Source organism: Cydia fagiglandana, chromosome Z (assembly GCF_963556715.1).
Source record: "Cydia fagiglandana chromosome Z, ilCydFagi1.1, whole genome shotgun sequence".
NCBI classification, from domain to species: Eukaryota; Metazoa; Arthropoda; class Insecta; order Lepidoptera; family Tortricidae; genus Cydia; species Cydia fagiglandana.
The window spans coordinates 34,099,545-34,243,723 of record NC_085959.1 but is presented as its reverse complement, the minus strand read 5'-3'; the positions used below and the strand labels follow the sequence as shown (position 1 = coordinate 34,243,723).

At 36.6% G+C, this 144,179-nt stretch overlaps 3 protein-coding genes and 2 long non-coding RNA genes across 5 annotated transcripts; 4 read left to right on the top strand and 1 right to left on the bottom strand.

The window, feature by feature from the left end:
* The first annotated feature begins 30,524 nt into the window (after positions 1-30,524).
* On the top strand, positions 30,525-79,960 carry LOC134678553 (nose resistant to fluoxetine protein 6-like). Its single transcript, XM_063537165.1, has 12 exons — positions 30,525-30,818; positions 56,079-56,260; positions 65,762-65,961; positions 68,062-68,194; positions 69,649-69,727; positions 73,835-73,943; positions 74,451-74,606; positions 74,684-75,193; positions 75,286-75,455; positions 76,063-76,239; positions 77,492-77,688; positions 78,696-79,960. Exons 1-12 carry the CDS (start codon positions 30,557-30,559, stop codon positions 78,825-78,827), a joined length of 2,307 nt encoding a protein of 768 aa, XP_063393235.1. The 5' UTR covers positions 30,525-30,556; the 3' UTR covers positions 78,828-79,960.
* Positions 79,961-80,124: 164 nt separating this feature from the next.
* Positions 80,125-84,228, bottom strand: LOC134678578 (uncharacterized). Its single transcript, XR_010100204.1, has 2 exons — positions 83,828-84,228; positions 80,125-80,280 (listed from the first exon to the last, which is right to left on the bottom strand). It is a non-coding gene; the product is annotated as an uncharacterized LOC134678578 (long non-coding RNA).
* Positions 84,229-97,265: 13,037 nt separating this feature from the next.
* On the top strand, positions 97,266-112,024 carry LOC134678580 (uncharacterized). Its single transcript, XR_010100205.1, has 3 exons — positions 97,266-97,373; positions 108,929-109,008; positions 109,876-112,024. It is a non-coding gene; the product is annotated as an uncharacterized LOC134678580 (long non-coding RNA).
* A 1,444-nt stretch (positions 112,025-113,468) lies between these two features.
* LOC134678558 (cytochrome P450 6g1-like) lies at positions 113,469-121,483 on the top strand. Its single transcript, XM_063537176.1, has 8 exons — positions 113,469-113,883; positions 114,994-115,149; positions 115,447-115,631; positions 116,397-116,557; positions 116,859-116,977; positions 118,892-118,997; positions 119,588-119,836; positions 120,975-121,483. The coding sequence occupies exons 1-8, from the start codon at positions 113,503-113,505 to the stop codon at positions 121,133-121,135; spliced, it is 1,518 nt and encodes a 505-aa protein (XP_063393246.1). The 5' UTR covers positions 113,469-113,502; the 3' UTR covers positions 121,136-121,483.
* Positions 121,484-133,802: 12,319 nt separating this feature from the next.
* LOC134678575 (uncharacterized) lies at positions 133,803-141,282 on the top strand. The gene is made up of 4 exons (XM_063537199.1): positions 133,803-133,978; positions 135,587-135,692; positions 137,775-137,958; positions 140,155-141,282. Exons 1-4 carry the CDS (start codon positions 133,825-133,827, stop codon positions 140,257-140,259), a joined length of 549 nt encoding a protein of 182 aa, XP_063393269.1. The 5' UTR covers positions 133,803-133,824; the 3' UTR covers positions 140,260-141,282.
* The last annotated feature ends 2,897 nt before the right edge of the window (positions 141,283-144,179 follow it).

Below are 144,179 nucleotides of genomic sequence, written 5' to 3'. Positions count from 1 at the left end.
GACACATCCCTAATATCCCTATCAGAGATGTGAAAAATACTTTATAAAAAGTATTTAAATACAAAATACAAATACTTCCTTGATAATACTATTTCAAATGCAAAATACAAAATAGTTTTTGAATTTGTATTTAAATACAAAATACGAAATTTCAAAATACTTTTTAAAAATACAAATACTTTGCGATAAAATGTACTCTGAGTATTGTGAATACCTAGTCTGAATTAAAAAGTATTATTACTCGGAATTTCCGAGTTGAAAAGACTCTCTTTATTCTTTGAAATCAATCCTCTATCTAAAGTGCAAATTTCTAGTTGTTTGCTCATATTAACCGGTAGGATGTAGGTATGGATGATGGTTTTTAACTGCCAACTTTTAAAACATTAATTTGTAATGTTTTACAGCTACATAGTAAAATGCCTCTCGTTAGTGTGATGAAAACGTCTCGTTTGTGTTTCACCTGCAGGGCAGAAAAGTTTGTTCTCCTCTCGTGCCTTAAAACCCTCGCAACACTCAAGATTCCACTTTTTTAACCACTCGCTACGCTTGTGGTCATGTACGACGTTACTAAACAGATTCAACAGTTCCATGTTAAAAGAATGAGAGAGTTGCCAGGATTGTAACATCAGAAGAGATTGTAACGCCTACCTACATTACCTACCTACTATAAAGTATTTTGTATTTTGAAAATAGAAAATAGGTCCCAAAAGCTATTTCAAATAAAATACAAAATAGTTTTCTTCAAAAGGTATTTAAATACAAAATACAAAATAGGTATTTTGCATTTTAAATACAAGTATTTCAAATAAGTCACATCTCTGATCCCTATCCATTGCTATGTGACAGCTGAATAACACAAGCGCGTCCTCATTGTAATATCTATCTATCTAATACCTTTAAACGAGCAATTCTTGTTTATTTATTTATATGTATATTTATTTTATATTATATATATTTCCAGAGATGTGAAAAATACTTTATAAAAGTATTTAAATACAAAATGCAAATACTTCCTTGATATACTATTTCAAATGCAAAATACAAAATAGTTTTTGAATTTATATTTAAAATACAAAATACGAAATAGGTATTTTCAAAATACTTGTGTAAAATACAAATACTTTGCGATAAAAGGTACTCTGAATAGTGAATACCTAGTCTGAATTAAAAAGTATTACTCGGAATTTCCGAGTTGAAAATACTCTTTTTATTCTTTGAAAACAGTGTGTCAATCAGTCCTATAAATAGAGTGCAAATTTCTAGTTGTATATTAACCGGAAGGATGGATGGATGATGGTTTTTAACGGTCAATTTTTAAAAGCATTAATTTAGATATGTAATGTTTTACAGCTAGTATAGGTAATACCTCTCGTTAGTGTAATGAAAACGTCACGTTTGTGTTTCACCAGGACAGAAAAGTTTGTTCTCTTCTCGTGCCTTGTAACCCTCGCAACACTCAAGATTCTTCTTTTTTAACCACTCGCTACTCTTGTGGTCATGTGCGACGTTACTAAACATATTCAACAGTTCCATGTTAAAAGAATGAGAGAGTTGCCAGGATTGTAACATCAGAAGAGGTAACTCCTACCTAAATTACCTACTATAAAGTATTTTGTATTTTGAAAATAGGTCCCAAAAACTATTTCAAATAAAACACAAAATAGTTTTCTTCAAAAGGTATTTAAATACAAAATAGGTATTTGATTTTTTATATGTTTTCCGAGCAAAGCTCGCTCTCTCAAATATTTGTATGATAAATAAAACTGGGTAATATGTCGTTAATTTTAGGGTTGAAACATATCTATATATATAAATGCAAGTGTCCTGACTGACTGACTGACTGATTCATCAACGCAGAGCCGAAACTACAAAAGCCAGAAAGTTGAAATTTGCACACCAGATTGCATTTATAAAGTGTACAAGAGATAAGACGCGATTTTGAGAAATTCAACCCCTAAGGGGGTTAAAAAGGGGATGAAAGTTTGTATGGGGTTAAAGTTTTCTTTTAAGCTAGGAATTTGAAACTTCGTAAAAAGATATATTATTAAAATACAAGAAAACTAATTTCAGCGTTTTTGAAATTTCATCCCCTAAGGTGGTGAAAAAGGGGTTGAAAGTTTGTATGGATATCAAAAAAAATTTCAAGTGGTGGACTTGAATCTTTGTATTTAGGGATATTATTAAAAGACAGGAAAAGTAATTTCAGCGTTTTGTAAAATTCATCCCCTAACAGGGTTCAAAAAGGGTTGAAAATTTTAATCCATTACAAATGCTTTGAAACTTCGTAGAAAGGCATAATAGCCGATTACAAAAAAAGTGATTGCAACGTTTTTGGAAATTCAACCCCTAAGGGGGTTAAAAAGGGGATGAAAGTTCGTCTTCGGGTGCAAATTTTATTTTAAGTTAGGAACTTGAAACTTTGTAATTAAGTATCAAATTCAAATACAAGAAAACTAATTTCAGCGTTTTAGAAAATTCATCCCCCAAGGTGGTGAAAAAGGGGTTGAAAGTTTGTATGGATATAAAAATTTTTTCGAGCGCGGGACTTGAATCTTTGTATTTGGGGATATTATTAGAAGACAATAAAAGTTATTTCAGCGTTTTGTAAAATTCATCCCCCAACAGGGTTAAAAAGGGGATGAAAGTTTGTATGGGGTTAAAGTTTTTTTTTGAGCTACGAATTTGAAACTTCGTTAAAAGATATATTATTAAAATACAAGAAAACTAATTTCAGCGTTTTTAAAAATTCAACCCCTAAGGTGGTGAAAAAGGGGTTGAAAGTTTGTATGGATATCAAACATTTTTTCGAGTGTGGGACTTGAATCTTTGTATTTAGGGATATTATTAGAAGACAGGAAAAGTAATTTCAACTTTTTGTAAAATTCATCCCCTAACAGGGTTAAAAAGGGGTTGAAAGTTTGAATCCATTACAAATGGTTTTGAAACTTCTTAGAAAGGCATAATAGCCGATTACAAAAAAAAGTGATTGCAACGTTTTTGGAATTTCAATCCCTATTTTCTTTATTTTCTTTATTGGAGAAACAACAGAAGTAAGTACATAATAGTTAATGGTAAGTTATATAATTCAAAAGATGTGCACCTACCTCCTAAAACGCTCTCACTTAGAACTATACATAATATAGGTAAAGGTATGCTACGGTAAACTTAACTAAGCTAACGCACACTAGCGACAAGATGCAATGAAACCAGCTAAATATACAAAGAAATTATGTTGTCTCAGCTAGAATATCAAGAATTTGTTTTTGGAATCGTGCTCTGTTTGTGTTGAAAATGTCCACGGCCGTGAATAATTTATTGTAAGTATTGCAAAGGCGGCGCAAAGGTGCGCGGATCCCAGCGTTAGATGAACAAGTTGGGGCGGCGAACAAGGCATTAGAGCGGGCGGTACTGCGTGAGGGGACCCTAAAGCAAATGTTGTCAAGCAGCTCTGAGCAGTCGTACCTGTCATGGCAGATGTTGTGGAGAACCATCATATCAGAACACATGCGCCTTGAGTCGAGGGAGGGTAGCTTATAATGTTTTAATAAATTACAATAGGACATGCGTTTGCCAGTTAAGCGTCTATGTGTAGCCCGCAAAAACTTTTTTTGGACCATTTCAATTGCGTTCGAATACTTGGAGTAAAATGGGTTCCACACAATTGATGCATATTCCAAATGCGGTCTAACAAGAGCTTTGTATAATAGAATGTACGTGGATGATTTTTTAAACACTTTTGCTGTTCTTAATACAAATCCTAACATTTGATATGCTTTAGAGATAATTCGTTCAATGTGACTGTTAAAATCAAGTTTATTGTCAAATAATATACCTAAGTCACGTACAGACGATACTTTTGTAATGGCCGTATTGCCAATTCTAAATTCAGTGTCAATAGCCCTTTTTTTATTTTTAGTAAAACACATGTGCAAACATTTATCACCCGCTAATTGCAGTTTATTCTTATGACAGTACGAGGTAAAATTGTTGATATCATCTTGAATTAAGTGAATGTCTAAGGGGTTAAAAAGGGGATGGAAGTTCGTCTGCGGGTGCAAATTTTATTTTAAGCAAGGAACTTGAAACTTTGTAAAAACGTTTTAAATTAAAATACAAGAAAAATTATTTCAGCGTTTTTGAAAATTCATCCCCTAAGGTAGTGAAAAAGGGGTTGAAAGTTTGTATGGATATCAAACATTTTTTCGAATGCGGGACTTGAATCTTTGTATTTGGGAATACTATTAGAAGACAATAAAAGTAATTTCAGCGTTTTGTAAAATTCATCCCCTAACAGGGTTAAAATGGGTTTCAAAGTTTAAATCCATTACAAATGCTTTGAAAATTCTTAGAAAGGCATAATAGCCGATTACAAAATAAAAGTGATTGCAATGTTCTTGGAAATTCAATCCCTAAGGGGGCTAAAAAGGGGATGAAAATTCGTGTTCAGGTGCAAATTTTATTTGAAGCTAGGAACTTGAAACTTTGTAAAAAGGTATTATATTAAAATACAAGAAAACTAATTTCAGCGTTTTTGAAAATTCATCCCTATGGTGGTGAAAACGGGGTTGAAAGTTTGTATGGATATCATGCATTTTTTCGAGCGCGGGATTTGAATCTTTGTATTTGGGTATATTATTAGAAGACAATAAAAGTGATTTCAGCGATTTGTAAAATTAATCCCCTAACAGGGTTAAAATGGGGTTCAAAGTTTGAATCCATTACAAATGCTTTGAAACTTCTTAGAAACACATAATAGCCGATTACAAAAAAAGTAATTGCAACGTTTTTGGAAATTCAATCCCTAAGGGGGCTAAAAAGGGGATGAAAATTCGTCTTGGGGTGTAAATTTAATTTTAAGCTAGGAACTTTAACTTTTTGGAAAAAAAGGTAATAAATTAAAAAACATGAAAACGAATTCAAGCATTTTTGAAAATCATCCTCCAAGGTGGTGAGAAAGGGGTTGAAAGTTTGTATGGAGATCAGATATTTTGTGAGTGCGGAATGCGGAACTTGAATCTTTGTATAAGGGCATAGGTACCTATTATGAGAATACAAGAAAAGTAATTTCAGCATCAGCAATCAACATCAAAATCCACTTGACTTTAAACTTCATACAACTTGCTAAAAAAGAAAAGTTCTTAATTTCAACATTGCTTGGATATGAAAAATATCGGTACTAAAGATGTAAAATGTTGAAGATAAGATTCCACGCGGACGAAGTCGCGGGCAACAGCTAGTACATACATAGTTACCTATTTTTTTTACAAACGGCCAAAGACTAAACCGCAAAGTTGTTGTTCAACCCCTTGTTCTAATATTAATACGCAAGTAAATAAAATATTTCATAAATGAAAATTGGAAACTTGAGCGTTACGAGGGTTTCAAGGAACGAGGGTTAACCCTTTACTCCCGAATGACACACATAATTTTTCACCTTTCCAACGGGAGGGAAATACTGACTGTTTTACGTTACAAACTGCACTCTTAGTTGGTTGGTAGGTACAACCAGCATCAAAAGTAGCGAATCCGACTATAGACAAAAGTAAACCAGTCGAAACGTAGACCTTCGCTACGCTCCGGTCAATAATGTATCTCTATATGTAGAACAATTACATTGTAACATTTGAACGTAAACAGTACAATTATTTCTAGTTGTTAAGGTATTCCAGGTAGGCAAGGCAAGGTATGGTATAGGTAGGTAACTAACTACTAGGTAAGATAGGTAAGGTATTACAGGATGGCAATACTTTTGGCGCGTTGTTTCATCCGCTGACTGTACAAAACGGAAAACGTTCTCGTCATCGCCACAACTCTAGCTAGGTAATGCAGACGACAGTTTGCAACGTTAGTTTAATACATCATCGTTAGGTAATAACAAAAATTCACTTTAATGCGTAATAGAGCTTGCATGCATACTCGTAGATATATGTGGCTGCATTATGCAGTGCTGCAGCTTCAATGGCCCACTGCACTGCACCGCCTTCCGTGTAGCCACGAGTTGTGTAACGCGTTGCACTAATAGTAACGCCGCGCCCGCCGGCGGGTTATTCCCACTAGTTACCACCAAGTTCTTACCAGTGGTAACTACTGGGATTTTTTTTCCCACCTTTTACCACTGGTAACTACTGGGAAAAATATCCCACTAGTTACCACCAAATCAGTTTAACTACTACTGCTTAAACTGTTTTAATATTTTTGATCACTTTTAAAGCAGTTTACTGAATCACTAACTGACACAATTATTTATAACAGCACGCTACATTTATTGTTATTTCATCCGTACTATTTATACTGTTTTTATTAGTATTGAATTCTGACAATATTTTGGTGATAACTACTGGGAATAAAAATTGCCAGTAGTTACCACTGGTAAAAGTGGGATTTTTTTTCCCAGTAGTTACCACTGGTAAAAGGTGGGAAAAAAATTCCCAGTAGCTACCACTGGTAAGAACTTGGTGGTAACTAGTGGGAATAATCCCCGCCGGCTGGCCGCCGCCGTGTCGGCTCGCCACGCGCCGGCCGCCCCGCCGCCGCCGCCGCCGGATAGATGGATACTGCCTGTTGGGACTTTATACACGTTTTGGTTTAAAGTTTGGAGATTTAAATGAATTTAGAATACGACTATATCATGCTACTTTTATTAAACGAAACGCATCCTTTATTTTCAATCTGTCAAATATTAGTAAGCCACGCCAACCATAAATAAACCTTATTTAAAGAAGTGTTAAAACAGTCATTTATCAATCTGTTCACACTCCTTAAATAAAAGTAAAAATTAACTTATATACAAGATTGAAATATAACTTTTTCGCTTCTCTTGCTCAAAAAGTGCACCTTTATGTCGTGCGTAGACGACATAAAATCGCATTTTATGCTCTAGAGCATAAAAGTAAAATTTTCTTCTAAGACTAAGGTAACGGTCTAAACATATTGCACAATTTTACTGAGCAATAAAATTGTGTAGATGACAAAACTTGTTATATTATTTTATTTTTGCTACAATTTATTAGAAATCCGTATTTTCTGTCATTATATTTAGTAAATCACATAAAATAGGAGTCGATTTTCGTTCAAAAATGCTCCGAAATGTTTGAATTGGCAGAAAACCAAGCGTCTGAAACTCTGATCACATGCAAAAAATAAAAAAATAAATTAATAAGTTAGTGGGCGGGAATTGGTTATGTATTATCTTCTTTCGCTTTACGACAATTTCGTGGTGTAAATTGCCGTGAAAAATATAATTTTATTTTCTCGCAATCGAAGTGAAAACAGAGTGTACAACAAGGGCATAAATGTCTATTTTTACCCTCGTCTACTATTTTGGTCTTCGCTTCGCTCAGACCAAAAAATTGCCTCGGGTAAAAATGGGTCACTTTATGCCCTTGTTGTACAATCTACTATTTATTGTATAAGGATACGGATTTTTGTTAAATGTTATTATCAGAATATGTCTATTTTCTTTTAAAAGGTCATAATAATTTTACGTACTTATGAATAGTATTGTAGTAGTTCAAGTTTTTATTGCAGGATTTCTTAAATTCCCGTTATATTTCATGATTTTGTTATACAACTATGTATAACGATTAATTATATACATTCTGGTATCAATTGCAGACATTTCTGCATACAAAATTAATTTAGTATGGGGTGGCGCATCGTTATTGGTTAATTTCCAATATAAATTGTAACTCAACTCAAACTTTTCTCAAACATGCAATGAAATATTGATGTTATGTTCCTTATAATTGGCTGCGAAGTATGACGTTTCAGGTGCGGCTAGGACAAAAGGTCGTTAATGGAATTTCATACAAATCTTGCAGGCCTAGGCCGGCAAAGTCCTCTTTTTTAATTTTCATATCACAGATATTTGTGACACAGCACAGCATCAATGTTTGCTATAATTTGCAGTTTTATTTGTATAAAATCAACATGAACTTAATAAATGATACATTATTAACCAAATTCTATAATTTTAAATTATAAATTTAACTACACAAATAAAAACATTTAAAAATATTTCATCTAAACGTTAGCGGAAAAAAGGTCTACTCAAACACGCGTAGTTATTTTTTTTAAATTGTTATGGAGGTAAAGTTGAAAAATTTTTATTCTGTTTTATTGGATTAAATTTATGGTGCGTTGTTAATTTTTTTACTTTAATATAGGGATGTAACGATACATGATTTTGCCGATACGATACCGATACCGATTTTTCAAGTAAATAATCGGCGATACCGATACAGATACCGATATCAATGGCATAGTAGTTAGCTAATAGATATAACAAATAAGGAATTATATACTTATTATGCATAAAACATACATATGTATTAATAGACACTCGAATTTGTGAAGTGTGAAAAACTGTAAAACTAATAAAGAAAAATGCCAAAACATTTATTTAGGGGTAACCACCAAGCAATTAATGCAAAAGTAAATCCGAATCAGTAATTATAGTTCACTTTAGGTAGTTTTTACCCGACTACGTCAACGCAAAAGGAGGGTTATTTACTATGGAAACAAAGTGTATTCAAATTATTAGCAGCGTCATTCGTTTTGCGCGCTTTTCAAACTGTAACATCGGCTGAATTTAAATCGGCGATGCCGATATATCGGTCTGCCGATTATATCGGCCGATATATCGTATCGGTATCGGTATCGTTACATCCCTACTTTAATATGAGTTCCGACGAAATAATGAAATTAATATTAATTGTAATCGTAGGTGTTGGAATTGGCAGCGTAAGCAGAATTGATTTTAAATAACTTGCTTCCTCTGCCGCCAAGTCAAAGACGAAGTATGTATATGGTTGCTTATGGCAATTTTATTATTTGAGAAACTAAGAAAAATGACTTACAGTTTATTAGAAACAGTTTTGTGGCATATTTTAAATTAATGTAGCTACAAATTCGTCAACACAGTGGAAATTACACTTATTTACTCCATGCATAAAGCAACGATGTATGTGAAACATGACATCAACATGAAAGACTATGTAAACTTATGTGACGAAAACGACAGTCAGACGGATACAAGGCGAAAAAAATCAAAGATGCATGAAAATATACGGGTAGTAAAAATACACGACTCGTGTAAAACATACGCGTGATAATGATATAGGTACGTGTTGGTTATATTTTGGCTGTAGTTTACTTTTAGTTTCTTCTATAAATACAACTTGGGTTTCGTGGATTTTTTATTTTATTTATTTCATTGCATGTTTGAGAAAAGCGCTATACATACCTCGGCGGGAAATGGGGTTGCCCGCGCTCAGACCTATCCGGCCTCGCTTCGCTCGGCCGTCTATATGTCTTCGGCCGGCAACCCCTTTCGTCCCGGCCTTTGTAGTAATGTACTATTAATGACCAGGGATTGTCGTCATTGACCAACAATGAGGTACCCTTGAATTTAAAATTTGGACTTGTTATTTTCCATGTCCGGTTGAATTTGATTTGAGATGTTTTTCTTAATGTAGATGTTTTTTACTATAAACGTCTAGATATTGATTTTAAACAAACAATATTTCATAATTTTTGCATAGTTTTTGTAAAGTTTGCAATTGGATGAATACTGTAACCGCGACAATGAACGTTGCGAATCTAGCTCGCGAATCAAACCTATACAATTAGTATGAGAATTCTGACCTCTCCGGCAAACCTTCACAAGGAGGCGGTTATTTTATTAATAACGACTACGTTCCAAGTTTGGTAGCCTACCTGAGGCAGTTTGGTAACGAATTTAATAATGTTCTTAGAAATTCACTACGCCTTTGGGTCTCAAATCAAATTAGAGTAGTCTGTACATCTAAGCACGACTCAAGTTAGCGTAGTTCTGCATTTACCTAATTCTCAGAGTGGAACTAGTTCTGCGGGAGTATACGACATCCCGAGGTCGAGGCTTGCGCAAATATTTAAATGGTTTTCCTGCTCCGGCAGGGTACTGGGCATTGCATAATGCGTGTAATCTGCGGTGGCAACGCCGGAGAAAAATGGCCGGTTGACGGGACTCGAAATAAATACAACTATCGACCGAGTCGTATCGTAACGTAAGTAATCCTAACATCAGATGATAGCTACCTACTTTACCTAATAACCTAACCAGTTCATAGTACCTAGTAATTAAATACTTACTATATACTCGTATATGTATAGCCCCAGTTACAGAAATGTTTGATGTATATAATTTGTAATAAATTATCAACGAGTTGTAAATTATAATAATAATATACTGACAGCCGAAGTGTAGGTAGTAAGCATTTCATATGAAATCCATTATGAATACATTAGGTCATAAAACGCAATAATAATTTAGAAGCCTCTTGACAAAACCATGCCAAGTGCTGAGTAACGCAGTATACTTAAATACGTACCGACATTCGTACAAGTAGTTCTACAATCAATTAAACTCCACCGGTGTCGACAATTGGGTAGGTAAAGTTTTTTGAAGATAGGGAAATTATATTTTTTTCCGATAGTATTCATTATAGCGATCACGGAAATGCAGCTCTTTTATTTTTATTTCATTTTATTGATTAAATATAATTTTTTAAATGATCGATATGACGTTTGTGAGATGGAATGGCAGGTCCGAGTAATTCCTTTGCGCGCAGTAAATGGGACGAGATAGAAAAAAAACGATGTCAACTGTCAGTGTCACTTAGCTCTCATTCCCGAAAAATAACGGACAAGCCTCATGTTACCTTGCGAATTGCTATTAATGTTATCATTGAGATTTTCGACGACCTCAGCACGACCCACGGACTTCTGATTCCCCACGACATCTGCGCGTATTTGGACAAAGATTGAATTTACTTTCGATAACTTGGCACTGCATAATTATTGGACAACGTTTTCTTCCCCACCCCTACACGACGGCCCCTGCGCTGACCCTTGGACAGAGTTTTGCAAGAAAAATAAGCGAGTTCATACGAGATTGCGAGCAGATTCTACAAATTTGAAATTATTATCATAACAGTGATAAGCACAATGCCGTTGAATTAGAGGAGCAATGGCCGTACAGGAGTACGTATCCGTGAAATACATAGGTACATAAAACTTTCACTTGTGTTTTGATTTTTATTATTAAATTGCCATGAGCTGTTAAGTTCGTAAACAAGAAATCGGTCAAATTTTTTCTAACAATTTCAACCATCTGTTAGTTTTGTGTGGTTATCCTCATTTTATGAATGTTGTTCTTATTTTCAGGTGGATGTAAACATTCATTGGCGGTATTATACTGATGGCTAATTAGAACCATTGAGCCATGACATACTTCCTTGCAGTGTTATTCGGCTAAGCCTCGAGCATCCTGTGAATCTGAAGGATATAATTATTTCCATAAAAAAGAGCAATCGAATTAGGACCAAGATATCCCGAGAATCTAAAGACATTTTATAAAAAATGCAATAAAATGAAAATGGGAGACTCTCTTATTTTAACAATGTTACAAGATCATGACAATGTTATGGTCTATACTTATTAAAATTTTAAAACCAACATGTCTTTATCTTTGACTTGAAAATGTACAATTGATTTGGGTTAAGTTTTATGAAATGCAACTTATGCTAAAAATCTATTATTATTATATGTCAAATTATCGTGAACTCGATGTTGCTTAAGGCGTATCCAGATTAGTCAATTTTTCGCCAATCTGATTAAATTGCCCGATCGAATCCGTTACGGACGCAAACGCCAATTTGGCTCGCCGAATTCAACCGCCGATAATGACCGATAAAATGAGGTGCGGACACAAGAACACCAATTTGTGAGGCTAGTATTTTCGTTATGGGGCATTTTTTCAATTTAAATGGCTCTAATATCACCATAAATCTAAAATTGGAGATTGACGCCAATTTCATTTCTGATCAAATCGACCGATTTGATCAGTCCCGTCTGGATACCGCTTTAGCACCGCGAAAGGGCGCTGCGCGGTGCGCGCGGATTGACGCATGCGCGTACCGTATGCTTAGTATCTATGGTAATATAATTTTAAAAAATATGCAAATAAAAGGCGGCAAAGTTTATTCGTTGTGCAATACTCAATAAGTTACCGCTTGTTATTTTAATACTCGTAATAAACAAAATGAGTTCAAGTGACGAAAACGACTTGGAATAGACGGCACACCGCCTCATTTGAAAGCTGAAGCAAACTTAATAATGAATAACTAGCTTCCTGCTAAGTCCAGGGACAAATACAACAGGACTTACGACATGCTCATGCTGTGGAAGGACACAAGAAAGGACAGCCAAAACGCAAGAAACACCTACCTACTCTGAAAGTGGTTTTTAGCGTATTTCTGTGACCAAGTGAAAACTAAAAAGCCATCTACATTTAATATAAACTAAGAATATGCGTTGTTTTTTTAATTGTATTCGCGTCACTTTATCCCTATTAAATACGCTTTACTAAATTGAATTTGTTTTATTTCCTCACATAATTTGAGAATAGTGCTTACTAAGTATACCTCAATGGAAGCAAAAATGTAGTATTTTTGCGAGTTGATACACTTGCTACTTGTGCAAATGTATTAAACCCGCAATCAACACTAATCAATATGTAAACAGGCCCCAACGTGAAGCACATTTACCCTACAGACATACTTATCCATATTGACCATATTTGAACCTCTCAACTCTCTTCAAGGGCACGCCACACAGCGTGATCACAAAACAGATAGGTACAGAAATCAACCTACATACAAAGCGCGCTCGAGCAACGCACACATAGACACTGCTCACGGACACGATATCTCGGACCAGTTGGGACCAGTGCGAGCGCGAGTGCCATCCGCTTGAGACACGCGTCTGTGAACTTTTTTGTGCAATAATGGAGAAACAAAACAAAAAGTTATTATAACTGTACAGTGGACGGTTGTTTAAATTCAACATTAAACGGTTAATTGTCGTTTTTTAAGCTACCAGTGGTTTCAGAGAGAATGCGTATGCGAATTTATTACATTGTACATGAGAATGCGAATTTATTACACTTAAAAATATAATAATCGTGTATTTCGCCAATCTCGGAATCATCGCAAGATATTTTCTGTGGCAAATTTGTAATACATATAACAATGACATTAAAATTTAAATACCTATTTGAGTTATTAATGTTATTATTAATTTATATTTCCATTCTTCCCGTTTCATCCTCAACAATCAAACAACTAAATACTAGATACGTTATGATAGTTACGAGTGCCACTACCACGATAGTTTTTGTGCATAAGTCATAGTTCGCAACAATCGCAACCCTAGAGCGACCGCCGAGCGTAGGTATGAAAAGTAAAGTATGACTTCTGTACTTATCTATTTTGTGGCGTGATCCTATATACTGTTGTAATGTTAATGCTTAAGGATAATAATTTGTGGATTTATAAAATAAAACGAAACGAAATTTACTGGATTTATATTATATTATTTTGGATTTATATTATAAGTTTTCTAAAGTACAATCGCCATCAGATATATTGGTGCAGCTAGGGTGCTCATAAATATCTGAACACGCCTCTATTATCAGGGCGTGCGTGTTCAGATATTATGAACACCTTGCCGAGCCCATATATAATAGCCAATAACGACCTAGTTATAAGACTATTACAATCTTAATCATTATGTATGTATAATACAACAATCACGTTTATATAGTCCTCACTAACGTATAAGTTACCATTTTGGTCAATATATCTTCAAAGTTTGGCACCGAATCGCTGTTAAAGACTTTGGTGTGCTCAAATACGCTGAATTTGGAAAGTAACGTCTGTACTTCCTACAAGACGGTACGACGCACTTTTGAGTTCATCTCTGTAATATTCTATTTCCATTCGAACGTTTCCGGGATCGTCTCCATCTATTGTGTTGATACTGAGATCTAAAATGACTCGTGTAGCAGTCCAAGAGTCGTGGTGAAGGCGTTAATGAAAATGTTCTCCAAGAAGCAGTGCCAAGTAGTCGAAAGCAATCGTTATCATTATCAAAATATCCGTGTTGATCGTGCTAGGGACGTTAAAAATACTTATTCTAGAAATCACACCGACATCCAATTACAAGAAAACACAAATGTTTCGTCCGACCATTATTTTCCAATTATTTGCAAGTTATTTTCCAAGAATGACACTGACAGTTGACATCGATTTTTTTTCTATCTCGTCCCATTTACTGCGCGCAAAGGAATTAATTACTCGAGTCTGCCATTTCACCTCACAAACGTCATATCGATCATTTAAAAAATTATATTTAATCAATAAAATGATATAAAAATAAAAGAGCTGCATTTCCGTGATCGCTATAATGAATACTATCGGGAAAAAATATAATTTGCCTATCTTCAAAAAACTTTACCTACCCAATTGAGTAACTTTAATTTAATTAATATAAAAAATGTGTTGTAAATTATATACAGTGTTATTATCTAACGTTTGTTTATGAAGTATGTGGACAGATTGGTGATTTAATTGGATATTTAGCCTTTCGTACAGTACACTGAGAGCGTTATGCAAGACAATTGCCACATTTCGTTGTACTGAGCCGCAGAAACGAGTTAGTGTAGTTACCTATCCTAGTTGTAGCAAGCGAATTACTGACATACTGGTATTACTACGAGCTGTGAACACAAGCAGTATAGACTGCTTACAGCATTTCGAATGTCCACGCCGCGCCGCTAGGTATTTCATCTACGACCATCAACAATATCAACATACGAGTATATAGTGTTTAGATAAATACATGTTTAACGGGTACGTACTGATATGTAGTTTATGTTTATCCACTAAACGTACCCAGTTGCGTAAATAATATACAAACTACTTAAATCGTTAAAAAAAATTCAATATGCTATGCTTGCTACTGAATTACTCTTTAACGAAATTAAACATATTTATCCACACCATTTTAAATAGTTGAGTGCGCTCAAAGCATAAAAAGGTCAACCACGGCGTTGCATGAACAAGAGATTTCCTTTGGCAGGATTGGTCCTTAGGACCCAAGGATGGATATAAGAAGTGGAGCCACACAGATTTTTGATGCAGGTGGGGGGTGGGGGGTGTTTTAGGTCAAGTTTAGGTTCTAAGTCATGTTTAGTATCATTTTCAACTAAATCAAAGATGTCGACATAGATTTCATCGAAATCGGTTCAGCGTTTATTGATTTCCCATACAATCCTACACCTTACCTTTCATATTTAAGTTATTTTTTTTGGAAGAAAATCTATCCTATGTTCTTCCCCGGGACTAAAAACTATCTCTATACCAAATATTATCTAAATCGGTTCAGCGGTTATTGAATCCCCATACAAATTTCCTCCTCCCTTTTCACGCCCTTAAGGGATGATTTTTGAGATTAAAAGTATGCTATGTTATTCCCTGGGACTCAATCTCTGTACCAAATTTTAACTAAATTGGTTCAGCAGTTTAAGCGTGAAGAGGAATTAAAAAAAAGTATTTTTTTCATATTTTATGTGTTTTTCCTTCGGAATGGTACCTACGTGTCATTATGATATCAGAAATGAATTCGGCACCCCCGATTTATACGGAAACGATACCAAACTTGGCCTAGTAGCTTAAATAATACAGATAACAAGATCAAGTTGAAAGCCCCCCTCTCCCCCCTAAACATTTATATCAAAAATCTCGGTGGCTCCACTTCTTGAATTCATCCCTGGGTCCTAAGGACCAACCTGCCAAAGGAAATCTCTTGTTCATGCAACGCCGTATGTTAGGCCCAGCACCATCCGCTAAAACAAATTATATGGGAATAAAAATTAAACGGCTTATTTGCTACCGTCGAGGTATAAAAACAATAATTTGCCTAATCTTCATTTATTTCGTAATTTTAATGTAAATATTTTGGCATGGTAAAATGAGTTTTTAAGTGATAAAATTGTCACGTTCTTTAGGTCACGGAAATCTGTCATTGGGCCAATTTATCTAGTAGGTACCTACTATAAGTACCTACTCTGTCCATTAGGCAAGGACCCGCTTTATACACTACGTAAGCTATACTGTATATGTAATTCGGTTAGCGATACCACAACGGTGCAATATCATATCATAATATCGGGGAGACCGAGCTTTGCTCGGAAAACATAAAAACTCAAAAATGCGCGTTTTCCCAGAGATAAGACTCGATCGATTTTTCGACCCCGATAACCCCCATGCCTATAGCAAATTTAATCGAAATCGTTACAGCCGTTTCCCCGATATATATAAACAAGAATTGCTCGTTTATAGGTATTATTAGATTTTGTTACAAATAAAATTAATTTAGATTTAGGTTTCATTTATTTGCAATAAACATGGTACTGTGGTTCTTATGCTATTGTTATTAGGTAACACATGGTTAACTACATAGTAGCATGCAAATTTACATCTTAAACTCTAGGACATACAACACATTAAACAAAATAGACAGGTATAATAATATACAACATAATTCAAATGTCAATGCTAAAGCTAAGAAATTTAAATAATTAAAGAAATATAAATATTTTTGTCAATGCACAAGCTAAGAAATTTAATGAATTAAAGAACCGTCAATTTGTAAATTTCATTAATATTAAACAAGATTGTGTCATGTAGCCATTTATAGAGCCTTGGTTTTAGTGCTTTGACATTCAACTCTTTAAGGTGATCACTGATCAGGCAATTTGTTAAAAAGCTTAACACACATTTTGAGACAGCTTTGCTAGTTTTGGACTAACATATAATACGAGCCTGTTAGGGTCTCTACGAGGACGCTGGTTCAGGTCAGACGTCGTTTTAAAGAGCTTCTTATTTTTGCTGAAAAATTTCGTACATATTTCGTAGGTACATATAGTGCGTATAGCTGTGGTAAGCCAAGTTTATTAAAAATAGGTTTTTACAACTTTCCCAAGGTTTATGTTTATCTGTTATGATACCTACTTGTGAACTTATGAAGTCTTTTTTACTGTGCCTATGACTAAATTTATGAAAAGTGCGAACGAATTTCATATGGAAATTAACAGTAGGTACTTGCTTTAATGCTCAGATTAGGTAACTGAGAGTAAAATAAGTCAAAAATATTATAATCATTGTTCCTAATTCATATTAAACCCCGAGCTTAGAACTGAAATAACTACTGAACTTTCACAAAATAAATTGTATGAAATGCACTGCACGTTCCACTGTAAAACCGACCGTTTTTATCAGGGCCTGAAAAAGGACGCACCTGAGCCTTCGTTGGGTACCTACTCACCGCAAATAGACTTGGAACTGTTAGAATAAAGGATTGTGTTGCTACGGGATTTGCGAAATCCTCAAAATAAAATATCTACCTATTCGGAAGCGTAACGTAACTAAGGAAAGAGGGCTACTTCAAGCGGCGTTTTTCCGTCTTCTTAAGCTTTACATGTGAAGACTCATTTAAAGTGACAGCCGACATAAAGTATACAATAAAAAATCTTGCTAAATCCCCGGAAAGGTAAGTTCAATATTCTGAGTTACAGCAGGTCGGTTCTTAGGGTTCCGAAGTTAACTAATAACCCTTATAGTTTTGCCATGTCCTAACCGTGCGTCTGTAGTAACATAAATATGTTAATATTATTATTATGTCACATTATGTGATTCTCCGCGGCTTAGCTCAGTGATCGTTATAGTATTTTCATCACTCTTGCTCGATAAATATATCTTATATCATGCAGGTGTACTGAAGGGTACCCTATTTTTTCCCGCGGGAGTTCTGGATTGTAGTTAAAAAAAGTTAGGGAGTTATAGCTTAGTAACAAAGTAGTCTTATGCAAATTTTGAATTGTTTCCTCATGATGGCTGGTAGAATTGACTTTTAAACGATGATTTTTAATGAAAATATTGAATAACTGTCAATTGTATTCGATTTGTAATTTTTTACAGGTAGTATTTTCCTTGTTTGGTCTGCTAATTCTTTTCGTATTTCTCTCGGTAGGAAAGTTTGTTTAACCCTTGTGCCTTGAAACCCTCGAAATGCTCAAGATTTCAATAATAAAGTAAATGTTGATGGAAATAACCGCTGCAAAATTTATTATTTGTTACCTATGTAACTCCCTCGCAAACTTTTGAACCATGAGTACAAAAAATCATGAAAGCAAAGCAAACCGTAGTAGGTTACTTAACTTTCAATAAAAAAAAATCAACATGGTCGACTACTCAAATACGACCTTGTTACACCCTTCTGCTTATTATGTCCATAACACAAAAAACCTACGAACGGGTTACTAGGAAACCCTTTACTGAGCATGGCCTGATACATGTCCTTAGTCGGTTTTTAAAATTTACTACCTACTACAGGTAAATATGGCACGAAGTGTTCCAAATCAGCTTCATCAAATAAGTTAGGCACCTACAATATTCGGATCTCATGATAAATCATGCTATTCGTTATAATTTTTTTTAGAAATGAATCAGTCTATCATAATAAGTCTATATAATCAAGCCCTATAAAATACAAGACTCGGTGGTTTTCGATAATAAAATATGGGGAGGCCTGTAGATGTCGTATGAGTGATGCCCTGTCTAATATACAAGTAGTAATGCGGCTCTGCTCGCAACGGGCCGCCGGGAATACTAAGGACCTGTAATTTGTCTGGTCTCGCCCAATATTGGACTCGGAGTCATCATCACGCTTCTTTGTTATTCTAGAGGGGTAAGACTCTCCCCGTTAATGAAACTTTTGCGACGTTCAATTAATTTAATTGCAAACAAAGGGTGACGTATCTTTCGGGCGCGTATTTTGTGACACTAGCGCAAATAAAGTTATTCAAGGAAATAGAGATGAGATGAACTTGCTTAGATTGGGTAATAGTGAAGTAGGTAAATTGTGATGTAGCATAGCTACTTTCATAATTTGCCGTCGGGGGATCGAGCGGTGGTGGTGGTGGGTGGTGGCAGTATCCGCAGGGCTTGCCGCAGCACGCGCACGCGCCGGTCTTGGCACTCGACTCGGCCGCTCTTCTGGAATTCTTACATCGGCTTTATCTCACATCATACATTGTGTTATCAGCAGACTTTTGCAATATAACGGCTGTCAAAGCCAGTGGAAAACGCAAGTGGTGTTACTTTGAATATACCTCCTAAGATATTCGAAATATTAGGAATTCAAAGGTTTGTATACTATGATTTTTAGTTGACCATCATACCTAATAGTGTGTACCTACGAGTATGTAGTGTTGTAATAATATAAATAATTGCAGCTTATGTAATAATTTTTAACGAATGTTATAACAACAAGGACAATATTGTTTGTGTTAGATACTGAAGCTCAATTATTGCATTACAGTAAGAGTAAAAATGAGTGTACCTAAATATCATAAATAGTGGCTTATAGACTTAGATGATATTTATTAGTTATCATTTACTTATGTAGTAAGATACTTTTTTTTTGGTGTGGTAATTTCACCAAATTATTAGTACGGTAACCACGTAAACTGGTGTTCCAAAACCGGTGATATTTATTCGTATAGGTAGGTCAAATTATAATTTAAAGTCTCACGACAACATAAAAATAGGTATTTGAAATAAATAGACCATATAATGATAGGTATTTGAAATAGATAGTTAAGTAGGTCAGTATCAAACACCGCGCTTTACAGAAGCCCGCGTTCGACAATGACGAGGTGACAACTGTTTGTTCAGAGTTACATAACTATGTTTCAATTATATTAACCTAAACACAGGGTACTTTACCTATGTGAGCGCTGCTTAAAAAATACCGCATCTTTATACACCGGATTAGACTTAAGTAAGGTGCTTTCAGTTTACCTGTCACAGCGAATCCTTTATAGGTACTTAGTTCTCGCAATCATAGCTGAAGTAATAATTGCATCGGAATTCAGGCAACGATATTGCATGCGTCGATTAGTTGCGTAAAATAGTATAAAAGACCGGTTCTGCAGTAACCGCTCCATTTCGATCGACTGACGGGGTAACGCCAGCGCGAGGAAAGTGGAAAAACGTTGAAAACACTTTCCGCTGGTCGCGCATTTAGCTGCGATACTTACAGCTGTGCTTTAAACGGTGCCTTTAGAAACATGCCGTTACTTTGCTGGTTGCAGAGTACATTTTTTCGCAGCTCAGTTGAGTGCGGGTCAGATCGATAATCACTAAATGTTTTCTAGGTCACCCTCGTAATCCCTAAAATGGCGTAACTCTACAAGCTCTTTGCCATTGAGCTGGTTAATTCATGTTTGTATGAAACAATAAGCCTCTCTTTTCTAATGAGTCGTTCGTGAGCAACGAAAATTAATGATTTAGATATTTTAAACGCAATAGTTTAGAGTAGATAAGTCTATGATTGAGTAACCCCTTAAATGTGAATGTGTTTGACTGAAATACCTAATAAGACAATAATCAAACTAAATATGCATGTTTTTCTACACAGTGAGTGAGTAGGTATTGGAATAATTTCTCTAATAAGACCTTTGCTCTTAACAAGCGGTGATAGTAGATTTCGCCATTTTCTTGTAATAGAGCAATGAAAGCTTAAGTTTTGTGAGAGTTTAGTGTATATTTTGAAGAATTTTCATTGTAGCGTAGTTCTGATAAGGAAATCTAATTACTTATAAGTCATTTCAAATTTTACGAGGCTTGTAGGTATAGGTAAATAAGATGAAAACTAAAATAGTCAATAAAAAAATGGCTTATTACTCTCTGTGTATGTATTAGTAATTGTTAAACCTATTGTTAGTTACTTATTGGCAGGTAAACGTCTTGGTTATCTCTCAATATGTCAAGTTAAATAATAAATTCCTCAAAGGAGCCATTTAGAAAATATAAATTCGCTGCGAAGTCGAGTGTGTTGTTTTGATTTGAAGTGAGGCGTGTGTCCGCAAAAGCATTTACGGGACGGTCACTGGTTTCATCATAAGTCACGGGTTAGAGTATGTGTTGACATTTAGACGACCGATAGAAAATCGAGAAGAAGTCATCTCTAACGGAGGCCCGGGGACCCACCCGCTTTGTCAACTTTCACCGTTTGTTAAGTTTACCTCCGTGAGGATGCCGAATTGCGTCATCTCATTTTTAGGGTTCCGTAGCGTACCTACACAATTAACGTTTATTGTTTCATCATATCTGTCTGCCTGTCAGTACTTCCATCCGCGTCTTATTAGAATTAGAATGCTGTGTATTGTCATTTAAATATTATTGCGCCGGCCGACAGTGGTGATAAAAAAATCTAGTTTTCATACATGTACCTACCTACAGTGAGGAGGATTTAGGCTTTACATTTTGTTCGTATATACATATGAAAAAAAAATCAGTTTCCTCAGATCCATAGATAGTTAGATACAAGACACTTAAAATAGGTACGGAACCCTTCATTATGCGTGCTTCGACACACAGTTTCCCCATTATTATAGCACTAATGCTGAGATAAAAGATAGATTACGTTTTCTCTAGCATACACTGGTAAGTATACGTTTTTACTTTTCATTAGCCGCACAGGTTTTAATTACAAGAATAAAGTGTCGAATGGTGTCTGTACAAGGTAGTAGGTAGATAACGAACGTGCTCGGGCATAGCATCAGCGGGCCACGTCTTTAGATGACGAGTTAACGCCTCTGCTCTACCTCCGGCCCTCATCAAGGACACGAGGGCACGCGAGTCGTCCGCGCCCTGCAGACCGACCGCGAATCACGTCGGACGTGTTGTCTCCCTGTCTCACTTACGAACGAATTTACAACTGCGACAGAGAGGCAACACGTGGTTCGCGGTAGGCCCTCTGTTTTACGACTTCAATCCCCACGTTCCACGGCAGCGTGAGCCATCATACAATATCCAACAAATGATTACATCTATCACTTTGAGACATTACAATTTCACGACTGACTCTTGAGTATTGCTTTTAGTACGTCGGTGTGTATCTAATATTCTTACGGCCCTTTGATAAATTTATACATGCCCGGGGAAATCTGTATCGCAGTTTCGTCAAAGAACAAGGGAGTCAATGCGGAAAGTTTTTAAGGCTTATGAAATATGTAACAATATATATGTGCCTCCTTGGGCACCTGTTGACGGTCTTTACAAAGTTTGTATTCTCGGTAGACAAATGTTAGGGAATATTTATTTGCTATACAAAATTCATATTCTAGTGTAAATTGAGCCCAACGTGTTAGATGCGTCAGAGCCTTAGCTCGTATGACATACATAACTTTATTTCCCTACGGCCTGGGATTGCGAGTTGTCCTCCATTTTCACAATACTAATGATGGATGTGCCGGTCCAAACGCACCGATTTCACGTTTATTTATTCAAGCGGTAATAATGAAGCGCTTTGTTTGTCGCTTTGCCTATTCCGTTCGTTTTATTTCTTAACAGTAGATTAACGCGACTAACGGGTCCGGTATGGGGTAGATTTTGCTTGGTAATGGTTTTTCTCTCCACTTACTGGTAGCTCATTATCGTTACCGCTTGCTGCTCGGACGCTGTACGCTGTGCGATGGAGATAACTAAGGCGCTTGCCAGATTTATGGTCGCGACTTAATTTAGTTGGTTCTTAGTAAAATATCCCAAGGATTTAATTATCTCTTCCACCGCCTTTATACCGTCTTGTATTTATTATATGTTTCATTTATTTATATCTGAAATTAAAAATAAAATGTTTTAATGTCCTTTTTTCGCTGCGCTTGACTGAAAAGGAATTGGGTTAATATTCGTATACTTAATACAAAAAACCCCATTAAGCAATTTTAGGGTTCGATATAAATTATCATTTACATATCTGTTTATATATCAAAATTTATATGCCAGTTACAAATTTCGTCGTCGATTTGATGTTTTCGTTACTTAGTTTGATGTCAATTTAAATTTAACTCACACTTGCAATCGTAAACATTATTATGAACAGTCTCTAAGTAAGTATATAAAAATACAAATTAAAAGAAAAGAAACATGTTTAAATCCATAAGTTTGTTTCAGTTTGGTACTACTTAAGTAGTTGAAGGCGAAAACTTTCCAAACTGTCTGTAAAGTTAAAAACAGGATACCTACGGAATGGAATCACAAACGTAAACAATAAAGTGGAAACTAAAATGCGGGAGCTACCCGGTCAATTATTTCAATAGTTACTGATAGACCGGACCACGATCCGGGTTGCCCACCAGGGGGCCGATTTTTGAAATTCGACCACTCGATTTCGTGTATTTCGTTAAGTGATATCTCCACTACTTGGCGTTTAAATTCTACTAATAGAATTGAAATCGAGTGGTCAATACCACTAGATTCCAAATTTCGATCCCTCGTATTTCAAAAATTAGCATTACGCCGCTTTCCACTGGTTTTCGAGTGACGAAATCGAGTGATCGGAATTCAAAAATCGGCCCCCAGTGCGCCCGACCGCAACTGGTTTCGAAGCCAAATTGCACAATCAGGATCGCCATGACGGTGCAAATATGTAGTCATATTTATATAACTAATTGAACTTCGACGTGCATGTTAATGTTTAAACGACTCATCATTATCATACAGGGTATTTCGTTAAAGATATGGACAGGGAATCTTCTACTAATATAAACGTAGGTAAGTAAATCCAGAAAATCGGTACTTACCCTACTTAAATATTCATCATAAACTTATTAAATAGTATAATTATTTTCGGATTCCTTCGAACACTTTTTATCGAAAGTTGCTTTCGTCTGAACTCTGAAGTAGGTATTAATTGGTACTTATACGTCGTATGTATTGTATAAGCACTAACACAGAGAGGGAGAGCACTAGTTCAGCCTAAGCAGTCAAGAGGACGTCAGAGTAATGTTTTATTCATCCCAATTTTAAGTGCAAAATATGTCTTATAATCTGGCGCCTTCTCTTGGCACCGTATAACCGTAAGACACATTTACAATTATAATAATACATACTTAATTAAATATGTTCTTTATACATTAATAAATACTTATTCGTTTCTTTAAAATATGTAGTGATAACTTTTATATTCTTTGTATTCGTTGTAATGATTTGTTTTTGAAAACAATTATATATATATAATACATACTTACCATTAGGTAATGAAATTATTATTGCTCACACACTTGTTTGAATTGAATGTAAATATCAAGTACCCCTTCAATGACAGCGGCGGTAGCCACACACCCTTGCAGCTTTTTAACCGACTTCCAAATCCCAAAGGAGGAGGATATCAATTCGGTTGTGTTTTTTTTTTTTTTTTTTATGTTTGTTACTCCATATCTCCGTCATTACTGGACCGATTTTGAAAATTATTTTTTTGATTGTATGTATATGCATACAGATTGGTCCCGTTTTTGTCAAAATCCAGTTCTGATGATGGGATCCATGAGGAATCGACGGAACTCCTCAAATTTTAAAGGCATACATATGGTGATTTTTGTGTTTTTATCAACAAATCAAGCATATACATTCAAAAACGTGACATTTGATGAAGTGGAACTGCTGATGATGATCAGAACGGAACTCTTCAACGACGCATAGTTCACCTTTGGCGATTTGTCCTCTTCGTTATGTTTGTTAAGCAAGTTAAGTTTTTAAGCCACAATTTTATCAAGCTTGAGTTCTGATGATGGGATCCATGAGAAATCCAGGGAACTCCTCAAATTTTAAAGGCATGCGTATAGAGATTTTTGTATTTTCATCAGAAAATCAAGCATTTTCATTAAAAACTGTCGCATTTGATGAAGTGGAACTGCTGATGATGATCAGAACGGAACTCTTCAACGACGCATAGTTCACGTTTGGCGATTTGTCCTCTTCGTTATGTTTGTTAAGCAAGTTTAGTTTTTAAGCCAGCCATTTCTGTCAAGCTCGAGTTCTGATGATGGGATCCATAAGGAATCGAGGGAACTCCTCAAATCTTAAAGGCATACGTATATAATTTTTTGTATTTTCATCATAAAATCAAGCATTTACATTAAAAACTGTCGCATGTGATGAAGTGGAACTGCTGATGATGATCAGAACAGAACTCTTCAACGACGCATAGTACATGTTTGGTGATTTCGAATTTCGATTTTGACTTGGACTGGGACCCGGACTCATACCCGGATCCGGTTCGGACCCGGACTCGGACCCGGACTCGGACCCGGACTCGGACCCGGACTCGGACCCGGACCCGGACTTGGACCGGGACTCGGACCCGGACTCTGACTCAGAGACCCGGACCTTGACCCGGAAAACCACTATGATACCTAAACTAAATAAACCACTATGATTACCTACCATAAAATGTGGGTATGATGATGCCAAACCCCTCCCGCTCAAACTACCGTACACCGCACCGCATGCGCCGTTAAGTGGGTTAGGTTAGGTTTGAACTGCGATCCTCACAGAACCGAACAAAAGTGGGTTAGGTTTGGTTAGAACTGCGAGTCTTACAGAAACGAAATGCTACTAGAAAAGTGGGTTTGATTAGGTTCGAACTGCGATCCTCACAGAACCGAACTGCTATCAGAGAAGTGGGTTAGGTTAGGCTAGATAACTACGACCCTTACGGAAACGAAATGCTACTAGAAAGTAGGTACTGGTTTTACCTCCTTTTCTACATAGTGCACCATCTACCATAATCTTTCACCGGGCCCCATAGAAGTCGGTTTTTTTTTCTTAAAAATTATCTTAGAAAGTTACCTCACACACGTCACACATCACGTTACGACACCAGTGCTCGGGTGTAACGTAGGTACCCTGTTTCTGACCCCCTTGCGGTAATGAAAAATGACGTGGTTGCGTTATAAGTGTATGTCATTTCACATCGTGTGAAATCTTAACATAAATAGGGAAACGCACAAAACACAACACAATTTTTAATTAAGGATGACTCACGTTAGAACGGGTTGTGTCCGGGCCAGAACTTCCGAAGCTTACTTTTCAATGACATGACAGGCGAGCACGTGATGCTTTCCATAGAAAATGATGCGCCGGAAGCTCCGGCCCGGACACTGCCCGGTCTAACGTGACGTCATCCATACATTAGTACAATGTTAAACATTAAATCATTTTGTTCATGTATAGTTCGTTTTTTTTAGCATTAGAAAGAACTCCACAGAAGTAAGCGTACAGTTTTTATCAGGCTATTTTATTGTTAATAATTATTGAATTATCTAATGTAGCACGGTCAATACATATAATTTACTTCAAATTATTACCGCTAAAAGTGCCGGATTTGGAACCACAAGCTTACTTCTGCGAAGTTCTTTCTAATGCTAAAAAAAACGAACTATAGGCATAGATAAACGTTGACTTACATTGTAGGTCTACAATAGTTAGGTAGACGTACAGTCGCCATCAGATATATCGGAGCGGCCAAGGTGCTCTCAAATATCTGAGCACGCCTCTATTGTCAAGGCGTTAGAGTGCTTGTTCAGATATTGTGAACACCTTGGCCGCTCCGATATATCTGATGGCGACTGTACAATGTAAGGTACGTAGAGTGTAGCTATACATACATAACACTTGCCTGGCAGTAAGTACACGGTCTGCGTTTGTTTCGTTTTACTCTGCACTATTTCTTTCCTGAGTACAGACAAACAGTATCACAAAAGCGTGAAGTTCCAGCATTCTTCTTTTGTACCACGGGTTAATAATAGAGGGAGAATCGAGTACAACGGCTAGCTGAGTTGTTTTCGCATCGACCACCAATCACAGACTACTTAATGCAGACTTAATGGGACTATTAGAGTAGATACTGATATAAGGTAAGGTACTCCAATAGTATGCGTTAGGGTTGAAGGTGGTAAGTAATGTGACAGTGTGTACAATACATATATAGTGTCCACATCTACAATACAATCACGATAAAACACACAATCAACAAGTTATAACTCAAAAAGTTATATATTTTATAAATTTAGTAAAATAAATCATATTAAATTCAGAGTAGTTAGTAAATACCTAAGGGCTGATATAGATCGCGCGCGGACTCGCAATGTATGCGATTTTAGTCTTTACATTGCGGACTGTTGGTAACGTGCAATTCAACCGACCGATCAAAGCCCGCAATGTAATGAAACTCGCATGCGAGTTCTCGCATCGTCTAAATGAGCCCTTTTATACCAATATAATTTCCTGCTTTTGTTTAACGCATGTGTGACGCATCGTATAAAATGTAATCTGTGCCTGTATTCAGGGCGGAGCGGTGTTTATATTAAAAAGCCGCTCTTCAGTAGCGCTTAATTGCTTGGGCGGCTGCCATAAGATTCGGTATTTTACAAAGTTTTACTTAATTTGTTTCTTATCCTACGTGTTTATGGACCTATTATGAATTATTGTTCTGGCCAAAGGGTATAATGGAGTACAGATATTTTATATTTTTAATTTAATTATTTATTAACTTCGGTTGCATCAACCTTGTGTAAAAATTAAATCAACCTATTACAAAATACTTACATGTATGAACCATGTGTAATTTGTTGGTATATTTTACATTTTTTTTATAAGTAATATATTTTAATTATTCAATAACAAAACTTATACAAACTATTATTAAAATTAAGTATAAACTAAATAAATTAAAACTAATAAAATAAATAAATAAAACTTACCCACCTTTACATTAAACCAACAATTTCTTCGATTATTATTAGTATTATTACGTACTTACATACATATACTGGGTGATTTCTGGGTCGTGATCCAGAACCACTTTTTCGGACTCTGTAAATGATCCACATTATCATATGGTAGTATTTGATTAAAAGATAATTACTTTAATTATTCTTCTTTTTCAAGTCAAATTAATGTTATACTAAGTAATTATGGTTACCCTATGACTTTTGACATACGCTGTATGGAAAGCGACAAGACGTCACATTGAGTAGGGTCACCAAATTGTATGCAAAAATGTTTTTTCCTACTTGTCATCTGGAAAATAATCATCATTATTGGTGATAAACAATAATTAACAACATCAGTAGTCTCATCTTTGGATTCTGTAATTGTCTGGCTCTCTTGCTCCACGACCCCGAAATCACCCTGTATAATAATATTTTACGAATCGAATTAGTATTGCACAAGTCCAGATCCAATTCACACAATGTTTAACCAACGAAATGTAGAAGGCTTCTTTGAATAACAATCAGCTTAACAAGGGATCATTTTAATATTTGATTATGATTAAGTTACCGAAAATTTTGCTGATTAGAAAATTGTAGAGCAAGATAATATTATTGTATACTATCTAACAGTCTAGCCTAATCATCAATTTCATTATCCACAGATCGACTCGTAAATAATGTATTATAGAGAGCGTGCATGGCTGTAGGGGGCAGCATATGAGCCGTCAGATTTTTGGCGCAAGGCGTGAATGTTAAGTTTAAATACTGTCGCATATTTAATTACACAAACGGGTCTACCGCGATGATATAATTTCCGTTGACATTTGCTGGAACGTCAGACCTTCCGTGACCACAGCTGGTGCAACTCAGCTGAAACGTCGGAAATATTATGCTTCCGACGTAGCCCACATGATCGCAGAATCTACTGTCAAGAATATGTCAATGTACTTGTTTTGTCTTTGCGATTCAAGCCGCAAGATGGCTGACCCTCCAACGCGCACGGTCCCTACACCGAATTAATAAATTTTTTTTATTAATTACCAGGTGATGATTTGATGATGCAGTGACAGTTTGGCAACGATAAGAGTATTTAAATTGATTTTCGGTAAATGTATGACCGCGACCGCCCCGAAGCCCCCGAAGGCCTTTCATACAAACGTAGTCCGTATGTTCCTCTCTGAATATTAACATAATTGAATATATTTTGACATAATTTGATGTACACATCAACCGCAGCTAGTCACGACCCCGACGTTTTTAGAATTTTAGGGACTATAAAGGTCCTTATCGGACTGTTGGCGGATACCGGATACGGGCTATGCGAAAAAAAGTGTAACGTTTTGCCGTCACAGACCATACTATTGAGAAATATGTAATTGAATGAGTGATAAGTGATTGATTATTGAGAATGGAAATGAGGATGAGGATGACGGACACTGAAAACATAACATAAATAATTATTATAAGAGTTGGGAGCAATTAAAAATTTACCGGGAATTTGTTTTTCTCATAATAATCAAAAAATCGAGAAGGTCAAACTAAGAGGTATACGAGTATGCAGCTTTAATCAATACTAGTATACATCAAACTATGTAACCTTACTTTCTATAGCGTTACTATCCAGATATTAAAATGGGGACTACGTTTGTATGGAGAAGCGCTCGTCCCCTTTCCTCTTAATGAGTATTTTAATTTCACTTAATTAATGCAATTTGATGTTTTATTTATTTTTCTTAGGCTTAAGACGTCATTGTACTGAAACAAGTTTTCTATTTATATGCATACTGTACCCCCTGTAGTATTGACAATGTAATTTCATTATTCCGAAACGACATTATGCCTATGTGTTTTCCCGGACCTCAAACTACGTCCATACAAAATTTCATCAAAATCGATTCAGCGATAACAGACCGACATCACTTTTACATTTACAATATTTGTAGAAGGAATTATTGAAAGTGCAATGTTTATATCTTTGCGTTTAATTCCATTTAATCATCATTAGTATTCCATTCGCTTCCCTTGATAGAAACATGTACTAAAGCATTATCTTACCCCTTCTACGTCAGTCATTAAAAGTAAAACAATCTCGTATAATATGTGAACATCACCCGTGACTGCATCATCATTAATCAAGGCTCTTGGCACAAAGGTGAAGTCAGGGTCCATTATGTACCTATTGGCTATTGTCTCGTGTATTGTGAATATCTTCACAGCGTAGGTAATTTCCATCGCCAACGGTGTCGCACGGTCATTAATTTCATCTAAAAAATTGCTTGCTATTAAAGATAATTCGCTGTTGAAAATCTGCTGATCACTAGACGGAGTTCGTAATTAAGTAGGTGAAAGTATGATAGTTGATAAAAACCCTTCATCGTGAGTAGGTATTAGATATGAGAGTAGGCGCCTATCGAATATTTTCAGTCACTATTAGGAATTAGGAACATATCAAGTAAATAAGTGATTGCTTAAGTAGAGAATTGTGACTGCCAAATTTATTCAAATATAAACGATTACAACTTATGTTGCTACTAAATTACTTAAATATAAACTGATGGTACGAAGATTACAAAGTATACTTAACCTAATCTACGTTAGATTTTAAACTAACGGGTGCACAATCTAAATGCGCCAATAACTGAACACTGTTTAGTAACCGGCCACCTTAAACTAAAAATGAATTATATTCACCTTTAAACAGAATTCATTTTAGTATAAGGTGGCTAGTTATAGAAGGGTGGCCAGTTATTGAACCCTTATACTAAAATGAATTCTATTTATAAGTGAATATAATTCATATTTAGTTTAGGGTGGCCAGTTATTAGGCGGTGGCCAGTAATTGACGATTTACCCTATGTAGATACTATGTAATGTACTTAAATACTAAGATTATGACAGTCAGTAAAACCTTTCGATTCTACTCGATATGCAGAATCACTTATGTCACGATTTTTCAGTGTCATTTCTGAATGTATTTTTCTTTTTTCAGTTGACCTGTCGAAGATCGCAATTGGATCCGTGGAGTGGATGATGCTCAAATACTGATTCACTAGGATGTGCCTTAAACTTTATCGTGCAACCAGGACAATGATAATCGTGACGATTCTAGTGCTTGTGAGTGTGGTGGGTGCGAACGTGAACACCACGGAGGTGACCAGGGGACAGTCCCGGATGGCGTGGCTTCGGACCCTGATGGACCACCACGACTGGCCCGCGTATGTGGACAAAGAAGGCATCGCCCTGCCTCCACAGTGCAAGGACGACCTGAAGACCTATTTTGCGGCATTAAATGATGGCAAAGTGTGGGCTTCGAAAAGTGAGTATACTTACATGTAAACTATAAATCGGCTATTCTCCGAAAACGTGCAATGTAATGCCAATATGAGTCCAATTTCAACGGGGCCCGTTTGCATAAAATGACGAGCTTTATCGCAACATGCATATATATTATACCTATTGCAAGAATATTGGCATTGTATTTCCTATCTCTGAATATAGCTACCCCCATTTTTTCCAACAACGTCTGTGTTTTGTAATAATAGTACGGAAGCTCGAAGCGAAGGCATTCCGATGTAATTTTACTGCCTGCCATGCGAAAAATGCGGAACTAAATGTATTTTTCAATTGTTTTGAATCATTTTGATCAAGATCGCGTTTATAGATTTGTGTTGCCGTAGTGCCGAATTTCTTCCAATTAAAACTATTTGCATCATTTTGATGCGATCTCGAACTTCAGTTCTTACTGGATGTTATGTACACACGGACACGGGTGAACTTCCAGCAAACCCTAAACAGACGCTTCAATATAATATGTACATATATACTGCTACAGCTTGTTTAATAATTAATATTGTATAAGTAACTCCACTTTAGGTATGTTTTTAGGGGACAAAGAATAAAGGGACAACCTTTTTGAAATTTGAAAAAATAATTGATGAATGGTGGTTTAAGTAAATTAATAATGTGTCATAAATCTCACCGGTCGCAATTAATAACATTTCCCTTAATGTGTGAATTAAAATAGTTCATGAGCGCTACTAGTGCCGTTAAAATGTAAATATGTGTTTAACATCTCCTTTAGCTGTCACTGTTGACGTCGTGCCACAAGATTCTAACAGATGTCGTTACCTTAAATTTCAAATCTCACTTACTACCTATATATATATACATATACTCCTACCTCTCAGCGGACTTCGGTCTCCATGCATAAAACCCGTCCGGAGAGAGTACTCTCTATAGCCTCCTCTCTCTGACTGTACCTACATATACTTAAGTTTTAATCTCACATTGGTGGAATTTAAAGAGTGGCTTAAATAGCCCCCGAAAAAAGATGTAAAGTGAGTCACCGAGCATATTAATCTGTCCCAATCATTTCCAATTTGAAGGACGCATTATATCACGTTTATGAGCATTTCGATGAGCATGACCCAATTTTTTTCTACGCGTACACTGAATAGTAATAGAGTCAGCGTAGATTAATTGACTTGTTTTATAAACGCGATATGCGTGTAGCGTTTCTTTGTGGAAGGTTACATAATTGTAATGAAACAAAAAGTATGAAAGCCCGCAGCTGGCGAATGAATCGCCGAGCAACTTGGTTAGCTAAAGGATCGGTGCCATCGAACATGCTAACACACGAGTCATTTGTCATGACAAATGTTGTCATCATAAGCAAATCGAATGAACTGGGTTTCAGATCTGTTGTCTGTGCCCGCCTATATGAGTATTAGGTACTGTAGGATATGCTAGATGAAGACTGAAAAATAAATGTGAAATGAAAGCCAAGTTCAATATGCGGCCCTGCCCCGCTGCCGGCGGCACCCTAGGTTAGGTTTTTTATAATGTGTTTATAATTTTTTTTTTATTGTTTGTAAGTGTTTCGCGTTTATAGATTTGTGTTGCCGTAGTGCCGAATTTCTTCCAATTAAAACTATTTGCATCATTTTGATGCGATCTCGAACTTCAGTTCTTACTGGATGTTATGTACACACGGACACGGGTGAACTTCCAGCAAACCCTAAACAGACGCTTCAATATAATATGTACATATATACTGCTACAGCTTGTTTAATAATTAATATTGTATAAGTAACTCCACTTTAGGTATGTTTTTAGGGGACAAAGAATAAAGGGACAACCTTTTTGAAATTTGAAAAAATAATTGATGAATGGTGGTTTAAGTAAATTAATAATGTGTCATAAATCTCACCGGTCGCAATTAATAACATTTCCCTTAATGTGTGAATTAAAATAGTTCATGAGCGCTACTAGTGCCGTTAAAATGTAAATGTGTGTTTAACATCTCCTTTAGCTGTCACTGTTGACGTCGTGCCACAAGATTCTAACAGATGTCGTTACCTTAAATTTCAAATCTCACTTACTACCTATATATATATACATATACTCCTACCTCTCAGCGGACTTCGGTCTCCATGCATAAAACCCGTCCGGAGAGAGTACTCTCTATAGCCTCCTCTCTCTGACTGTACCTACATATACTTAAGTTTTAATCTCACATTGGTGGAATTTAAAGAGTGGCTTAAATAGCCCCCGAAAAAAGATGTAAAGTGAGTCACCGAGCATATTAATCTGTCCCAATCATTTCCAATTTGAAGGACGCATTATATCACGTTTATGAGCATTTCGATGAGCATGACCCAATTTTTTTCTACGCGTACACTGAATAGTAATAGAGTCAGCGTAGATTAATTGACTTGTTTTATAATCGCGATATGCGTGTAGCGTTTCTTTGTGGAAGGTTACATAATTGTAATGAAACAAAAAGTATGAAAGCCCGCAGCTGGCGAATGAATCGCCGAGCAACTTGGTTAGCTAAAGGATCGGTGCCATCGAACATGCTAACACACGAGTCATTTGTCATGACAAATCTTGTCATCATAAGCAAATCGAATGAACTGGGTTTCAGATCTGTTGTCTGTGCCCGCCTATATGAGTATTAGGTACTGTAGGATATGCTAGATGAAGACTGAAAAATAAATGTGAAATGAAAGCCAAGTTCAATATGCGGCCCTGCCCCGCTGCCGGCGGCACCCTAGGTTAGGTTTTTTATAATGTGTTTATAATTTTTTTTTTATTGTTTGTAAGTGTTTTTATATTTTACTTTTATATCCATATTATAATTAACCTAACTTAAGAAGAAAAATAAATAAAGAAAATAAATATTAATAATAGGTATGCGTTGTTGTTGAGTTTACCAGCAAAAAATAAATGGCGATCTACAGGACGATTCGAGTTACGTGAGCAGGACTAACACTGTGCATTTCGTAAATTATTTTATTAAGCAACTGCTTCGGTATTAGTGAAGTTAACGTAAATTTAACCTATACATTTTTATTCATTTAAAGTTAATTATTTAATCAAGCCTCAACTGGCAACAATTGCTATACATCTATAATTCAATTATGGATTTTTTATAGAATTGGTTTGTTTAGGCTGCAGTAGGCAACTCATAATCGCCATAAATAGATTTAGATCAAGAAGTCTGCAGCCTTTAATAGCCCACGCAGTGCAAGTGTTATTTTAAACGTCAAACTTCCATTTCTATTTTAAATGGGACGTATAAATAATACTTGCACTAAGTGGACTATCAACATCGCTGCAGACCTTTCTTGGGTTAACTCTAGGTAGGTACCTACCTACTCGTACTCGTACCATTTAAGAGCTCGAATTAAGTTATTATGTAACAATAGTATAAAACGAGTACTATTTATTATTAGTACTACTACTTAGTACTATTTTTAATCTTACATAAAAGTTAACAAAGATAGTTTTTATATTTAGCTATATATTTTTTAATTAGTCACCTTCACTTGTACCTAATTTTTACTAAGTCTATATCTTTTAAGACTGACATAGATGAGTATATGTTTTTACTGTAAACAGCCAAGGTTTAGTTTACCGTTTGTCAAATATTACGAAGGCAAATACTCCGAGCGTAGACGTATGTAATGTAGAAAAGATTCTTATTTAAGAAAAGTGTGTGTGAAATGAAAGTATGAATATTTAGCGAGCATTATGGGTATCATAGCGAAACTGACATCGTTACAGAGCCACTTATAATCGTTTTAACCTTTTATAAGGCATAAGGGTACCAGAAATTATGCAAAATTGAACTCTATTACTTTGAAATAAAGTGCAAAATCAGGTGGGAAATATATTCCCTCTGCCTTATAAAGGCTTAAATTGTTGAGTGTAACGGTATCACCAAAAACTTGGAATAGTAAGTACGAATCTCCAAATGTTCTTCTTTATTTACTGTTAAAATGTGTAAATTTGGTTGTAATACTTTGTAGAAACCTGCTTATTAAGAACGCTCTCCTTCCTTTGTAATAGTTAATACAAAATTCTATTCGTATTAAATCATTATAAAATTTAATTTAATTAAAATGTTTGTAGCTTAATGGCCGAGTGCTCAACCTAAAACGTCACGTTATACTTAACGAATTTATATTTAATCCGATTATGAACGCCAACTGACGTGACGTTTCCATACTACCCGGGATCTGAGCCGCCCGCAAAATGAGACAGTTTTGATTGGCAGAGCTACAAAAATAATTGCTTTATAAAGGAATCCTGCGCCTCACAAATTTGTGATGCCGATCAATTAATTATTATTGAATTATGATATATTATGTTATCAAATGTGACGTCCCACGGGTAAAGGTACCTTATGGCGGTTGGCGCTTATGCTATTATTAATGCCGCTCCAATATTATTGCGGCGCTATGCAACGTAAGCGCCAGCCGCCATAAGGTACCTTTTGCCGTGGAACGTCACAAATCATCTTATACTGGGTGTGCCCTGTAACACGAGCAAATAATTAAAACATAGATTGTACTCCTCAAAAGGTGAAACTTTTGTTCCACAACTTTTTAAAATTATGACGTATTTAGACTTCCTATTTTTCATACAAAATAAATATTATCTTCAATGGACGCCATCGCCACGCCATATCAATATCATTGTGATTGACGTTGCTTGTCATGCCTTAAACAAAACAAAATTCGCAATACATTGCATCTTAGAATAAACTTTAAAGTGTATTAAAAATCAAACTATAAGTCATTTTTAAAAGTCGCTGAACAAATGTTGATCAGTACGAGGAGTACAGCCTACAGTTTAATTTTTTACTCGTATTACAGGCCACACCCGGTATATCAGGGGTAACATTCATACCTTAATAATCTCAACTTGATTTGATATTGATTTGTAATTTTCAGATGCGCGTATGATCATGATCGTTTCAATGATATTATAACTATTGATAGGTTATTGACGATTGTACAGTTTGCTCTTAGTCATTGGACTTTAACTATGATGCGCTAGTAACAAACACTAGTCGTCTCTTTTTAATTGGGTATTTTTTTAATTATGCTGTCCCTTTTACGCCTTTTGCGTTTATGTAAAGAATAAACGTCGCGCGTCGTGAAGTTGGAAGCATTTTTTTCGCTCGTTATGTCAGGGCAGGTCATACCTACATAACATAAGATTGCGAGTAATATCAAACAAAATGACCTTTTTAAATGCTTATTTCGGTACTAGCCCCCTCAAGAGTATGGCCGATAACAGGATAAATTGAGCTCAAGGATAATAATTATGTTATTGTGTGCTAATTCTGTTATGTTCATGCAATCCTACAATGGTTACAAATCGTAGGTACTGTGCTAAGAAAATGATCTACATCAAAAGTGACGTTCTCAGAAAGTACGTCCTTTAAAAGGGACCCCACCTCGAAAGCGACGTCTTAAGAACTTGCCTTAACTTGAAACTGAACTCCTAAGAAACCTTCTTTGCCAAAATCCTTCATTCATTTTAATTCATAAACGGTCTTAAGCCAAGCACACGAGTGACATCGCGTGCCTTGTGATTGTCAGAGTGCCGGCTCTACATAGCGTACAAAAAGCGTACTCTCCAAGCGTTATCTACGAATACCTAAAGATCAAGTAAGAGGTAATTTATGCATGCCTTTTCAAGTTGCCACCGTAATACCCGACAATACCTCGTAACTTTTATATTTGCAACAGCTCTTACAAAACAATCGATCATTTCTGGCAGATTCTGATGTTTATGAAAAACAAGAAATTAACTATGCCGATGCGCGAGCCTGGAATCTGTCGATAACCTCTATAGCGTCCTCTACATATGTATTTCAATTTCAATATCGGCAACTGAAACTACTAAGGATACGGAGGCCTTTTTTATCTATCTATTCAAATTAGTGCGACCAGTGTATCGGTTGTTTAACGAAATTCAACTACATAGTTATAATACTTATAATCTAGCTATAAACTATTGTTGGGCTGGTAACAACATATATGTATAGTTAGACCGTAAAAAGTCTGCAGCGATTTTGATAGCCCACGCAGCGCAAGTGTCATTTTAAACGTCAAACTTCTATGAAATTATGACGTATAAATAACACTTCCACTGCGTGGGCTATCAAATCCGCTGCAGACTTTTATTGGTGCGACTATATCAACTTACGTAATAATAATTTTCATAAAAAAATATAAGATGCATATCAAAAATACCTAAGTACATTTAAACTAAATAAAATTACTTATTACTTGTCCTTATTGTAAACCCAGGGATTAATTTCAATACAAATTGCTTCTTGTAAGTGAAATCCACCGACCGATCATAAATCCTCGGTCAAAGGACACGAAACAAATGCCGTGGATGTCGAAGCGTCCTCGCTGTAGGATATTTTAGCATTAGTAATTTCATTAAGTATCATAAATAAATATAGTCGCACCAATAAAAGTCTGCAGCAGATTTGATAGCCCACGCAGTATAAGTGTTATTTATACGTCATAATTTCATAGAAGTTTGACGTTTAAAATGACACTTGCACTGCGTGGGCTATCGAAATCGCAGCAGACTTTTTACGGTCTAACTATAACACCGTATCTTGTCTACCAGCGATATATTAATTAGTCTAATGTCACACAAAGCCCTCAAAGGGTACGTAAATAATGTCCTGCAGACAGGATGCTATGTAACTTGGCACAAAGGCATGCAACTCATGATATTTTTTAGGAATCCGATAGGCACCTACCATGTCTAGCCGTACACTAAAAGTTGGTGTGTTGGTTGCTAAATATATTTAAACTAGGTTTCCCATTATTCTTTTCGACTTTATTTTATTGCCTTTTAACACTTGCGCTTTAACTCAAAATATACTTTTCTATTGTTAAGATGTCTCGTTAAGTATCAATTAATTCTGGGCGTGTCATAATTAAGGGAAATAGAACGTAATTGCTGTCACTTTGAATGTTATTAAAGCGCATATATCCGCCTCGGCGCAACGGTACGAGTAATGAGAACTGTAATCGGCCGCCTAAGAAACAGATGTCTCAGTCATTGTCCTATATCACAGGGTAATTTATGTTTGTGTCGTCACCTCGCAATCCAGAGCCCATCTTAACCCGCTAAAGACAATTATATTTACTTAATTATTTTTAGTAGGTAAGTATAATTTATAGTGTGTATTATTATTTTATTTCTGTGTGTATTATCGTTTTAATATCGTATTATTATCTGATGGTATAATTAATTAGCTGTGGCGGTCTATTCCATTATAAGTGAGTGGGGATATTGGGCTAGGTCTCCCATGTTACGTTTTAAGGTCAATGTGGCTAATTCCGTCATAGGGACTATTCCGTCTACTAGCGTTTTTCTCGAACAACGAACAAAATTGATATTTTCATATACAAAGCAGCGATTGCTTTTAGTTTCAGCTTTCAGAAGCAAATGGTTTTTTTCTACGATTCAAAATGAAAGAAATACTAGTAAATAAATAGGTAGATACGTACGTTTGCACACGTTAAATTATAACTTTTATTACTTATCTGATGTTATTATTGAAGAGTTGGTAGCTCAGCAGTAAGTCAGCGTGCAACTTTCAATCCGGGGGTCGCTGCCGCCGCCGGTCCCAATTCTCGTTCGTACCAATAAGTTTTTCGAAAGTTACGTACAATATATTCTTTGATATTTGGAAACCGGACTATTCCTAATAAGGCCTAGTTTCTTCTCTGGGTTAGAAGGTCATATGGCAGTCGCTTGCGTAAAAACTGATGCCTACGGCAATTCTTAGAATTAGTTGGCAAGTCTGGGGTCCGGCTTCCATGATTGGCAAAAATAATTGACAACGTTAGGAAGATGTTATTATTTATCTGATCAAATCGATAAACTTACACTTTGACTTAGTACTAAATGAGACAAAACTTATTTATAAGAGGTCTGCTAAGTGTCTTGAATGGGGGATCTAGAACCCCTTATCTTCAAAAAGAAAGATTTATAGGATCCTTTTAAGACTACTTAACCTTTTAGCAGATAGGTACGAGTAGGTACTTATGTTTATTTACCATTTGTAACCTGCTTACTATGCAAGCTTTATATTAAAATCAATATAATAATATTAATAATATACTTGCACTAGTTAGGTACCTAAGTACTTCATTTTATATATTTTTTGGATTTTACAGGCCTATAAATCCCGGTCTTTTAATAGGCTTGCGTGGGGATATAGATCCAACACGTAGAGGCCTCTTGGAGAGCTTTAATGGGATGTAGACCGCCTGCAGGAACCCGTTATATCTCTTTATTATTATGAGTAGATTTCTGTAGATACGACTTGAAATGAACGCATGTTTCTGCAATATGAATTTAGTGAGACAGATATTTTTAATTCGTTTTTAAAGTGCGTTGAAAAAGAGGGCATCGTTAGCGCGTCCTCTCCTAGGGTAGTTAAGTTGCTTTCAGTAAAAGACTCGCTTAAATATGTATCATTAGGTAAGTACTTATGAATAAATCATTTTTAAATTACCTATTCTTCTCATGTCCCTTAGAGATTTTAATTAAAATCAATGTAACCAAACAGGTATTTTAGTAAGTCCAAAAGGACTTCGCATCTAAAATTAATAGACAAGCAGAGGTTTCGGGTTTGATGAGGGTAGGTATGTTTGGCTACGAATATCCCACAGACTGCTCTCCGAGTCTCCGCTGCCCGCTCCTGAGTGATTTGTTTTATCGTTACATTGGACCGAAAAGAGGTTTTGGAATCACGACGCGGGAACGATTTGTATAAGAAGTCACTCCGAATGGAGCGTACTACTATTTTGTGATCAGGCTACCTTTATAAAAACCACCTGTAGGTACTTATATAATGGGTAACTATGTACATCATATTATCATTTACATACGTAAGTAGATACAAATATTAATAGTACATTACTACAGAGGCCGGGACGAAAGGGGTTGCCGGCCGAAGACATATAGACGGCCGAGCGAAGCGAGGCCGGATAGGTCTGAGCGCGGGCAACCCCATTTCCCGCCGAGGTATGTATAGTGCTTTTCTCAAACATGCAATGAAATAAAAAAAATAAAAAATCCACGAAACCCAAGTTTTATTTATAGAAAAAACTAAAAGTAAACTACACCCAAAATATAACCAACACGTACCTATATCATTATCACGCGTATGTTTTACACGAGTCGTGTATTTTTACTACCCGTATATTTTCATGTATCTTTGATTTTTTCGCCTTGTATCCGTCTGACTGTCGTTTTCGTCACATAAGTTTACATAGTCTTTCATGTTGATATCATGTTTCACATACATCGTTGCTTTATGCATGGAGTAAATAAGTATAATTTCCACACTGTTGACGAATTTGTAGTTACATTCATTTAAAATATGCCACAAAACTGTTTCTAATAAACTGTAAGCCATTTTGCTTAGTTTCTCAAATAATAAAATTGCCATAAGCAACCATATACATACTTCGTCTTTGACTTGACGGCAGAGGCAGCAAGTTATTTAAAATCAATTCTGCTTACGCTGCCAATTCCAACACCTACGATTACAATTAATATTAATTTCACTATTTCGTCGGAACTCATATTAAAGTCAAAAAATCAACAACGCACCATAAATCCAATAAAACAGAATGAATATTTTTCAACTTTACCTCCATAACAATTGAAAAAATATAACTACGCGTGTTTGAGTAGACCTTTATATCGCTAACGTTTAAATGAAAATTTTTAAATGTTTTTATTTGTGTAGTTAAATTTATAATTTAGAATTATAAAATTATAGACATACATTATAGAATGTATTATTTATTAAGTTCATGTTGATTTTATACAAATAAAACTGCAAATTATAGCAAACATTGTTTTTTGTTTTTTTTTTATAGGCGTAGTGGCAGAGTGTCATTACGAACCATAAAGCAAATACTGCCTCTAGTTTTTTTTGATGGATGAATGCCATGATGCTGTGTCACAAATATCTGTGAAATGAAAATTAAAAAAGAGGACTTTGCCGGCCTAGGCCTGCAAGATGTGTATGAAATTCCATTAACGACCTTTTGTCCTAGCCGCACCTGAAACGTCATACTTCGCAGCCTATTATAAGGAACATAACATCAATATTTCATTGCATGTTTGAGAAAAAACCATTTCACAGTGTAGTGTTAACTTACTAAATAATTTTCTAAAAATGTTATAATTCTAATAAACCTCATACAAGACCGGTTTCTATAGAAACACTTTCCAATGATATCATGCAAGGCACTCAAACTGGATCAGTTATGTCAACGGTAAGCTTGAATGGGAATATCATTCATTCATTAAAGACTCTTGTCGTCCCCTGCCTGCTATTCGGTCACATTTCAAAATGTATGGTCATTGGAGATCAAAATATTACATACTTATACTCGTATTATAGAGATCAATTTCCATCCTGCCATTGCATTGTGATTTATACATGTATAAACTACATACAAAAAGACTAAACATCTATTTAGGTAATATGTGGCATTTAGCTAACCTAACTAAAGTCCATGATATTCAATAGTCATATTTAAGGCTTCGTCACACAGGCGCGTTTGTGACGGAATCTTTACCCTCCGAGGCAAATTAAGACGAATAGACATTATACAGAAAGCTGGAAGTGCATTATACCTAAAACGTCTTGATCAGAACACTCTCTATTGTTGTTTAACTATCCCACGCCTTCTTTCTGGAGATTTCAGATGAATATTTAGATATCTGCCATCTAGCACAAGGCAAAATACAAATTTTCCTTTCTTAGTACCTATTATTTACGAATAAAATAAAATGACGATTACGACGAAGTTTAATTAAAACCATTATCATAAATTTAATAGGACGTCACGCTTACGTATTTTTTTTTATATAATAACATAAGACAAGTATATGATTAAAGCCATGACAATTCTTATGTACGCTGAGTAAAAAGAACCTATAAATAGGTAATCACTTATGACTTATAATTTTAATATTAAATTTATGAAAGCTTGATCAGTTCCTCCTTTTATTTCATTGTAAGGAATACCTCAAGTTCACATTTGTAGGTATTGTCACCTGTAACAATATACTCTTAGAAGACCGCAAACAATATGTGACACGCTCTTATGGCTGTACACTAGTCAGATATTTTTCCGGCCTTCGTTGTATTGTAAATGTACATGTACATATTATTGTAGGTGACTGTACAGTCAAGGTATTCAAAATCGACACAAACACAGTGCCGAAATTCACGACATATATTTTTGGCATTTTCTGCGTGTCGATATTTAATACCTTGACCTACTTATTAAATGTATTTACCAGCTTATTTTTAATTTTTCTTGTGTTATCCTATAGATAAGTACCTCCGAGTAAGACTTGCAGTTAAAGCTTTAATTAAGAGACACGATCTTTCTGAGAATGATTAAATTACGAGTAGTTCGCTATGCTTGAAGCAAATTGAATCGGTGAAATATCGTTGACCCGAATTAAATACAATTTGGAGCGCATCTGCTGACCGAAGTGAGAAAATAATGCTTTATTGGAGAGGAATCTGTGCAGGCATGTCAAAAGCGCGAACAGCGCAAGCGACCCGCGGCTGTGACATAACGCAGCGCGGGGCAGCACCGTAGGTACTTGCGCAAACGCCGCATAACGTGTTTAATCGCAAATTTCATTAGTAACGCGTGAAAGTGCGATTCTTTCCTCTTATGCGAATCATTACTAAGTATGATCACAATCTCTAGTTTAATAAGCAAAGCTTTGATCCAGTGATGTGATGTGCTTTTCTCGGTAAAGTGGGAATAATGTCAGCTACGGTCATCAATGTTATCGTAATTGGTTTGACTGAATCCACTATTATTGAACCATTAATTCAACAACATCCAAAATTCTGGAAATAAACACGGACCCCCGTTATTATACCTAACCAGAATAATTAAAACCTATTGTGCGGCAAGGAGGTAGAACTCCCGGCCTTCTATTTATATGATATGTGTCGACTCAAGGGTTAAGTAAATATTCATTAATGGTTTAAACTTTAAAGTAATTAATACCATTATTACTAATTTTGATGGAAATTCCCAATGAATTACAACAAATTTAAATTGTTCAAATGTTCGTCCAAAATTGATTGATGTACTACACATCCCCAGACTAAGACGAACTTCTTTGCTGAACTTTGCTTGCTATGATGCTATGCTGGAGTAACATAAAAAAATCTCCTAAAAATTAATCAGTGGAGATTTACCAGTAAAAATAAAACTGACTGACCAGAACCCACCACTACTTTGAACCGATTTAGCATAATCCACGCCAACCTTACCATTCATTATTCATGCAGCCGTCGCCAACAGTTTGACCTGCGCGTAAACGACAGTTAAATCTTAACCTGCACCTTGCCCACTAATGTTTGCGTGTATATGTATGAGATTATTAGCATTATTAGACGAACTTACGAGTAAGTATGTGGTAAAAGGTATAGGTAAAACAGGATTGTGGGCTGAGTGAGACAGATTGCCTCTTCGGGGAGAGATTTCGCCCAAGTCTGCTATTTGTGTAGGGGCGAGGCTTCATCAATCACGTTCGCATCTTGTCACTTGTTGCAATATGGTTCTTATTTACGCATCCTCAAGGTATAAGAGCGATTTGCTATAAGTCATAATTACCATATAGGGCAGGGGACGGCAAACATTTGAGTAGAAAAGCCAGCTGCAGTAGAAATCACTAGTTTTACGAGTAGGAACTTCAGAGCCTCAAATGTTGTCCTTGGACTGAGAACCCCAAGTGTTAATATTTTGAAGGACTTGAAGAGCCGTTAATTGTAGATCTAAAGAACAGATATGGGGAAATTAGGCAAGTCTTAAATTCCTAAATTATCTTTCATTAATTTGTTATGGATTAAAAAAAACCGTTAAGTTTTCTGCCTACCCATGTATTTACGACTACAAACTAATTTCAGTTCACGGGATTCACATCTCGAAGACTGAAACTAGGGTTTCTGATTTTTCACCTCATTTTATTTCTAGAGTCTTTTTGTATAAACCGTAAAATTTTCGTAAAATAACGAAACAATTGTTTTTTATTGTACCAGTGAAATACATATTTTTAAGCTATAACAGCTTCAGTATAGAAGCTACGAACACATACTTTCTATCAATTGCGTAGTGAAATGTGTCCGGCAAATGTCGAAATGATGCTATTAGTTTTACCTTTAACAATGCCATTTCGGGCTTGTTGCATTATGCATAATTTTAAACTGATGCAGCTAAAATTCATCTCAAGTTCACAGTTTGATTAATTATTAATCGAATGACTAGGAACCGATACGGTTTTTTTATTATCTTGGTAATTTATGATTAATTAAACGTTTTACGGTTATGTAATTCCTTTTTCTCTTCCGTGACATCATCACGGTGTCAAACGAGTCTTCCGGCGTTCGTGGCGTCTGAATGACATGAGCTTACGACTTTCCACGCAGTTTGGAACAAAGTGACAAGGTCTTACCTACGGTTTTGTCGAAACGACATTCTTTGGCCCCAATTTATTACTTCCGCCATCAAGAGTTTGTATTTGGCGCTATCTTCTATAATATACCTAATACACCTACACAATATATATTATACACAAGAATTGCTCGTTTAAAGGTATATGATCGTATATTGAACAACTATTAATTAGTTGTCAATTTGGCAAAATTAAATTATCCTGAATATATTGTTATCTGCGTTGTCATTCTAATGTCATGCGTTAATACGCGCACAGTGATTTTTAATACACTTTAAAGTTTATTCTAAGACGCAATGTATTGCGATTTTTATTATGTTTAAGGCGTGACAAGCAACGTCAATCACAATGATATGGCTTGGCGATGGCGTCCATTGAAGATAATATTTATTTTGTATGAAAAATAGGAAGTCTGAATACTTCATAATTTTTAAAAGTTGTTGAACAAAAGTGTCACTGTTTGAGTAGTACAATCTATGTTTTAATTATTTGCTCATGTTACCGGCCACACTCGGTATTATAAAACGCACCATAAATTAAATAGGTAATAATAACAACGTGTATCATAATTGATCTGATCACCCGCGACGGCGATGTGGGCCAGTGTCCGACCGTGACAGTGGCGGTGTTCGCAGCGCTTTTTAATTACTATCACGTTATGAAATAACACGCTCAAGATTTGGTCCAAGTCCAAGAGATAAGGTTATTAAATTTAATAGGTTTTGGAATCAGTTACAACAAGGTCACGTAATTATATACACTTATACAGATGTAGGTACCTAGTGCATAATTGTTTTCCATCGTATTTTCACGGAAACTTTCGTACTTATTTGTCATGCTATTTCAGCCAACCTCAGTACCTACAGCCGTATTCGAACAATGAGATACGTCAAATACTAGACATTTAAACGTTATGGATTAGATATGTCAGTGTCAAACAAGTGTCAAAATTGACATTTCTCCAAACGGAAACGTCACTTTTGATACTTGTTTGACACTGACATATCTAATCTATATCGTTTCAATATCTAGTATTTGACGTATCTCATTGTTCGAATACTCTTTGTACCCAGACTGACTGAAATAGCAAGACACGTTCGTACGTTTCAGTGAAAAAACGTTGGAAAATAATTAAGCACTACACATCTGTACAAGTTGTATTGAAATATGACTGTAAGAGGTACAAGCATATATTCGTACATATACCTATAGATAAGGTTAAGGCTCATGAATATGCTCTCTAATATACTTAATTAACAACCTTAAAAAAGGCTTCAAAAAAGATAATAAAATTTCTCAATCTGTATACAATATTAGGGCTATCTGTTGGCGCTTTAATAATATATATCGTTAAAGCTACTAGGCGAAGTATAATATTATCCGACATCCTAACAATGCCAAATATTTGCCTGGCTGAAGCAAACATCAAATACTTTGGGGTAGCAATGCGGCTGTGCGAAAGTCATTATAATAACATTTTGGCCTATCTGAAAGTAAAACTAGATATTCACGTTAAATTTACTTTAACGTAAAGCTGGTTTAGGTACATATTTGCAGACTAGATTCTATACATTCATAGTTTGGTAATGATATTCCAGAACCTCCCCACATTCTTGTCAGTGTTCTACATCATTACTAGCCACAGGTAGTTTCAGTTGTTATTTTTCTAAGCGTAGGTAATCAATTCATCGTCATCATCTCAGCCATAAGACGTCCACTGCTGAACATAGGCCTCCCCCTTTCAGTGAGTGGTAATCAATTACCACTCTGTAATTAATCATGAATCATGATATTACTTAAAAGTAATGTCATTAGTAGTGTTTGATCCATAATAAGCATTGGTTTGAATTCAAATCAATTTTAATCAGTAGGTAACGTATGTTCATATCATATTATGAAATGAATAGGTATGTATGATATCTTAAAATAAGATGGCTTTATGGAGACAACGTCTAATACGATACCTAATTTGAAGTTGATAATGATAAGGCATAATCATGTATATACCTAGGGTCGTACGCAGTGTATTATTTATACGTCAAAATTTCATAAAAGTTTGACGTTTGAAATGACACTCGCACCGCGTGGGCTATCAAAATCGCTGCAGACTTTTCACGGTCTGACTCTACCTACAATTTTACTGCATTACAAAACCAATTTCATTCATCGATTTCAATAACTATGTAAGTATATGAGGAGAACCTCAACTTCTCCCCTAGTTCTGCCGGTTGTATCGTACAGGAGCTCGTGGAAATTTTTTCCCAAATTGTTACCAATTTCAATTGGTATAGAAGTGTCTTTACTTTTATCAATGTATATTTAATATCTACATCCCAACCCAATTAGTCTGCTGTGCAATGTATTATCATGCATTATTTTTTTCCATTTTTTAATAGGTATTTGAAGCCATTTGTAGCCTCTGTGTCGTGTACATACTAACTACAAAAATAAATAAAACGTAGTTATTTTATTATTAATTAACACAATCCTCGAACATCAATTTTGAAAGCTTTTATGCCATTCGTGCATTTCATGGAGTTTAAAAAGCTTTTAACTTTAATACGGGCTCAATTTTCTCATCGCTGAAATCGAATTCAAGTTAAATATTATATAGGTAACTACATACAATTTACATACTATGTCATCATCATCATCATCTCAGCCATAAGACGTCCACTGCTGAACATAGGCCTCCCCCTTGGACCTCCATACGTGCCGGTTGGAAGCGACCCGCATCCAGCGTCTTCCGGCGACCTTAACAAGATCGTCTGTCCATCTTGTGGGTGGACGTCCTACGCTGCGCTTGCTAGTCCGTGGTCTCCACTCGAGCACTTTTCGACCCCATCGGCCATCTTCTCTGCGTGCAATGTGGCCTGCCCATTGCCACTACTATGTGACCATATCTATTTATGATAATTTTGGTGTGAATGCGTCTTTAGATTTGTTTTATACTGGGACGAAATCTAAAAAATGCCTTTTGTTTTATTTTAATAAATATTAGGTACACACACACACACAAGTAAAATATTTAAAGCTAACCTAAACTAGATAGCTCAAGAATCACAAATATCACATTGATTGGGGAAGGGCCACTACCGTTAATTCCAGTTCCAACATCACACCATTTGTCGCTGAAATATTCTTCAATGACCATGGCAATGAAGTGTAATTATATTATTCACTGGGTAGTCATAATTCAGTATTTATTTTAATTTACAATTAGACCCGGAGAATCATTGCCGGTTTTAATAAAATAATATTTAAAACTTTCGCGTTTTATACACATATTAACTTACAACGTCAAACGTCGGTAAATAAAGGTAATATAATAAATTCGCGATAGACCCGTCTATATTAATAATGGTCATGCATGAAAGTATGTCCTGTAAGGTGTGTGAAGGTGTGTCCTGTCAACTAGAGTACATCCAGGACATCCAGCTGGGTCTGAGTCTACCTTAGGGTGCCAAAGGAGTATGTGAGTAGAGGAATTGCCATTTACTGTACCTTTATGAACCATACAAATTACCAATTGTTTTGTTTTACGCCGCCGGCCGGGGGGGGTTCGAGTTATTTTACTGCAAGCAGGCAGAGTTCCCGCCATCCACTATAAAATACTGTTAGCTCAGCCAGAGACGCTCCTAAACTCGTGCCCGAAGTATATAGCATCATACCTACACATGACGTCTGAGCGTCGTCTAAACTTGGAAATGTTAGCTCTTCGAAATGTTATCTATTTGAGACAAACCGTATTATGTTAATACGCGGTTTATCCAGCACTGAAGTTGAATCGAAGATTAGATTGTACCCTCTTTGTTTTTATCAGCATTATAAAGAATTCCAGAAGTAAGCATAAGGATTTTTATTGGGCATTGTATACGAGTACTTAGCCTTTAGTATAATAAAAATAATGGTGAATTCTGTGAATTTGCTCACTACTTACACGATTTTTTCTACTTAAAACGAAATTGGACGATGTCACGTGGTAGCTTCTCCGTATAAACGCAGCTTTTAAATTTTTGTATGGAATTTGTTTTTCGCTTCTAACTATTACGTACTAATAACCAAAACATCGTAAAAAAATCTTTTACAATTGGGTATAGCTAATGGTTAATTAATTTACAATAAATTGTGTATTTGGTATTGATGCAAAGAAAACTATAATGGTGGACATTTAAATAATAATCTTCACAGAAATCGTTACGCATGTGACTAATCTTAAGAAGCGAAGTACGGTATTTTTGCATAATATATTCAGGGTTGGAATAAGTTGTTCAATATATCGTTACTCATTTGTACGTGCAAGGGTTCGACCGCATGGCCTCCGCGTTGTAAATCGCCTTACTGCTCGGCTCGGCAGCAGAGGGAAAAGTGCTTATAATGATTGAAACACAATGAACTTACGCTGACGTTGACTGTACCTACCCGCGCATTAACTTCTGTCAGAAATTAGAGTATTACCGGCAAAGGCACAAGAGAGGTACGACCGCTTATTATCATATCGTTAAAGGTCTAAGGCCTTATTAGTTGATCATTTATTCTACGACTGCAATACCTAGGTACTTGAACAATTTATCACCACTTCTCAAAACCAGAGTACAAACTGCAGCTAAAGCAACAGACTGCGATCAGTCATCAACTTTCAGGAGACAGAAATCTGTAGAGCTAAATCAATGCACTTTTTGAATTGGGAGACTGACCTACTTATAGTTATACATAATAAGGAGAAGAATGGACTCGTTTTCAAGGGTAATGTATCAAGAAATTAATAAATGTGGGCTATAAATCTGGGAATCGCGGAACACCACGTGGACGATCAACCTGCGCGCTGCCCGTCCAATCTGCCACACTGACTTAAATAGGCGTATTCCATTAGAGAAGCGCGGTCTTTACGTCCCTTCTGTGCCGGAGTGGAGGCATGCCCCCTTCTCCCCATACAACCATTTCCAGTCGCCGTTACGTCGCGGTGTAGACACATCTTGTGTCGACACCGTCTGTTTCGGTCACAATTCCAGTCGCAGAGTCGTCGCCGTGTCGACACAGTTACCAGAAATGGGGAAGGGTCGACACATGACACAAAGTGACATAAAGTGTGGTCGCCGTGTGCACACATTGTTACGAGTTTGCGACTACTTTATGCCAAAATCATTCGTTCATTCGTTCATTTTGTTCCTGTCAAATGGAAACTGTCAGATGGAAAAATAGTTAAATAAAAATAAGTGACATTAATACGCCATCTCTAAAACAGATTACAAGACGTAATTATATATTGTTTGCATTTATATTACAATAGGACTTAAATTATTATGGGGAATTAAACTGCTCGAGTGATTTGATAAACTAAGTGTAATATAATCAACGCGCCACCACATTGTTTTAGTTTAGCCGGAAATGAAATTGTTTATTTCTCAGTGCCTGTGTTCATAACTATATTATTTGATGCATTTTTAGTACTTCGATGCGTATACTATACTTAAATAACAGAAATAACGCTTTACATACTACGAAACTTGTTAATTATGATGTATAAATATGGTTTAAGGCTGAGAAATATTGCAGTCACAAAGTAGTCGCAAATGTTTCGACTTTGTGTCGACTCTGTGTAGACACATGACACGAGCTGTCAAAAGTAATAACAAAGTTAATGGATTTCCAAAATGGCTCCTTATGTTCATTTGTTTTCAGATATTCTCAAAGTGTAAAAATGCCGTGGTCAGAGATGGGCATTAATAGATTAACTGTTTAAATCCTCAAATTTTAATCGCGATTAGGTAGTTTAGTCGACCTAACATAGATTGAAATTGAATTAATCTGAATATTAATCGAATAAATTATCGATTAAATCTCGGTTGGAAGATGACATGGCCCCCTGTTTTTGTACGTAAAAATAATAGAAATGTCTTGCATGCAGATGGTAGCCAAACACTTTGTCATAAAAGTCGAGATGGGTGTCGATTTATTCGTTTTAGGGAGTGCCGATTTCGAAAATGATGACCATTTTGGAACCCAAAATGGCGGCCATGCACTGTGTCATAAAAGTCGTCATGGATGTCGTTTTATATGTTTTAGGGGGCCTCAATTTTGAAAATGATGACCATTTTGGAATCCAAAATGGCGGCCATGCACTATGCCATAAAAGTCGTCATGAGTGTCGTTTTATACGTTTTAGGAGGCGCAGATTTCAAAAATGATGACCGATTTGGATTCCAAGATGGCGGCCATGCACTATGTGATAAAAGTCGTCATGGATGTCGTTTTATAGGTTTTAGGGGGCCCCGATTTAGAAAATGATGACCATTCTGAAATCCAAAATGGCGGCCATGCACTATGTCATAAAAGTCGTCATGGGTGTCGTTTTATAGGTTTTGGGGGGCGCAGATTTAGAAAATGATGACCATAGTGGATTCCAAAATGGTGGCCATGCACTATGTCATAAAAGTCGTCATGGGTGTCGTTTTATAGGTTTTAGGGGGCGCAGATTTCGAAAACGATGACCATTTTGGATTCCAAGATGGCGGCCATGCACTATGTCATAAAAGTCGTCATGGATGTCGTTTTATAGGTTTTAGGGGGCCCCGATTTAGAAAATGATGACCATTCTGAAATCCAAAATGGCGGCCATGCACTATGTCATAAAAGTCGTCATGGGTGTCGTTTTATAGGTTTTGGGGGGCGCAGATTTAGAAAATGATGACCATTTTGGATTCCAAAATGGTGGCCATGCACTATGTCATAAAAGTCGTCATGGGTGTCGTTTTATAGGTTTTAGGGGGCGCAGATTTAGAAAACGATGACCATTTTGGATTCTAAGATGGCGGCCATGCACTATGTCATAAAAGTCGTCATGGGTGTCGTTTTCCTGATTTCGAAAACGATGACCATTTTGGAATCCAAAATGGCGGCCATGCAGTATGTCATAAAAGTCGTCATGGCTGTCGTTTTATAGGTTTTAGGGGGCCCCGATTTCGAAAATGATGACCATTTTGAAATCCAAAATGGCGGCCATGCACTATGTCATAAAAGTCGTCATGGGTGTCGTTTTCCTGATTTCGAAAATGATGACCATTTTGGAATCCAAAATGGCGGCCATGCAGTATGTCATAAAAGTCGTCATGGCTGTCGTTTTATAGGTTTTAGGGGGCCCCGATTTAGAAAATGATGACCACTTTGGAATCCAAGATGGCGGCCATGCACTATGTTAAAAGTCGACATGGATGTCGTTTTATTGGTCATGGTCATCATTTTCGAAATCTGCTCTTCCTAACACCTATAAATCAACATCTATGACGGCTTATATGACAAAGTGCACGGCAGACATCTTGGAATCGAAAATGGTCATCATTTTCGAATTCTGCACTCCCTAAAACCTATAAAACGATATCCATGACGACTTTTATGACAAAATACGTAGCCGCCATCTTGGATTATAAAATGATCATCGTTTTCGAATTCTGCACTCCCTAAAACCTATAAATCGACATCCGTGACGACGCAAGTTATCTTTATTTTCAGATCTAACAAATTGCTACAGAATACAAAGGACAAAAAAAGAAGCGAGGAGGTAATGAAACAAGCAAAAATACAGATGATTCCTCGACGCAATTGGATGCTTCTTAAATTGTGTCCAGATTTTTTTGTCAAAAAAGTTTTTATTTTTCACATATTACTCTCACAAGTTCCGTGACATTTCGACCTTGTAATTTTTTAAGTAAATGTTTTTGTTTATCTATGAGGATCTCACTAGAATAATATAATCAAGGTATGTTTATATTTGATGATTGAAATAGTAACGCAAAAAAAAATATATATATATATATTTGTGTCTTATATTCCTGCCGAAGACTTTTATTTTTCCTTTTCCTTCTACACAAGTTTGGCCAAGTACTTAATAAGAATTTAGGGCTCTCAATTTTATTTTGACTTCTACAACAGTAAAGCTACGAGGCCATGTTTGGTATCTTTTACGTATAAATTCGCAGTACCAAATTTAGTTAAGGTATCACATTGACACCATTCCAAAGTAAAAACATATAAACTTATTAAAATACTTTCTTTTAAACTCATCTTCACGCTTAAACTGCTGAACAGTTTTAATTTAAATTTAGTACACATATATTTTGAGTCCCGAGACAGGACATAATAAGTTATCTCAAAAATCATCCTTTAAAGGTGTGAAATGAGGTGTAGGGGGGAATTTAGAATTGACTTCTAGAAGTAAATACTGTTTAAGTTTAGGTTTGAAGTCATGTTTTTTATCATTTTTAACTAAATCAAAGATGTAGACCATCCCAAATTTCATATAAATCGGTTCAGCGGTTATTGATTTCCCGTACAAATTTCCACGCCACTTTTCACACCTTCAAAAGATGATTTTGCTTATAAGGTCTATCCTATGTCCTGCTCCTGTTCCGGGACGCAAACTATTTCTATACCAAATTTCAACGAAATCGGTTCAGCGGTTAAGCGTCAAGAGGAGTTTAAAAAAACCGGCCAAGTGCGAGTCGGACTCGCGTATTAAGGGTTCCGTACATTAAGTCCGACTCGCGCTTGACTGCACATTTCTAATAGGTTTTCCTGTCATCTATAGGTAAAGAACTATTTTGTGTATTCAGACGGACAGACATACAGACGCACGAGTGATCCTATAAGGATTCCGTTTTTTGCTTTTGAGGTACGGAACCCTAAAAAGTTTTTTTTTAATTTTGTGGAATGGTGTCAATGTGATACCTTAAATGGATTCAGCAACCCAGATTTATACGAAAACGATACCATACACGGCCTAGCACCTTCACTGATGTAGATATATCAAAATAAAATTGAAAAATTGAGAGCCCTAAATAAACTTTCAAGAGCGGATACTCAAAAACTATTCAACATATCGAAAAAATTGACTGATAAACTTGTAACAAATGAAATTAACTTTCATTTTGTATAAGTGGCCATGTCGCTAAGATGCATAGTTTCCGAGATATAATCAAAAAACCGGAAAATGGGACCTTCAAAGCCCCCTCTCTTCCCCCCGCTCAAGGGCTACGGCCGGGGACTTTTGATATGTTCACCTCCTAACTTGTCCAAACCAAGTTACGGAGTCAAAAATTGTGTTCCGAGCATTTCCCTCTACAACTTTTTGGAGCATTCGTTGGCTGACCTAAGTAGCTTTAGCCCGGGAAGTAGTGTCATAAGGTGCAAATTTTGGTATCGGATGAATTCCCTTAGCACAGATGTAATATACGTAAAGCTAAGCTAATTGAGCCCGGTAGACATCCGCCACCCCCTGGCAGGTAGGCAGGGGGGGCAGTCAAAGTAATTTGTAATGGATTCAAGCTTTGAACTCCTTTTTAACCCCCTTAGAGGATGAATTTTTAAAAACGCTGAAATTACTTTTCCTGTATTCTAATAATATGCGCATATAAAAAGTTTCAAGCCCCACACTTGAAAAAAATGTTGATCTCCATACAAATTTTCAACCCCTATTTCACCACCTTAGAGGATAAAGTTTCAAAAACGCTGAAATTAGTTTTTTTTGTATTTTAATAATATATCTTTTAACGAAGTTTGAAATTCCTAGCTTAAAATAAAACATGAACTCCATATAAACTTTCGTCCCCTTTTTAACCCCCTTAGGGGTTGAATTTTTTAAAATCGCTTCTTATCTCTTGTACACATTATAAATGTAACCTGGTGTGCAAATTTCAACTTTCTAGCAATTGTAGTTTCTGCTGATAATATTAATAATTGAATAAAAAATTGCAAACCGATTTTGATTTGTTCGTCAATATTTTTGTTTTTTTCTATTAAACTGTACATTAAATGTCTCAAAAATGAATTCCTTATGCCCGATTTATCTGGAAATGATACCAAACTCGAGGTGGTAGGTACATAGAAGCCGATATGCAGCGTGTAACTTTGGATGCTCCCCTGCTTACCCACAAGGGGGTGGCGTTTGGCTACCGGGCTGGATTGGCTTAGCTTTACGTATACTACATCTGTGCCAAGTGAATTCATCCGATACCAAAATTTGCACGTCCCATACATTGGGCGACACTGCTTACCTCACTACTTATTGCATTTCTTTAAAAACTTTTCTGTAAAAGGTTGACGGGTGTTGGGTGTTTATATGGTTTTGGTCGATTATTATCATTTGCATCGCCCAATGATGACTTACTAGAATTACGAGCACACGAGACACTAATAGTAGTTTGACAAACCTTGGTTTTCAAGAGGTATTTTATATTGACATTTGCTGTCACAAATTTGCTGTCAGATTTAGTCGCAAACCGCACGCAAAGTGCACACAAATGTGTCGACACCTTGTTACGGAAAAGTGTACACACGGCGACGACACTTTGTTTCGAAACAATTCTAGACACATTGTGTGGACTCTGTTACGACACTTCTGACATTTAGTTACCACTTTGATGATTCTGCGACTGGAATGGTTATATGGGTCCCGGCCGCCACGTACGTTCATTAATCATTATTGTACGAGAAAAGAACTCATTTCGACTTGAAAGATTATTTTTCAGTAGCTCAGTAGAGAACCTCCGTTTAACCTGAGTTTTCCAAACAATTATATAGAGATCAATATATACCTATAACTTTCTTGTTTACAGTAGAGTTTTAACTCTCTCAAGGTCCAATAAAATCACATTAACTTGAAATTATTTTCTTAGTTTTAATTGCATTACGGCAACTCTATTAATAATTAGAACTAAAATAATGTTTTCTCCACACCAGCTCGTAAAGGCTCTTTTTGTTCTTGAAAACCTGATGAAATTTAAGTTGATAAGTTAAGTTTGTTTCCTCACATGTTGACTGGTAGGATGACTTTTAAATGATTATTTTGAATGATCAATATTTAATAGCGTTGTTCATTTCATTTGTAATGTTTTACAGTTAGTATTTTCCTCGCGTTGATGGGGTAATTTTTTTTGTGTTCGCTCGATAGTAAACACGGCGCGCTCATTCTTTCTTCCGTAATAGTAAAGTTTGTTTGACCATCGTGCCGTGACATCCTCGCAACGCTCAAGATTACAATTTTCACTCACTACGCTCGTGTTTGAATTTTAGAATATTTTCCCGCTTAAGTATCAATATTAGCACAAGAGGTTAATCAACCACTTTGTCCCCTTGTAAAACAAAACAACTATTTCATCTGCATATAGCTAATAAGTAAGCTAATCCTTCGACGAAATGTTTTTTATTTACGTAAAACAATGAGCAACCTTTATTAATATCACTTTAAGTGTTATAGTTATAACGAGCTGTTTGTCGTTTGGGTAGGATATGTTTTGTGGTACGTAGAGTAAGAAGATATTTTTTGTGATCCGACTGAACAGATGGTCTTCCGCCCGCTTTCCACCGAGACCAATATTTGCATTCTAACGCAATTTGTTTTAGGATTTTGTTTACTGTCACAATATTACTACCCCCGCTCTGCGGCTCATGTTAAATACGAGTATGTTCTTTTAATTAGTCTTACCCATATGTTTAGCCAAATCAATCAGTACCTCAGTCTCAAAAAATTTGCTGATATCGAAGAATGGTAACAAGTTTTTCTTTTGAAAATATTGTTTTATGACATTCGGCAATTTAGGCATACAAAGTTGTAAAAGTGACGTTTATTCGTTTTACGAGGAGATTACATGAGCTTCCGGCGTATCATTTTCTATATAATGTATAATAACCAATGTCGGATCTTGACAACAGATAGAAAAGTAATAAACGTGTGTTCCAGTATACGACGCGTCAGGGCAGTACAACCAGAACGTGATGTTCGGCAACGAGTACTGGCTGGGCTCGCTCAGCTCGTGCCGCGACCTGCAGCTCAAACAGTACTACGCCTCCACGCCGCCCTTCGACACCAACTTCCACATGGTCAGGATCAACGTCACGCTAGATGAGGATCACTTGCCCCAGGTAACTTGTTGATTTCTTACGCTTATCCACGACTAAACATTTTTTGGGCGTTTGTTATAATAGTCAGTTACTTATTTCTTAGGGGACAATATCTTCTCTAAGAGTGGTAGCAGGTCTTCTTAATTCAAAATAATTGTTATTTCAAATCAAAAGGCGTATTTGTTCACACTTACATGCCATACTACCATCTTTTATTATTATTTGTGTTCTCCAACTATAATATTTTTTGATAATTGTATTCGCATTTTTTCTGCCTTATCGACTTTAACAGTACCTATCATACCTATGGGAGAATAAGTAAACTAGTTCTAATATGCCTTTTCAGTTTCAGTTAACCACTTTTTAAGGCACACAAGCATTTACTATTTCTTTTCTCCTAACTAGGTAATACCATTTCAGTATACGTACAATAAGCGAAGTACTAAAGCAAATTCCATTGATATTTTACTAGCAGTGCTCTTACAAAGCTTACTACCTACCTAGCCCTGCAACTTGGCTGAGAGCTTTTGTAATCATAATAAATATAAAAGCCTACGAAGCTTACGAAAGCATTATCTATTTTGTATGTACCTTTGCAAGAATTATTTAAGGACAACTATGGGCATGCTGATGCTGCTGCTCTAGGTAAAGTAATGTAGGTACCTAAATATTATCCATTCACTAAAAAATATGTTTATGTTTAGATATCTGCTCTCATTTTTCATAAAACTGCACGTACTGCAATTAATAATTACTATGTATCTAATAACTAAAACCTGTACTACACACGGAAAGTGGTTCTCGAGAGCTCCACTTACTCTCGTTAGTTTTGAGTAGGTATATTAATTTACCCAGGCTTTAAAATCGTGTAGTTAATTAATTAGCATGTCATGATAAGTCTACAACTCTTGTGATAGCACACGTAGTTTTAAGTTTTAGTTTTTAATTTTGGGTGCCCTGAAAACCAGCGCAGTGTCTTACAGACACTGCTTATGCTGAGAAGCATCCTATTTGGTGTATGTTTCTTTATTTAACTTTATGTTGTACTTATGTACCTAATGTATGTTTTTTACGCCAAATAAATATTTTCTATTCTATTCTATTCTAGTACAAGTGTAATTTTAAACGTCAATCTTCTACAAATAAAAAACACTTGCGCTGCCTGTGATATCAAAATCGTAGCAGTCTTCTCTTGGTCTGACTCTAATATGCTTTGACATAAATACGTATAATATGCATAATTCAGATTTTGGTATACTACAATTTAGTACAATTTCGTATAGTACAGGAGGTGCCTAAAAATAATGTTCTGTGATTATCTCACCGTAGATTGAATTCTTAGCCCCGGGTAACCAAGCAGCTGATGTAAATGGGACCGAAATAGCTCAATAGTGGGACCGGATTTTTGCACTATAAGTTTTGATAATTCTAAAGTTGAAAAAGTGATACTTATCTGATATGGGACATATTATTAAGCATATTTGCAATATATGATGAAAAGTTAGAACGAGCGTTAGATATAAATTAGGTATTTATATATTTTTAGTAATGATTTTTTAATATTGAATTAAAGTGCAATGTTTAAGTTCCATTGTTTATAATATGTATGACGCTTTATAATGTAAAATTATTAGACATTTTTTTGACGTGCTTCTTTGTCAAACTACAAATTAGCTTATTATTTTGTCGATATTGAATTAAAGTTTAAAAAATCCACAACATCATATCTCATTTTTTAAGTTAATAGGCAAGCTAAAAAGCTAGAAGAATAAGATATATGCTCTAGAATTAATATGCGTTTTTTGTCCTATAAGATCTAATATTGAATTAGAGTCTGTAAAAATAAGTCTATTACTATAAAATAATATACGCAGCCATATTATGGAAAGTAAGAAATTTCTGCGTGTAGCTTGCATTGTAATAGTAAAATCTAGTTCTTTGCGCGAAATTCATACATACGCCGCGCTGGTCCGTCAGTCGCCGGCGCGGCGCTCGAGAGCCTATCATAGCCTACCTATACTTCGCCCCTCGCCCCACCTCCCGCTCAGTAACACTGTCTGTCTTTTCTTATCATTCATTTGTTCGTTTACCGTGCACATATATAAATTAGATGCGGACATTACGTGAAATTAAAATATCTTATTACGTAAAAATACCTACAGCTGGTCAATCAGATCTTGGCAGTAGAAAGAGGCGGCAAATTTGAAAAATGTAGGCGCGAAGGGATATCGTCCCATAGAAAATTTGTGTTTCGCGCCTTTTTTTAGTGACAAGATTTGCTTGACCTTGATATTTCATTATCTTGACTAATATTGTAATAAAAATGTACAAGATATTCACAACTATTTTTTACTATAAGTACATAGTTTGTCAAAGGAATGTCTCATTTCAAACATAGACAGAGAGAATCATCATACTATCTTTGACTTACACTAGTACTAGCACCCAAAAGAAAAGGATGAATATAGTTTATTGTTTTTATTTACTGACAAATGGTTTGACCAACTATACCTATTTCTGGTTCCTATTGTCATGTCCTGTCCTATTCAAGGTCAATATCATAATATGTATATTATAAACCAACTGCTCAATATTACACGGTATACATCCTGAATATACAATAAGGTAAGTGAGGCCACTTACCTTATTGTATATTCCGTGTGGGCCGTATATGCCTATATACAGCCCACCTTAAATTAAAATGGTTTTTTTTAATAAACAGGATATGAAGTATGAAAAACTAACTCAAATAGGTTTCTCATTTATTTAAGTTTCTTCATTATACCAAAATAGTTATAAAAATATTACGATACTCTTGGAAAATATACCTTAAAAGTCCTATTATGGGCCTTATTGAACACTAGCAGTGTATTACTTAATCCCGCAAAAAATAATCATTTTGACAGTAGGTAATAACAGATTTTATTGTTTTTAACTTAAGAGTTATACATATACAAATAACAATATTTGATACTTCATATCAGGAGGATTTATTTATAATAAGTGAAAGTAATTATTTTGGGCCTTAATAACTAAAGATATAAAAATTGTCTAGTTTACGCGAAAATAGTAGGTAACTAAACATAAATCTTTATTAGTTACAGTAGTATCATCTTTTAACATCTGGGGGCACGGCAGTGCCCCTGCCAAGACGAGCAAAGCGCAAGGGCACTATCTACCTTTTCTCGAAGCGCTTCGTCGTTTTTTGGAACCCTCATAACTTGGGGTTGGATTATACCAGATAAACAAAGTTCTCGGACTTATTAAGCATATCAATTGCATAGCTCTTATACTTTAGATTTTATTCATATCTAAAAACTTCGATTTCGTCACTGACTCACTCACTTGATGATCATCAATACCGGGTACTTCCTGAAGTCCTCTAAGAAGCTGAAATTTGGTATGTAAGATAGTTTTAGTACACAAACAACAAATAAATTCAAAAACTTGAAATCTTTTATCCCTAAGGGGATGAAGAGGGAGTTTAATTTTGTATGGGGAATCAATAATCGCTGAACCGATTTAGTTGAAATTTGGTATGTAGATAGGTATTGTTATGGGGAAGGATATAGAATAGATTTCAACCTCAAAGTTTACCCTTACGGGGTGAAGGCAGATTTCAACTCCAAAGTTTACCCTTACGGGGTGAGGGGTTTATATGGGGAATCAGTAAGAAGTACATTGTGTAACAGATGCCCCCAGATACTTATTTCAGGATTTTTAATAGTAAATCACCCCAAACCCTTTAAATTAGGGCATGGAAGATTGTCATAAGCAACTTACAAAAAGAAGTGAAATCCCACCAAAAACATTTTGATGTACAATGTTGCCCAAACGAAACCATAAGGCTCGCACTGTCTAAAAGTTATCAGATCTCTTGCCAAGCTTCTAACTCTACAAGCCCTCTAACTTTACTAGCTCTACACCAAAAGTATGTGGCTTGGCCGTTTCGTTTCTACAAGAACTACTGTAAGTATAATATAAAAACCGCCCAAATGCGAGTCGGACTCGCGTTCCAAGGGTTCCGTACATTACACAATTTTAACAATATATATATTTTTTAGAGAAAAGTGAGTAAAATGTCTTTAAAAAACCCGTAGGGATCGGAAAACTAAGTACTTAAGTCCGACTCACTCTTGACTGCACATTTCTAATAGGGTTTTCTGGCATCTATAGGAAAAGAGCTAATATGTGTATTTTTTTTCATAATTTTAGACCCAGTAGTTTCGGAGATAAGGGGGGGGGGGGGGGGGGGAGAATGGTCATTTTTTGCGTATTTTCTTAAATAACTTCTAAACTATTTATTTTAAAATTATGAAAAAATATATCTGAGGTTCTCACAATGAGCCCCTTAATTTGATATATAACAAGATATAGTGTTTTTTAGGGTTCCGTACCTCAAAAGGAAAAAACGGAACCCTTATAGGATCACTCGTGCGTCTGTCTGTCCGTCCGTCTGTCACAGCCAATTTTCTCCGAAACTACTGGACCAATTAAGTTGAAATTCGGTACACATATGTAAGTCTGTGACCCAAAGACGAATATGTAACGTCATGTAATGAATTGTAAACGTAAGGGCTACTTTTGGGGGGTAAAAGATAAAATTTAAAAACAAAGTTTTGCAAACTATATCGTGTTACATATCAAACAAAAGAGCTCATTGTGAGAATCTCAAATATATTTTTTTTATAAATTTACGATAAATAGTTTAGAAGTTATTCAAGAAAATAGACAAAAAATGACCATTCCCCCCCCTCTATCTCCGAAACTACAGGGTCTAAAATTCTGAAAAAAATACACAAAATAGTCCTTTACCTAAAGATGACAGGAAAACCTATTAGAAATCTACAGTCAAGCGTGAGTCAGATTTAAGAACAAAAATGCGGTTTAGGTTTTTTAGGGACACAGCCGCAATGGTTTAAGTGAAACGTGATGTAGACAGCTATTGTGAAGGCCCTAGGCTGATATCCGCATAAGGCCGAAGGCCCGAAGCATCCCGAAGAGGCCTGCCTTTAGCTTCAAGCATGAGTCGGAATGACGACAAAAAATGCGACTATAGTTAAACCGTAACAAGTCTGCAGCGATTTTGATAGCCCACGCAGTGCAAGTGTCATATTAAACGTCAAACTTCTATGAAATTATGACGTATTAACAACACTTACACTGCGTGGGCTATCAAATCCGCTGCAGACTTTTATTGGTGTGACTATAGGCTGTATCTGGCACACAGCCGCATTGGTACAAGTGTAGTACTGATTGATTAGGTTACTACTGTTACGTGTTTTAAAAAGCACTATACAGGGTGGCCAAAAAAACAACTAAGTGTATTCCCGTTGCCAACGTGCAACCCCGAAATTGCGAGGAAAAATTTGGCTGTTTCATACATTTTGGGTGGTTCGTTTTCTATGGAAGGATACATTTTTTTTTCTCGATTTCGGGGTTGGTCCCATAGTAAAAGTTGTAAAGCTCAGTATAATCTGAAAACCTCCCCGGCTACGAGAATGCACTTATGTTTTGGCCACCCTGTAGGTATTATCTCTCTTCGGCCTTCGCTTTTAAAACACTTGCGGAAGTTGTAGGAAGCGCGACCCGTCGGACGCTCCGAGCTATTAGCCCTAGGCGGAGCTCGGCCTTCAGTCTTCGTATTTGGACACTTGTACTACTGTTCGGCATTTAATCTTCCTATGTAAGCTACTTTGCATAGTTGCAGAGATACCTATAAGCCACCACGCCAGAAAACTTCATGTTACATCTGGTTTGTAATTGACCCAATCGGGTTTTTCAAGACGTTTCACTCACGTCACGTTACAAGTACAAAAAAAATTTTTGAAAATTGTGTGATGTACGGAACCCTTGAAACGCGAGTCCGAACTCGCACTTGACCAGTTTTTTTCTTATTTATCATTCATCTCAAAAGTGACCCCTTTATTTGAATTTCTATTATTTACTTTACATGTATGTTCTTGGGTTATAGACTTACATGTGTATACCAAATTTCAACTTATCGGTGCAGTAGTTACGGAGCAAATAGGCTGTGACAGACGGACAGCCAGACACACGAGTGATCCTATAAGGGTTCAGTATTTTTCCTTTTAAGGTACGGAACCCTAAAAATAATGAATTTAATAAATTTTTCACCTTATGCCCATGTGGCGGTAGCGAAACAGCCAAGCCACATATTTTGACTAAGGTGTAGAGTTAGTGAAGTTAGGGCTTGTAGAGTTTGAAGCTTGGCTCGACAAGAGATCTGACAACTTTTTGACAGTGCGAGTCTTATGGTTTCGTCTTAGCAACAATTTACATGAAAATGTGTTTGGTGGGATAATTTTTTACAGTATAAATATATATTCGTAGAGTCTGGCTAGCCAAATTTTGTTGACAAATATTTCCTTGTCGTATCACCAATTGTCTATGCTTTTAGAAAAAGTTAAAAGTCTGTTGTCAATTTATGTCATTCATACAAATTGTTCACGGTTTATAAGGCATTTATTTTAAATAATACTTAAATAATATTAATAATTACTATACCGAGTGTGGTCCGCAAACTATTATTTAAGCTCGTAAATAATTTCGACAATGTGCGAAGTCGACGTGTAGCGTTTTATAACGAAAAACTGCAATGTTTACAAGTCGTAAACAATTTAGTAGGTTGGTGCTCTATTAATATTTTGATACTTTTAGTACTAGTTCTAACATTTCAACTTTGATTAAGTACGAGAATCTATTAATACCTGAATCTCATACCTGAATCTCATAAACAGGATAAGTGTGTAAAACAACGGATAAACTAGACGTACTGGAAAATATCAATAAAATCAAAATATTGTAACGTAAACTTATGTGTTTGTCGTTGACTGTACTTTAAATAGTGGTAGAAATTATGTGCGCTGACTTTGAGTGCACGTCAACGTATATTTAACTTATTTCCTTAGGTACGTGTGCACAAAAAATCAAAAATATTTTCTAGTATCAAAACTATAATTTTATTCCTACTACACACAGTGTGACCAGCCCAAGATTTTTTGAATTTCCCGCCAAAACTTTGGGTAATATTTCAGTAGCCAGACTCAAACAAATAAGTATTATCTTTTAACATAATTTTGACAGTACATCTGGTGCTACATTACGACACCGGTGCTATAATAAGCACATTAAAACACTCCCTTTGGCCGTGTGTATAATTTGTCACTCGTTGCAAAATATTTATTTTTCGCACTTCTATAGTAAATACCTACCTATGTATTAACAAAAAAACTCACTTGTAAATAGTTACTGCCTTTAAAAAGTATAAGTGCCTCAATGTTATTAGACTTTTTCGATTCTATAAACGTCTTTAGGTCAATAAAGCAAGTGATAAATTATTAGAGTTAGACCAAGAAAAGTCTGCAGCAATTTTGACAGCCCACGCAGTGCAAGTGTTATTTATAAGTCATAATTTTATAGAAGTTTCCTCAAATCGACCTTATTAATAAGAGATTAAAAATATTCAAAATTATCTTAAAATATTTTAATCTAATATTTCATCTCATACGTTCAATAAGGCCCGGGACTGGACCTTTTTACCTGCACTGACAGTGGGCCTTCTTAGCAACAAGTACAAATTCAGAATAATTGGGAATAATAGGGAGCAACTGTTATTTTTGAATGCTGGGCCTTGTTACCCGCCGGGCCTCATATGCCTGCACTTCACCTACCTTATTTGTTTTACAAGGGGAAAAGTTGTTGATTAACCGCTCGTGCTAATATTGATACCCAAACAAGCGAAACATTTTTTTTTATTAAATAGGAGGCAAACGAGCAGACGGATCACCTGGTGGTTAGCGATTACCGCCGCCCATGGACACCCGCAACACCAGAAGGGTTGCAAGCGCGTTGCCGACCTTTAAGATGGGGGTCTTTTAAGGTTTGAAGGTCGTATCGGACAGTTCATTCCACAGTTTGGCTGTGCGAGGCAGGAAGTACATTCACAAATTCAAACATTCTAAAATTGAAGCACGAGCGTAGCGAGTGGTTCGTAAAATTGAACCTTGAGCGTAGTGAAGGTTTCGAGGGACGAAGGTTAAATAAAATTTTCATCACATCAGCTCGTAAAGGCCCTCTTGATTGTTCGAAACGGATAAGAAAAGTGGCATTTAATTTGATGCAAATTTTGAGTTGTTTCCGTAGGTAAATTGGATCAGTTGGTTGGTAATATTGACTTTAAAATGATAAATATTGAATAACGTTAGTTTGAAATTCATTTTATGATAAAGTAAATATTATCGGAGATGATCGCTCTTAAAAAATATATGTCGCTAGTCATTTATAACCTAAAAGCGCCAAATTACGCAAAATTATATTGAAAATTTCAATTTGAAATGACACCTGTGTATTGAATTTGAAGAATACTTTAACAAGGGTAGTTATCTGTATGACAATGCACCTAAAATAATTTTCAAATGTATCTATTATTTCTATACTTAACACGATAACGAATTCTACGTAAACGAAACCGCGGGCAATCCCTAGTACATATAGAAATAATTAAGGGAAGGTAAGTTTCCATTAGTGTACTGTGTAAAATAACTATTTACCATTGATAATAATTTTATAAACGCTTTGCGTATTTTTAAGGTCACCGCGCTAACCGCTAGCCCGCGACCGTCGATCGCTGCCTCCTGCCCCGGCGCACAGCGCGGCGCGCGAAAACGCCGCGCGTTTGAAATGTAACTTAATATAAGCTCGGAATGCATACTTACGTATCAGTATTTAGTGTCGCCGTGATTTTATATTTCTAATCTTTTGTGTGAGAAGTAAGATCTTTATTATGACCGTGTAATATTAACTCTACAAACTTTAATTCAATATTGGCTATATTGCTTTACCAGAAATCAATATCTAGACAAGCACATTGTCTACATTTCTAACTTTTTACATGTATACTAAGTTGATAGGTCATATCGTAATTTTGCAATATCAGCTACTCTAATTCTGTATTTACATAATAATTCGTGTTTTTACGTTCACCAGAAAGCAGCTGTTCCAGATTTCTAAAAACCGAATATTGTGAATAAATTAAAGTGTTATTGAATATGTTAAAGTTTTTTGTAACTTTAATTTTATATTTACATAGTTATTTAGCAAAAATTTAAATATTTAAATATGGCCGAACGCTCCATCTAAAATTTTCTAACTTTTTACATGAATGTTATTTAACATGCTTACAATAACATATCAAAAAAGAAAAAACTTTAATGTTATCAAAACCCATTTTTGTTCCACCGCTGGTCTAAAAAGAACTGTTCAAGATACAGATACAGTTGACACGTACATAGGTAACACAACAAAGTGAAACGCCGACTGACGCCGCGCCGGGCGTCCTTTTACGATACTGCAACATTATTTCACCTTTAAGAACAATATCTCCGGTAACAATTTAATCAAGTCATAGGAACCTTTTGAACCGATAAACGGAGAAAAATAACCTACATATACCTATTTTACATTTTTAAATGTTCATTTGAAGTACACTTAAACTTTCAGAGCAGAGTGATCCTGGTGGGCGAGTGTCTACCAGCGTCGTGCAATGAGTCTGCCATCCTGGCCATCATGAGCGAGGCGGAGGCGGCGGCGAGCGCGCGGGCGGCTGCCGCTGGCCTGCCGTCCTCCGTCAGAACCGTCGGCGTGCGCCCTGTACCCAGCTCATACAATATACTGCACGACACAAAGCTGCATATTTTAGGGTAAGTATTTATGAATAAACAAATGTAATACACATGTTTTTGTATGGATATATATTCTACCTACCTAATTACCTATTTAGTAACTGTAGGTACTTACCTAGTTACATCATTGATGCATGAGGCAGGTCGGTAATATTACGGTTCTTAATAACTATTTTTTGTAAAGAAATTTTTCAGTTAAAGAAAAGTATACCTAATGAAGTTTAACGATAATTTAAAATTGTAAGCAAGTAGAAAATAGGGCACGACGGGTCGCGCAGTTTGCAATACATTTCTCAATCCCTATTGTCCAGCTCGCTCCGACAGCCGGCGACGGAGGACAGAAATAAAACGATAAATTATGTCGCGTTATGATTTCTACATAAATCACGGTTTTCATAAATTCTCCAAGAAAACACCCTCAAGATTGGACTGAATAAAATATGATTACAGGCTGGCTGAAATATTAAAATTCTAATCTAACTAGGTGCCTATACACCGCAGGCATTCACAATGGATAGCCATTAGTGTGGCTGTCGTTTAGTGCAATCCGTGTGGAAATTGAGGTATAATGAACATAATTATGCAAAAGTGAGGACTTTGAGGAGTGAGAATTTTAATCATTCACAATTATTTATAATATTTTTACAAGACACCACAGACTCGGGCCATAATGTCGCCGCAACTTGTCCAATTACGTGCCTGTAATTATTATGATCCCCGCAAACCATTAGAGCAAACCGAGTTATCTCATCGTAAAACATTGCCTAATGGAATATTCTAGTGTTCGCAGATTTAATTAATTTATGTAGATAAAGTAAGTACCTACAATAAGGGCTTAAGTATTATACATTTACCCTTTTAGTTCGGTTAAATTATGTTCTAATGTATGGGCAAGAAAAACTAATTATAGCCAGCATTCTATGAATGTAGTATGATATCTTTGGGTATTGTGCTTTACGCACACTAGCGTCCCTCCCCCTCCCCCTGACGCAACCCCCCCTTTTAGCATGAAATATGTCCCGGTTTACGGTTTTTTTTTTATTTTTGAGAAAAGTATTAGAGTTAGGAAATAAGTGTCAAGGTAAGAAATAATCCTTAATAAATTTTAAACAAAAAAGGTCATATACAACTTTTTGGTAAGACTCACCATATTCATGTTTTAACTTGTTGAAGTTCATTATAAGTTAGTACGTGATAGTACTGAAAAAAATCTTATACAGAAAATAAGCTTGCAAGGTTATTGTCCTGTAAGATTCTTTTTTAGTACTATCACGTACTATGTTATATTGATCTTCTGCAAGTTTTTCAACGGTTAAATTTTGTCGAAGTTCATCTAGCCATAGCATGAATATGGTGCGTCGTATCAAAAAAATGAATATAACCTTTTTTGTTTAGAATTTAATAGGGAACATTTCTTTCATTGACACTTTTTTCCTATATTGTATACTTTCCCCAAAAAACAAAAAAAACTCCCAATCGGGACATATTTATGCTAAAAGGGGGGGGTTGCGTCAGGGGGAGGGGACGGGACGCTAGCCTGCGTAAAGCACCATACCCAAAGGTATCATACTACATTCATAGAATGCTGGCTATAATTAGTTTTTCAAAAAACACAATTTGACCGAATTATTTACCTCTGTAGAATGCCGAAAATTCATGACTGTAATCAAATTAGAATTAGGAAAATGCGGTTAAGGTTACGAGATAAAAAGAGACTGTATTTTTTTATGTAAGTTCTCCTAGTCCAAATACGAAAACCAGGGCATTGGGGCCTGTAAAGCGGAAGGGTGTGCGGTGTGGTTGGATATTAGGTGCCGAGGCATCAAAGGCAAGCAAGATAACATTTTGCTTCCTGGGTATTTAAATAGTACGTATACATTCATGTATGTCCTTTCAAGTTTGAGGGTTCAATAAAAGCCAAGGTTATAACATTATAATATCATGCTGAACATTATAATATCATATCGACGCTGGGCGATTTATTTAAGGTATATTCAGCGGGCAACTCTCTTTCTGGTTCTGAAAATAAAGAAAACTAATCTACGCGCTCGGCCGCCCGTGTACCTACCTATTTACAAGCTTTGTAATGTATTTCATCTGCCACTTTATCTTTTTCAGCACCGTATCCATTATAGTTTTCTTGCTGATGGTGACGGCTTCTTGCTACGAGGGCTACTTAGAGCGCCGATTCAAACAGAGCGCCGACCCGCGCGACCTGGAGCTGGCACAACACGATAACAACAACAAACCGGTACCGCATCTGACTTTTTATTTAAAAAATATAAATTACAAGTCACACAAATGTTTGTCTGATAATGTGACAATAAATGTTATTTTAGGTAGAATGTCTCGGGTTAAGATTTAGAGCTTGCCTTCAATACAAATAAGACTTAAATATTCTCTCAATTTCAAATAATCCCCATACCTTTTTTAAGTGTTCTGAATAATTTACCTACATAATGTTTTAACTCCTACGCACAAGAAATCTATAAGTAGGTGATGTGAATAATCTCGTTATAAATGCCGCTGTTCTGTAACCCCGGCACATTAAATATTACGATGTTGTTAGGACTCTGAAGGCCTGAAACCACAAAGATAAATTTATGAGATAAATCGAGTTTCATTGCCTGTCACGCCCACAAAAGCGTCGGCATGTTCAGCTGCGCTGCGATTAGTAACATTGCTAATAGCTAATTTAATCTAGCTAATGTTTACACCATAAAAGTAGTCTTTCACTTTTGCGTCCACCGTTTTTACCAAATTGGCTGAATGTATGTTCATAAAATGGGTAGAAATATCATATTACTATTTACATACGCAATTGTACCATCTACTTTTGACATTATTTTGGATTTCACGGACCCGTGTTTTTGATAGGCTTGCGTAGGAATATAGATCCAATTCGTAATAGAGGCCCTTTGGAGAGCTTTAATGACATTATTTCATTATTATACTAAGATTAAGATGTAGCTAACACGAGTGCAATAGTCATGTTTTTAGATTGATTTGGCTTGTTAGAGGTGTTTCGGTAATACTGGGCAACGGGATTAATATATCATATAATATAATAATATTTTACCCTTTATACGTCCCACTGCTAGGCACAAGCCTCATCTCAAGCACGAGAGGGTTTGGGCTGTAGTCCCCACGCTACCCCAGTGCGGATTGGGGACTTCACATACACCTTTGAATTTCTTTGCAGATGTATGCAGGTTTCCTCACGATGTTTTCCTTCACTGAAAAGCTAGTGCAACGGCAACGGGATTACTTTGTTAAAAACTTAATTTGGTGGTTAAACTTAAATTTTACATTTTGTTAACACATCTTTCCGAACGCATAAAGGGGTATCAAAGTAACCCCAATATCAGTAGGTATATGTAAACTTAATCAACAATCATTCGATAAGTACATATACTTTTTATTATCAGTGACGAAATTGATAGAGGAACAAAAACACTACGTCACATAAATTAGGTTAATACCTAACTCAAAAAAACTTTCCGTAGTATCGCCATAACTATTTTTTACCTACAATACTAACGCTATCGGGACCACAATGAAGGCGGTGTAAGACTACATATTTTCCAAATAACACTTTACAGAACCGTTTTTCTTAGCGAACCTTGGCCTCGGTTACGTAGGCAATGAATGGATGAATGCAGTCGCATAAGCGATTATGTAAATATAATTGTGTCAATTTCTTAGGTCAGCGACGGCACACATCAAGCCGATGGGAACTCAACCCAAGACAATCAAGACAGAGACCTTCGGCGGGAAACTTGCGGTTAGTACACAGTTTTGCTACTGCAACTCTTACGATAGCTGCCGGCAATTTGCCGTGATGTAATATTATATAATCGGTATATTGTTCTGTCTACATAATACTGAACATTACTTTAAACTTGCTATTGGCGAGAGGTAGAATTCTAAAGAAAACTGCTAATGAAGTTAATTTTATGGAACGAGAGTGCGCTAAACACGAGCGAAAATTTCCGTTTTAGTTTGGTGCTGTTCTTCTCTGGTCGCATATCGGTCGCAGTCTCTTAATTTATATATAAATAAGTGTATTACTATTGTTGTCATACTGATTCCCTAATAACTTTTGGTCTTTCTCATCTAGTTTTCCCTAATAGCATTTTCTTGTAGGGATTTTGTTGGGCCTTTGTTTACGTATTAGTTGGGCAACCGTTATATTTGGCCGTACGATTTGCTGGAGGGCCCTCGACAAAGGCCCTCCCGAAGATTCCCAACAGAGGGCCATAAGAGTAATTTTTTCGTTGGGCCTATTTAAATAAATCATACAATTATTCAACGGTGGTGGTTTTGGTTGGGCCGTGGTTGGGCCTATACACATTTGTTTGATGGTTGGTTAATTGTTACATTTGGCCGTACGATTTGCTGGAGGGCCGTCGACAAAGGCCCTCCCGAAGATTCCCAACAGAGGGCCATTAGAGTATTTTTTTCGTTGGGCCTATTTAAATAAATCATACAATTATTCAACGGTGGTGGTTTTGGTTGGGCCGTGGTTGGGCCTATACACATTTGTTTGATGGTTGGTTAATTGTTACATTTGGCCGTATGGCTTGCTGTAGAGCCAACTGCAAAAAATTAAAAAAGGGCAATTTTTTCGTTGTGCTTCTGTTTGCAAATTCAACAATTACCCAACGGCAAGTCAGGTAGGTCGGTAGGTAGTCGTGCACCAGGTTGAAGGCCCAACACAGCTTGTCCCACAAAGGGCCAACATTGTAACTTTAACATTGGGCCTTGTGTAGGATTCTTACAATACCGTAGGTAAATAGTTGTGTAATTTATAGTGGGCCTACTGTCTAATTATGTAATGGGTTTTTGTTTACGAGTCCTACAGTTACCCTACGTTAGGTAAGTGGTTGTGTAATACGACGTTGGGCCTTTGCTGATAAATATTACAATTACACTACGGTAGGCATTGGTTGTATCCACATGAAGGCCCTAAGCAGCAGTTGTTGTTAATCTTCGTATCTTCTGTATCTTCTGTATCGTTCCAATTTTAATATATATACTGCCAAAGCAAGTACACTTACTATACACTCTAATTTGTATATATACTAACCGCACTTCGAAACTTCGTAAGCAAGATTTATGTTTTTTGCGATTTAAATTGAGAAAATGTTGGTAAAATACAATTTTTTAAATTTATGTATAAATTTTATAGTTATAGCTATTAGATTAATAAGTTACTTTAAAATAATATTATGATTATATCCGGAATAATCGAGAAAATAACTATAACTTCGATGTTTGGAGACAGTAACGCCATCTAGTGACGCCACAAGCAAACTCAACTGGTAGCTATTTTGATGACGTCACGCAGCCCCTGGCCTCTGTTAAAATGCTCGTGTGATATTTATTTACTTGTTTATGGTATTATACTCTGTCAAGCCATTTCCGTCATTAGAAAAGTACGACAAATTTAAAAAAATTAGGCGTGAAGGGTTATCGTCCCATAGAAAATTTGAATTTCGCGACCTTTTCTAGTGACAAACTTGCTTGACCGGCTATAGTTATAAATGCGACATTTGTCCTCACTGGGCCATCGAATGATATCGTTGATTAGCCAACGTTAGTAAAATACACAAAGGCCCATTGTTGGGCTTCAGTGCCACTGCCAATGTTGGTAAATGCGATATATGTCATCATTGGGCCAAAGAATATTATCGTTGTTTAGCCACCGGTACCAAAATACACACAGGCCCATTGTTGGGCATCAGTACCACAGCCAATGTTGGTAAATGCGATATTTGTGCTCACTGGGCCAACGAATGTTATCGTTGTTTAGCCACCGGTACCAAAATACACAAAGGCCCATTGTTAGGCGTCAGTGCCACAGCCAATGTTGGTAAATGCGGTAATCGTCACCATTGGGCCAACGAATGTTATCGTTGTTTAGCGAACGGTAGCAAAATACACAAAGGCCCATTGTTGGGCATCAATGCTACAGCCAATGTTGGTAAATGCGATATTTGTCGTCATTGGGCCATCGTATGATATCGTTGATTAGCCAACGTTACCAAAATAAACAAAGGCCCATTGTTGGGCATCAGTGCCACAGCCAATGTTGGTAAATGCGATATTTGTCATCAATGGGCCATCGGATGATATCGTTGATTAGCCAACGTTACCAAAATACACAAAGGCCCATTGTTGGGCATCAATGCTACAGCCAATGTTGGTAAATGCGATAGTTGTCGTCATTGGGCCATCGGATGATATCGTTGATTAGCCAACGTTACCAAAATAAACAAAGGCCCATTGTTGGGCATCAATGCTACAGCCAATGTTGGTAAATGCGATATTTGTCGTCATTGGGCCGTCGGATGATATCGTTGTTTAGCGAACGGTAGCAAAATACACAAAGGCCCATTGTTGGGCATCAGTGCCACAGCCAATGTTGGTAAATGCGATATTTGTCATCATTGGGCCATCAATGATATCGTTGACTAGCCAACGTTACCAAAATACACAAAGGCCCATTGTTGGGCATCCGTGCCACAGCCAATGTTGGTAAACGCGATATTTGTCGTCATTGGGCCATCGGATGATATCGTGGATTAGCCAACGTTACCAAAATAAACAAAGGCCCATTGTTGGGCATCAGTGCCACAGCCAATGTTGGTAAATGCGATATTTGTCATCAATGAGCCATCGGATGATATCGTTGATTAGCCAACGTTACACAAATATCCAAAAACCCATTGTTGGGCATCAATGCTACAGCCAATGTTGGTAAATGCGATATTTGTCGTCATTGGGCCATCAATGATATCATTAACTAGCCAACGTTACCAAAATACACAAAGGCCCATTGTTGGGCATCCGTGCCACAGCCAATGTTGGTAAATGCGGTAATCGTCACCATTGGGCCAACGAATGTTATCGTTGTTTAGCGAACGGTAGCAAAATACACAAAGGCCCATTGTTGGGCATCAGTGCCACAGCCAATGTTGGTAAATGCGATATTTGTCATCATTGGGCCATCAATGATATCGTTGACTAGCCAACGTTACCAAAATACACAAAGGCCTATTGTTGGGCATCCGTGCCACAGCCAATGTTGGTAAATGCGGTATTCGTCACCATTGGGCCAACGAATGTTATCGTTATTTAGCGAACGGTAGCAAAATACACAAAGGCCCATTGTTGGGCATCACTGCCACTGCCAATGTTGGTAAATGCGATATATGTCATCATTGGGCCAACGAATATTATCGCTGTTTAGCCAACGGTACCAAAATACACAAAGGCCCATTGTTGGGCATCTGTGCCACAGCGAATGTTGGTAAATGCGATGGTGGGCCAATACAAAATTAATGTTGGCTACGGAACGAACCTCATCCCAACGTTTTCCCTACCGTTGGCACCGTGGGCCCCAACGAAAATGCTACTAGGGTTATTTTGCTTTATCATTTATATTTATACTTACGGAAAAATGTGGCTTGCACTTTCCGTTTCACTAATTAAGGCCATTAAAAATATTGAAAGTAATGCGATTTGTTTAATTATTTATTTACAGTTATAAATTCATCTTTGTCACAACTAATAAACGAGTTTCGTAGGTTACCTAATATTTAAATCTTTGAAAATCGAACTTAAATTTTTCCTGGACTGATTATTCGGTTTCGTCATCTATTTTCCATGTAAAAATCATAAATGATTTGTGTATTTTAGTTTTTTTTTTTCGTGTTTTGATGTTTCTGCTTTAAATGAAACTTACTTATTGCCGATACCTATTGAGTCAACACGGTTGTCACTTGTTGTCTTTCGTAAACCTTATTGCAACGATATAAGGTTTACCGATAGCCAGTTAAAAGTGTCGTGCTGGTAGAACACACACCAGATGGCCCTTAATGCGCAGGGACATGGGCCGAGGTGCTACTGTCGTTCTCGATGCTGTCGAATGGTCGCGCCATCCTCAGCACGCATCGCCCCACCGACGGAGCGCTCACTTCACTACATGGAATCAGGTACATACTGAACTACGTACTTACTCATTTCAACCTAGATTAATAAATAAAAGCTATAAATTAGTTACTAAATAATAATCAATGGAAAAAATATTATACTACTTAGGCGATATTCTCTGTTTATTTAATACAGTTGACTTTGACTTGTTTGCATTATCGTAAGTAAGCATAAAATATTAATTTATTTAACATTTTAAATCAGGCAACAAGGCCCATATTACAAATGCCTAACAGACTAAAATATATATGCATTTTAAATAAACTTAAAAACTAAACACAATTTAGGCGACCAAACGGCGCGGCTCCGTTGAATCGTCTGGTCTTGTGTCGGGTTCGGGAGTTTGCCCCGGAACCTCCGGAACACCGAAAATATGTATTATCGACTTTTGTACTAACAGAATTGGCATACATTTCGGAGAGGAATATCTTAGGGACACTTGTTAAGTCAACATATCATGTCATGTACAAAGTCATCCCCATTTTACCTTAACAACGTACGTATTCCAGATTCTTATCAGTGGTATGGGTGATAATGGTACACACTTACCTGACTGTATTCTACATCTCTACGAACAAGACAATGAGAACTATAATAGAACGGAACTTCATGTACCAATCTGTTGGCAACGCTTCCTATTGCGTGGACAGTTTCTTCTTCATAAGGTACGTTTAGTGAAAATAGTTAAAAACTGGACACATACAAGTAAATAACAATGTACATACTTAAATTTTGTTTCCAGTGGCCTACTTGTTACAGTCCTGTTCCTAAGAACCGAAGACAAAAAGGCCGCAAGAAGAGAAGAAGTGAAGCAGCAGAAAGATAAACAGGACATTAATAAAAATATGAACGGTTACACAAATTCCGCTTTATCGGTATCCGTCATAAGCCAGAGTTCGTTCTGTCAGGACTTACTAGAGAAACCTAAAGGAAAGTTATATACGAAGGGCGAATTTTTCAGTCTAATCAAGAATTTTGTGGTTCTATTTTTCTATCGAGTTGTGCGACTGTCACCAGCGTACGCCTTCGTGATTGGTTTAAACGAGATCACTCTTCGGTATACCAACTCGCACTCAGTGTTTGAGCCGGCGCAGTACGACCACATCACTTGTGATCAGTTCTGGTGGAGAAATCTACTCTACATCAACAACCTTTACTCGCAGCGTGAAATGTGTATGGTTTGGTCCTGGTACATGGCCAACGACACGCAATTTTATGTCGTCGGCATATTATTACTATTGATATCAGTGAAGTAAGTAAACATGAATGAAATCGACAGATGATTGTTAAAACTAGATTTAATAATTATTGAGATTTTATTTGGTGCTTGTTTAAATCCATCAGGCATCCAAAGTTTGCAGTGGGCTCGCTGGGCGTGATCATGGTGAGCTCCTGGGCCACCACCATCTACATCTCCGTGTCGAGCATGTACAAGGCTCGAATACAGGAGCCGTTTGAAATGTTCGACGGGCTTTACGACAAACCCTGGTCCAGAATCGGTCCCTATTTAGTCGGTAAGGCTATAAACTCTTATAAAAACTCCTCACTGAATTCCCAAGTGGGAAGACGTTGTCCTTTTTTGCTGTAATATCCATCGAACCTTTCCCCAAAAAATAAACGTTTATATTGTTAGATTGTAAGTACGTTCCAAATATCCCCTTCGTAGGTCAGTGAGCCCGCCCTAAACGCGTTCCACAAAAACCGATGGGCCGGATGAACTATATCGATAACTTCACACGGCTGCCAATCTTTCACTTCACAAAATACGTACCGTATTAGATACCAAGTTATTGTATCATTTCCGTTACAAAACTTTCCGAACATTTGGAATACACTTGATGACGCTTTATTTCGCTATAGGTACTTATTTCTGAACAATTTTATTAATAGTGTGGCATTTTTACAGTCTTTAAATACTTAGTCAGTCCTACAGCAGATTATATAACACAAGACACGGAGTACATATATATTTTGTACAAAAAGCGCTTACTACTACTTACTACTTATTTTATAAATAATTTCCTATTATTATACTATTTCACTGTATGTAAAATGGGCTTGTGGGAGACAATTTCTACCCAGAATATATATTTTATATGAAATAAAACTAATAACTTGTAGGTATGATTGTGGGCTGGTACTTGCACAAGACGAAGTGCCAGGTGAAGATGCCATACTGGCTAGTGGCGGTGGGCTGGCCGGTGGCGCTCGCCATCATCGGCAGCCTCATCTTCGGGATGGTGGACGGCTACTTTGAGGTCTGGCCGACCGCTTTCTACGTCAGCGTGGGACATACAGGTAACGTATACTTTTCTGCATAACAAATAATTAACTTTGTTTGCATAACAAATAATTAAGCTATTAAAAATAACTTTGTTGTACTGAGGATATTCCGGTTTTTGGACTATTAATTGCATTGGATTCTAAAATAACCAGGTACGAATTTACGTTACTAAACTGATGCCGTTAGATATTGTGAAACCGAATATCAGCGCTTTATAAAAGTAAGTACTCGTACCTACCGTTTAATACATCTATCCCTATAAGTTTAAAAATATTAGTGTTTTAAAACACAGCTTCGTTATTTGTATATTGTTTCCATTTTTAGTATCAAAGTGAAATACATAAATGATCAAGCTGCAAAAACAGATAAAAGTTCGTTTAATTAAAACTCCCATGGCTCGCAGTAGGTACGCATACTTTTTTGCCTTCCGACTTCAATAGGTTCCAAAGCTCAAAGCGCACATGCACTAGCTAAGAATAGTGGTGGTAAAGACTTGGGTTTTTACAATCTGGCGATAAATTTTTGGATTGGACGTAGTATTTTGGACTCTAGTCATTTAGTTGTGTCTTTTTTATTACGCAGTAGTTACTTAATAGAGAAAACTCAAAATATTTGTAACACATTTAAAAAGACGATGTCTTTAAATAAAGTACTAATTCGCAAAGCCACAATTTTGATTGGAGTAATTGACGTTGTTATTAGTCTCGAATCATTTTGACCGCGCTCAGTAAGACTCGAAAAAAAGTTTTCTTTTAGTTAAGCAGTCTCGTAATATTCGAGTTCATCGGTCTAATTTAGACTCATAAACTCGAGTCTTTCCCAACTCTAACTAGAAACAGCCTTTTTATTGCGTAAAATAGCCTTCTTTTTCCGTTCCGTGAGAGAGATGAAAATAGAAAATGTGACCATTTTTTATAGCAGTGCACGGAATGTTGTTTCTTCTTTCCATGCCTGGTAGCAAACAAAGAAAAAAAATGTTTAGCCCGAATGTGTATTGTACTTAACTAACTTGATTTTTCCAGTGGCTTACATATAACAAAGATTTAAATGCATTCCATTCTGGGTTGCAGACGGCGAGTACCGCACGGTCTTATAAAAGAACCTGCTAGCAGCAGCCGTCTGTGGTTCACCGCGGAATTGTACTTTAAACAGTTTACTTGACGCAGCTAACAGTTGATACAACTAACTAATACTTAATAAGGTTTTTGGTATTTAATAAAATCTGATAAGATTAGTAGTTATAAATATTTGTATGTATATGCGCAGCGTGGGGCGTGGCGCTGGCCTGGGTGAGCATCGCGTGTTGCTGCGGCTACGGCGGATTGGTGAACTCGGTGCTGTCGTACCGGGGGCTGTTGCCGCTGAGCAGGCTCACCTACTGCGCCTACCTCGTACACCCCACCATCATGATGTACACCTGCTTTCTTCTGGATGGACCCTTCCATTTGCAGAACTCTATGGTGGTCAGTATTTGTAACAACTTGACAAAATACTATACCAAGCTAATTCACAACCTAAACTTTCTTTCAATAACTCAAAAGGTTGCATTAGCCCGAGTTAGCCTAAGCCTTTTGCTATATTTTTGCCATTTATTTTACAATCCGTAGTGCGACAACAGTGAAAGCCAACTTGAAAATTGCTTGAAAAGGAAAACATGCAAATAAGAGATCTGTTTTGATTCCCGTAGGACGCGGTGGCGGCGGCGACCCGTGAAACTGCCCCGAACATTACAATCGCCGGGAAAAACTTTTAACACCAAAGTCTTGTTGTTATTCCCCTGGGTTTCATAATTTATCAACACCGCTACAATATCATATCGCAGCTTTGCATTAAATCTATCGTTCTACTGTTCACTTTAATGGCTCACACGAGCTCGCTCGCTTCACATCCCGGATGCGCTGCGGTGATAGGATTTTCTCTTTAGTCCCAAAGACTAGAACGGTTTTCAATAATAGCACGTTGGAATATGTTTTTATGCAAGGAATATTTTACAGCTGATGTGTGTGCCCAATGATAATATAATTTATTTTTGGCCACTCACGTTTCCCAGTTTCAACGAGTACCGAGAAGAGGCATCGCGGGGGCATTAAATCAATCGAACTCGGCTCCGCCTCCGCAGAGCACTTGTGCAGCCGAAGCACATCGTTTGTCCAACAACTTTGTTCGTTAAATTGAATATCCACCGGAGTTCATTTTTAGGGTAAAACAAGAACCCTTCAAAGTGTTCCACCGCAGAGTATAAAAGCGGATTCAGAATGGAGATTATGGAGATGCGTTCGTATTCATTCATTCAGTTTGACAATATCCGACGGGCATTCAATATACGTCCTTTTCATGGAGGCTAAATAATAAGGAGCTCACTCGGTGTCAGTCGGCGCTCCACATTTATCCCACGCACGTCGCGGCAGCGATCCATCAGAGCGGAAACTTTTATGCTTTATGTCGGTAACGAGACGTTTTATTGTTTCAGATAATTTCGTACTCAGGGTACGCGGTGATGGCGTTCGTCACGTCGTTCGTGATCTCGCTGGCGTTCGAAGCGCCTGTCGTGCGGCTGCTCAAAATCGTCAGCGGCGGACACCGCAAAAGCAAAAGCCATTAAATACGCTTCATATAGTTGTAATAATATTTAGACGCGGTAAATAGCTAGAATAAGTTAAGCGTTTCGTTTTCGTCCATATTGGAACGAGACTATGTACTGAGCTATTTGTGGTAGCTGCGTAGGTTTATTTATACATACATTATTAATCAATGTCGTGGTCACCGTACAAAATAATAAAAAGTATGCGGCGGCGTTGCATGGTACAGTGGACTTCAGCTGAATCTGGACTAAATTGATATTCAGAGCACGTGGAGAGCAATGCCTTGCTAGTCGCAGCCTGCAAATTGGGAATCCGGCCTCTTTAGACCAACCAACGGAGGCGTATCTACACCTCAAAGTATTTATTCAATCTTGAAAGTAGAATTTGAACCAATTACGTAATATATATGTACCGAATATACATACTTATTGAATATTCCAAGAAATGACACTTTTTTACATTTCAGATTATTGTTGGATTTATAAACTGTTTAGAACAAATGTAAATAAAATAATAACGAAAGGGGAGTGGGATATTGGAAACTGTGATATTATACGATACGAGTAACTACAGAGTTTCCAGCCGTGCTCTCAGGTGGTTATGTTAAATTAGACTTGTATATTTTCTAGTATTGTTGTAAATTTGGAAGGGAACGAAATAAGGACCCTTTTAATTACCCCGTGAGTAGTTCTATTTTTGCCAGAGTTAAAAAATCAAATATTTTTGAAATAATATTTTTGTGACGTTGTCATATCAATTAGCGTTGGATATTCCCAATACCCCACCATTCCGTACCTTACCGTCTAAAAAGATTAACATATCTCTCTACATCTCATTGTATTAAGATGTAGTTAGTGTTCTGAAAGTGACACGAAAAACGTTATTTTATTAATAGCTGTAGGTATTGATTGATTGTGAAAAATTTACGTAGTAACATTATTACGTTAGTAGAAGCATAGTTAATGACCTGTACTTAGTCTTAAGCTATTTGATTCCATTGTGTTGCGAAAATTAACCAGAGTAGACCAATAAATGAACGATTAAGCGACTGCCCGCAAAAATATTATTTCATGCATGTACCTTAAAAAAGCGGCCAAGTGCGAGTCGGACTCGCCCATGAAGGGTTCCGTAACAGTAAGTAACATAATAAAATTGCGGTTTACGGTATATGACGTATTTTAAAAAAATCTACTTACCAAATCTTGTTCAGACCAATTTTCGGTGGAAGTTTACATGGTAATGTACATCATATTTTTTTTTTTGTTTTATCATTCTCTTATTTTAGAAATTACAGGGGGGGGGGGACACACATTTTACCACTTTGGAAGTGTCTCTCGCGCAAACTATTCAGTTTAGAAGAAAATGATATTAGAAACCTCAATATCATTTTTGAAGACCTATCCATAGATACCCCACACGTATGGGTTTGATGAAAAAAAAATTTTTGAGATTCAGTTCTATGTATGGGGAACCCTAAAAATTTATTGATTTTTTTCTATTTTTGTATGAAAATCTTAATGCGGTTCACAGAATACATCTACTTACCAAGTTTCAACAGTATAGTGCTTATTGTTTCGGAAAAAAGTGGCTGTGACATACGGACAGACAGACAGACAGACATGACGAATCAATAAGGGTTCCGTTTTTTGCCATTTGGCTACGGAACCCTAATAAAAACGGCTTAATTGCTGTAAGTAACACAATGGAATAAATTAATTTCAGTCTAATTACAGGTAATTAACCACGTAATTCTTGTTGCAGCTGACCCTGTCCAGCAATGTGTTTACAATCAACGGCATTTGTAACATTTTCATTAAAACAACATTTTACTCTAGAAAATATACTTACTACTATATAGTTATACCATTATTAGAAAAAAATACATTATCAAATTTAAGGTCGACGGCTACCGGTATATTCAAATACAGTATGTGGCCTGTATCGGAGCGTACCCTGTATAATATAACCGACCATGAAACAAAGGCATTAATTAGTAAAAATACGAACAAATAGAATAGATGTAAGGGTTACATTAAATAAATAAATAAATAAATATTATAGGACATTCTTACACAGATTGACTAAGTCCCACAGTAAGCTCAAGAAGGCTTGTGTTGTGGGTACTCAGACAACGATATATATAATATACAAATACTTAAATAGATAGAAAACACCCATGACTCAGGAACAAATATCTGTATCATCATACAAATAAATGCCCTTACTGGGATTCGAACCCAGGACCATCGGCTTCGCAGGCAGGGTCACTACCCACTAGGCCAGACCGGTCGTCAAACAACGTATTTGAGTTTCAAATGAACTTAATTTTGGCCTTAATGCTTCTTATTCAATGCTCGCCGGACTTTCAAGTGGTAAAAAATACAGTCAGCTCAAGAATAGCTGGAAATTTTAGTGCTTTCTCGCAGAAATGGAGTTTGTATTGTATCATAAGATAAGTGAGAAAGTACTAAAATATCTGTTAAGATTTAAGGTTTTAATAGTTACCAAGGAGATGTGTTCATTATTTAAATCTAGTTAACATGATTCCAATCAAAATAAAACATTTTATGACTTTAACATGAATTGTGTGTAATATTCAGAACATATTACTTAAGTTTTATGTCCATATAATACAGTCAGTAACAGGCTTAGGCATAGACACATCTTAAGAGGAAAAGGGACGGCTGTTTCTCCATACAAACGTAGTCCCCATTTTCCGCTCAAGATTGAAAATATTTTTACATAATTTGATGTATCCATACCTATCTATGCCCCTACGTGTGACTTTTATTGATTACTGAAAAAATTAGGAGCGAAAAACAGATTTCATAAAAATTATTAGATGTTCCTAACTCTTTCAATGATTTTAAAATCGAATATAGGGGCATAGCTATGGTTGATATACAACAAATTGTGTCAAAATATTTTCAATAATGTTAATGTCCGGAGAGGAAAATGAGGACTACGTCTGTATGACCAGGCGACTTCCCGCAGTTCCTCCACTTTTGTCTTGAAGGACGAAAGCGCATAGAAATTCTTCTTTAACTTAAGTATCTACATATAATAGTTTTATGCGCTATTTGAACTCTAATACGTACCTAAGCCTATATTTGCTACTGAATGTAGTATTTATGCAGTGCATCTGTTTTTATTATTTTATGCGTCCCTTAACATTTAAAAAAGTGTCGGTAAGTGCTCAATTACTTAGGTAATCGTAACTAATTTGTTTGGTACTCGCTCCCGGGTATCGCAATGGGTGTTTTCTTACTTTTATAGAAAAAACTGTGTTCATAAAAGCATCTTATTAACTTATTAAATATTAACAAGGCGTCGCAGTAAAGATTCAAACTAAACCCGCTTTGTGTTTTTTGCCTTTATCAGATAACTATATGAGTTCAAAATATTATCTCAAGGTTTTAGTTAAGAAATAAAATCAACGAGTAACTTAATTAGTTACCTAATGTTTTGCAGTAGGTACCTAAAATATCCAATTAACATAATAATACAACAAACAAAAATAATGCAATGTGTAAATAGAGCGCTCACGTTTCTAACTGCCAACATGCAATCAATGGATTTGCACAAAATACATGCCTATCTCACGCGCCATACAACTTTGGTAAGTACATCAGGATTTCAGGAATACACATATGTATTTATGGGATTGGGCTGTCGTCAGTTTTGTGCGAATTTTGCATTTTCCGTCGAAATAAATTTCTAAGGGATCTCACTCTAGACCAGGCTGTGCCCGGGCCGGGGCGTCCGACATGCCATTTTCTATGACGGCTGATGGGTGATCACGTGATGCTTCCCATAGAAAACGAAGCTCCGAAAACGAACCTACTCTACAAAGGAATCCGCGTAGAGCCCACCGACACTCGTCCTAAAAAAATCCATGTCACGTGCATTGTATTAATTGTATAGACCTTTTCTTAACAAAATCAACCGATTACCTTAATTTTATTATGTCTATCAAACTATAAACATATGACACTATACATGTAAGTAATACTAAGCTGTATAATATCCAAATATATGTGAAAAACATTTTCATTACTAACATTTTCGGGTAAAAATTGTAGGATAGGAGAATCGTCAGCGGGATTGTAAAGACAGAACCATTCACAGCTGCGTGAAAATAAATAATCGTTTAGCGCAGGACAGCTGGCTGTAGCGGAGCCACGTACGCGGGGTCACGTGTAAAACGTAAAACTATACTGCCCTGCATAACAACCGCAAGTGACATTGGGAAAATTGTTTGAACTTGGAATTTATTGCGCGAGGATAGGGCAAACATTTGAACGAAATTTCGACTAAGTATCATTTACTGGGATTACTGTAGTAATGTCTTTTCAAACCAAAATATATTGTAGTCTTAACCTCGCTTCGAAGTGAAAGAGAGAATGCGAACTTACCAGACGGAAATATCTTCCTTTAAATTTTTCCACTTCGTTCATTTTCTCATTATTTTACGTTAAGCTGTCATCCGTCTAAAAAATCAATAAAACATTGACTTTCTATAAAAAATACAGCAGCAAAAAATAAGATCTTGAAGGTTTCCAGTTCTTTTCTTATTATTTATAACCGATTATATTATAAATGATTTACCAGGGTTGTCCTATAACAATTAATCAAAACCAAAAAACAATTGGGATTGGAATAATAATAAAGCGGCCAAGTGCGAGTCGGACTCGCCCATGAAGGGTTCCGTAGCAGCAAGTAACATAATAAAATTGCGGTTTACGATTTATTTCGATTTAAAAAAACTACTTACTAGATCTCGTTCAAACTAATTTTCGGTGTGAATTTGCATGGTAATGTATATCATATATTTTTTTTAGTTTTATCATTCTCTTATTTTAGAAGTTACACTTTGGAAGTGTCTCTCGCGCAAACTATTCAGTTTAGAAAAAAATGATATTAGAAACCTCAATATCATTTTTGAAGACCTATCCTATGGGGTATCTATCGTATGGGTTTGATGAAAAAAAAAAAGGTTTCAGTTCTAAGTATGGGGGACCCCCAAAATTTAGTGTTTTTTTTTCTATTTTTGTGTGAATATCTTAATGCGGTTCACAGAATACATCTACTTACCAAGTTTCAACAGTATAGTTCTTATAGTTTCGGAAAAAAGTTGCTGTGACATACGGACGGGCAGACAGACAGACATGACGAATCTATAAGGGTTCCGTGTTTTGCCATTTGGCTACGGAACCCTAAAAACGATGCAATCTACCTACCTATACATAGGTTCAAACAAAATGTCAGGGAGCGGAAAGGAATGTGTTAAGTTACGTTCTGCCTTCCGCGCGAACAACGCAGCCTAAGGCAATCACGGATCCGTGTGCCTAGGCGAAGCAATATCACAAGACATTGAAAGCTTTACCCATTATAATATTGTCTACATTTTTTTAATGTTCTCTCGATATCCAATGGGATTGGTGTGATTCAGTCGGGCTGCCAATACCGGTAATCTGGTGTACTTATAAAAATAACAATGTGAATTTCGAACTTCAGCAGACTGGCGTATTGGTAAATTTGAACTCGTGTTAGATATGTATGTATTTATTTGTCTGTTTAAGTACATATTTAATTATTTTTCTACTCCCGCACTTCTATTTGCCCCGGCGCTTGTCTATAATCATAATCATAATCATTTATTGTATAATATTAATACATATTACATGTCACTTATTTACAAACAATATTGAATAAAATTAATTAATAATATAGGCGATAATCATTAATATAATTAATTATACTCTAGGTATAAACTCATAATTTAAGTTTTAAATATTCGTCGATACTGTAAAATGTGTGTTCGAGAAGCCAACTTTTTAATTTATTTTTAAAACAAGTTATAGGATCATAACAGCAGTGTTGTTATGTTATGAATATTCATACAATATTGTACAACTGTTGTAATTTTTTAATGATAACCTCAAGTCAAAGATCTATACAGGGTGATTTAGGAGACGTGAGCAGGACTAATACTGTGCATTTCGTAAATTATAAGCAACTGTTTCGTATCAGTATTAGTGAGGTTAACGTTAATTTTCTAGTCGTGTTAAAAAAAAAGTTATTAATTTATTTACGACATGCATGGTGACCCTATAATTAGAATACTAAACTACCGATATTCTGTGCCAAATAGAATGTCATCCTCATCACGGTCTGGTTACTGTTGAAAACTCGTATCTCACTCAAGTTTGACAGTTTATTTTCTTCGTAATCATAATGCTGTCATTACGGTTAAAGAGGTTTTATGTTTATTAATTAGGTATTGTAGGGTGACCATGATTGTAGAGAATTAAATTTGCCCTCGCCAAAAAGTTAAATAATAGGAAAAAGCGTGGTTGTTAAACCTAAATATGACGGTGATCGATCAATTATTAGTTACTGAGTGTGCAGGATTAGTCCTGCTCACGTCTCATGAATCACCCAGTATAGGTATTAATTGTTTAGAAATTCAACGTACAATAAAATTTCAGCTTAGATGAAAAACATGTCACACACACGATAACTTCTGGCATAGTGGTAATCTGGTAGCGTAGGGAAGAAAAAATGTTCATGTAGCAAACTAATATAAAATACTAGCCGAGTGAAATCGCTCTAATAACAGGCCGCGTAGCCAAGATGCCAATCGCTTACGCTCCGTAGCGATCGAAACGCAACTGTCACTGTCACACTAATATGGAAGAGTGATAGAGAGACAGAATGCTTTTCGTTGTCGAAGCGATAGCGATTGTAACCTTGGCTAGGCCGCCAGGATAGAGTCACGTACGGTATCGTTTTAAGTTATATTGGAGCGTAGGAGGGTCCCGCGTGCTGACACAATCTACTCAACTCGGTAACGCGGGATGTAACCTGATTTAGATTATTGCGTGTCTCCTACTCGAAAGACAATATTTAGGTAGTGGTCATCATAAATCAGAAAAAAAAGTCAATAACATTTTACAAACGATAAAATGCATTCTACATAAATATAATAATGAAATAGTTATTTGTTTTACAAGGAGGCAAAGTTGTTGTTTAACCGCTCGTGCTAATATTGATATTGATATTGGTTTCAAAGCACGAAGATTAAACAAAATTTGGCCCCGAGTGAAACACAAAATTTTTCACCACACCAACCCGAAGCAAATATTAAATTTAAAATATCAAATAAAATCAAACCAAATGAAATCCAAATAAATGTTATTAAATATTTATCATCCAAAATAATCAATTAAAAATCAATTCTACCAGCAAACATAAAAGAACAACTCAAAATTTGCATTTGATTACCTTGTCTCACATGTGAATAAAATGCAAATTTGCTATCAGTTTTTGAAGTGCAAAGTAAGCCTTTCCGATCTGGTGTGGTGAAAAAGACTTTTCATCACACCGACTGGTAAAGGCTCTCTTGATTGTTCAAAAACCGATAGCAAAGTTGCATTTTATTCACATGTGAGGTACCAAAAGCAATTTTTGAGTAGTTTTCTTATATTTGCTGGTTGAATTGACTTTTAAATGATGATTTTGAATTATGAATATTTAAAAAAAATCATTTGGATTTGATTTTGTTTGTTTTTGTTTGATATTTTACAGTTAATATTTTCTTCGTGTTAATGTGATGAAAAAGTTTGTGTGTCACTCGGGAGCATTTTGTTTAACCCTCGTGCTTTGAAACCCTCGCAACGCTCAAGAATCCATTTTTGGAATCTTTCGCTTGCTCGGTATCAATAGTAGTAGCGGATGGCGCTGGAGCTAATATAATATAATAAAAATTTACATCAAAAATCACGGTGGCTCCACTTCTTAAATGCATCCTTGGGTCCTAAGGACCAATCCTGCTAAAGGAAATCTCTTGTTCATGCAACGCCGTGGTTGACCTTTTTTTGCTCTGAGCAAACACAACTATAGCACGAGCGGTTAAACAACAACTTTGCTCCCTTGTAAAACAAATTAATATTCCACTCGGGAATCCAATCCAGTTACATTCGATCAATAACTGTAACTAGATTTATTACAGAAATAATAAATCATACAAAAAATATTTTACTGTAAAAAAAAAACCCTCTCAAGATCCTCTTTGGGTCACTGAGCCAGTGATGTATGTATGTATGTAAAAAAATACTCTACAGTCCCCAGTCATAACTATTGGGTGATTGGCTGATTGGGATTGCCAATTTAGCTGTGGTTAACCGAAAAATTAAACCGAGAGCACATTAATTTCATTCAAAACTTAATTAATTATAGGTAACTAAATGTTATCCCAAAAATTAATATCGTTTATCGCATGTAGGCTATTACCGCTACAACACAGTTGCGGTCTGGAATGCATGGGAGTGAAGTCGTGTTTACCAAATTTTACAGAAATATCAAGCGCAATTTTCAGACAAAAGTAAAATGGATTATGTACCGATATGTAGGTATGTTATCAAACAGAGTTATGTTTCCCTATTAAACAGGTTCTTATCAAAGAAAACAAATGTCTACTACAATTATATCGATAGGTATACATATATGTACTAAGCTCGACTATAGCGCAAGCTTAGAGTTTCAGGACTTCAACACTATCATAGCTCTAATCAAATATAAATATATAAATAAGTCTACGTAAATTTACAACGTAATATTAACGTTCATTTATTTAGTTAATTAATACCTACATGTTTACCGTCTACACACTACATGAACCGTGGAAATCTCAATTTACTTGTTAATATCGAACAAACTAACAATATTAATCTAACCTACATAGTTTTTATTTTTATATAAGACGTAAGGAAAATTTGTAATACGATAAGAAAAAGGCGCGACAACTTAAACCGCTATTTTCCTCGACCGCAATAGAGCTGTTGGTCTGAAAGTACACTGTTCCTGATCATCGATTCTATTTTCACGCCCCAGCCCCAACCCGCCGCTTTTACGACGATACCGACACGGCCCCGAATAGGTTACTTTTTGTAGGGCAACTCCAAACTCTCGGTGTTATATGCCGCTGAACCGTTTCACTTGCGTTTAATTCAAGAGATTGTTTACCAGCTTACGAAGTCGTGAATAATTGCCCCCTCCGATTCCCTTAAAGGTGAAAGTATTTTTTTATGACACTCGTAGTGGAGTGTTTTACGATCTTTGAGAAGATCCATAACATTCTATAAAAGGTGCGGTCGTAGTAAACTGATGTCTGCAGGCAAAAACGCCATATTGATACCTATAGTATTTTATGCAACCGTTGTTTAAGAGGTTTAAAAGACGAGTGGCGTGAGTAACAATTTGAGGCGAAGCCGAAACTTGTTAATGAAGACGCCACGAGTATTTTTTAAACACATATATATTTTTTATACTCAGATAAACAAAGTTGCATACAATACTTTTTCTACAACAAATCACTTACTTTGAAATAAAATTATAAGGTTTACTCGGGTAATTCCGAATGTCGAAAACTGTCGGATAATTCCGAAATGAAACTTTTATTATGATGGAATTAAGGGTGATTTTCATCTGAATTTCGGAATTATCCGACATTCGGTATTACCCGAATACACAGGTTTACTCGGGTAATTCCGAATGTCGAAAACTGTCGGATAATTCCGAAATGAGACTTTTATTATGATGGAATTAAGGGTGATTCTCATCTGAATTTCGGAATTATCCGACATTCGGTATTACCCGAATACACCTTAAATTTAACGAATATTTTTCATTCAAGAAATACCAAAGAAATAAAAAAACATGTCTATGGTTCACTCATCTGTCAAAGATGACAATTAAAATTAGGTTGGCAGCAATGTATTTCATACAATATTTTTTTAAGTGGTGATTACACGAAGTATCGTAAAAGTGCCAAAAAGATACTGCGTGTATGCACAAATACTTTGTTTGTGAATAGACTAAAGACTTGTCTTGACAACTATAAGATAGGGGTTTAAAGTTATGTGCACAACCCTTTAAATGACAAATAAAAGTACGGGAGTAGAAATATAAGTATATGTAACCGTAAATATGCGATTTTAATAAAAATTACACTTTTTCACTAGTTAAAACTTGTTTTAATCTAGTAACTAGTTTTAACTAGTTTGTCAGTGTCACCCTTCGGTACGGTTCCTTAACAATGTGTGTATGTAAATAAAATAAAAATAATTCCCAATTGTTTATAAAACACCTACCTAATTCACTTAAAAATAACTAGAATTAGTTAACCCAGGGTTTACCTAAAGAACTAAAATAAGATGATAAAATTAAAGCCTTAACAAGACGTAGCTCGTTGTGTGTATACAGCTGCAGGTATCGAAAATACAAACCTTTGAGACTTATACAATGGAAAAGTACAAATCATTAAATATTAATATATAACAGAAAATCTTACTGTATAATAGGTTCCTCGCATGAACATCTGCAGGTAATTATGGAAAGGTGCTTCATCTACCCGGCTTTCAGTTTAAATTTAATTAAATAAGTAGCTATGCTATTCATGCAAAATAACGTAGGTATGGTAATCATTCCAATTATATTTTTGAACGTTGTTTGCTTTGCTTTATAAATTCGATCTTTATGATGTTGATAACTGTAAAGTATGCGTACCTAAAGCATAAGTGATGTTTCGTCCCCCTCGGTTGTTTTACAGGCAATCTCATCACTCTCATCAGGCAGTACCTGATATGTTGGTATATTTTATAAGTAGGTAAGTAAGAAAGTCATCGTATTATGCGTCTTTAAATACATACGTAACCTTACGGTTAACATAAATCTATAAAGGTATCTCTACCTATATCAAGGTAGAGACTGAAATTTAAAACCTGCATTGAAACTATTAACTCGCTCTTAGTACCGTGCGAAGTGGTGTCGCGTTCGTAATTAACGGGCGAGACCTTTGTACCTAGTTGAAGGTTTATAAGTCGAATTGGAAGGTATCAAATAAATGGAGTCATTTTAAAACATATCCATGTTCATTGCGCTAAATTAAGAGGTATATATTTTTAGAATTTGTTTAAGGGGCCCACTGATTAACAGTCCGCCGGACGGTACGGCCTGTCAGAACAAAATTTTGACAGTTCCGAACAACTGTTAATCAGTTAATCAGTGGGCTCCTAGAATGCCGCTTCGACACAGTTCCATGGTGAAACTGAAATACTGATGTGGGACGCAACCTGCGCCGATACGCTGAAAGCGTCCTAATGGTAGGTACATGTCAGCAACCAGTAGAGATGCCAAGGGGGCGGCCAATGCACGAGAGCTATTTAAATCCAGTAAAGCTGTCGGCACCAACTACGTACTCAGTCCGTGGGGCAGAGGTGCGCGCTGCGCGTGGCTCGGGAAGCGGGTGATAGGCAGCGGGGGATCTTCGTGCCAGCAGCTTTCTCACGCAAAGGCTTGCTATCGCGACACAACGCGGGAATGGTGCCTGCTTGTTTATCATGTTTAATCTGATCTAGAAATGGTAACTGAATTGCAAACTTAACTTGACAATTTTGTCGTAACTTATTTAGGAATTTTCAGAAGTGCTATGCTTGATTACTTTTACTTACGCATTGTAACAATAGGTTGGCAATAAGCTTCAATTACTAATATCGAAGGAAACTATTGGCTGGAAGGAATATTACCAGTAAACTTCAAATAAGCTCCCTGTAACAAAGGGTACATATTTACCTACACGACATATATGCAGAAACTTTACCAACTACATTGTTCAAATTAGGTAGGTTCACTTATTGATGCATAACGCACCAATAAATTTAGGGAAAAGAAGTTTATTTAAGGGTCACGTTAGGTATTATTTTCATGTAGGTAAATTAAATTAAGTTACATTTTGATTATGCTATTTAAATTATTCATTTTAATATATAAATAAGTGTTGCGTGAACAAAGTTTAGTACGGAACACTTAAAAAATACCAAACTTTCCGGTACTACGAGGTTATGGTCGAAAATAGATTTTTTTATGGTCTTAAGAAGTCTTTTCTTACTTAACGCTTATAGTTTCACCATGACGGATCATGGACGGAATTGTACGTCTGTCTGTCTATGCGTGTGTATCCGTCCGCGGCTTTGCTGTCGTCGTTATTGCTAGAAAGGTGCAATTTGACATGGATATACAATATACATATATTTTTTGTCTTGACGCGATAACTTAAATATATAAGTGGAGTAGGATTAGGTTATACATATTATTTGAGGTAGTTCCGGCATGCCTGATAAGATAATGTTTTTGACGCCACGCCAGCACTGTCTGAAGTATGGGTATTTTAATACGTTTGCGTTAGGCAGCCATTTTGTTAATTAGGCCACGCACCCAATTGTTAGCGCAATTAAGGGTATGTGGATGGTGCTTTTGTGGCTTTGATGCGGGTAAATATCATTTGGGTTAAGGGGCTACCCGTGTTTTTCATCGATTTTTGACAAGTTTTGAGTCGTATTTTGCGCTACATTGGCGCTACAGATAAAATTATTAGGGCACGTGTTTTATTTTGCCTATGCCCTGTACGGATATGATGGCCGTTCTTGTCTACGTGACAGCGTGATAAAGCGGTGTCTGTCACTTTCTATCCCACGTTGTTAAGAAGTGACAGTTATTTTATCACGTGGATAAAGATGGATAAAGCTATCCATAATACGCCGTCAGTAAGATACTTGCATTTCTCGAACTGTCAGACAAACTCGAGATCGAATCGGTCGCTGTCAGTGTCGTCTCGAAAAACCCGCGTCTCAGTATACAAATAGAAATGCGTGGCGATACTGTGCTTTTTAGTCAATCTTGACCCCTATATATTTTATATTTAAGGGAAATATCACGGGTACGCGAAGTTAAAAATTAATTACTTAATTTGGGACTATAATATGTAAACACGGATTTTGTTTTGAGAGAGGCCCGGACAGCTCCGGAGGTTCTATTTCTGCGGCCGAAATGTTAGTGTAATTAGCAAGATTAATGGCACCGTTAAAGTTGGGGGCTCTAGAGTTTAAGCGAATATTTTTCTCATTTTCTCTCGACATTCATAAAAGCTAAGCGAAGTTCAGGTACCTAATAGAATGAATAATAATTCAATTTAACTTCTTATCTCAAATTGAGATTAATGACACATACTCGTACCTTCATTTAGGTAACTTACCTTAGTCCTAACCTTAGTCTCGTTTCCCAGTGGGGTGATGACAATCTGGTCACGTTCAATGCCTCCAAAACGCAGGCGTGTCTATTTTCCGCAAAACGGAGTCCATTCGACCTGACTCCTTCTTTCCGGGGTGCATCTGTACCTATTACCGACAGCCTGGAACTCCTCGGCATGGAGCTGAGTTCACCAACTACGTCCTCAGCTTCGGCAGTTTCATTGAGTCTAAAGCACAAACTGCGGCCAGAAAGCTGGGCGTCCTAAATAAGGTGAAGCGATACTTCACACCTGGACAGCTTCTAACACTTTACAAAGCTCAAGTCCGGTCGTGTATGGAGTATTGCAGCCACCTGTGGGATGGCTCAGCTAAATACCAACTCGCCGCTTTGGACTCAGTGGAGCGCAGAGCCAGGAGGATGATTGGCGACAAGAAGCTAACGGCTAAGCTTCAGTCTTTGGCCCATCGGCGGAAAGTCGCCAGCCTGTCGGTATTCTACAGGTTGCACTTCGGGGAGTGTGCCCAAGAGCTACACGAGCTCATTCCACCGTCCCCATTCTACCATCGGACTTTTAGACGCACGGCCGGTTTCCATCCTTACTTGGTAGATATTCCACCAATTCTCACGAAGCGGTTTGCTTCTACTTTCCTTATGCGCACTGCCAAGGAATGGAATTCCTTGCCGGCGTCTATATTTCCGTGTTCTTATAACCCGGCAACCTTCAAATCAAGAGTGAACAGGCACCTTCTGGGCGAGCTCGCTCCATCGTAGGCCACGTCTACGCCTCGGCTAGTCTGTGGCCATGAGTAAGCCCATTCATAATAATAAAAAAAAAAACTGTTTTTCAGAATGTGGTGAAAACTGACTTATGTAAGTAATGTTACACACTACGAGTATTAAAACGGGTCGTAACAATTTCTACACTAGGTATACGCTATAGCTATACTACAAAGGCTAATAGCATTTATAACCAACAAAGGGAAAGGGTCTATAAGATCTATTATATAGCCTTATAGTGCAGCCCTTATACTCGTGAACCCTCGTTCGTATGTATGTCAAGAATTTATGACGACTTGTAATTTTAAGATTACAAGTCGTCATAAATTAGAAAAAGAATTAGAAAAATTATGTATTTGTGATAAATATTTTATAATTTTGGATACCCAACAAATGACCACATATATAATTTAATGACTAACATTTTGGTAACCCAGAGCAATATTTGAGGCCGAGATGTGATTTTATTTGACTAAGTGGGCACAGCGAACAACAAGTAGGTACCTAACTTTGCCGAGAAGAGCTAATTTCGTAGCGTGTACCCTCTCAAACTTCAAAGGACTCACGAGTAACTTAGGAAGGGACATTACGTCGTACCCGGGTTTATTACTGCAAAATAATATGAGTGAGCTGACATTGATTGGAGAAATAAGACATATGGCGAATCATATAAATTCGACGAAAGCAATGTCGGCAACACGACTGACTCATAAAATCTTTAGATAACTATGTAGAATGAAAAACATGATATATACATTTTTGCCCCCTCGTACCTATTCGTAGAACTGCATTATTGCTCTGTGTAGAGGGAGTAAAAAGAGTCTGTACCTCCAAATGTGACCTACAAAATGTGCTAAATATATATAGCCTTAATAAATCTAATCTAAACAATATAGAGGTCAAGTTGTACAGTCGCCATCACATAAAATGGCGGCCAAGGTGCTCGAAAATATCTGAGCATGCACTTTAATGTTTTGATAAAAGAGGCTTAGTTCAGATATTTTTGAATTACATGACAAAATTTTGGTTTCCTATAACAGTTTGTGTCTAAGTAATTCCCAAAATTATATTTTTTCATGGATTTTACTTATATTCATTAAACAATATAGGTAAGTACCTATACCGTTTAAGAAAATTTCTTTCCCATTTGTGTAAGCCGTATTACGCATGTCTTTTTATTACACCTTTAAGGTTCAACAACGACCATAAAGCCGTATGAAGGTCAAAGTTCGTTTCATATTAATGTCGAAATTATTCAAATGCATACGTATAAAGGCCCAAAAGGAATGGTGGTAGGAGTTGAAAACTTAATTAAACTGACTTGATACATGTATATGCTTTATAAGGACTATCAGCGAATACTAAATACTTAAATAAATTAATAGAAAGTTGTGCTGATTGATCAATGCTAAAAAAACATTTTTAGTACAGTCATTATATCCAAAAAACCGACCCTACCCGTGAATAATTAGTTCTTGGATTTTTTTTTCGTAGGTCCCTCGGGGGGGTCACTGGGAGTGTAAATTCAAAAAGTAGGCTTAATCAGGCTCCTGCGTATGTTCGAAAAATGGTTTTTTTCCAAAGAAACGGTTTTTCTTCAATAACTCGGCCATTTTTGATTTTACAGTAAAACCGTAAGGACAAAAACTGTAGGAAATTTGATTCTCTACAAGTTAGTCCAGTCATTATATCCAAAAAACCGACCTTTCCCATGAATAATCAGTTCTTGGATTTTTTTTTCGTACGTCCCTCGGGGGAATCACTGGGAGTGTAAATTCAAAAAGTAGACTGAATCAGGGTCCTGTGTATATTCGAAAAACGGTTTTTCTTGAATAACTCGGTCATTTTTGATTTTACAGTAAAACCGTGAGGACAAAAATTGTTCAGAATTTTATTCTCTACAACTTCGTTTCCCTTCATTTATGCCGTAAAGCGTGGAACATAGGAGATAATGATAATATTTTGAATTTGTCGCGTTTTTCAGGTTTAATTTCTAAAATATCGATTTTGGGGGAAAGAAGTTGGGAACCAAAATTGTTCAGAATTTGATTCTCTACAAGTTTAGTCCTCTTCATTTATGTCGTAAAGTTGAAAATAAACGAGATGTTGAAAATATTTTGAATTTGTCGCTTTTTTCAAATTTTATTTCCAAACTATCGATCCTAGAAGAAAAATTGTGAGGACCAAACTTGTAGAGAATCAAATTTTCTAAAATTTTTGTCCTCGCGGTTTTACTGTAAAATCAAAAATGACCGAGTTATTCAAGAAAAACCGTTTTTGGAATATACACAGGACCCTGATTCAGTCTACTTTTTGAATTTACACTCCCAGTGATTCCCCCGAGGGACGTACAAAAAAAAATCCAAGAACTGATTATTCACGGGAAGGGTCGTTTTTTTTGATATAATGACTGGACTAACTTGTAGAGAATCAAATTTCCTACAGTTTTATGTCCTTACGGTTTTACTTTAAAATCAAAAATGGCCGAGTTATTGAAGAAAAACCGTTTTTTTTGGAAAAAAACCCATTTTTTGAATATACGCAGGAGCCTGATTAAGCCTACTTTTTGAATTTACACTCCCAGTGACCCCCCCGAGGGACCTACGAAAAAAAAATCCAAGAACTAATTATTCACGGGTCAAAATCTATAATGACTGTACTATTTTAGAATATCTAACTTCACATACCTATGTTATCTTCATATGAAAACTTAGAGCTTGTTAACTATCCGTATCTATTTTTGAAAGCCACATGGTGATACTTACTACGTGAGTAGAGTTCGATATTCATCCGAGTAATGATGTTGTTTAGATATTCAGCGAGGCACATGTATAGCAAGTAAGTAAATTGTGGTAACGTGAGTTACATGTGAGTCAGAGATACACACTTAACACACTATGTGAGAATGTTTCACGGATAACATTACGACACGACGAGAAAAGTTTCAGAGGGTGGCAGGTTGACGCTTACCGTTCATTCACATCAGGAATTCAATACGTAAATAAACTTTAAAATGGCTATTTTAGATATTAAGTACAGTGAAATTGTAGATAATCCATATTTATGTTCTTAAACCGTCCATGATTAGAATTTTGCCATTAAATTCAATAAATAGTATAAATACTCGATAGTCATACAAATATCTGTACTAAAATGTATTATAAGCCAGGACATACATAAGTAACTAAACTGACAGCGGTATCAATAATATTTGCTTAGGTACCTTATTTTCACAAACGCCGGTGATACTTATTAGGTAAAAAATACATGAAATCGAATTTAATAGAGAACATACTTCTAGTGAATGTATCTATTGGATAAATACGATTATTTACGCCTACTGAAGCAAAAATTAGTTGCAAGAATTTATTTAATATCACCTAATAGTTAGTTTTTAGAATTTAGTTAATGTGGGATAGTGGAGATGTAACCCCCTCCCCTAATACCAAAAATGGACTTTAATATGACAAAATAAGCGACATCCGGATTTATACTAGGTACATTACATTCAGAATTACCCGAATATACCTTACCTGCACATAAATATTTTGGACGCATTACAAAAAACAACGCTACGTTGCAAGTTTTGCTTCGTCGTAAAGGTATTTGGTATTCCGTTTATTGACATCCATCCGTTAAAACAACGTTTTAAGTTAACAAATGTACTCATCGTGAAGATGAGAAAAGCAATAATTCTGTAATGAAAATGTCTAAAGTTTTTTTGTAAAACAAAAATGCGAAAGCCCTAATTTTGCGATTCTTTTGGATATTTTCTACCAATAGCAAATTAAAGATAGCTTTTAGGTAGGTACTTGAATTGTAGGAACTCATCTTTTTTTCCGAAAAAGTTTTAGAATTACTAAGTGAGGCCATCTTCGAAGTTTAATGTTCATTTTATACAACTCAAGTAATATTCACAATAACATTCATCCTGAGTGTTATTTTTTGAAATATTACAGTATATAAATATTATGTAAATACATAAAAAATATATACAGTGGTACTAATAAACTAAATTAATAACTAGCTTAGGTAAATCTGGCGGCATATATTTTGTGTTTCTAAAATGATCATCGTTTATTTACATAACCATAGCCTCAAATTTGTTATAGAGATTGGTTTTTATACTCGTAGAGGTAAATTTGATTTTCTACTTTACACAAACACAATAATTATTGACACTATTTAAAACATGCCGCCGAAACGATATTTATTGTAGGTAATATATATGTGGACTTGGCAAAAAACAATTTAAAACTTAATTTATAAAGTCCTTTATTTTCTATTACATACAAAAAGTGCTCAACTAAAGTGTAACGTACCTTGAGGTAGGAATATTAAACAGATGCCGGAACGCCAAGCTCTCGCGTAGAAAAGAGAGAGAAAAGAGAACGTTCAATCACGAAACAATTTACGCTTTTATGAAAATTTCTGCCGGAGATGTTGTTTTTTGAGGAAATAACTTTAAACGAGCGCATTATTGATGGAAAAGCTAACGTTATTCGTTCGTGAATATATAAGTACATCATTCATATATACCTGTAGGCATAGTAGGTAGATACCTACCTTAGTTAATTAGTTAGTCTCGTGCTAGCGTTCATGCGCTGCGGGCGATGTTGAAACTGATTAAGTAGTTATATACTTCAAAAAATATCTGTCTCGCGAAACAGAGACTTCTACATTTACTTTCGATGAAAACGGTGAGCAAGCTTTTGTCACATTTTTCCCGCGGTTATGGTTCAATGGGACTCCTGAAACTTTTCCCTTTCAATACTTCTTGCAGCTTGTTAGAGTAGACCGATAACGTGAAATAGCCACGAAAAATGCTACATTTGAAAAACAAATAAAACCTAAATAGCTCCAAATTCGCTTATAACTTATATCGAATGTAGGTAGGTAACTTACAAGGTGTCCAGCGATTGCAATGAGCTGGGCAATGGAGTTTCCAATGTTAGTTAACCAAGTAAAAGTATGGGGTTTCTATTACTTCCATAACGAAATAAAATCTAGGACTATGAATTATTAACGTACATAACGTGCATTCATCCAAAGAATTACCTGCCTACTTAGACAGAAGTAAGAAGAAAATTAATAGTAAGCAATACCTGGTGAGACTCAAAATACAAATGCCTCACTCCACATTGCAAACACTCCTAAAACTATTCAAAATATTATAAATTATGAATCGCTTATTGTGAGGTAACAGAGCAGAGAGGACTTGATCCGCGCAATTTTTATTGAAAGCATTTTCCTCCAAACTGCGGATTGCACTGCCCGTCCATCAGGCGATTATCGTAGTAATATGATTTAAAATTAAGTTGAGTTTATTTTTCAAAAACACCCAAACGTAATTAGCATTAATTACCTACCTATTAATGTTCAAACGCAAACCACACATTCCAATTTGATCTACCGTTGAGCACAGCCAATGAAATAAATTAACAGGCAATGAAATTAGGGAATTGGAGCGGAATAACCCAAATTGCAACATTTCATCTGTAATATATCACGATCAGTGAACAAAAACTCTGTCGCGTCCATAACACAAACGCGAGCTACGTCCCTCTCAAGAAAATTCAATTACCCGAGAAATTTTCGATAAATTGATTTCGTAGCGAAAATTTATGATTCTCGTTAGGCTTGCAAACCTATAGCACAAACACAGTTAAGTCAACAAGGATGGCACAGATTTCTGCCGATTGCTTCCAAAGGCCCATCTCAATCACTACTTTTACTAGACTCGACCAACCTGGAAGGGTGATATCGTGAAGTAATAGGCCCATACAACCATTTCTAGTCGCCGTTACGACGCGGTGTTGACACATCTTGTGTCGACACCGTCTGTTTCGGTCACAATTCCAGTCGCAGAGTCGTCGCCGTGTCGACACAGTTACCAGAAATGGGGAAGGGTCGACACATGACACAAAGTGACATAAAGTGTGGTCGCCGTGTGCACACATTGTTTCGGGTTTGCGACTACTTTATGCCAAAATCATTCGTTCATTCGTTCATTTTGTTCCTGTCAAATGGAAACTGTCAGATGGAAAAATGCTTAAATAAAAATAAGTGACATTAATACGCCATCTCTAAAACGGATTACAAGACGTAATTATATATATCGTTTGCATTTATATTACAATAGGACTTAAATTATTATGGGGAATTAAACTGCTCGAGTGATTTGATAAACTAAGTGTAATATAATCAACGGGCCACCACATTGTTTTAGTTTAGCCGGAAATGAAATTGTTTACTTCTCAGTGCCTGTGTTCATAACTATATTATTTGATGCATTTTTAGTACTTCGATGCGTATACTATACTTAAATAACAGAAATAATGCTTTACATACTACGAAACTTGTTAATTATGATGTATAAATATGGTTTAAGGCTGAGAAATATTGCAGTCACAAAGTAGTCGCAATGTTTCGACTTTGTGTCGACTCTGTGTTGACACATGACACGCGCTGTCAAAAGTAATAACAAAGTTACTGGATTTGCAAAATGGCTCCTTGTGTTCATTCGTTTTCAGATATTCTCAAAGTGTAAGAGCCATGCCGTGGAATAAAAAAAAGTTAATCCTCATATTTTAATCGCGATTAATTTAGCCGACCTAACATAGATTGAAATTGCATTAATCTGAATATTAATCGAATAAATTATCGATTTAATCTCGATTGAAAGTTGACAGGGGGACCTTTTTGTACGTAAATGGAATAGGATTTGCATGTAAATATTTCCCACCTTTTCGGGGCGGGGACAAATGGGAACACACAATTTTTGGATGTATTCCCATTTATTCCCGCAGGGAACAGATGGAATAGGATTTGAAAGTAAATATTTCCCATTTTTTCCCCCCTTATCGGGCTGGGGACAAATGGGAACACACAATTTTCGGATGTAATCCCATTTATCATTTATCCTCGCAGGGAACAGATGGAATAAGATTTGCATGTAAATATTTCCCATTTTTTCCACCTTATCGGGGTGGGGACAAATGGGAACACACAATTTTCAGATGTATTCCCATTTATCCCCGTAGGGAACAGATGGAATAGGATTTGCATGTAAATATTTCCCAATTTTCCCACCTTTTCGGGGTGGGGACAAATGGGAACACACAATTTTCAGATGTAATCCCATTTATCCCCGCAGGGAACAGATGGAATAGTATTTGCATGTAAATATTTCCCATTTTTTCCCACCTTATCGGGGTGGGGACAAATGGGAACACACAATTTTCAGATGTAATCTCATTTATCCCCGCAGGGAACAGATGGAATAGTATTTGCATGTAAATATTTCCCATTTTTCCCCCCCCTTATCGGGGTGGGGACAAATGGGAACATACAATTTTCGGATGTTATCCCATTTATCATTTATCCTCGCAGGGAACAGATGGAATAAGATTTGCATGTAAATATTTCCCATTTTTTCCACCTTATCGGGGTGGGGACAAATGGGAACACACAATTTTCAGATGTATTCCCATTTATCCCCGTAGGGAACAGATGGAATAGGATTTGCATGTAAATATTTCCCAATTTTCCCACCTTTTCGGGGTGGGGACAAATGGGAACACACAATTTTCAGATGTAATCCCATTTATCCCCGCAGGGAACAGATGGAATAGTATTTGCATGTAAATATTTCCCATTTTTTCCCACCTTATCGGGGTGGGGACAAATGGGAACACACAATTTTCGGATGTAATCCCATTTATCCTCGCAGGGAACAGATGGAATAGAATTTGCATGTAAATATTTCCCATTTTTTCCCACCTTATCGGGATGGGGACAAATGGGAACACACAATTTTCAGATGTACTCCCTGGCGTGACAATGTGACGTAACGTGACAGGTGCGACATTTCGACAAGTCTCATTGTTGCTGACGTCACAGGCATCCATGGGCTACGGTTATCGCTTACCATCGGGCGGGCCGTATTCCTGTTTGTCACCATCATAGTATTATTTTTAAAAACTTTATTATATCGACAAAAACAGGTATTTCTTTTGCGATGTTTATGATGATAATGATGGAAATAGTCACAAGATTTCAAAGAACTTTCGGTAATTCTTGAGTTCTGTGTCGGAATTTCGTGACAATTGTCGTATTTCTTGTGACAAATGTCATTAGCTTCGCAAAATAAGTACTTATTAACTGGCGATATAGTGGAGTTTTTTTTTAATTAACATGTTGGTGGCAAACAACCACACCGCCCGTCTGATGGTAAGCGATTACCGTAGCCCATGGAGGCCTGTGACTTCAATTACAGTGATGTAGACAATAGGGAATATTAGGCAAAGCTCTGCGTAGGTGGCACTAGTAGTACACATACAATAAACAAACATGCGTCACTACGTCACTCACATATCGCCTATCGTGAAACACGACAATCGAGGGTTCGGTTTCTGCCTTTTTTTTTTTTTTTAATATGCATGGGTTTACTCATGGCCACAGACTAGCCGAGGCGTAGACGTGGCCTACGATGGAGCGAGCTCGCCCAGAAGGTGCCTGTTCACTCTTGATTTGAAGGTTGCCGGGTTATAAGAGCACGGAAATATAGACGCCGGCAAGGAATTCCATTCCTTGGCAGTGCGCATAAGGAAAGTAGAAGCAAAGCGCTTAGTGCGAATTGGCGGAATATCTACCAAGTAAGGATGGAAACCGGCCGTGCGTCTAAAAGTCCGATGGTAGAATGGGGACGGTGGAATGAGCTCGTGTAGCTCTTGGGCACACTCCCCGAAGTGCAACCTGTAGAATACCGACAGGCTGGCGACTTTCCGCCGATGGGCCAAAGTCTGAAGCTTAGCCGTTAGCTTCTTGTCGCCAATCATCCTCCTGGCTCTGCGCTCCACTGAGTCCAAAGCGGCGAGTTGGTATTTAGCTGAGCCATCCCACAGGTGGCTGCAATACTCCATACACGACCGGACTTGAGCTTTGTAAAGTGTTAGAAGCTGTCCAGGTGTGAAGTATCGCTTCACCTTATTTAGGACGCCCAGCTTTCTGGCCGCAGTTTGTGCTTTAGACTCAATGAAGCTGCCGAAGCCGAGGACTGAACTCAGCTCCATGCCGAGGAGTTCCAGGCTGTCGGTAATAGGTACAGATGCACCCCGGAAAGAAGGAGTCAGGTCGAATGGACTCCGTTTAGCGGAAAATAGACACGCCTGCGTTTTGGAGGCATTGAACGTGACCAGATTGTCATCACCCCACTGGGAAACGAGACTAAGGGTCAAGTTCATTCGCTCAACCATGGCCTCTCTCTGTGAACGTATATCCTCCCTGCTGTCCCTTGCACTAGCCAAATATCTCTCAACAACCGTACTGTCATCTGCATAACCTACAATGCTGGGTTGCAGCATGTCGTTAATGTGGAGCAGGAAAAGGGTTGCGGAGAGAACAGACCCCTGAGGAACACCGGCGTCAATGGCCATGAGGTCCGAAGAGCAGCCATCAATAACTACTCTGATCGACCGTTCACTCAAGAAATCAGATAGCCAGCTACAAAAATCAGCAGGGATGCCGTAAGCAGGAAGCTTGCTAAGGAGACTTGCGTGCCAAACCCTGTCAAAGGCCTTCGAGATGTCCAGTGAAACAGCAAGCGCTTCACCGTTCCTCTCGATGGCCTCGCCGCAGCAGTGCGTGACATACGCTAAAAGATCCCCAGTAGACCGACCTCGGCGAAAGCCATATTGACGGTCACTGAGCAGATCATTTGCTTCGAGGTATGCCAGCAGTTTGCCGTTAAGTACCCTTTCCATGACTTTACAGAGCATGGAGGTAATGGCGATTGGTCGGTAATTGCAGGGATCAGCACGACTACCCTTCTTGGGTACTGGCTGCACGTTTGCAAGCTTCCAGGATTTCGGCACCGTTCTTGTTTGGAGAGAGAGGCGGTACAGGCGTGTCAGTACAGGAGACAACTCAGGCGCACACTGCTTTAGTACACGTGCAGGTATACCGTCTGGTCCATTGGCCTTATTCACGTCAAGATTCAGCAGAGCTCGGCGTACCTCTTTTTGATGTATAGCAATTCTCTGCATAGAGGAACTGCAATGAGATAGCGTAGGTGGAAGTTTTGAGCCTGCATCTAGACGTGAATTGCTCGCAAACAGAGAAGCAAACAAGTTAGCTTTCTCTGTCGCGGAGTGGGCCAGTGTCCCATCAGGTTTCTGCAGAGGTGGCAATGTGGGTCGGCAGAAGTTGGATTCGACCGCTTTCGACAGGGACCAGAACCGCTTGCTACCAGGAGGGTAGGAGGCGAGTTTGGCCCCTATTCGACTGACGTGGTCGAATCGAGCCTTTCGAAGCACCCGTTTGCAGGACTTGGCAGCTGAGTTAAAGGCTTTTTTCTTCGCGCGAACCCTCTGTGCTCCAGCTTTGGTATCGCGGGCTAGTACCCAAGCCTGGTATGCAGACTGCTTAAGAGCCTCGGCTCGAGCACAGTCCGAACTGTACCATGCTCGGGTCTTGTGATCGAGCGATAGGTCGGAGAACGGAATGAAATATTCCATTCCCTGCCGAATCACATCCGCAACAGCCTCAGCAGAACACGAGGGGTCACCCGAAGAAAAACAGACCTGCTGCCAGGGGAAAGACGCAAAGAAATGCCGCATCTCATCCCAGTCCGCTGACTCGCCTCTCTATCACTCTCGCATATTCGAGCGATAAAGAGGCGGATAACTAAATTTCGATTTTCGCGTTTACCGGTAGGCACTTGTTAACAAACCGCCTTGATGCATGAATGTCATATTTTATTGTCTTTGAAAATTTGTCAAAAAACAGTTTAAGGCACAGTATGTATAAGTTAGTCTATAAATTTACTGAGTCGGTAGTGCTGCACTCTGGCGGCAGAACATTGCAGTAATATACCCTATTGTTGGACCTGTCACGTCCTAAAACCTATAAAACAATATTCATGACGACTTTTATGACAACATGCGTAGCCGCCATCTTGGATTATAAAATGGTCATCATTTTCGAATTCTGCACTCCCTAAAACCTATAAATCGACATCCGTGACGACGCAAGTTATCTTTATTTTCAGATCTAACCAATTGCTACAGAATACAAAGGACAAAAAAAGAAGCAAGGAGGTAATGAAACAAGCAAAAATACTGATGATTCCTCGACGCAATTGGATGATTCTTAAATTGTGTCCAGATTTTCTTGTCATAAAAGTTTTTATTTTTCACATATAACTCACACAAGCTCCGTGACATTTCGACCTTGTAATTTTTTAAATGTTTTTGTTTATATATGCGTATCTCACTAGAATAATATAATCAAGGTATGTTTATGTTTGATGGTTGAAATAGTAACTCTAAAAATTATATTTGTGTCTTATATTCCTGCCGAAGACTTTTATTTTTCCTTTTCCTTCTACACAAGTTAGGCCAAGTAATAAGAATTTAGGGCTCTCAATTTTATCTTGACTTCTACATCAGTAAAGCTACGAGGCCATGTTTGGTATCGTTTTCGTATAAATTCACAGTACCAAATTTAGTTATGGTATCACATTGACACCATTCCGAAGTAAAAACATATAAACTTATTAAAATACTTTCTATTAAACTCCTCTTCACGCTTAAACTGCTGAACAGTTTTAATTTAAAGGTACACATATATTTTGAGTCCCGAGACAGGACATAATAAGTTATGTCAAAAATCATCCTTTAAAGGTGTGAAATGTGGTGCAGGGGGGAATTCAGAATTGAATTCTTGAAGTTAATACTTACTGTTTAAGTTTAGGTTTGAAGTCATGTTTTTTATCATTTTCAACTAAATCAAAGATGTAGAATTGTAGACAATCCCAAATTTCATATAAATCGGTTCAGCGGTTATTGATTGTCCGTACAAATTTTCACGCCACTTTTCACACCTTCAAAAGATGATTTTGGTTATAAGATCTATCCTATGTCCTGTTCCGGGACGCAAACTATTTCAAAACAAAATTTCAACGAAATCGGTTCAGCGGTTAAGCGTCAAGAGGAGTTTAAAAAATACCGGCCAAGTGCGAGCCGGACTCGCGTATTAAGGGTTCCGTACATTAAGTCCGCCTCGCGCTTGGCTGCACATTTCTAATATGTTTTCCTGTCATCTTAATAATCGTGATAGGTAAAGGACTATTTTGTGTATTTTTTTCAAAATTTAAGACCTAGTAGTTTCGGAGATAAAGGGGGGGGGGAGAATGGTCATTTTTTGGGTATAAAATCAATTTGTTTACGTTATATGTCCGTCTTTGGGTCCCTAATTTACATATATGTACCAAATTTCAACTTAATTGGTCCAGTAGTTTCCGAGAAAATAGGCTGTGACAGACGGACAGACATACAGACGCACGAGTGATCCTATAAGGGTTAAATTTTTTCCTTTTGAGGTACGGCACCCTAAAAAAATTGTTTTTAAATTTTGTGGAACACGGCCTAGCACCTTCACTGATGTAGAGATCAAGATAAAATTGAGAGCCCTAAATAAAGTTTCAAGAGCGGATATCTCAAAAACTATTCAATATATGGAAAAAATTGACTAAATAAACTTGTAACAAATTAAATTAACTTTCATTTTCTATAAGTGGCCATGTCGCTACGATGCATAGTTTCCGAGATATAATCGAAAAACCGGAAAATGGGACCTTCAAAGCCCCCTCTCTCCCCCCCGCTCAAAGGCTACGGCCGAGGACTTTTGATATGTTCACCTCCTAACTTGTCCAAACCAAGTTAAGGAGCCAAAAATTGTGTTCCGAGCATTTCCCTCTACAACTTTATTGAGCATTTGTTGCCTGACCTAGTAGCGTATTGCATTTCTTTAAAAACTTTTCTGTAAAAGGTTGACGGGTGTTGGGTGTTTATATGGTTTTGGTCGATTTTTATCATTCGCATCGCCCATGATGACGAGCACACGAGACACTAATAGTAGTTTGACAAACCTTGGTTTTCAAGAGGTATTTTATATTGACATTTGCTGTCACAAATTTGCTGTCAGATTTAGTCGCAAACCGCACGCAAAGAGCACACAAATGTGTCGACACCTTGTTACGGAAAAGTGTACACACGGCGACGACACTTTGTTTCGAAACAATTCTAGACACATTGTGTGGACTCTGTTACGACACATCTGACATTTAGTTACCACTTTGATGATTCTGCGACTGGAATGGTTATATGGGGGGATAGTAATACTTACTCCTTTATAGTAAAAAATAAATAATAGTTAATGTAGAAAGTAAATAAAAAGACAAATATTTAAGGTACTGAGTTCAGTCCGCAGAGTTTTTGAAAAATAGTAAAAAAATTATCAACGATTTGAATAGACATTTTTTGGTTTTTCTCTAGCAAGTTAATCGATTCAAAATCTGATCCAACAACTTTCGCTCGATAGAATAATAAAAAATAATATAATAACATAGGTATCTAACACGTACCATTAAACAGTACGACCAGCTATTAACATGAAAATTGTTTCTAAATATGCATAATTTTATTATTTATAAAACTAATGGATAGGTAGGTATATTTATTCAAAAACTATGATATCCGCTATCCCGGGCAGGGTACACACGGCCGTCCGCTCGGTGCTCATCGAGCTACGTTCGGTTCGGAGGACCTGAACTTACGGCGCCTTAATGACGACTGTCATATGACCTATAATACCTATTAATATTAATAGCTAGCTCTAATGATATACCTCGTAACAACATCATTATTTTCAAACTATAACTATGCCTACGTTTTAACGTCTTTATACACGGAACAGCGCGTCCGAAACAAGAGTGGTTAAATACAGAAAAACCTTCGTTATTTTCCAAGTGATAGAAGGGCTTCATTAATCTGCGTAGGTATTTTAATTACGATCTTGTCCCTAAATCACAGAAAAAAAAACATGGCACTCTTTGTAAAATGCATAAATATATAGTTAGTGGTGTATTGAAATGTGGACCTTAATTTTCTTACACTAAGGTTTCAATTTAAGATATACCTTTGGGAGGGATACGGGCCACAGCAGTATATCTCCCCCACATAAACATGTCGCTTCTCGCAGTTACGCTAATTTTCTTTAAGTACTTTTGTTTTGTTTTCTTACTAATTGTAATAAAAACGCAATCTCCGCTTGAAGCATCTCAAACCTTTCATCGACTAGAATTTTTCATTGTTCGATGTGTAGTGTGTAATTTAACTAGGTTACTTTATTTAAAATCATTAAATAGTCTATTAAACAAAGCGACCCATTGCAACCGGCGGCTCTTTCTTCGTTCGAATGTGAATAGCATGGTTCTGATCCCACGAAATATGTAAATACTATGTAAATACAATTACGATTCATCTACGTTGTTTATGTTCTGTACCTACAATATAATCTATGTAACGGTACCTCATAATCATGACAGTTCAGTGTATGGAGCACAGCGGGTCGTTTAAGGATTTGCCGTATGAGTGCGTTGCAAGTAGTATTTTTATCGGGAGTTCGCAGGCACGTAAATACACGGTTCTTAAATATTTTCCTCCTGATCCTGACATAATCTGCTGGAATTAATACAACTTTTGCCCCTGTTGTAAACAGGGACTGCATAACCGGAAAATAAAAGTAGCGATTTAAAACGATGCGATTAAATAAAAAATAATATTTCTATATTTTGGTAATTTAATTTAGGTAAATAAAATGTTTTACATAATTCTTATTATCAATTGATTCCGTTAGCTTATACTTTGTACGCCATATTTATTCGATATGGCTAAAGGTCGCTTTCATGATAAATATGCCTAAGAATTTCATGAGCTGACCTATTTTAAGATCGGCCGATATATCATTAATTGTAATTAATTAATTTTGGTGTAAAGTCAGTACAAGCCAACATTCCAAAAATATATTTACATGCCCTTAAGAGATTATATGATCGTGGAAATATACATATATTTGAAACGATGGCTTGTAAAGATATTTCTGAACTCGACCGAGGCGACCGTACCCACAGAACATATTACGAGTATTTCTGTGACCGTACCTACTAACCCGCTGCAGTGGAGTGTCTACGCTTCATAACTTAAAACCGCCAAATCTCGCTAAATTGTATTGAAATGACATCTGTCAGTTCCTGTTCAAAAAATTTGGTCTACATACAGTACATACTTACTTGTATAATTATGTTGTTCACTTTACCTGCTTAAATCCGTTTACTGACCGGGTATTGGACGTATTGGTGTCAATTTGTATGGGAAGCTTTAGATGAAATTAGTAGTACATTACTAAAGAGAGCGGGAAATTAGGGATTGCTGGTCAAGTAGATAGTTATTTCCTGGGTTAGGCCGGTGAGGTGACATAAAAAGAATAACATCCTATTGCTGATGTGTCATTCTAAAGCCCCCTCCAGACTATGCGCGTGAATCGCGGGCAAAGCCGCGAACGCGAGTGTGGAGTCGATTACGCTGTCTGCGAAAATCGACGCCACACTCGCGTTCGCGGCTTCGCGCTGCGATTCGCGCACGAGTGTGGAGGAGGCTTAAAGCGCCTGCAACATGATATTTCGCAAGTATGATCATAATTATAATTTATAATCAAATTGCCAATTTGATTATAAATTAAATTGACCACACGTACACATAACAATTCAATAGTGGGATCAGCGAACCAATGTCCTTGAATTTACTTTTGTGTCCGCACCACACAATTTAATAAGATTGTGCGATTGTCCCGTCTGAATTGACCTTTAGAGTTTAATGTTAGATTATTTATGTTAGGTATTGCTGTATTCTTCAGTTAAGTATCATCACCTTTAGCTGGGTGACGTTCGATAGGTAGTAGGTACCCTCGACCTAGCAATGACTATTCAAAAGTGGAGTAAACAGAAGGCATAACTGTTTGTTGGGCAATAACATCGGGCGTCACGTCCGTCCGTTCGTGCCAGCCGACCGTAAAATGAGCTTGCTTCTTTCAGTTTCGATATTTCATTGTCTTGCCTGAGCTGAATCCAAGTCACTTTTGGCGTACTGATAGACTTTGTATTTCACCAACATTTTTGACTTGCGGTTGCGATTCTCTTTCCCATGTTATTAATAAAAAAAACTTTAAGCTCTTATGAAAGCAACACCATAGATATGACAAAGTGTTCGAATTTTCACCATGAAAGTGCAAGTGAAACTCACGCTCCGAGGGTTCCGTGCCATTTCACAATATTATGTAATCAAAAAAAGAAAAAGCTCATGCCAGGGCATTTAAAAATTGTCTTCATGGGGTGAATACAAAGTTTATGTTTCAGCCACGTTTGAGCCATTTGATAGAAAAACGAGAATGATTAAAAGCCACTCGGTTAATTAACATGGCGCTAAAATGATTCATGTAAGTACAATAATACCTAAGCACGTTCTCTGTCTAATGCGCAATACATACTTATTTAAAGCAACGACAAATCAAATTAAGCCAAATCGATAATGTCACAAGTAGGTAACTAAATTACTTGAAACGTTTTTAGCAATTGTTTCATATCTGAGAAAATATAGGCAACTACTTTCAGGGTCTTGGCAATCATGTAAATAGGTAGCTAGCTAGACTAGCTAGTCTGTAATATTTTCATATAGCTTGTGTACAGTGACAGCTGCCTTTGCATCTTATATAATAATATCGAATGACAGCTGTGACCATACCCAAGGTTTAAATAGTAAAGTTTTTGTAATGACAAGCATCTACCGACTACTTTATGAAAGTAAAATAAGTTTCGTTTTAATATTTGTGACACGTCCCAAGCACGCAACAACAAAGTTTGTAAGTAAATTGAATCGACAGCGGGAAATTAAAGTTCCGATGCCGGTAACCATTTTATTTTTACGTGAGGTTTAAGGAATGTTCGCGCTTTCAGAGAAACATTTTAATACCAGGACGGTGCTACACTGCTACAGTGCTTTCCGCATTGGAAGGACATTTTCCAACCAAACTTGCTCGGCAGCGGCACATATATTGCGATGACACGGTGTAAAAGTGTCATCAATTCACCATAAACGTCAAAACAAGCACTATCATAATTTGCAATGTCAAAGTCGGTGCATAGACTGCAGAGTTATTGTAGATAATTCGCTCACGCCAATACACAAAAGGACATACGAACGAAGTGCGCTCGTACGCTCTACGCTCAGCATGACTGACATCATTTAGATATCATTTCAATGTCACAATGTAAATTTGAATTGGCGGTGTTCCTTTATTTTTTAGTTACACCTTCCGACGTGTCGGAAGCCGGTGTTGCTAGAAGAGTTACACGGTATCGTTTGAAAACTAACGCCGTAAAACTGCCCGCTGTTTGGATGACACGCTTCTTGAATCATGTGGTCCCAGACGCAATCTCAATATTGGATTCCTCATGCATTATATTCTTCAGAGCTAGCATTTAATAAGGTAAGTAATTACTTAAACGTATTTGACATTCTTCTAGCTAAAAGAACTTGTGCAAACTTAATTATTATGGTAATGAGTTAGCGGATATACCTACATCGAACACAATAAACTCTGAAGAAACACCGAGCAACTTCGCAAAACTTGGCGAGTAGGGTTTTATGGTTAGGCACTGGCAGTTAAATGGCAGCGAACTACGAGATTAATTGTACCTACAAAGAGTTGAATTAGTTCGTAACGAGGTCCATTGTCCGTCTATATAAGTACTTGTTCAATTCAGGAGAGGTAATTAAGACTGAGAAGACCATCTTCAGACGTGTTTTGATTTTAAACCGACGAAAAAACGGACTGCATATATAGTTGTTACGAAGTCTGTCTTAGTCCTAGTAGAAGCATTTGCGGGCAGTAGGTACCTACGCATTCAAACATTCTCATCCAGTAAAGAATAGAATGCTCATCACAAGTTATTACTTATTTAAACGACAGGTAGTAACTTACAAGTTATTCCTCAATACTTATTTACTGGTAATTAGGTATTTAAGTACGTTGACATTTCCTTATTTTATCCTGACTCTGGGTTATTTTAGTGTTTCTTATTAATTAGTACATTAACTTAGAATAATATAAGGGATCTCTTCCAGTCTGTTGTGAGTTAAAGTTACATTCGGATTGCGACTGCAGCAGCGGTCCTGCTGCACTACTTCATCGTTGCTGATACAGCGTTATTAGCAGCGGAAAATGGTCGATGTCACTGTCAATTTCCCCGATAAATTGCGTCTTGCCGCATTGCTGTCATTATTCAAACATTCAATTTATGATTCTTAAGATAGATTTGATTAGATTAGATAAAGAAGAACAGATTGAACGTTGAATGATACTGTAACAGTAAAGCTGCATCAGAAATACTGCTGCAGCGTGCAACATATAACAAAAGGTTGCATCAGAATGGAACCTTTCTTAATAGTTAATATAGATTTTCTAATCATAATAAAATTATATCTATTATAAAGTCTACAACGCGGTTATTAGGCCGCCCATATCATGGGTCAATAATGTACACCTAATAATATCCACTGTACCTAGGGTTGCCAGATGGTCGGGATTTGGCGGGATTCTCCCGAGTTTTAGCATGTGTTCCCGATTCCCGTCAAATTTGTAAACTGTCCCGAAAAACAGCTTCACGTTATAAAACAATAATTTCAAGTTCCGAACTATCGTCGAGCGAGCGAGCTGACGTAGTGCCAATAATGTAAAATATCGTTGTTTTTAATACATTTACTTTAAGTTAAATGTATTTTTTTTCCCGACTTAAGTCCCAAAATCCCGAAAAACTGATATTGTTTCCCGATAATAGCGCCTTTCGATCTGGCAACCCTAACTGTACCATAAGTTCTCGTGAATAAACTTTCAATTCATTTCATTTGGATAGAGACACGCGTATTCGGGAAACGAGATAATCACAAGATATAATAGAAACGATATAGAGATCAACTAGATTTACATTAGATATCGACTAGATGTGACTTGGATATCTAAGTCATAACTTGTCGAAATCGTTCAAGGGGGCCTCCAGAATCGCGGAAACGTCAAATTTGACATATCTATCTTACAAATATCTTTAAATTATCCTTATCGTAACTTGTTGAGGTCTAGTAGAGATCTAATACATTTTCAGAATCGAGCCGGTAGTGCTCTCAACGAACCAGTTTTTCAAGTAATGCCTAAAGTTGCAGAAACTTGGTGCTTCAATTCTTTTTTTTTACTCTTTCACATTAGGTATATATGTTTAGTTACATATAGTATTATAGAGGAATTTTAAGGTAGGTTAAGTTATTACCTCTAACTCTCACTAACAACTACATTACACGGTTGATATTTAGACATTAGGTATGTACCTACCTAGTACAGTCAAGGAATTTAAATTCCGACCCATTTCGTACTTTGTCACAGTGACAATCAATATGAAAGCCGCTAGAGACCTCATACGGTTGTCACTGTGACAAAGTACGAAATGGGTCGGAATTTAAATTCCTTGACTGTACTTTGATAACTTCATTGTGTTCAGTCTTTTTTTTTAATATGCTTGCCATAATTCCGTGCACTGATATCACTGCCGAAAGTGCATGTTTCAGACATAGTCTCCTAAGTTGTTACCTGAATAATTCAAAGCAAACTAACAACTATGCAAGTTGAACATGTCCGCTACGCAGGCACCAATCCAGATTCTAAGATTCTAGCTCAGGGTGGACATCAACCACTACCCTCTCTCCCCCACCTTCCTTAGAGATATGACATGTAGTACCATGGACTGCCCATTAAGAGAGCAATTGTACATGGAGAGTAAGTAGGTACTTTAGATTTGTTACAAACATAATTAATATTTATATGTAAGTATAAACAACAGGATATTTTAAGCACATAGTAACTTAATAAGTAGGTAACTACATGTTTTTCTGTAAGTACCATGTATTGGATGTTTTGCTCCATTAACGGCACAACACGCTAACGACGAGGAAGATGCAAGTTATTAGTTTTCCTCGTTATGCTTCTCGGTAATGTCCGTGCTATGGAAATACCCGTACTTCATTCTCAGTTTAAGGAAATAATTTTTTTATTTCTGCCGGACATTGTTAGGTCACAAAAGTTGCAAAGTTTATTTTTATTTTTAGGGCTCCAATGGCAAATGTATGTAGCAAAAACGTTTAGTTTCGTCATTTCCGTCAGTCCACCCCTCCCTCCTTCTTCTATGTATCTGTAATATTTTAAGGTATATTTTGATAAAATTTGCAACATAAGTAGTTGAAATATATAAGCCGTTACTTAGTTTAGAACTAACATTCAACAAAAAATATTTGAAAAGAACACTCCTTAAATAACTAAAAGTTATTTTTTAACATACTGTAAATATCAACGTATGTCCAAATTAACATTTAAAATTAAGGGTAACCCCTTAAAGGTCACATTCTCACATTTCAACATAGAGTATGATTACTTGGCCAATAAAACATTTCTTTGAAGTGTTAATTTAGTTTTAGCGGGAGATAACATATTGGTCAATTAGAATCAACTCTATCTCAATTTTACCTACGCATGTGGTTTTTGCAATCGTCATAACTTTCACGGATTGATATACGAGTATCACGGATGCGGATCCGCTATGCACATATTTATGAGTGATGACAATCCGCGTCCAAGTGAAGATCGTCTTAGTTTTACTTCGCGAAGTAACTCTCATATTCTAAATTAACAAATAACCTTATCTTGTTATGTAAGTATTTCAGATTATTATATAAATAAATATTACGTCATTGATAAAAATCCGACGATACCGATGACTGTACGACGACGCTTGACCGACAACAATTTATGAATTCTACTGAGATATTTCCTTAAGTCGTCAAATACTCATATCATGAACCGGCATTATACCTCGAACTGCAGGCCAATATGGACGTTTTGAAAATGAGTACAGTAACGACATATCTATTAGCGGCAGCTGTCACCGCGTTCCTCGCCCTATTTTGGATTCTAAGGCAAAGATATGATTACTGGAAGAAGCGCGGTATACCCTACGTAAAGCCCGTATATTTCATAGGGAACCTAGGTTTTGTTATGAGAAAATCAGTGTTTGATTTCTTCCTCGATATGAGTAGGAAATACCCTACGGATTGTGTCGGTATGTTCCTGGGAATGACACCCACGCTAGTGGTGCAGACACCGGAGCTTGCTAGGAAAATACTCGTCAAGGATTACGCCAATTTCGAAGACAGGTTCGTGTATTCGGGTCACGCCGATCCGCTTGGATCGCTGAATCTCTTCACAGTAAAGGTAAGTCAATAAATAGTATTACCTAATAATTGATTATTAATAACGAACAAGATATGCATTTCAAAGTCATAAATTAATAGTTTTTATTTTATTTAAATACTTAAATAGACCTACATAAAATATCTAAAAATGTGATATACATACATGAGTGCTAATATCTGTAATTTAGTAAAAGGTTCAATCGGTATACTTCGTTTTTTTTAGCATTAGAAATAAGGTAAACAATCTTTATGGGTCTTTTATATGAAAAACACATTTTAAAAATAAGTTTCGGAAAATATGTAACAATTATGAATGTAATACGATCATTTATTATATTCTTCTGCTTTCAAAAGTAATAGTTACTGATTTTTATAAAGCGTTTTTCAATTAAAAGACATGTCAAGATCGCTTACCTTCTTGCAAGTTCTTTCTAATGCTAAAAAAAACGAACTATAGGTGTAATAGCAATTCTAGTACAATAGTATTAGGTGCTTGTGTTTATTTCATTTAATTTCACACTTGTGTTCTGTTTACTGAACATAAAACCAGTTCTTGGAATTATTTTCATTGGAAATATAGTTGGTACCTCGGCTCGTACTAAGAGTTTCTTGGTAGGTACTTAACAAGTACCTACGAAATATCAATTTATATTTATGTACCGACTGGTTATCGGTGAAGTAAAACACGAGGAAACAAGACTTAATAAGGTTATTTAACTTCTGGGCTAATTGGTCAGATGCAGAAGGATGTCGCTTTTCTAGACAGCAGTGCCTGAGCCAATGTTTAGGATTAGGTTCCCAAAAACACACCTAAAATATTACATTACACCGGACCGATAGAAAAAGAAACTGTCTGTTTTCGTTAATAGTACTTATACCCAGCGCGAGTGCGAGTGTCAGCATCTATAAGTACCCGCTGACACCCGCACAAGACACACATAAGATAATTTACCTATAATTTCAAGGGAACATAATACTAGCGAGACAAAACGTTATTTACCGTATTTGAGTAAAATATTACACCGTGTTTTCAACCTGTCAATATGCAAAAGAAATACAGTTACAAGATTGATTGATTGTAATTAATTAGTTCTCAATTTGATTTTCATTTGACTAATGATTTATTTAGAATCCGATATGGGCCTCGATGAGACAAGAATTAACGCCCATGTTCACGTCATCACGGCTCCGAAAACTCACAGAACTTATGAACATGAATGCGGCAGAACTCGTGAAAAGAGTGCAGCGCAACTTTATCGAGGGGAAGGAAGATGTCAATCTTAAGGTAACTCACAATGACATAGGATTCTGAATGGAACATGACACATTCATATTTGTCTTTTGTGTGCAAATGAGAATTTTGTCTTCCAGTCTTTGAGTGTATGTATCTTGATTAGGTACGAGTTACTGTACGATAAGATTTGGATACCACAATTTGCACTGTTCTTAATAAAATAGGCAGGTATTTACTGCTAAAATTAAATCTAATATGAAGAACACACCCACACATGGGCAGGAGGAAAGTGTTTTTTTTTACAATGTTGTACCTTTCCCTAGTTTATCCCTTGTTTTCCCCTTTCAGGAAGTGTTCTCTATGTACGCCTCTGACACGGTCGCGTTCACTGTATTCGGCCTACGTGTTAGCCGCCTTAGCGACCAAGACTCCCCTTTGTGGTTCATCACAAGCCACATGGTGAAATGGACTTTCTGGCGAGGACTTGAATTCAGCACTATATTCTTTTTACCCTTTCTAGCAAAACTGCTGAGGTAAGTGAACATTATTATACCTTTTATGTGCATTGTGGAGTAGGATTAGGTATGCGCTATGCTCGTATAACTGCTTCCTGCTCTGCACTTTTAGACGATACTCAACATTTGATCTGCACACACTTTCATTTCCTTACCAATAAAATTGTTCTAAGATGTTAGCCCGCCTCGGCATTATTTATTATCAAGGGGATGTTTTACAAAGCCAGTGAATGCTTGTATCACATAAGAGTATCTATTCAGCTCCATTTATTATTATGTAGAAACTTCCCCTTGTACCTATTATATAGGTTACCGGCGTTTATAAAATGAATTCTGATTTGTACATATATGTTATGATTTAAATTATATGTGATTATGAAAAAGCAAGAAAAATGAAATATCTACCAAGGCAAAAGCTTTTTTTATCAAAAAACACCTTTTACAATATACAGGGTGGGGCCTGTAACAAAAACAATAAATTAAACTGTAGGCTGTACTCCTCAAACTGACGAACATTTGTTCAGCGACTTTTAAAAATAACTTGTGTTTTGATTTTAATCCTACTTAGAAGTTAACACATGTATTGCGAATTTTGTTATATTTAAGGTGTGACAAGCAACGTCAATTACAATAATGATAGCGTACAGATAATATTTACTTAATTTGTATGAGAAATAGGAAGTCTAAAGACTTCATAATTTTTTAAAGTTATTGATAATTAACTTTCGTGTGATTCATTAGCGTCTGATCGGCTTTCAATGTCTTCTTTTATTTGATTTACAGATTACAATTCTTCTCTGGAGGCGCAACAGAGTACATTAGAAAACTGTTTTGGAGCGTTGTCGACGAGCGAAACAAGACCGGCGTATCGAGCGATAAAGATCTCGTTAATCACTTACTGAAATTAAAGGAAAATGTGAAACTCCCTGCCGAGTCTGGATCCAGTGAGTTAAATGATTACGCCCAACAGTATTATTCGCGCAGAGGCGAAGTGATTTCTTTTAATGCTAGAGCCCGTTGAAACTAATACTGCACCGACTTGGCAGAGACAAAGTGCGGTAGTGCCACTGTTAACATTGAAAATATGACGTCATTAAGGTGGCACTTTCACACTCTTTCGCTTGCCAATTCGGTGCAGATTTGCTTGGAGTGACCCTAAACATTTTAAAGTAAATATTTATGGGTTGATACGGTTTTTCTGCGGCTATTTACTAAACACACAATAAAAGCTGTGTATTATTTCAGAGTTAGCTGACGACTTGATGCTTGCACAGGCGGCGGTATTTATACTAGGATCTATCGAGACTTCTTCTACGACCCTCAGCTACACACTACATGAGCTAGCCCACCATCCTGAAGAACAGGTAGGGTAAATCTCTAGGTAGGTACAGCCAACGTCAAAGATATGTTTACTTTTTTTGCCTTATCATAAACAAGGAAGTAAGGTGCAAAAGTGTAAACATATCTTTGACTTCGACTGTACCTAAACTATTGTATTATGGTTTTATTGGTTTTATTTTATCTTAGTCGAAAGGTAAACGAATGACACTTTATATAATTTGTAGGTAATTATCTGTAGTCTTTGTAGCCACAGTAGACACCAAATTGTAGCTAAGGTCAACGTGGAGAAGACCGCGTCACTTTTAGCTTTTTAGTTTGTACACACACAAACGCAAACAGAAGGTCGTTAGAGCAGAAGAGGAGAAGCTCTTCCTTTCTTACTCTAACTTATAAAATGATAAGATCAATGTGTAAGGGGCGCGTCGATACGTATACAAATTACAAGAGTCTCAGTTTACCTTATCATTTTACAGGTGGGTCGAGACGGATAGGTATATCATAATGGATAAACTATTAAGTTAGATATATATAGTAACGTCACTGGTTGCAAACTTACTATAAATGTTTACTCCGTTAAGTTAACTCGATGCCAAATCATAAGTGAACAGGAATAATCAAATTTGAAAGACAAGTAAAAAACTAGTTTGCAGACCATACGATATATTCCAAATTTCAAAAAATGAAACGTCTATTCGAACACTTCACTCACACATCCACGAGGGGCTTTTTGTGGTCTAATGATGTGCAAAGCATTGTATGGCAAACTAGTTTTGGTTCATCGCGAAATTAAGTAGCACTCGATTATAAGACTGCTACGTGCTTATTTGTTTTAGAAATTCATTCTTAATAAAACTCTGTCAAACTTAATTCATAATGGCTCCTAGTTTACTCGTAAGTACCAGCTGCAACTGCAAAAAGCAGCCGGCTCTCGAACAAAACTAATTTAACTTACAATCCCTAGTCATTATAGAATACGATTGCTCAAACTTATATTTAACCCAGCAATGGATGGTTTAAATATGCACAGGGTGTGCCATAAACTTTAGAATCCAATCTTTACAGTACAATTCAAAACTGTCCAGTGATACGGTTAAAAAGTCATTCAATAAAGATTCAGCACATACATGTAACAACTAAAATAAATTATATTGATTATCAAACGTTATCTCCGTCACTAAAAACAGTAAAAACACAGTATATCAGTCTAAAGGTGACATTCGGAATCTGCGGCTCCATTATTGTGCCATCCGAATGTCACTTTAACATTGAGCTGAACAGAAACATGACAGCCGCAGACAATTTAAGAAATTTACCTACAGGATATGATAAGTTATGAAAGAAACAAAAGACCACGGTTGATTTCAGTAAATAATAATAATACATTTCAGGCTTCATTAACTTTCACGCTTCATTTACAATAATTTATCCAGCTTAAAGTAATTATCGCACAGCTTAAATAGACAGATAATAAAAATAATCTTGTAATATGTATTAGGTATTAGTCTCGCAGCACATTTCAAGAAATCTATCACTTTTATAAAATAACAACTATTTTTACCCAGATTTAATTTTAAAGTCATGCAGCGTGTGTCACTCGAACGGCTAATCATTAAAAACCATTGTTTTATACCGTAAAAGCCCGTATTCCCTAAATGAAACTATTTTCACAAACGTCATGGTTAAAACGCGTTTTCAGTAGTTCGTACTGTGAAAATATTGTGGTTAATCATATTTTAGAGGATATAATGATACAAAATTGTTGCATGTTTTAAATATCCAATTCCTCTATTTTTTATCTAGCTTAAGCACCTAGGTACCTCTAGGTATAAATAAAATATTTTAGGTATCCTAATATTACATACTTTTAGGGTCTTCTCTACCATATAGAAATCTTAAAAAAGTGTAAAATACTTAGTGAGTTTTTACTTATTCCACAGGAAAAGCTTTTCAATGAGATTGACACAGCACTAAAGGAAAAGGGAAAAGAGATTTTGGACTACGATAATTTATTAGAGCTGAAGTATCTCTCGTCATGCATTAGTGGTAAGGAACCTTTACGATTCCGGTCGTTTATTCGAATGTCCCCTAATAAGGGCGCTTATGTTTTTCAAGTATAAAGGCAACATCGGTAAGGGTAAATAGTACCAAAATATATCAATAATACTCGGAATTATTATTCATAAGTAGGATATCACTGTTACAACGCTATTTTCGTATCGTTTAAGCCCGATTAAGATAATATGAGCCGTACTCTTAGTTAAGCTTATCAGCTGAAACCAAGTACGGTAGGCCATCGCCTACCGTACTTGGTTTTATAGGCTACAGACAGAGTTGCCGCCGTCGTCAGACGTTCGATTACATCAGATCAGTCCTCGAGAATGAATCGCCTTGTAATACAATTTTTTATTTATTTTATATCGACTTGGTTTGGTTTGGGAAATGGGAAATAAACCCGGCGTTGATCAATTCTGAGTTGAGGTTTGTATCATACTACGACCAGTGTATCTACAACCAACAATAAAGTTATTCCTATATCCTTAAATACGGATTTCTTTCCTATATCATTAAACAAATCAAGGGTAAACTTATTACTAAGTTTAGAGTGGTAAGACTAACTCAGTATTCGTTTATAGAAACAATGAGGAAGAACACACCAGTACCGTATCTAGAGAGGAAATGCAAGAAGACGTGCCAACTGACGGACGACATAGTGGTTGAGGAGGGCACCCCCGTATTTGTGAACGTCATGGCGCTGCATTATAACGAGAAGTACCACGAGGAGCCCGAGAAGTGGCGTCCCGAGAGGTTCGCCAACCCGTCCGACAGCGATAACAAAAATTTCACTTTCCTGCCCTTCGGTGACGGTCCTCACTTCTGCATAGGTATGTTTTATTTTTAGGATCCCGTACCCAAAGGGTAAAAACGGGACCGAATTACTAAGACTCCGCTGTCCGTCCGTCTGTCTGTCACCAGGCTGCATCTCATGAACCATTGAAATTTTCACAGATGATGTATTTCTGATGCCGCTAATTACAATAAAAAGTACGGAACCCTTGGTGGGGAGCGCTCGCATTGTCCAGTTTTTATTATACTTGCAGAATATTTTGTTCTGCTATGTAAGAATAATAAATAAGACGCCATAGTTTACCTATCCATAATCCAAGTTAGTTGGCATAATAGCTTCTGTTAAATTATCAATCTAGGTTTCGCTAACTGAAGCGTATCTTAATTAGATCAAAACCAAGCATATTCTAAAATTAGAACCCCGTGACCTCAATTGTTAGCCATCAAGACGTATTGAACGCCACACATCCATACTTGACATGTCGTAGGCATCTAGTTATTTCCGCGATAGGTACATATTTTGTTACAAAGCCGATATTCATTTAGTGTGAGAAGCAAGAAGTATTTAATCTAAATATGACAAATCAATACATATAGGCCCCAATTTCACCACGGCTACAATTGTCAGTGACATATGTCGAGCGACAATTGTCAAGCGACAGGTGACATATTACAATTTTATAAAATATTTTCTATAGAAATACTTACAAACATGACAGGCATTTTGCTACAATTGTATGTATTACAATTATGTTGTGAAACAAGAATTATTTTTTCTAGTCGACATATTTGTAGAATTGTCGGTGAATCTTGACAGGAAATGAGTTATATGTCTATATATGTCGGAATTTCGTGACAATAGTCGTGTTTCTTGTGACAATTGTCATAAACTTAGCAAGAGAAATATCTGTTTTTTTCCGATATTATAAAGTTTTTTTTAATAATACAATGATGGTGGCAAACAGGAATACGGCCCGCCCGATCGTAAGCGGTAACCGTAGCCCATGGATGCCTGTGACGTCAACAATAGTGATGTTTTACAATTGTCGCACCTGTCACCGTGGTGAAATTGGGGCCAAGGTGTTTTAAGTGTGTATGTGAACCGCTCTGTCAAGATCACTTATTTTATTAAATTGATGGGACATTGTTATTTGAGTGGCACAGTTTTGTTTTCAGGAAAGCGCTACGGGTTGTTGCAAGTGCGTGCAGCGCTCGCGCAGCTGCTGCACAGGTGCCGGGTGGAGCCGGTCTCGTCCCACGAGCTCAAGCCCGACCCGTATGCCGTGTTCCTGGCGCCCGCCAACGGAGGCTCGGTCCGCTTCCTCCCGAGAACATAGGACGTCCCTTACCCCCCTAACCTGGGTCAATACCGGCACTACCGAAGTCAGCCGTGAAATTATAGTTTTTTACTGCCTAAAGCTTGTAATATAGTCTACTAAAAATTTAAAAATATATTTAAATTAGGTACCTACCTAAATAGCCAATAGTATGTCACCCGACGATTCATGTACGTACCTGAATAAAAACTTATGAAAAAAGCATCTTAAGGCTAGTTCAGACGGTTACCCGCCCATATTTGTCGCCCATCTGATTAAATTGATAATTAAATATTATATAGGTAGTGTAGATGTAAAAATGAAATTAAAGGACCACGCTGATTCCAATATAAAATTGTATACGTGTGAGATTGACGCCAATTTATTTTCTGATCATATCCCGGCTGGAAATTAACCTTACAACCTTGACATCAATAATCGATAAAAAAAACAAAGGCTTCACTCTTGAGTAGGTATCAGAAATTGGTACTTACCTACTCATATCAAACTATGCACATTCTAGCAGTAATAAAACCTGCCTGGCTCATGTTTCTAGGCGCATAATACAAGTAATATTTTAATAGTAGGTAAGTAATATTATAAAGCGAGAGTAAAATCTATCCGTTGACAAAAATACCCAACTTATTTTAATGAAATTAGGCATGTCTAATTGTCTACCCCAGGTAACTCTATGTATTGAAAAATGCTGTGCTATGTTTAATTAGTATAATGTATGTGTATGTTTAAATAACCCTTTGACCGCCGTTGTCCGGTATACAAGACAACGATAGAACGATACGCTGGCGCCGTCGTCTTGTATACAAGACACAAATTCAACCACCGAGTTAATGTGAAAATAATAACAATTGCAATTTCATTTAAACTCTTGTTCATACTTTAGGTCTTTGTTTTTTCATTTATTTGCTTTTTAAGCAGCTATATAAATCCATTCTTTTATAATAAGGCTTTTAAGAAAATTGCTCCATTTTTCAATGTTTTTCATGTTCCTCGTCGCCGTTGTCTTGTATAAAAGACAGCTAGGGATGGGAATGTTAACTCGATATGGGAATTTTTAAATTAAATATAAAGTCAGAAATATGTTTTTATTTAAGTATTTTAACACTTGTTAATCGCCAACTAACAAGTGTTGAAATACTTTTTTTAACGAATAGTAGGTAACTACTTACTAGAATACGTAGAACGAGAGTCAGATAGGCATAACTATATGTAAAGTTCAGGCAGCTTCTTTAGCTGTATAAAGTAGAGTCAGACAAGTAAATTTGTCCTTGTAGATAGTGGACTATTTCATTGCAGAAGGATAAATAAAAAAATAATTGATGTTATTTTATAGCTTAGTGGGAAGGGATACACCGCAGCGACCGCTTCGCACAAGAGTGGTACGGATGGACATACCTGTTTATCAGACTTAAGTTTTTTTATTATAACATTGAAATTAATGTGTATTTTTATAACACGTCGTTGAACGTTTTTTTCGTAAGAGTTTATAGATTAATGTAAACCAAACAGAAATTATAATGATAGATTCTAATTCCGAAATAATATCTTCACTCATTAAAAATTCAACCCACTTGTAATTTTCACTAAAACAGTTCCGGTATATTGACTTTATCGACACATGATGCGCAGCTTTAACGTTACGCCAATAAAGTTTACGTACCGACAAGCGCTTACGCCGTTGATCTAGAGACTATTATTACTTAATCCGCGCTGAAACGGTCCTTGTCGGTCTGCACTGCGGGCAGTCCATGCGCGCCGTTGTCTTGTATAAAAGACTTCTCGTACAGCCTAGTGCGGCGATATCACGTCTTGAATCGACATTGTTTAGTGGTTGTTTTTTATGTTAAATCCCTATATTTTAAACATGTTCGGGTGTAAAACATATGTTTAATTTTGGCAATTTGGAATGAAATTAAAACAGGATAAGAACAAAGCTAAATTAAAAAGAGTTTTACCATAAATTGTAAATATCGATATCACTATTTGCAATCCCTAAACTTTTTATTAGTTGTTTACTTAAAATTTGCTCTGGCGTGTGAGTGAGCGTCTTTGCGGACTAGGTCCGGCGGCCAAAAGGTTAATTAATTAAACGATATATGATGATGATATGATGTTTAAAAAATTAAAACCTGGAGTTATTGGCTTTAATATTGGAGTTCTCAAATATCAAAGATTTCGCGGCTACCCTATTTTAAGACCGTTACTGACCTATTTACAACAACATAGGTAGGTAAATAAGTTTTTGTTAGGTAGTCGAGATTAAATTTGACTTACTACAGGTGAGTGGAGCAGTGGAGTGGAGCAACACTTTGCCCTTTAAGCTCCTTTTACATGTTTTAATCAAGGGCAAAATGCCATGTATATGTTGACATTGTTGACACGGAAACTGGACTATATTTAGGGTAGGCTCCAACCAAAATCCTTAAATGTTTACAGATGGTGCTATAGAAAAAAAACGTCACGCAAGCATGTCTAATTTTTAATTTATATTTTCAGTTGTTTAACATTATCCTGCCTACCATATGGTACACAGTATGGCAGCAAGTGATAAATTTAAAATAGAGTTTTTAGAGTAAAGTAATATAGTAGTAATAAGTAGTAGAGTAATATATTTAGAGTAAATAATCGAGATGAATGGTAAAAAAAACAGCGTGACGTCCATATTTTCCGTCGCAAGTCTCGCGTGGCGCAACATCTTTAGTTTCTTTCTAATTTCCTGGCTTTACGCCCTCTTATGGTGCCGTAAATCCTACCGCTTTATAGATAACAATACGTTTGCCAATAAAATTATTAAGTAAGCAGTAGTCTTGAGGATTTTCTCTAGGGACTTCAGCGATTCTAATACTGATTTTTTGACTTTCGCTCGTTAGAATAAAATCAAGAACATACTTAAGTCTATAACGCACTTTTTGTTACAATTTTCATGAAAGCATGATTAATAATGACACTTATTTCAGTTTATAGCGAGAGATCTTTAGTAACTTGCACTTTCAGGAGGTACCAATTTCAGGCAGGTACAGGCAACTGGCCGTACTTTTTAAGACCTGGGAGACATTTTTTTGTGCAGGGTGACACCAAAGACGTGATCTGATATAACGTGATCGTAATAAAAATTTAAAAGTAAAACTTATTAATTATAAGTTTTGGGTTGGTATCAAAGTTTCTACTCCCAACATGTATTATAGGTAAGTATCTAATTCACGATTCCGCCACAGTTTTGACATTTTAACAGCAGTTATCTACTTGTAATGCAAAACAATGATAAATCATTGCCCCTTGGGATAATATGTTCACATTCGCAACGTATTCTGTTGGTTATTTTATTATATTACGGGCACGCGTAGCGTTACAGTGTAATTTGTGAGAAACATTTTTTGTTTTTACTTGTGTCATTTTGATTTTTTTTTCAATTTCTTTACCACCTTCTTTGGGGATATAATTAATAAAATAGATCAACTACATGTGTATCTACATTACATTTACTTAAACAAACAAATAAAATAACATGTAATCTATTACGTGTGGAATATTACTGAAAGTTCACGAAGCAAGGATTTCGGGCGGCTAAATATACTTATAGGTGGTGACATAAAAACCTAATATTTATGTCACCACCTATAAGTATATACGTAAAGACATAAAAAACGTGCTGATAATTAGAGCTTATGCTGATTGTAATCACAGGTTACGAATAATTGATTTGAATTTGTTATGAATAAGATCTGTCACTTCGGTCAGTCCCAAAAGTGACATATTTTTAACTAGAAACATTACTTACTTTTGACACTGACATACCACATCCATAACATATCAAGATCGAATTCATAACCTGTTATTGCAATAAGAGTATACCTTCTGGACCTCCTAGTAGCGTAAACGTCATATTAGTTAAGTAACCTCAAGCACTTTTTAAAGGGCACTTAAATAAAATTAACAGGGCAACGTTTAAACATGATTACCTAGGCACGGAAAAACGCGCCACACAGTATATTACCTGACCCTGTTCCGTACAACAGAGACTTCCTTATACCAATGACAACGTTTAAATATGACGTCCGTAGACTGTGAACGAACATTTTAGACTCATAAACATCCTAAATGATTTTTAAGTTTTCAAAATGACGAAGGTTTTCCGAGCCTTGATGGTTACTTAACTACTCCCGTAAAAAGAATCAATGAATATTTTAAGAGCCGATCACGCAAATCCCCTTTAAATTCCGTCAATGTTTATTCAAATTAAGTACTACTATACTATAATCTAAAGAACTTGCAAAATATGAATGTGACCATTGATAACATTTACCAAAATGTTAAGTTTTTCCTGCATTGGCTGTCCGCGCATCAGCAACCGAACCGTAAGTAGTTTTTTAGTTTTTTTTAGTAGTTATTTATTTTTTCATTTCTTTCCTTTTTATTTTTAAATTTCTTGTATTTTTGTTTTTTAAATTATGTAATGTGTCTATTGCCTGAATAAAGAAACATTCATTCATTCATTATCCTGCCATTCTGGCCCCAGCGAGTCGAGTGCGGACCTTTCGGCAAACATACGCAAGCGGCCATGGGGAATAATTTAATTGTAGTCTCCAAATTTTGCGTGTAAATGAGCCTGTTAAGCCCCCCAAGTATTTTTGTTTACTTACAGTTATAGATGAAAAAAGTACCAGGTTTAAACAGGAGACGAACGTTAATTCTAAGCAGACACTTAATTAAATAAATAACGAATGAACTTTTAACCGCAACTCAGTCTGCGTAACAGTATATGTAATTATTATAATTACGCGGATTTTTGATGAAAACTATGTATTTTCCGATGCTTAAACTATCTCCTTTCATTTTAAATATTAGTTTTATAGGTAGGTACTCAAAATTTTCTCGAGTAACCTATAGGCGATTACTGGCAACAGAAAAAAGCATTAGCCAGGTGTCCGGATGTGACGCACAAAATTTTAAATTGTATTCCTAAACGACAATGCCGTCTAATTCAGAGTTCATTACTCTTAAGTAGGTATCTCCCGCAGCTCTATATTATGTACGTTTTATTGTGCTCGATATAACAATAGGTACGTCTTACCGAAACCAACTAATAAAGGTTACTACCAAGCGCAGTTTTCTTCGTCAAAACGTAAACTGAAGTCACCACACGGAATTGTCTCGATAAATCTGCACAGCTTTTAATACAATATCGTGTTCGAATTCGAGACCTTGGTATCGATGTCTTCCCAGGTTGCTGGTTGGAGCGATGTCAAAAGAGAGTTGGGTAAGCAGGCAGCTCCCGCACTCACCTTGACCATACGGTGCGGGTCAAGATTCCGACAAGCCGGTTACAAAGTATCTCATGGCTATGAACAAAATGAGAACCCACTCGATACCTTCACCTTAAGTAAAACCAATAATGATTTAAAAGTCTTATATGGTTTTAAATAATTTACTTGCAGGCTGGTAAGATATCAGACTCACATTCGTATCAGGCTAAGGTACTTAAGTTGGTGAAAGTAAAAAAAAATGGAGACATAAAAACTCGTGTAATAGTTGCGGGACATAACAATTTAGTTGATTGCTTCGCAATCGAATTATTGTCGTTGCAAGTTAGTAAGTTTGTTGTGGCCCGCGAATGAGTTGAGCCGTCAAAATGTATATCTAAGTTAGTGAGCCGCGCGAGTATCCGGGCCGTCGCCTCCGTAATGCACCGGACATAGGCAATGTTTCAGTACTTTCGGTTCCGACGCTCCAGTCCGCCGGCGGGAGCGCACGGGACGGCCGCGCGACCCTTCCCGTCTCCCGACCGAGACCGCCTCCGAACGCGAAGCCGTATCAAATATTTACACAACCCTAATACAGCTAATAAAATTTCATCGCGCCACTTTACCCTTCTCCCCACTCGCGTTCAAAGATATGATTTTACAATAAAGGTGCAGCTAGCAGTCAGTGCAAAACTCCTTGTTTTGGTAAGTTAGAAATAAACGTGATGTTGACATATAGGAAGTGAAAACCGGCCAAAAGCATGTAGGGCCATGCTCAGAGTAGGTTTTCGTCGTTACTGCCTAGAACGGGGGATATCAGTAAGTATACATTACAAGCAAAAGGGAGTAACTTTGTACGTATTTTTACGAAGGAAAGACTTTTAACGAGTCGACCGATCATGTTCGCTACAGTTTTCATTGTTAAAGTATTTATTTCACGAGGAGGTGGAAGCATATTTTTTTCTTTCAGAGCGATAATATTTACTTTATCAAAACCCAAAAAAATAATCTTTTTCTAGTTTTTATTGTAACTCTTTGTATGTATGATTGAATTATATGTACTTACCATATTCATTCCAAATTGCAGCTTTTGCAGGCGGCCAAAGCGAAACTATGAGGGTTTTAGTTGACTACGGAACCCTAAAAAAGAGGTCCTCAGCGCTAAACTAAAAAACATCTTTTTTATACTTTTAAAGATTAAGGTACGAGAAACCCATTGGGATCAACGATGTTCGTGACAGTAAATAAAATACTACTGTTTTCTTTCTGTTTCTCTCTAAAATCCAATCAATATTATTTTCTTAGTCTGCTTGCCCTGATTAAAGAACTTAGATAAATAATCAAACTGAATCGCAGGTAAGATTTAACTAGTGAAGTAATATAGTTTGAGTGTCTCCGGATACAGTAAGCTAAGAGGAGGCGCGTAGCTGATTGTACATGTACAATAATATAGTCATATCATACTATAGTTCGTCTTTTTTAGCATTAGAAAGAACTTGCAAGAAGGTAAGCGATCTTGACATGTCTTTTAATTGAAAAACGCTTTTTAAAAATCAAAAACTATTACTTATGAAAGCAGAAGAATATAAATGATGGTATTAGATTCATAATTGTTACAAATTTGCCGTAACTTATTTTTAAAATGTGGTTTTCAATTAAAAGACACATCAAGATTGTTTACCTTATTTCTAATGCTAAAAAAACGAACAGGAAGCACATGCTTTTAAAGAGCTTCTTCGCTCCTAAAAAAGGCGCCAGAAAAGACTACAAACGAGCCTACTCCCACGTTTCAGCATTTATTACAGAATAAAGTTTGAGTAAAAATGTCACGATCCGTTCATAATCAAGTTGGCAGATTTACATAAGCAATAATACTATTCTTTATGTTTAAGTAAATTCTATATTTTTTTAAGTACATATATATATGCCAATATCGTTCAAACCAAACTGATCATGGTTGTGTTCATTATATATTACGTTAATACTTTAACCTGTATTTAGCTACATTTTACATTTAATACACGGACCAATTAAGTGCATGACGTGCGACAGAAAATAAATTAATATTATTTCTAGGGCGTGCACTGGAACTTCGCGGGGTAGAGGCATGCCTTGAACACGCAAAATTTCATCAACATCGTTCTGTAATTTAGTCATGACAGCGTGTCCGACAGATATAGATACTTATTTACATTTATAACAATACTATTAGCATGAAATTATGGATTTTCAGCTGCTGCCCATTGTGCTAATGACTCAAACAAATAACGAACCGGTCGCTCATAGCTCCCGGTGGACATTGACAACGTAGACATGCATGAGGCTTTTATTCTGATTGTATTAACTAAATAACGGGGTAATAGATATGAACAGTCAGTCATAAGTGAGTGTGTGAGTGTCAAAGTTCTGGTTGATGAAATGTTACTTTTTTCACAAAATGACAAATAATGTTATTATTTAAATAATACAAATTTAAATAATAAATAATACAAATTGAAATAATAAATAAATAATAATATTGATTATAAGTACCTACAATCACGCATATTGTGCTGAGAAAAAGAAAGCGTATTGGAGAAAATGGCGTGGCTCCGTTTATTAATAATCGGAATATTTCCTGATGACGCAAAACAGTCGATCGCATATCGTACTCGCCCTAAGACGAAATACATATTTCGAAATAATTACCTACGCACCAAAACACCCTGTGATTAAGCGTGCGTACGAAACCGTCGGTGTGAAACATCAATATGCGCTTGACCAGCTTTTTTCTAATTACATTTACCGCCAAAGGGCAATGGAGCGAAGTATCCTGGGTGTCCGAAGATCTGACAGGGTAAGGAACACAGAGCCTCGCTCCAAAACCCGAGTCGACGATGTTGGGGTCAAGACCGCCAGGCTGAAGTGGGACTGGGCTGGACATGTCTGCCGGATGCATGCTAACAAATGGACCAAAATAGCCACTAGATGGCATCTTCAGTGTACTCGTGGCAGAGGCAGACCGAGAAAGAGATGGCGGGATAACTTGGATGCGATCCGGTGGGATTGGCGGGATCTTGCTCAGTACAGGGAGGATTGGAATAGGAGAGAGGGGAGGCCTTCGCCCAGCAGTGGGATAAACAGCTAAAAATAACATTTACCGCAGTATTCAAGAAAGAAATAAGAAGACTGTACTTTCATGACCGGCAGGCAATCCTTTATTCATATGCATTAAAGCCAAAGCTCCAGCTTATCACCATTTATTAAATACAGAACTTTTCCGAATACCTTAATAGTAATAAGCTGCGTGGTAGTTTTTTTAGACTGAATTATTGGGATTCAAACATGAAATGCCAGTTGGAAAGTTGACCTAACTGCAAACATTCCACTAACTAGAGTATAACTACTTAACTAAGCTAAGCTCATTAAGCTGCCAGCCAGTAGAGGCTCAATTTCATAACTCAAATAGACACAGTCATAAGATAAAGTGAGAAACTGAAACTATTATGTAATTGCATAAGCTTAATGATGACGATGATGTGAAACTTAGGAGGGGGCTAACGCAAAATTTTAGTTTTTACATTTAATTTATACGCATTTAAATAAAAAGCAAATGCCATAATAAAAATCACACTAAAAACAACTCTATCCCAAACCTTAAAAGGTAACAGTTGGGTCGACAGAAAAAAAAACTGGGCAAGTGCGCGGGACTCGCCCACCGAGACTTCAGTACAACTTTAACTTACAGTTTTTGAGATTTACGTTTTACTTTTTGTGATTTTTGTACGTAATTATTTTTTTTTAGTTTAACGCAGCGTGCGATGTTTTTTGGTTTCTTCTAAATTCGTGGCTTTAGGGCCCCGCTCTTCAATATTTGTCTTGAGTAAGGTACATTGTACCTATGTTCATAATATCGACTAAATTAATAAATCTATGAGCACATTTGGAGTAAATGTATTCTGATATATTTATATAAATACCATTGTAGATACCTCGTTACTTTTATAAGCGTCTATAGGTAGGTACGGCCTGAATTAAGACTACCGAATTAAGATAAAGTCTAAGATATAACCTAAGTGACGTTAAAACACGCTGACTGACTTAATAAAGTAAAGAGCATTTAACTGGTGAGCCGTTTTTAATATAGAATTGGAGCCTTATCTTAAATGATAATAACAAAGTACCTAAAAGGCTAAACGGTCAACCTTTCAATCAATCAACTTCATCGAGCGGCCGTAGGCGCAAAACTTTTTTAATACACGTCGTGTCAAACAAAAATGCAGAATATGCTGGTCTTTATTGGCACTTTCGTTACTAAAACAAAGGACGGGCTAACCCTCGCTGTGCTAATTCCGCGTTAAGGCGAGAAAATCCTGCAGTATCAAGATGCATATTAATTCAGCGGGGTCGGTCCTGCGCGAGCATTGATTAAATGCCGTTTACGGACTCAAATCTAGTTTACCCGTCCGGCGAACTTATTCGCAAAAACGAAACTCAACGGGGTGTAAGAGATTTGATTAGGCCTCGGGCCTTCTTTAATATTAACTTCAGGGCCAAGCTACTCTCGCGGACAGTACAATGTATAATAAAGAGAACGGTAATTACAATATTTTAAATCAATCCCCGTTTTGCTGTTTAAATAATTGTCTCGGTGCTGGTTTTAATTAAAAAATAAGTACGTTTTTAAACATAACTGATGAATAAATTATCACAAAATACGAAACGCGCGATCAGAGCGCATGAAACTCACCACTCTCCAAGTAGTTCACTATAAGAAACAATGTTTTAAGAGACACGGACTTAATCACCGCAGTAACAGCACGGGAAAGAGGTAGGTATGCGTGACAAAAACTAATAAAATCCATCGACAATAGGCCCAGAGAGAGTCTACTAAATCCCTGAAAGTAAATCCCTTTGTTGGGTAGACTACGAACTTTCGTTAGGTTAGGTACTATAAGTAGATTTAATGATATTAGTACAACGCAGAAACTATGTACCGGCAGTATCGGAGCTTAAATGCGAAATTCTTTAAATTCTTCCCAAGATAAAAGAATAAATAGGTACTCGTAGCCTGGCAAATCATTTTTTGTTGGGAGCACCCTTTATTGACAATTAAAACAAAGTATTAACTTGTGATGACAATACAAACCGAAAAACTACCAGTTGAAGTCGGTAAGAATAAGGTTTTCCGCGCCCCACTTGATCTCGCTACACTTGCATTATAAGTATTATAACTTATAATACTTATAATATAACTCGAGAGGGGCGCGCCGCGCGCCTTTATGGTTGACAACTTCTACACTCTAACTAGCTATTAAATTTAAATTTTTTTCATCACACTTGCTCGAAAAAGACTTTATTTCATGTAGTTAGAAGGACAAAGGCCTATATTGTTCCCATGGGAGTTATGGATTGTAAATAAAAAAGCTATAAGTCACCAGGGAGTTTTGCCTTTAAAATACCGGCGGCGTTTATTATTTATAGTTAAATATTTAAATTTACAGAATTTTAAATCGTGGCTGAATATCGAATAGGTCCGAGCCATCGATTCTATCAAAAAATTACAATATGGCGGATGAATGTTTGAAATATCACCGTATTAAGAACTATTTAGCTTATCTTATGCTAACAAAACCTCTTTTTTTGCGTCGGGGGTTAAAAAAAGCTCGCTACATCTTTACGCGCCTACATTTTAAGGTTTCATAGTCAACTAAAAGTTTATTAGTTTCGCAAGGTTGGACAGCCCGCGCTCTGCGGCATAGCTCAGTGGCATTTTATTAGTATTACCTATTATTTGAAATGGCTATACATAAAAATAAACTAGTATGTGCAGTGGTAAAAATGGAAAAATACGATAACTTAGAATGAACACTGAGTTCGTGTGTCACACGATAAAAATAACAACTTGTAAGCTCATTTCTCAGCAGAACACCCGGGCATAACCGCTCTATCTCAAAATGTGTGTTTACCGTTTTTGCTTTGGACTGTCGGCATGTTTTAGACACATCCTGATACTATTCAAAGGAGAAATCTAATAATTAGTGTCATTGATAAAAAATAACGCAATGCACAGTGACAACGTGAGTCGTAATAAAAACTCCGGAAAAGGGCAATTTCTTTTACTATAGGTACTTTAAGAGGGGGTAGAGGAGGGTAAATTTTCAGATTCTGTTAAATTACCCCATTACACACACAAATGCAGCTCACGCACACTACCTCAATTTACTGGGACAGGTCAGTGACCCCTGATGTTTTTTTTAAAGGTGCTGTTTCGAGTTTGGTGTTAACCACTGGCCTTATGTAGGTATAATAAAAATATTCCTCGTCATTTTGTAGTTAATTTTCGTCATGATTTTACCTTTCTAGTGCTCATGGTCAACGGGTAGACAACGTCGAGATGTTTTTGATTTCATTTTACGCGATTATATTATTTTATTTCCTGAATAAGTAGATACAACTTTTAAATGTAGTTATTTAGGAAATAATAAATAAAGTACTGTAACTGTACGTGTTGCCTGAAATAATTTAAAATTGTACCAAAAAGTTAAACATAAAAATGAAATAAAAGATGAAGAATTAACTAAAACCAGATAAATAATAACAATGCTTAATTCCCGTTTTCGTGAAATAAAAAAAAACTATACGACTAAGGTATATATATATACATATACAAAATTCGATTTGTATTTTGCCCGTTGATGCCTCTGAAACGGAGTACGTGTCCTCTTAAGCATAGGCGGCACTCGGCGGTCCAAGACACAAGTGGTACACGAGCTACAAGCGTAGCCGATAACGAGTGTTCCTATGACAGTTCCTTCAAGTCACTTTTGGTTGAAATAATTAAAATCTTAGATATACTTAGGTTTGTTTATTTTCAGTCAAAAATACACTACATATTAATATTTATATTTAAGTTTAGTTTTTAATTAATTTTATGTTTAGATTACGTAGTGAAATAATTTTAAAAAATATTGAAAAAATAATATTTTTACCATATGGCAGACAATAATAATTGTAAGTTTGTTGTTTAAATAATAATCTAGATTACGTGATCAAACTTTGAAAATGATTTAACATTCTTCGCAGGAGTCAAAGTCGAGGGGCAGAATATAATTAAACACGTTTGCGCGATATAAAAACATACTTATACTGCAAACATATTAATCTATTTAAAAAGTTACAATAATAACCAAGTTATCCAATATAAGAAACACGATCTATATGGGTTATAACGTGTACAAAGTCTAATGTAATGGTGTCTTCCTTACTCTGTCACCTGAACACGCGTGTGCTTTAAAGGGATCGATCGTCAGGATGACGGATGGCCTCATATGAAGTGTATTTGTTTAAGCCGAAAATATAGTTAATTAATAAAATGTTACTAAATGTCACTTTATTGTTAGGTACTTAATTGAGCAGACCGAAGGGAATAATAGAGTATTTATTATTCTATTAGCAGTATCCGTGACTGCAATGGCACGAACGACCAGAAACCCTCTCGGGCTGCTGACGTCGCTCGGCAGCAGCACGACCACTGCGACGGCGGTGCCCACCGCCGCTACCGTCACCATTGCTAAGCAAAGTGCCAACAACAAACGGCCTACACCTATCATCATTTATCCGACCGGTAAGTAACACACAAGTCAACCGTGACCAACTCCTTCAAACCTGCACATCAAATAAATTTGATACACGTATGGATGATAATTGATAAATAGTAATCCAGTACAAGAGCATAACACATAACACAGCGATACTGTACCAGCAGATAAAAATACAGTTATTTAACAAATATAAATTATATTGTTTAATAAAAATAAAGTCATATAATAAATTACCTACATTAGTTACATTGTTTATTAAATACAGACATTTAAAAAAATTAAATTACGTTGTTTAATAAAAATACAGTTATATAATAGATTAGGTACATTATTTATTACATACAGTAATTTAATAAATTAAATTACATAGTTTAATTTTATTAAATGGCTGTATTTTTATCTGCTGAAATGGAATCACTGTTATTGTAATCGTTCTACTGGATTACTATTTATCAGTTACCATCCTTGGACTGGGACTTCGCTTGTAAAATGAACGGTTAAATCTATTGTGTTTGCGTTTGACCGTTTCATTCTCGTGGCATGGACGCACTGACCACTCAAAATGGGTTGCCTTGTCTTTCGTTTGCTGCTTACCTAACTAGGTCGATGCGAACACGGAGCACGGCACAAGTATCACCCCCTGCCCGCCTTGCTGACTAATCGCATCCACGAACGATACCCAGCCCAAGCTTTGTCTAATCTAAAGTTAAGATATTAGTACACAGAAAATCTTTCAAACTCCATAACAAAATATTAATAATTCCTTAGAGTAAATTGAGAGCGTGTATTTACCTAATGAGTTTACCGCTCCGTGCCTTTCATATTAAATTTATGGCTCTGCGTCTTCTTATCCATAATTTGCACGTATTTTTTTTAACTTGCATTCAGTTTATCTATCTAATTCTGGATACGAGAAATATTTAGATTATGTCTGTGCGGAAAGAGAAGAGTCTTGTCATAAAATGCATTGGTTCGCTTATATTCCACGACTCTTTCACTCAGACTCTACTCACGTACATACGTGTGGCTTATGTGTTCAATGCAGTAAAATAGTTTCTTATTTTAACCAATGCGTTCTTTTGTAATTACAGACCGATATTCAGTGTTTCTTAAGTGGCAAATTTCGAGTGCACAAACTCATTATAGTAAAACTTTGTTAAACCCTTAACCATTTGGGACGTCTAGCTAGATTGTAAACTTTGGAACGGTCGAATTTAACCAACTGGGACGCTTATTTACTTAGGAATTGAATGAACCTGAATATTAACCTAAATGTTTATTCTTGCGACAGTATTTTTGTTGGAAAGTGACATACCTAGACATAGCAGTCCGGTCTGTTCAAAGTTTGGAGTTTGGTATAATTTTTATGTTCCACTTGGTCGCCACAAAGCTCGTAACGTGCTAAATATGGATTAACGTATTCGGAACAGCAGTCTGGAGAGACGCAGCAGATGAAAGCATTCTTAATACAAATCCCGCTTTACGGTGCTAACGAACTCTGAATACTAGTGCTTAACCCGGTTGTAGCACAATAATAGAACTTGGAGCACCATTGCACTAAACATTCGACGAGTGGGGCGCTGAAATCCCGGATTAACCTGCCATTTGTACATTTTGTTATTTGTTTTCAGTGACTCCGGAATCAATAGTGGTGCCGATTGTGTCGTGCATATTCGGTTTTCCATTACTGGCATTGACCGTTATATGTTGCCTTCGAAGAAGAGCGAAACTTGCCAGGTAAGATGATTTTAAAGAGCACATGTATGGTATTTACGCCAATGCGTAGGTATTTAATCCTCGGATGTACCCCTAAGAAAGACTGCTTGTTATACTTAACATTTCAGAGGTTTTTTAACTATTTTAGGATTTATATTTTAAATTTAATTAAGGATAACCGTCTTAGAAACCTTTATCCAATTATTAGGTCACGATTTTTACATTTTTGACTATCTAGTGAGATTTTGTCTAATTTCTGGGGTCTAAAGCCTTTTTATCATATTTTATGTATTGATCAGTTTATCATTACCAATATGTAATTTCACTTAATATTTCCTATATTTATTGCAACAAATATTTTTTGATCTTAAGTACTATTGTATATGAACGCAAATTAGTCTGAAGCAACCATCGAAAAAAATTTTTTAAATCGCTTTGTTTATTGCCTGTCCTCTTTTATTTTCTTACTTTTATTTTTTAATGCTGATTTAGATATTCACTAGATATGAAATAGTAAAGATATGTGACGTTCCACGGAAAAAGGTACCTTATGGCGGCTGGCGCTTACGTCGCATAGCGCCGCAATAATATTGGAGCGGCGTTATTAATAGCGTATTCGTAAGCATAAGGTACCTTTTTAACGTCATATATCTTTACTATTTCATATCTACTGAATCTCTAATTCATTTCCCGAATCGAGCCGAATGCCCTGTACTGTATCTATGTGTTCTAAAGCGAATTGTTGCATGTTGTTTTGTGTATTTACTACAAGTAACGAGTTTTTCCGCAATTAACTATAGGTACGCATTAACTTGTACACGTGTATTTGGATTTGAGGCTTGGAAGCGAAGTTCCGTTAGTACGAGATTTTTAATTTTTATACATAGTTGTCTTAATCAATTATAATCATCATTTATTTAGTGCTTTCATGTACGTTTTACAACAATAATAAGTAACTACTACCAATTGAAGTTATGCTGTCAATCAATCTTCAGATGAAGCACGATGAGAACGAACGGGAGAAGATGACGTCTGTGGCGGCTCCTGGGTCAAATCCACTGGTTTGCTTAAGATAAGAAACGTATCGCGTGCTGTGATTTGTAAAGAGTCTTGTGCAGTAAAGATTGTGAGTTGAACAACGTATTTCATTGAAGGCCCTCGTCATCCACGATTGAAGGTTCTGATGTGCTGCTGATAGTATGATACGCCCACAATTCCCGACTAGAATTCTTCTATTAGTTTTAGTTTTTTAGGTAGTTTTATAATTTTAGGTTAATTTTATTCTAAGTTTGTTTTTAATTATGTTTATGGTTTTATAAAATAAAACTACAAAGTAACATATGTGAAACATGAATCCTGATGGTAATAGCAAATCAGATTTATTTGTTTTTACCAGAAAATGCGTGAGTCACTTTTTTTTAAGTTATGTAAATTTACTCTAGGGCGATTTATAATTCTGAATACTCCTTTAGTTAAATAATAAGAATTATATAAAATAAGTTTTAGCATGCTTATTCTCCTGTGTTGTGCCTTAATGTAGGTAATCTATTTTTAGCCACCCCGCTAACCCCGCCCCTATGCAATTGTGTTGGCAGCAATGCAGAAGCACGCTCGGCGAATATCCGACTCTACATCCTAGTATATAGAAATCTAGCTACCATAGCTACGAGTACCAATGCGCTACCGATAATGCTAATTGACTGCGCCTTAACTATTTGCTCAAATATTTGTATTACATATGTACATATATATTTAATAAGTTTTAAACTGTACACACCGTTTCGCCATATATTAATTGTTCAGCATAAAAGTACTAGCTATACATATTTTGATATTATTTACTTCTTTCACAATCGTATACCAGCCGCGTAACTTGTTTTCCTCAAGTTATTGGGTTAGCTGTAATTTGATAAATTCTCAATCGGGAAAAATGACAATATATATATATTCTGTTGTGTTTAACTGCCATGTCATTGGACAATCGGTCGAATTAAACTATGCTAGGAATTGGTTGTAAATGAAAATCGTCAATAGAAAACTTGGGAATGATTTCGTTTGGAAGCATAACAAGCCGAAGATGATGAAAAAAATATTATCTTATAGAGAACGAGCTCGACGGCGGAACTGCGACTTGGATCGCGGCGAGCTGTCCGTGGTGCGCCTGTCCCCGGTGAAGGCTCGGGCGCGCGCGGTCAGCCTGGCGCGGGCCTCGCGGCCGCTGCCGTCCCTCGAGCTGGACACCGTGCTGGAGGAGCGCTCCGACCCCGAGCAGACGACGTTGTCGCAAGTAAGAGCTGTTTTAGACGGCGCGCGAACTCGCATGCGATTTTAACATTGCGGACTGTTGCATGGTTACGTCCAATCCAACCGACCGATCAAAAAACCGCAATGTAATGGAACTCGCATGCGAGTTCTCGCATCGTCTAAATAGGGCTTAAGGCCTGTAGACCTTTTGTCGCTGGTGAAGACTGATTCACGGACTGCATTAATGGACAGTTTGGTGGTACCAAATCATCTGTCCCCATTAAAATATTTGTTAAATTTCTATGGAAGTAACGTAAAATCGAAAATAGTAGGAATAAATTGTAACACTTTTTTTTCTCCCTGTAGAATCAATAACCTAATCATCATCAAATAACCTAAGATTTTTGGGATTATTAAGAATAACTCATGAACTTAGGTAGACCACGGTACCTGTATAACAATAAAAACGCCCATTACAAACTTACAAAAATGTAATAAAATATTTGACTTAGATAAATAAACGGACCATCAGTAGAAAAACAGGCTGATCGACATGGCCTTAAACACCAGTCAGCACGAGGGCTAATAATAGTAATAATTCTTACTTTAAGGCCAAGCGCGCACCACGACTTTTTATCGCGCGATAATTTAGTCGCAGAAATGTTACGTATGGCAGTGCGCGCATATGCGACAAAAAAATCGCAGCGATTTTAAAATTGTGATTTGTCACATTTTTCCGCGACTGCTCGCGACGCGATTGTCGCAAAGTGAATTGCAGCATACGGAGTTGTATGGCCCCGCGCGCACTGCGGTAATAAAATCGCACCCTGGACTGGACCTCATTCGGAATTTCGCTCTCCAAGCGTCAACATATCGGAACCTGCTTCTCCAAATGGAGTCACAAGATGAGACGCTAGATGTTGACCGTTTAATTATAGAAATAGAAGATCACCTTTGTGGTATAAATACTCAAAGTCATACAGCGATTGCATATTGTTTCACGACAAGCAACTGGTACGAAATCCATGTCGAGAATGAACAAATCGTCGACTTTTCATCACAGTGCGCGCAGTGAATTTTCTGCGATAAATTACAGCGCGATTCTAAAATCGTGTCGCAAAAATTAAAATCGTGGTGCGCGCTTGGCCTAATACGGGTGACCGGTACAGTACCTACTCACGCAATTAATGAAAGCAATCAGGTTAAATGGTTAAAATCACGTAGTTATCGGTAATTTACATCACTACTACGTATATTTTCAACATGAATGAACATCAGTAATTTCAGCAAGTTAATATTATGTATATCCGACTAAACACGATATACCTACTTGGGTAATATAAGCAAATAAATATAATATATGGTTGGATTACATATTAAGTCTTAAACGAGAAATTATGATACAGAAAAAGTCGCATTCTCTCAAACATCCCCACCCATCGCATAATTTATTCAAGAAATAGGCCTCAAAGGGCTTTTCCCGTCAGATTGATGAGTCACTCTTTCTTCACTATATCCAGCAAATAAATATTTAGTCGAGTCAGGGGGTTAGTTGGCTAACGTTTAGGGTAGTGCTATTTGTTCACCCAATTTGAGAACGATACCGTTTCGTACCCCATTTGTGTTAGATCTGATTTTAACAGGGAACATTATCCTAATCGGCATTAGAAAAGTTTAAGTATGTTATGATGAGTGTTATGACTTATTGCGAATCATTCCAATCGTTTCAAGCCAACACTGGTGGTGGCGAGTCGTTTTCTAAATAACAGCTGAAACAGACAGACTAATACAATATAACTAGGACAAACTTCGAAATCTCTTGGACAGTCTTTAAATTTGGTATATATTAATAAGAGATCGGTTATATGTCCAGACTATTTTAAGTTTCGGGACCTCGAGGCCATGTTACCATGTTGAAAAATGTGTTTCCTCCTGGAAAAGATCGGATAATATGTACATAGGTAGTTCGGTAATGATTAATGATTTAATGAACCAGCGCCATGCTATTAAGATACCTATATACTACACATGAAATTTTAGAACTGTCCAAGATCGTTCGAGGGTATTCCTAATTCGTCTGTATTAGACATCAAAAAAGTACTTAAATCATAGATACATATTTATTTTATAAATATTCCTACTGAATAACTGCGCCGGACAATTTTAACGTTCGTTTCGAATGGACAAATGTCATTGCTCATTTTAGTGAATTAAGTACAAAAGTGTATAATATATTTAGGTGGAGATGACTCCAGACCGTGAAGTGGGCGCGATCCTATTCGGCGCGGTGGGCGCTATGGGCACGGCGGCGGCGACGGCGGCCGCGTGTGCGCGCGACAGCTAGCGCCGGGGCTCGGCGCAACCCGGCGCGCGCTCGCCGCTCTGGGCCGCGCTCACCAGCCAGCCGCTGGACGCCGACGACCCCGACCCCGATGACCCGGACGCGGACGACCCCGAGCTGGAGATTGACGAACCCAGCTAGCAACTGGACGAGCGCTCGGTGGCTGACATCGGCGAGCATATCAAACTCTTCCTGGACATTCCCCTTAGATTTTAGTGAATATCAGCCGCATATCCGCAGCCTGTGAGGTGTCAATGTTAGTGTAAAATAGAGCTTTCTTAGTCGGGCCATTATAATAATAACTTGCAGAGAACTCCGTTTTGCGTAATCTGCATAATAAAGTGTGAATTTAAGACCTGCAACAACTAATCTCACTTTATTGGTTGAAGATAGAGGGGAGTGCTCGGTTAGCGATGAAATTTAAGTCCAACTGTAGTCTACGTAGTTCAATAAGCTTTAATCTAGATTCTAGACCAACGCTTACGTTCTTGTCATAATAGTTGGTCTTTTACTTTTCTTGGCTCGTAAACGTTTGTAATCTTGGCACGGTCCTATAAATTTGTTAAAGGTTGTCATTGTTTATACGACATATTTAAATTCGTTAAGTATTCAGTAGATATATATCTATATTTACAGGTTTTAATTACTAATGCACACATATGATATTATATATGTTAGACACACTCATAGTTAGTTAAAAATGTAGGTATTTAACGAAATTTGTTATTGTTTTAAATTGTCGAAAGTTAATTAAATAATCTGCAGTTATAGAGTATAACTATAAATGTACAGTAGGTTCGATAATTATTAATAAGGAAATGTTTTATACTCGTAGTAGAAGTCCCAAGACCAACTATAAACTTATGAGATGAGCTGTAAAATATAACTAGTTTCCCATGTTTGTAACTATCTTAAACTGAGGTACTTCGTATTTTAGCATGGAAATAAGCGCACTATATATTTTGAATGTACATATTAATGAATTGCTAAAATTTATGGATGAAATTGATTAGATATATTAGACCATTAGTTATTATAGTCCTTGTACCAATAGTATACAACAAAATTATAAAGCAGAGAAAATCAAAACAACTTGCGTGTGTTATTTTGCTAGTCATAACAGCCGCGGGTCAAGGTCACACTCGACATCAACTAATTCTTATTATAATATATTATAACATGATAGCCGTTGCGCCACTCTATTACCTACCTACCTACTCTCTGCAGTGACCCCAGCGTGGAGCCCCGCGGCGCGCGGCGTGGAGCGACGTCACAGCGACGTGGACAGCGCGCTCCTCACACGACTTTCTGACTACGATACAATAACATACAAACTCATCGCCGATACTCATCGATAAGTGCACTATAATAACCCTAATTGTAGGCTGACTTGCGTGCTTGCATCTTAAAGGTACCGTTCAATTGCTTACATTACATACTCAGAATACTATGATATTTTTCTAACAATAACTACGATTGTTTATTCATGATAATGTCCATATGATTAACCAAACCGATTTGAAAATTAACAGATCTTCGAGGGTGAGAGTTCGAGATAGTAGGGTGATTTGGACTGTGTACTACTAAAGACCCCGAACGTTCAGGTTCTTTCTCTCACTCTGAGGGTAATCATGAGCGAGATGGCTGTGGGTGCCCATCAGGATTGCGGTTATCATGTTTCAGAATTTTAATGTTTATTAAGATTTAACAAAAGAAAGTAATCGATCAAACATAAAATTGCGCATTTAGAAGCGATTTTTATAGTATCAGCATTTTTGCAAAAATTTGTAGTAGTTTTATGGTGCGTTTTAGACCTATGTTCCTGTGTGTTTCAATTGGGCGAAAGTTGAGAAATCCGGTTTTGAATCGATAAAATTACTAGAGAAATGCCCCAAGGCTGCTAATCATTTTTTTGGTAACCGTAGTGTGATCTAAAAAGCACTAAGAATAACTCATGAACTTAGGTAGACCACGGTACCTGTATAACAATAAAAACGCCCATTACAAACTTACAAAAATGTAATAAAATATTTGACTTAGATAAATAAACGGACCATCAGTAGAAAAACAGGCTGATCGACATGGCCTTAAACACCAGTCAGCACGAGGGCTAATAATAGTAATAATTCTTACTTTAAGGCCAAGCGCGCACCACGACTTTTTATCGCGCGATAATTTAGTCGCAGAAATGTTACGTATGGCAGTGCGCGCATATGCGACAAAAAAATCGCAGCGATTTTAAAATTGTGATTTGTCACATTTTTCCGCGACTGCTCGCGACGCGATTGTCGCAAAGTGAATTGCAGCATACGGAGTTGTATGGCCCCGCGCGCACTGCGGTAATAAAATCGCACCCTGGACTGGACCTCATTCGGAATTTCGCTCTCCAAGCGTCAACATATCGGAACCTGCTTCTCCAAATGGAGTCACAAGATGAGACGCTAGATGTTGACCGTTTAATTATAGAAATAGAAGATCACCTTTGTGGTATAAATACTCAAAGTCATACAGCGATTGCATATTGTTTCACGACAAGCAACTGGTACGAAATCCATGTCGAGAATGAACAAATCGTCGACTTTTCATCACAGTGCGCGCAGTGAATTTTCTGCGATAAATTACAGCGCGATTCTAAAATCGTGTCGCAAAAATTAAAATCGTGGTGCGCGCTTGGCCTAATACGGGTGACCGGTACAGTACCTACTCACGCAATTAATGAAAGCAATCAGGTTAAATGGTTAAAATCACGTAGTTATCGGTAATTTACATCACTACTACGTATATTTTCAACATGAATGAACATCAGTAATTTCAGCAAGTTAATATTATGTATATCCGACTAAACACGATATACCTACTTGGGTAATATAAGCAAATAAATATAATATATGGTTGGATTACATATTAAGTCTTAAACGAGAAATTATGATACAGAAAAAGTCGCATTCTCTCAAACATCCCCACCCATCGCATAATTTATTCAAGAAATAGGCCTCAAAGGGCTTTTCCCGTCAGATTGATGAGTCACTCTTTCTTCACTATATCCAGCAACTAAATATTTAGTCGAGTCAGGGGGTTAGTTGGCTAACGTTTAGGGTAGTGCTATTTGTTCACCCAATTTGAGAACGATACCGTTTCGTACCCCATTTGTGTTAGATCTGATTTTAACAGGGAACATTATCCTAATCGGCATTAGAAAAGTTTAAGTATGTTATGATGAGTGTTATGACTTATTGCGAATCATTCCAATCGTTTCAAGCCAACACTGGTGGTGGCGAGTCGTTTTCTAAATAACAGCTGAAACAGACAGACTAATACAATATAACTAGGACAAACTTCGAAATCTCTTGGACAGTCTTTAAATTTGGTATATATTAATAAGAGATCGGTTATATGTCCAGACTATTTTAAGTTTCGGGACCTCGAGGCCATGTTACCATGTTGAAAAATGTGTTTCCTCCTGGAAAAGATCGGATAATATGTACATAGGTAGTTCGGTAATGATTAATGATTTAATGAACCAGCGCCATGCTATTAAGATACCTATATACTACACATGAAATTTTAGAACTGTCCAAGATCGTTCGAGGGTATTCCTAATTCGTCTGTATTAGACATCAAAAAAGTACTTAAATCATAGATACATATTTATTTTATAAATATTCCTACTGAATAACTGCGCCGGACAATTTTAACGTTCGTTTCGAATGGACAAATGTCATTGCTCATTTTAGTGAATTAAGTACAAAAGTGTATAATATATTTTTCTCAAAAATGGACGGCAAGGTCGACTTTGCCGTCTAAAAAATAGGTCGCGAAGCGCGTAGTTTATGGTCACTCAAAAATTAAAAAGTTAAAAACATTGCAGTCTCGCTTTTGGGACTGCAATGTTGCATACAAATTCCATTATTTGTCGAGTTCCA

Excerpts from the sequence above, each read along its gene's own strand:
- LOC134678553 (XM_063537165.1), top strand. The coding sequence starts at position 30,557 with ATGTGCCTTAAACTTTATCGTGCAACCAGGACAATGATAATCGTGACG. Across the intron at positions 30,819-56,078 it reads CAAAGTGTGGGCTTCGAAAA|TATACGACGCGTCAGGGCAG; the intron begins GTGAGTATACTT and ends CGTGTGTTCCAG. Across the intron at positions 68,195-69,648 it reads ACGATAACAACAACAAACCG|GTCAGCGACGGCACACATCA; the intron begins GTACCGCATCTG and ends TCAATTTCTTAG.
- LOC134678575 (XM_063537199.1), top strand. The coding sequence starts at position 133,825 with ATGGCACGAACGACCAGAAACCCTCTCGGGCTGCTGACGTCGCTCGGC. Across the intron at positions 133,979-135,586 it reads TATCATCATTTATCCGACCG|TGACTCCGGAATCAATAGTG; the intron begins GTAAGTAACACA and ends ATTTGTTTTCAG. Across the intron at positions 137,959-140,154 it reads AGCAGACGACGTTGTCGCAA|GTGGAGATGACTCCAGACCG; the intron begins GTAAGAGCTGTT and ends TAATATATTTAG.
- LOC134678558 (XM_063537176.1), top strand. The coding sequence starts at position 113,503 with ATGGACGTTTTGAAAATGAGTACAGTAACGACATATCTATTAGCGGCA. Across the intron at positions 113,884-114,993 it reads TGAATCTCTTCACAGTAAAG|AATCCGATATGGGCCTCGAT; the intron begins GTAAGTCAATAA and ends TGATTTATTTAG. Across the intron at positions 115,150-115,446 it reads AGGAAGATGTCAATCTTAAG|GAAGTGTTCTCTATGTACGC; the intron begins GTAACTCACAAT and ends TTCCCCTTTCAG.